The following is a 132,818-nucleotide window of genomic DNA, read 5'->3' as shown; positions in this document are numbered from 1 at the left end:
TGGGATATTGGTCTAGATGGAGAGGGACCACACAGGACCCAGACAAGAACTGATCAGGTGGTGTGGAGGGAGAGGTGCTGTGTTTTTCTGAAAATGTCAGGTGAGGTTTGCATGAGATTTTCCATGCTCCCACTGAGCTAAATCCCAATCACCTCCTCCCAGAATTTTTTATTTAGAAGAGCCCTTTGCCTGCGTTGACTACCAGGAGAGTTTCCACCAAAAATTTAGAGTAGGTGTACTTGTTCATTTCTAGAGTTTTAATTCAGGAAACAATGAATCCCTGAGCATTGTGAAAGATAAATTTTTATTTATTTTATGCTGATGGGTGTTTTTCCTGTATGTATGTCTAGGCATCGGTTGTGTGCCAGGTGCCCACAGAGGCCAGAAGAGGGTATCAGAACTGGAGCTGGAGGTATTGACAGTTATGAGACCCCATGTGGACGCTGGGAATTGAACCCAGGTCCTCTGGAAGAACAACCAGTGCTTTTAACCACTAAGCCATCTCTCAGTGAAGATGGAGTAGCAATGTTGTATTGGGTTGAAAATGTGTGGACTGAACGGTCTTGCAGAAGGTTCGGTTCGGGGAGGAGTGTAACTTTGACCTTTGTATCTTGACCCCTAGAAACAGTGAGAAATTGGCTAACACTGCAAAATCTCATATATCACTGAATGCTTGCCTACTTTTTGCAAACCCTCTATTACTGGAGCAGCTTCCCTTCCCCACTTTTTCTGCTGTTTACAAGTCAGGGACCTTGAGGACCCCTAGGACCTGGAGTCCAACAATTTTTCTTTAGAGTCCTCCCATGTCATTTGAGAGGCTGGTCATGTGATCATCTGTTAGGAGAGGAGACAGGAAATCCCCAGTGTACTGTACCTTTAGGGGCTCTTATGCTGAGTGAGGCTAAAAAAACTGTCCTCTCAGAGAGTGGACAGAAAGCTTTGTTTGCCACCCTGATTTGCCCTGGAAGAACATTATTGCCATAGGCAAAAATGATTCTGGGCTAAGCCAGTACTCTTTAGTTCCTTGGCAATTCAAGTACCCTCTAACAAACTGGAGTCCAAGGCCACATTCTAAGACTTGTTCCGCGGGATCCAGTCTCCTGGAGTTTGGCCTCAGTCTGCAATTGAGGGGCCCCCGTGGTGTGGTTGCTTGGCAATATGTTAAATAGCAGGCCTTGGAGACTAGCAGTGGAGCTAACACACCAGAATTGCTATTGCCATCACTACCTTCTCGGAAAGCAGCCACCTGTCTGGCCCCTGCCTTTGTCTGACTGCCAACCTAAAGCATGTGCCTACGCAGGAGGTGATGACATTTTGGCTCAACTTCCAAAGTTTTTTTTTTCTTTCTCATGTGTTATTTTTAAAGATAACAAAGGTCAAAAGGCATCCAGCGTTTTCTGGTTTCTCATAAGCTTCTGGTCAATATTTAATCTGGTTTATGGTTTTTTTTAAGGTTTTCTAGATGCCTTCTTGAGCCTGCTTGTGGCCACCCACAGATACTTGTAAGGAGGAAAGAAGTCAGCTTGCCAGAGACACTGTGAAATGAGGGATTAGAGTCCGGGATCCAAGAAACAAGAGCAGCAGCCAAAAAGACGAGAGAACGGGCTCCGAAGAGACTTATATTGAAAGGTCTGCCATGGCCTCCCTTGGCGTCCAACTGGTGGGCTACATCCTAGGCCTTTTGGGGCTTTTAGGCACATCGATTGCCATGCTGCTTCCCAATTGGCGAACAAGTTCTTATGTTGGTGCCAGCATTGTGACAGCGGTTGGCTTTTCCAAGGGCCTCTGGATGGAGTGTGCTACACACAGCACAGGCATCACCCAGTGTGATATCTACAGTACACTTCTAGGACTTCCTGCTGACATCCAAGCTGCCCAGGCCATGATGGTGACATCCAGTGCAATGTCCTCACTAGCCTGCATTATCTCTGTGGTGGGCATGAGATGCACAGTGTTCTGCCAGGAATCGCGAGCTAAGGACAGAGTGGCTGTAGTAGGTGGAGTTTTCTTCATCCTTGGCGGCATACTGGGTTTTATCCCAGTTGCCTGGAATCTTCATGGCATCCTTCGGGACTTCTACTCACCACTGGTTCCTGACAGCATGAAATTTGAGATTGGAGAGGCTCTTTACTTGGGCATTATTTCAGCCCTGTTCTCCATGGTAGCTGGAATCATCCTCTGCTTTTCCTGCTCACCTCAAGGAAATCGTACAAGCTACTATGATGGCTACCAGGCCCAGCCTCTTGCCACTAGGAGCTCTCCAAGGCCTGGCCAACAGCCCAAAGCCAAGAGTGAGTTCAACTCCTACAGCCTGACTGGGTATGTGTGAAGAATCAGGGGCCAGAGCTGGGGGTGGGGTGGGGTGGTGACTGGGACTGTAAAAATAAAAAAAAAGTAGTGGACAATGCCCCAAGGGTCACAGACAAGGGGCATTGCCACTGAATCACGTGAAAGGTGCTGCTGAGAATAGACTGACTGTGGATATTGGATGGAGTGAAGGCAGAGATGGGGACTGGTGTGACAGCATATAGGTTGAATTGCCAAGGACACTCATCAAGCCAGCTTTTCTATTTCCCTTACCTTGCCTCACCAAGGCACCTCCTGTACCCTGAATGCTCAACCTAAAACTCCAAATCTCATCCCTGCTACTTTTGGCTAAACCCAGAGGAGCTCTTCTGCCTTTTGGTTTACCTGGAAATTCGTGCCCCCACCCCACTAATCATATCCATCTGTGATCATCTGTGACCAGAAGACCTTCTCCCTCTAGTTGAAGTTGGCTCTTAACTCAGTTGCTGGGGACAGAGAGAAGAAGGAGCGGTGGCTTCTGTGAGCATAGCTCTAGCTCCCTTCTTAAACCTCCATCCAGAGAAATGGATTGATCAGTAGCAGGCCCTGAAGTCTCCCTCCCACCTTTGTTATGAATTCAGCATGTCTAGACTGGTCTGTGAATGAACTAAAGGAATGATGTCTCATGGCATCCAACACAAAGCAACTGGGCACAGGATGGTAGGCAACCTGGGACGCCCAGACCATCAGCATCAGTTCCAGGGCACTTCCTCTGATTCCCATACTCTTGTGGAAGTATAGTTGCAGGAAAGCACAAGTCTGCAGCACTTTTGACTACACTGAGGAATTGCCAAGAAGCTGCAGTTAACAACTGCTGCTGAAGCCTCTGCCCTCTCTGGGGTGTCTGACCTAGCCTCCTGGCTAAGCCCTAGACAAAGGTTTCCTTGGGGACAACAAACCAGTTTTTCTAGAACTGTCCTTCAACATGCCACCTGTAGAGGAAGGACTAAGAAAGATACTACTCCTTAAACCTGGCCAAGAAAGAGTAAGAACTTCCGGATCTAAGAAGCTGGGTGGACATGTATGATGGCTGTGCTCCTGCTGTTTCAGAGACAGTCCTACCAGCAACTTCAGACTTAATGGAAAAACAACCGGCCGACGATCTATACTCAGAGCACTACAGAACCTCTGAAAGACCACAGCACCAGATAGGTCATTGGTCACTTTTCAACTCGTGTTGTTGCCCATCAGAAGATATTCTGGCAGGGCTGCAAGGTCTCCAGTGTGGAACATCTATGACCTGGATTGTGCTTGAGTTGGGAGAATAGAGAACGGTTCTCAGTCAAACAGTTTCACTTTCAAGGTTTTAAACTGTTCCACTTCGTCTGTGATAGGTGGGGCTCAGAAACAAAAGACATCTTTTCTCCACCAGCCTAATATCACCAGCCTCAGAAGATGCCCAGCACACCTCGTCGAAACCTCGGTGCCGGCAAGGAAGACCCATGTGTGAGGTTTCCTCTAACATGCCTTTCCTATTCCCACCATGTTACCTATGTTCAAGCCACTTTACTGACATGGAAGTCATTTTCTCTTAGCTGAGTCATCCCCATGCTTGGAAAACTTGCTTGGCATCGCCGCCTTCATTGAGCTTTCTCTGACCACTCCTTCCTGCCCTTACCTTTCCCTCCTCCAAATCTCAATATATAAATCGTTTAATGCTTATTAGTCATGATTTTGATAATTTGATAGTTCTTTTGTGTGTGTGTGTGTGTGATCTCAAAAGTTCACTGTAAGTACTTAGACTATAGTTATCATATCTTAAGTCTGTCTGTATGTATACCCAAGACTGTAACAGTGCTGGGCACACACAAAGATGATCAATAAATGCTTGTTGATTGAGCAATTGTTTTGTTGACTAAAAGGGGCTAAGATGGAGCACCTGTGATGGAAAGGAACTGGGTTAGGAGGGGCAAGTGGGAACCTGTCTTTCTGTGCACAAGAGTGCAAAGAAAATTCGAGAGTTTCGAATACAATCAATACATGACAGCATCCCTTGAAAAAGAAAGGAAGTTCTTCATCTTGCCCAAGGCTTGTTCTTTCTCAGAAAGATAATTTTATTTGGAAGTCACAGAATTGGGGTTGATAATTAAATGGCTATGTGCTTATTCCTCTCACTCTCCAACCCACTAGCACGAGGAAGCTGAACCTGACCCACCCGATCATCTCTATTTGGCATATAGGACAGTAAAGATCCATGCAAGTAAAGGTTTTCCCAGGGTACAGAGAGTTAGTGCCTCAGTCTTGACTTTGAAGATAGGACCATGCTGATCCAACAATTTTTACAGCCAATAAGAACAGCCTTCCAGAAGTTCCCATGAAGTCTGAAAAAATATATTTAAGACCTGCAAAGTAACAATGACACATGCAGGCTCCCATGTTCACCCATGAAGTTGATCTGGGGAAGTGGGAATTCATTAAGCATTAATATTGCCTGCTCCTACATGCTAGCTGTCTGACCAGGGTGTGGCAGATTGTCATCCAAGAGCCAACATCTCAGCTCTAAGTCCTCCAGCTTTGGGGGAGTTTGGGATACCAATGATTTAACAAAATCTAGTAATAAGGGTATTGACACAATACTAACAATAATGGGGCCCTATGCATTCCCAACTTAACCAGCTCAACTTATGGGACTTCAGCATATAGGAGCTGGTTATTACAAACATCAGCCTTACACTTCTGAAGTGGGCCTTCTTTGGTCCCCAGGATTGAAGACAGCATCCAAGTCAATTTAGAGGGAAGGGCAGGGAGGAGGAGGACCCACTGCATAGTAAGAAGTCATCTCATGTCTGGTACCAGAATTCCCAGGGCTTGACTGTGGACAACTGGAGGCTGAAAGATGGGTTAATGTTGCTGACTGTACCTTAGTGACTCCTGAGTGTGGCTCTGATTATCCACCATCTGTCAGCCAAGGCAATTTCATCCTCTCTTCACCTCAGTGAAGTAGGTCTTACACAGGAGATGAAATGGAGGGCCAAAGTGGTGAGTAAAGTTTCAGAGGTTACAGAGTGTCAGAATCTGGATATAAACTTGGAAACTATTCCCATGGTAACGTGGATCTGTGGTTCTAATCCAAAAAGGTATGTGAGGGCATTGTTTTTCAAATTTGAGGACTCAGGCTCTCTGTTTGCCATTGACTGGAAGAGCTTCTGAGGGAAGTGAGTCAAATAACTAATTGCCCTGTGTTTTAGGCTGAGGCTGTCTGGTGCTTCTTACAGCTTTTCTTTCTTCTTCCCTGTTTTTTCAAGACAGGGTTTCTTTGTGTACCCTTGGCTGTCCTAGAACTTGCTCCGTAGACCAAGCTAACTTGCCTCTGCCTCCGTCTCCCAAGTGCTGGGACTAAAGGCATGCGCCACCAACACTGAGCCCTACAGGCTTTCTTAATCAAGAAAGTTTCCATGTAAAGAATTAAAAGTTCATTCTTGGCTAGAAAAATCACAGCACATCAGATAAAAAGCCATGGATTGCCAGGCGGTGGCGGCGCTCGCCTTTAATCCCAGCACCCGGGAGACAGAGGCAGGTGGATCTCTGTGAGTTTGAGGCCAGCCTGGTCTACACAGCAAGTGCCAGGACAGGCTCTAAAGCTACAGAGAAACCCTGTCTCAAAAACCAAAAACCAAAAACCAAAACAAAACAAAAAATCCATGGATCCCTTTTCTTGGTTGAGCAAAGAAAGTCTTGCTCTGAATGGCTTCCTAGAAATGTCATGAGTCCTTGTCCAAACTGAACAGTTTCCAGGTCCCTCACTGCCTTGCTTGCCATCATAAAGTAATTTAGATTAGCTATAGACTGAGGACATAGTAGAGGCCATTGTGTTAATGCCTCCACCTCATGGCATTGACCCTTGTACAAAGAGAGACGTTTTTGGCCTCTTTCTTTCCTCTGATACTAGCATGACTCATGTTTTCTCCTCTTGGGGCCCTAGTGACCCATTATTTTGTGATCATTCATGGAGACAAGGAGACCGAAACTGCTTTCTTAGTGGTAAGGCAAGCCTCATTCTAAGCCCTTTATCCAGCCAAATAGTCACTCAACTGTCCAGCCTCTGAGCCAGGCCACACTACCTGAACTCTTATTCTGCACAAGGTGTGCCAAGGAAGAGTCCTTAGGATGACAGGGGTAAACAATGTAAAGTCTGGGCCTGGAGCAAGTTGAAAGCTAAGGTGGGAAGAAAAATCATGTACATATAACTAAAGAACAAAGCAGAACAGACCATCTCTCAAGAAATGGCCGGGTGGGGGTGACCTAAGATTACAGGTGTCAGGGGCAAATATTTAGGTAAATTCCTTAAAATCCCAATTCCTTGGAAATAAGGACCCAGCACTGTGTGAGTTTGGGAAGGTTACAGACCGGTGACTGAAAAAACAATCCCATTTCTTCCAGCTGGAAGTTCTATAGGAGCTTGGGAAATCGAATGAAGAGTCATGCTGAGGAGGGAATGGGTTGTGGCTGCATAGGTAAGCCATTATCCTTTAAAGGTGCTCTCATCAGACCTCTGCTGGACTCCAGGAGAGGGAGTGACTCCAGGAGAGGGAGTGACTCCAGGGGCTCATCCTGCCCTTCCCTATCTCCTTCCTTTAGGGAGTTCTTCTGAAATTGTTGGGGCAGCAGAAGCAGAGCCAACCCAGGTACCTTGGGGCCTCTTGGTTCTGGACTAGAGTATAAACAGTGGTGTGTGAGGAGATAAACCAGGCCCTGCAAGGTCAACTGTTCCCTCCCTCCGGGTGAGCCTGGGATCTCTTCATGCCGTGGTAGCTTCCTGCTCTGGCCACAGAGGCCAGACTGTGAAGTGTGTGTCTTCCTTCTCAGATGGCTGAAGCCTGGCCCTCACCCAGCCTGGTCTCCCTAACCAAGCGGCTCCCTGGCTTTGATGAGAAATACTGTTATCGCAAGAAGGAAAGAAACTTCAAACAGGAAGTCCAGCAGGTTATCTCTCTCTTCTGCATTAAGTGGTAGCTCACTGAATGTTGTGGTGTGATCACTGATAAAAGATTAGCAGGTGGCTATCAGGTATGGTGATACAAAGACTATGATCTGGCCATGCCCTCTCCCACCCATAGCTGACCACACTTCTGGGAACTGTAACTCTCACTCACAATTTTCTGTTCTAAGAGTCAATGCTCCAGATGGCAAGCAGGAAACACTGTTCAAGGGCACATCCTTCAGCCCTTTCTAGGGGAGAGTTGCTGCTTTCTTGTCACTCCCTAATTCCTGTTTCTTCAGAATGACCTTCTCACCACTTCACAAGTCACCCAGGAGGGCTTTGAAGAACTCTGCAAACACTCAAGATCTTGTAGAGAGATAACACAGGAACATTTATATACTTAAAAAAAAAGGTCAGAGTTAGCAAGGTGGGACATTAAACTACAAATGAGGGGTGTGGCAAGCACACAATCTCTATGCACTTATTATCACTCTGAGATATTTGAAAGAGTTCAGTAAGAGATGCTGGAGACAAAGGGGGATGATCCTTGTAACTTCTTTGCCTGAGTTTGCTTGTGGGATTACCCAATGGAATGAAAGAGAAAGCAGTAGCATCTCCTACAGGGGACTATCTAATGATACTGTGAATACCCAGTTCCCTTGATCTAAAGGCAGGGAATGAGAGCTTGGTTTAAAAATCAAGTACATTTTCTGGGAAGAGAAACGCTTTCAGCCACAGATCAGCCACTGACAACAGAAACTGCACTTGCTTTTCGGTTTAGCCAGAGAGTCCAATTAAAAACCAGACCAGACTCCCAATAGTAACTGGGAAAGACTGGGAAGCAGCTTTTTTGGGAATAATGCATTCTTCAGATAGATGATTCAGCAGCTTTAGAGATGAGGACAGCAGAGAAATAAGAAAAAGGCAGACAGGGTAAGCAAGGGGGTGCCATCATCCACTTGGCATTCCAGGACATCTCGTGCGGTTAATTTTACTCTTCTTTGTGTAATAATAAACCAGCATGTTCTCAAGTGTCACTTTTTCCCTCCCTGAGACATGCCCAACTCAGCACAGTCTGGGAAGGGGGGTTCAAAGAAGCCAGAGAGAACTCCAGGCAGAGGCCAACAAGTCCAAGACCTCCCGGAGTGTAGGAATAGGATCCCAATGACTGTTTTGATATCAGGAGAGCTGCCAAGGAACAGCCTGAGTGAAAAACCCAGTCAAGAGGAAATGAATTTCCAGGTTGTTAGGAGAGATATGTTACACAAGTGAACGATTTCCGATCATGAGGGCAGTTAAACATTGTGTGATTTGGGACCACTCCTATCTGTGTGGGCTCCCTTTTCGCTTTTTCTTACCTGCCAAATAGCTATGTTTCTGGAGTTGGGCAAACCTAGATTTAGATTTTTCCTTAACATTTTGGAAAAGCCATATCAATTCTCTATACTTGGTTTTCTTGTCTCTAAAATAGGGATAATTCCACATCTTAGCACATTCTTGGCATACAGTAAATTCAAAATGGTTAACTCATATCTAAGCATACTGGTGACCTAAAAGTCTGTATCTATATCAGTGCTCCATGGGGAGAGATAAACCACACAAACACACACTGGTTTCTAGTCCCTATCTCCTTATGCAGCTGAAGATAGCCTTCCAAGTGTTTGGGTCAAAGAATGCCTGTTTTATATGGTGCTGGGCATCAATGAAGGCTTTTGCTGCATGCCAGACAAGCACTTAACCAACTGGGTTACATCTTAATCCCCAAAGTGCATTTTCTTTCTTTCTTTTTTTTTTAAAGTATTACTGCAGTTTTTTACTCCCCCCCCCACGTGAATTCTGGGAATTGAACAAATTATTTGGATTAGTGTCAAGTGTCACTAAGCCATGTCACTGGGCTAGCCAAGTGCATTTTCTACCATGGATCTGAATTTAATTTACACAGGGAGTTGTCTTTTCTAGGTCAAAACTTTTCAAGATTCTTTCCCAAAGTTGCAATTTATCTGAAGATCTTGGGGAAGTTTTTATTTGAAAGGTTCTATCAACAGAGTAATCAGGGAAAGAAGGTGACAGTGATAGCTGGGGTGGAAGGAAAGCACTGCAGACTGGGGCTAACTTCCTGAATTTAGGAATTGTTTAGATTCCTAGAGCCGCTTTTCTAATTCAGAGCCTCCCCAAGTCCTCTGTACTTCAAGTTGGACATTCACTTTGACCCTTGTGTTTAACCTCCGTCTTCTTATATTTCTGCTACCATAATGTGGTTGTTTATACTATTCCCAATTACTGGAAAATGCTCTCCTTATACTGCATCTTGCAATTATTAGGATTTCAGAGCCCATCTGGATGAGTAGACTTGGGAAGTTAGGAAACTTTTCTCATTCTTCCCTAAGTTACCTTCCATGTCATTCAGGACACAATAGGCTGATGTGTGGACTGTGTTTGGACTGTAGAAAGCAACCAAAACATTTGTACTACATTAGCGAAAGGTAGGTTGGGGATTCATGGCAGATAACACCAAAATGCCAAGTAACAAAAGTTTTGTCTTCAGATTTTATTTTCCATTACAGAATGGTGGTTATAGTTCACCAGTACCATGTATATTTAGCACACACAAAGCCTTAATATTCAAGACCAAAAAACAAAATACATTGCTATTTGTGTCTCACTGACAAAATAATTTTGGTATGCCCAAGACTTTCAGGTCACTTCTTACACTTCTTACAATTATTTAGTTTATTATCTACATGTGCCTTGACTTAGAGACACATTCTCACTGTGCACCCAACACTGGCTTTGACTATGGATCTTCCTGCTTCAGCCTCCTGAATGCTGAGTTTACAAATAGTGTCACCCTGACTTTTAAACGATCTATTTTATCCCAGCACTTGGGAGGCAGAGGCAGGTGGGTCTCAGTGAGTTTGAGGCCAGCTTGGTCTACAGAGCTAGTTGCAGGACAGTATCCAAAGCATTACAGAGAAACGCTGTCTAGAAAAACTACACACACACACACACACACACACACACACACACACACATGCACACAAAAGATCTATTTTAGTTTCATGTATGTGCATGTATCACATGTACATGCAGATGTGCATGTGTCTGTGGAGCCACAAGAGGTTTCAGATCCCCTGGAGCTGAAGCTGCAGACTGTTGTAAGTTCTCCAGTACGGGTACTGGGAACGGGCCCTCTGCAAGAGGTTCTCTCCAATCCATGGTGACTTTAGAATCAGAGCACATGGTTCCAAAGGGAAACCATGAGATAGGGTGCTCCTAATGAAATATGTCTGTCTTTAGGGGAAATCATACTTGCCTTAACCTGACTTTACACAAACAATTCTTGAGAAGACTGCTAAGTTTCACTCCTAATGTAGTGCTACAGAAAGGGCCTTTAATCCACAGTACAGGGTTCTGGAAAATGTTTTATCTTGAGATTGTCCCTGGGAATTAGGAACACAGCCACTTTCTCTAAATTGTTAGGCCAGACAATGTGTAAGCATCAGCCACCAGCAAACAAACTTTGCTGAACTCTGATGCCACAAGATCACTGGTCTGGTCATCATCTGGGTGCCCATTTGTTCATATAGGTATGCACTGACCTAACACACACTTGGAAATCATTTCCTTGAAATTTGGTCTTCATTGTTACAGCTGAAACGAACCACCATCACTCTTGAAAAGACTGAAGAGTTCTTAGAAATATGTTTCTGGTCAGGCTTTGGTGGCGCATGTCTTTAATCACAGCACTAGGGAGGCAGCCTGGTCTACAGAGCTCCAAAGCTACACAGAGAAACCCTGCCTCAAAAAACAAACCACCGCCCCCCCCCCAAAAAAATATTTTTCTGTTTAGTTCTTACTCTCAAGATCTGATCTGTAGAACAGTCTTCTGGTTACATTTTGTGGTTCTCAGTATTTATTCAGATTGTCTGTGTGAACAGCACCCATCTCCCTTTTGACTTTCACATGTTGAAGTTGCTAATGTGAAACGCCAGGTACTCACAGGGGCCCCTCTCCTATAGCCTGCAATACCTAATGTATCAGTCTTTCGTTTCAGAGGTTTATGCCAAGGACTGTTATCTACCTCACTCATACTGACTTATTTACCCTCTTCAATGAATGGGACATTGTTTTAGATCACTGAGATGGAGATATGAACAACACACAATTCCATCATTAAGCCATTAAGAATCATTTATTGCTTATTTACTATATCCCAGGTACTATGATAAGCGGTAGGATACAGCAGTTAGCAATCCAAGCATGACCTTATTTAAAACAGGTATAAAAGAACAATGTGTGTTATATTCACCACTGGGTATCACTCAGCGCATAGTAGGTGCCCAATGAATATTTGTTGAATGAATGAAAATAAGTAGGTATAAAAGCTTGTTATGAACTAGAAACAAAACAAGGAAACTGTGGGGAGACAATGTAAACACAAGGCATATCTAGGAGGAAGATAGAAGCAAGAAGCATGAACCATGCCAAGACTGGAAACACAGCATTCTAGTAGGACAGAATAGGTGACAAACATCTCAGGAGAAGGCACAATCTAGGTGAGGGCTCTGAGCTTAAGTGAGAACTTGATGTTTCAGCCAGAAGCCAAGTGCACGTGGGAGTGGGAGAGGGTATGTGAAGGGGTAAATGATGAAAGATCACTGAGACAAATGTAAGAGGTAGGCAGGGGTCCTGTAGGACATTGTAATGCAGTTTTACTCTAAATGAAATGAGGAATCGGTTATTGCCGTTAAGCAGTCACATGATTTGATTTGTATTTTATTTTTTAAAAACACACTATTTCTAGTGATAAGACAATTGTGAGCACAAGAGATGATCCAAGGTCTCCAGTTAGTCAAGGTGATCCAAGCAAAGGAACAATGGGAATTTAGACTAAGGCTGTGGTAAAAGCTAGTAGAGTCAAGATTATGCTTTGGAAATAGAAACAACAGACAGACTGGATGTAGGGAATGAGATGAGGAATTAAGGATGACTTCCAGGTTTCTAGCTTAAGCAACCAGGTGGGAGGAAGTGCCATTTTCTAGCATGAAGAAAACTATGGGGGAAGAAAAGTCCTGGGGTATGTCGTTGTTTATTTTTAGCATGATTAACTAGAAACGTCCGTGAGATATGTAAGTGTAAATGTCAAGTAGGAAGTTGAATATCAATCTGGAGCTTTCTAATAGGGAAAGCAGGATCAGGAAGTTTATGACACAAGTCTTATTACCGACACGAGGCTTAAACGTTCAAAGAAAAATTTCATGCCTTCCCAGGTTCGAGGAATTTTTCAGAAACAAATTGACATTTGAACCACAGGAAAGATGATTAAGGAGAACATTCCAGGAGCGGACTAGCAAAGGCAGAGGCCATTCAGAAATTAAAAAGGAGTTTAATGTGGGTGGAACAGAGCTTGTGTTTGGCTTGCCAGAAGATGAGTGTACAGAAGAGGGTAACCACATAACACAGGGCTTAAGAACCATGCTAAAGAACTTGAATAACATTCTGTGGGCATAAGAGAACAAGAACAAATCTTTGAGCAGAGACATAACCTGATACAATTGTTAAGAGCTATTAGGTGATATTAAGAAGTGTATACTGAGTGATGAGAATAGGAGACCAGGGAGGCTTATTAAGAATCAATTTCAATCATCAAGGAATGAGATGACAAGTAACTACATGCTAACTGAGGCAAATTCAAGGGAAACATTTACAAGATTTATGTTAACCTCAGAGGAAAGCCAGGGGGAGGCAACTATGTTTTCTTTGTTGGCAGAACCTATTTCCAAACTAGATCATGGCTTCTGGTAAGGGATGGGCAACATTACAGTCTTTCCACAGTGTTATTTGACATGAATTCAAGACTCACGGGTATATTTATCTATGATGGGTCACCTTTCAAAACATTTTGTCTGTAACTAGAGAATCCTTTTATTGTGGTAAGGTTAAAGACTGTATCCCAGGGCAGAGTACTAGTGTAGCCTCCGCAGTTAGTTGACAGCTCGACATGCTTCCAGCCGGAAACCAAGTCAGCCAAAGAAGTACGAGTGATAAAAGGTTGCTGAAACAAAGTATACATAGCTAGGGAGGGGGTCTTGTGGGACAATCGTATGATGTCAGCGTAAGGTAACAAAGTGGAGAGACTAATGCAGGTGAGTGTTGCTGGAAGAAGCAGTGTGGATTCAAAACCACAGGCTGACAGGACATGAACCAGGGAGTTTGTGCAGACAGGAAGCACCGGTAAAGATGAGTTAAGTTTTCTATCTTTCTTCCCCCACTCATCCAACAAATAGTTATATAGATTGAAATTTCCATTCACTAAAACCCCTCATCTCCTGGGCTCCCATTCATATTATTCTTATCTATGCAAAAATCTCACCCCTCCAGTCCCTATCTGAAAAACGAGAATCACTGAGAACATAATCGCATGTGTTATCCTTCCTTCCCTTGTTAAAACACCATTTAGACAACCGAGGCCTTGGATATACCGATGCGAATGTCTAACACGGAAGGTAATGATGCAATGTCATAGAGCTGGGGTGAGGTAGAGTGGTAGGAGCAGGGGTATGGTTAAGTACTATTCTAATGGTGAAGCCTGGCTATGGCCTCCCCATATTCTCCAGACTCATGGGGATATCTATTTATGATAGGACTCCCTTCAAAGGAGGTAAAGTATCCCCTGGGACAGTCTGAAGTACATCTACTGAGGAAAACAGAACGACTATCCAAAATGTTTTGTCTGTACTAGAGAATCCTTTTACTGCTGGTGGATTCCCTTCCTTTTACTATTCCTATCCTCTACTTCCTAGTTCTTGATGCTGAAACACACATATACATAGGTAGGAGTGTGTATGTATATATATGTACATATATATATATATATATATATATTTTTTTTCACTGTACAATGACCTTTCAGGAGTACCTTTAACTATATCTACATAAGAACAATAAAGCAATGGAGTCATAAAACACCTTCTTTACATGAGTATAAGATGTACTATTTCTGTACTCCGAGGTCTTCCTCTCACTCTGTATAGCCTAGAAAGTTTGTAAATGTACTGCAAGGGACGGCAAGCAAATCTTTCTAATCTAAAATATTTTCCCCAATACCTGAATTTTAACAATGTGGTGATACATAAAAACTTACATCCTTATATATTTATTTTCACATATCTGTTATTAAAATAAAATCACCATGGAGAATTGGGGAGTTGGTTGGTGGGTTCCTTTTACACTAACCTGTCACTCTTACCAAACACATTTTTTCACATTCTGGATTTTTTGCACATTTGTTTACACTGTCTCTCCAGAGACAATGTTAAGCTCAACATAAATTATAAATGTAAAATGACTTTATACTTTCATAAATGTCTCATTTGACACCCAAATTCAAGCCTACTTGTTAGCTTTCAAAACAATTTATTTTCCAATGTGAAGAGAATAACAAGAATGTTATAGAAAATTTGAAAAGGGCAAGAAGATAGGAAGAAGAAAAACTATCGACCATAGTCCTACCACTTAAACAACCATCACTGAGAGTGTTGTCATGCTCATACTTTAAAGCTTCATTTAGGTCCCACTTAGGGTGTACTGCCTTCCTTTACATTGCTCTCCTTTACCTTCCACATCATGTTTATATCACTCATCCACACCATACCCTTCTTTGTACAGTTAGTTAACTTGCTGTGACTTGGGCTTCCAACTAGATTGTTAGAGCCTTGGCCGGGCTGCAAGCATCCTTTATCCCACCAGGTACATTGGACCCAACACTTGCTGACAGATTTAACCTAAATGAATACGAACTACTACTAGAACATGAAATAGACCGAGTATCTAGATCATGAAAATTAGAGCTTTCAGGTCACCTAACTTGGTGACTACTGCTTTCCTGGACTCTTAAAAGGCTACTTAAAGGGCCTCTTTCTCCATACCCACAATGAATGCAAAGCAAACTGATTAAGAACCAGGACTTACTTAAAGATTCTCGATATAAGGCATAAAGGTGAAAGAGAAAGAAAGAGGCTGGGGGAGGGGTCAGAAGGGAGAAGGGAAGAAAGCATCAGAGAGAAGATAGGGGAGGACATACAGAACACAGGCATAAAAGGGAAAAGAAAGCGAGGAGAGGATATATAGTCTGGTGCTCAATCCAGTATGTGATTTGCCTCCAGCACTGTGTACAGGATCCCATCCACTTGTTCTGAGTCATACCCGATCTCACGAAGCTCCAAGTGAGGGAGGACAGAAGTAAGGAGATAGCTGACGTGGATACGTAGCCGCGTAAGCTTTGCCAAAGCCCTGTATGATGGAGTGAGGGGGCAGGAGAAGAGATGACATGAAGTCATTAGCCAACAGAATAAAATGGAAGTCCCTTCAAAATGGGCCTACATTTCTTAACAATTACATCTCCATTAGGTAGAAAGAAGGCAGAAAGCACCATGCCATCAAACACAGGGAGACTAGCTGCAGCTATCTAAGAAATAATTACTCAATCCATGGTGGTCAATGAATTAAGATTTTCTCCCTTGTCTATGACCAGTAAGCGGGGGTCTTAGCTAATCCCCATTAGTCCTCACAAGCTCATAACTAAACCCTAGTGATTAACCTTTCTAGGTCATCTCCCTCTGGGTTCCGGTAGGAGGCCTGGGCCTTCTGAAGTACTTCCAGGTGTGTCTCTGTCTCTTTCAGTTTCTCTTTTAGTTCTTGCTTCTCCTCTTTGGTTCTTTCTAGCTCGGCTTTCAGGATCTGGAATTCAGCTTGGCGGTAACCCATGTGCTTCTTGCTCCAGTATAAGCCTTCTGTCTCCTGGGTACTATAGGTCACCAACTCATGTTGAGCTTTCTTAAATTCAGAATGCCAGTGGTTCTTCTCCTGTTCCAGCTCCTCCACCTGCAGTCCAAGAAAGAGATAATCAGTTACCCACACAACTATTCCTATTAAACCTACCCTGTGGTTTCATTATTTATAATGCCCTATTATACTTAGGCAAATATCTCGTCAAACCTAAAATACAGAGGGAAAGCCTATTAGGGTCCACTCAATCTGAGGCATATCGTGGACTGGTTTAACAACGTATTTTGTTTAAAAGCTTCAGAGTGTGAGAGAAATCACCCAAATATCAGCACCCTAGTCCAGTGGCTCTCAAGCTGCAGGTTGCGAACCATTGGGATTTCAAACGGCCCTTTCACAGAGGATGCCTGAGACCATCAGAAAACACAGCTAGTTATCTTATGATTCTTAACAGTGGCTAATTACATTTATGAAGTAACAACAAAATAATTTTATGGTTAGGGGGTCAGCACAACATGAGGAACTGCATTAAAAGGGTCGCAGCATTAGAAAGGTTGAGAACCACTGCCCTAGTCCCTTTCTTACAATGACCTCTTCTTATCCCTAGGGGTAAAGCAGTGCCCAAACCTTTTGCTGGAACAAATTCCTTTCAGCCAAAACACGTTCCAGTTTTTCTGTAGTTCTCTTCAATTCTTCCAGTTCTTTCTGGTTCTTTATCTTTGGCATGTTACGACCTCCACTCTCCTGGCAGCCTTTTCCTTTCCCTGGAGTGGCTGCAGCAGGGGCCACAGAAGAATAAGGATTTGGGTTCCATGATTCGGCTGCCTTCCTTCTCCCGACAAACTCCTCCCTGTTGAAAGGGATTAGCTGGATGGGAGCTCCTGAATCTGTAAGTCCCTTTGCAACACCAACTACAGCTACAAAAGGCCCTTTGTTCACTTCTTTGTTTATGTTCTCGATACTTCTGTTAGATTCTTCTGCTACCAATCTTGGCATCTGATCTTCCAATTCTTCAGGAAGCAGGGATTCCTGGTCTTGGTCCTGGGACCCTGGGCAAAGTGCTGGAGCATCCCTGTTCAGTCCTGTATTCTTGTTTGCTTCTGGGTATTCCGGTAAGAGGTATGGTGGTGTACTTCTCTCTGAACTGGATTTATCAAGGCTATTGTCTCCTTCTGGGTAGGCAACAGCTGCATCTACCCGTCTGTAAGGACTGGACATGGAATAGTCTATAGGAGATGGTGTCATGTCATTTTGAAATCTCCTTCGTTTCTCCGCAGGCTCCTCGCCTAGGATCAATTTGTACTTACTGCAAAAAGAAGAAATCAAATTGTAAGCTGTCACAGTACAGGCTAGGAACATTTTTATTTTATCAATCCTTTCCTTAAGGCACACTCCTGAGAGTGTGTTGCAAGCTGTCCTTTGCGTGTCAATGTTAACAGGTAATGTGGGAACATTTAAGAAAATCAGATGCTATAAAAGATGTAACAGCTTTCTCTTGAATACAACCCAAACAATGTGATCCCACCCACCATAAGGCTTTCACCAGAGCCAAGGTGATAGCAGTGCCACACCGTGCCCTTGAATCTCTAGACCTGTGAGTTGAACAAGCATTTTTTTTCTTGTAAAGTTACCCAGTCTAATGTACTTTGTTATATTAACAAAGCAGTACAACAACTCAGCCCCCACCCCAAGCACTTCAACCCCTTCACTCGTGCAACTGGATGAACTGGAAAATGGTGGGAAGGGAGAAATAGAGTTGATACGTTTTTAAGGGTCAGCATAAGAATAAAACAGGAGGAGGCTGACCTTGGTAAAATGTTTTTAAAAATGAATTTTAAACGAGCATAGCTGTGACACCTGTGACACTTCCTAAAGGCAAGTAGAGGAAGACAAACAAAAACTAAACTCTCTCTCTCTCTCTCTCTCTCTCTCTCTCTCTCTCACACACACACACACACACACACACACACACACACACACAATCTCTTAACACAGAATGGAATAAAAGGTCATAAAAAATCCTAGCAATGTATGCAGAGAATAAAGCAAGCTCGTTAATTTTAAAGTATCACAAAACCCTCTAGTATCAAAGACTAAGCACATTTTTATACTGCAGTAGAACTCCATACAATTTCTTGCCAGCCAAGTGGATTATGGCTATTGCCCATTATTCCCTTGTAAAAGTTAATTAAAACACAAGGCCCTAGTTAGAAAAAAGTCAGTAAACCAGTCAGTTCAAGTCATTTCCCCATTAGGACAAACAACTTCACTTGGTCAGGCACAAACTGGGGCTCCCTTTGTTTTTCAGACAAACCCAAGATCATGGTCTGAAATCACCTCCCTTTTCTGGCTGCTACAGGCACTAATGGGTGAATAATTTATCAAAGCAGCTGGTGCCTGAGAAATCCATAGCAATTTTCAATAGGCAGAAGGATTGGGAATGCGTTTTCCATCTTATAATTGTCCTCTCTCCAGGTGACCAAGAGATGCCAATGTAAAAATCAGCTATTGAACTTTCAGTGAGAAAGGATCAGGCATGTAATTAGCCTCCTCAGACCTGAAGCCTGCCCTTATCTCTGTGGTTTCAGAGAACATCTGTGGGACATCTTAACCTTAACTTCTTATAAGGCTCTGAGTTTTTCAGAACCCAAAATGGCCTGACATCTCAACAGCTCTTGTGTTATTCAGCAGCTGGTATAATACTACACAGAAAGAAAAGCTGGACATAGTGGTGCATGCCTGTAATCTCAGCATTTGGGAAGCTGAGGCAGGAAGATTGATATGACTTTGAAGCTAGCCTTGGCTACAGGCCTATCAGGGGAGAGGGAGGGTACAGACTTAGGCTGTCTTAAAAAACAACAACAACAACAAAAAAAAAAAAAAAAAAACAAAAAACAAAAAACAAAAAACAAAGGCAAAACCAAGTTTCATGAAAGGTAAATAAACTTGTATTATTTGTCTTATCTTCACTTGCCCAACTAAGGATCTGTTCATAATTATTTCCACTTTTGACTATGCTCCTTCCTTTTAGTTATCTCAGACAACCTGTTGACTCCAACCTATGGGAAGGCAACCCCCCCCCCCCATTCTCCTAAGTTCTAACCCCTAATACTGAATTTACAACTTCCCGGAGGTCCCAGTGGTATCTCTAACTTGGTGTATATAAAACAGTCTCTTCACCTTTTCCTTCAAACATTTTCTTCTCCTCTGTTTCTTACTGGTGTCAGCATCATCAAACTGTTGGCATTTTTTACAGTTTTAAATGGTGATTTACACTACAAATATGCTGGTTGTGTCTATCTTTACCTTTCTGGATTGTTGCAATGGCTTCCTATAACCTGTTTCCCCTCAGACTCATCCTAAAGCCCAGCTTATGCAATTCCCTTTTACATTTTTTTTTTAATCTGATGCTCCCTATAACATAAAAAAATTAAATGACTTAACTGGACAATCAAGCCTTCCCATGCCAAAACACTAGGATCCTCTATGCTAGACAGTGTACAAAACCTTATCTGATTCTCTCAGTTGGATGGCAGGTGGTAATATTATCTTAACTGCTTTTAAGGGACTATCAGGAAGAGGTTATAATTGACTATCTGCAGATGCTAAGTGGAAGAGCAGGGGTATATAATTTGGCCCTAACTTTATCTCCCACTACTTCCTTCACAAACACTAGACACACTGAATTGCTGGCTGACTTCTTACTATGACCCATTTGACTACAATGTCCCCTTTTCTAACATTGCACATTTAAATTTTGCTTGAGTGTTACTTGGAATTTTTGTGACACTGTGTGTACGTGTGTGTGTGTGTGTGTGTGTGTGTGTGTGTGTGTGTGTATGTGTGTGTGTATACACAAGTGTATGTGGAAGCCAGAAGTCGACATTGGGTGTAGTTTCTAAGAGTCATTTACCTTGCTTTTTGAGGCAGGGTGTCTCATTGGGGCCTGGGGTTCATGATCAGGCAAGGTTACCTGAAGATGAAGTCCCCAGGGAATCTTCTGTTTCCCCAGTGGCGAGATTACAAGCATGCACTGCTGAATCTGGCTTGTTATGTGGGTGCTGTGGATGGAACCTGGGTCTTTGTGCTTGGCTAGTAAGCACTTTATCAACTGAGCTATCTCCCCAGGACCTCTCGGAACAATTTTAATGTTCTTTTATAACATGCATTACCATCTATGGGATATGTGTGTTGAGTACTACTTGAGTACAGAATTGGAACCTCCTTGACAGCGATCACTTAAATGTTATAGAAACAGGGAACAAAACCTTCATGTAAAATGGAAATCAAAATAGGACTATCGTGTCAGCACTTGGGAGGCAGAGGCAGGCGATCTCTGAGTTCAAGGCCAGCCTGGGCTACAGAGTGAGTTCCAGGACAGCCAGGGATACACAGAGAAAAACAACAAAAACAGAACTATGGATTTCTGTTATTTGTCTATATTTCTCCAGAAACCCTGGTTCTTATCTGTAGGAATTGATCCTCATACCAGACCTGTATCCGGTATAAAGATTGTTTCATATGTGAGAAATTCAACAACACTGTTTTCTACTTGTTTTTTTTCTTTTTATCACATTCTCTGTTGTCATTTTATATTTTAAATTATGTTCTCATTATTTTACATTTTCAGAGAAAACTACACATACCATCATTCTACTACTTCAAAACACTTCCTGAAGTGCTTTTCTCTGATGTGAGTTCAATACTTCACAAACAACATGCAGAAGACTATACTGGAATTATAATGTTTTAGTTTTTGAACATTCACTCTGTTTAAGACACCATGACAGGCAAGAAGAAGAAGAAACAAATCTGTGGCCCCTGTGCAATGTGTATATGCTAATTTGCAATGACTTCTGTTAGAAATGCTGCACATTTACCTACTTAGGGTATATGTGACCATCAACAGCAATTCCCTGCTTCAGACTTTGGAGCTGCTGGGATAACAAGCCTGACTGGTCTCTTTTATTTAGCACGTTTCCAACATTTATCCAAGTTGGATCAGTATATTACCATCTTTCTGGTGTTGATATGGTTTGAGTATGCACCCCAATAATTTACCTGTAAAAAGCTAATCCCCTTGTGAGATACAAAATATGGAAAAACTTGATTCAAGTATGTGTCCAGGTAGGGCCTTTGGGAGGTGATTATGGTTAGATAAAGCCATTAGGGAAAACCCCACTGATTACTAGTGAGGGCCATCAAAAGGAGAGGAAGAAAGAAAAAATCAGGGGAGAGACAAGCAGACAGTGGAGAGGGGAAGACACTGAAGAAGACTGATAACATAGAGAATACAGATGCAGACACAGATGTGTGCTTCCTGTCTCTTGCCACTTGATGCTTTACATCATCTCGGCATTCTGCCAGGAAGAAGGCCTTTCTTCTCCAGAGCTAGTGATGTGCTACTTATATTTAAAGCTTCCAGATGGGTTACACAGTTTAGGACATTTCATTATAACAACAAAAAACTTAGTATCACAAATCCTTTCTATGGATGAACAATATTCCATTGTATGGTTTTTAATTTTAAATAGTTTACTTTTTCTTTAACAATATAATAAAATGTACTTTGATCATATTCATTCCTTCCTCAGCTCTTCCCCTGTCTACCTTGTCCACCCTCTTTCCTCCTTAGCTAGCCAATTTTGACTCATCTTATTTTTCACCTCCATCAAGTCCAGTTTGTGTTACCAGACTAGTCTCGAGACTGAGCCTACCCTGGAGTCGCATCATTAAAGAAAACAGGAGCATCTTGACTATCTCATTAGATCCAAAAAACGGACTTTGACAAAACCCAATATCCCTTCATAATAAAACTCGCAGAGAGTTTAGGGATTCAAAGTCTAAATCTCAAATTAAAGGCTCAACAACAAATTTCCTACATCTGATAAATAATTCAGAGAAGTAGCAAGAAAATTAACACAGACACACACACACACACACACACACACACACACACGAGAGAGAGAGAGAGAGAGAGAGAGAGAGAGAGAGAAAGAGAGAGAGAGAGAGACTGAGGGTGAGACTGAGTGAGAGAGAAAGAGAGGAAGGGAGGGAGAGAGAGAGACTTTCCTATATATAAACAACAAACATATTCAGAAGGAAATTGGGGAAACAGTTTCATTCACAATAGCCTCAGAAAATTACAATACTTTGGAATACGTCTAAGGAAGTGAAAGACACTAAAAACTGTGAGAAAGTAAAGAAAGAAATTTAAGTGGATATTCTAAATTTTGTATTCTCTACTCAGCTGACGGGAATTTTGGCAGCTTTCACCTATCTACAGTAAACAATGCTGCTATGACCATGTGTATAGCTTCTGTCATGAATATACATTTTCAGTTTTCTAGAGTACATATTTTGGAGTGGAAATACTGGATCATTAACTACTTAAAGAATCTGTAGTGCTTCCAGACTTTTCCACTGAAGCAACTGCAATATTTCGCATCAACATCAATACTGGAGGGTGGCACTGCTTGTGCCACGTGTAATATACCTTAGTGGCTGTCAAGTAAAAACTCACTTTGGTTTTGATTTGCATAGCTTTCGTGGTGACTGATACTAAGCCTCCTTTCATTTGCTTATTAGTCATCTGTTTATCTCCGTTGGCCCATTAACCTATCTTATTAGTGACTTGTAATAGGCTTTATATAGCCTGGATTCCAACTCTTTATTGCATATAACTTTTCCAAAGTGACTTTCCTCAATTCTATGGGTAGTTACTTTTACTTTGGTGGTGTTGCTGCTGCTATTACTTTTGGAGACAGTTTCACTACAACTCAAGCTAGCCTTGAAATTCCAATTTTTCTGCCTCAGTTTCTCATCACCTTATTGACAAGGTTATTCACAGCCCCCTCCCCCCCCCCCCGGAGACAGGAATTCTTTCTGTAAAAGCCCTGGCTGTCCTGGAACTTGCTCTGTAGATCTGACTGGCCTTGAACTCACAGCGACTGGCCTGCCTCTACCTCCTGAGTGCTGGGATTAAAGGCATGCACCACCACTGCCCAGCTCATTTTGTTTTTAAAGATCTATTATTTATTTTTAATCATGTATGAGTATTTGCCTGCAGGTATGTACATACATGCACTGCATGTGTGTCTAGTACCTGCAAAGGCCAGAAAAGGGTTCAAGACCCACTGGAACTGGAGTTACAGGTGGTTGTGGGTGCTGGGAACTGAACTTGGGTTCTTAGGAAGAGCAGCAAGTGCTCTTCATCACCGAGCCACCTCTTTTAATTTTTACACTTATCAATTGAACTGTTTTCCATTGTTCCTTCCATTCTGGTGGTATATCCAAGAACCTATAGCCTAGTCCAACGTTAAAAACCTTACTCCTGCTTTATTTGAAAAGCTTTACACTTGGCTGTTACACTTAGATCTGAAAGTCTTTTTGAGTTAGATGTGTATAGTACAAAGTAGGGATTCACCATCATTTTGTTGCATTCAAGTCTATTGACCATAAATTTAAGGGCATGTTTTTCTTTTCTTTTCCACTGAAGTGTGTGTCTAGCCTTATACCCCTACCACATCGTCTTGACTACTGTAGATTTTTAAAGGGGAGTGAGACTCACTTTGTTCTCTTTCAAGATTGTTGAACCAATTCCAGGTTCCTAGCATTTCTGTGTGAATTTTAGGATGACACTGCTGATTACGGCAACAGAGCCATCTGGTGCTGTGGAGGAGATTATACTACATCTGTAGACCAGTTTGAGACTACTCCATTTTTTTTTTAAAGTAGCAAACTCTTTGATAACAGAAATGACAGATGTCTTTCTTTTCATTTAGTTTGCCTTTAATTCAACAAGATTTTTTTTCCTAGTATACAGATATTGTTCATACCAAGTCTGTTCATGTTTTCTGAATAGCTTCGAAACTATCATAAATATAATGGCTTTGTTTGTTTTTCTTAAATTTTGTGGTTCTCTCAAAACGGTGACTTTTGGTCCTGCTGACCTTTCTCTATTGTTTTTGCGATGCTCCATTTCATTTCCACTTTAATCATTTCCTTCCTTCTGTTTGATTATGCTTAGGGATTTTCTTCACATGCCTTCCCAATGGACTTTTTCATTATGAGATGTCTCTCTTTTTACATCTAGAGTACTTTTGTTTTAGGGCACAGAATATTAGACTGTCTCGCTTTGTAGCTCAGGTTGGCTTCAAAGTAACAGAGATCCTCCTGCCTCACCCTCCTAAGTGCTAGAATTATAAGTGTACAGCACTACATTTGGCATTAAAACATATTTTATCTGGTGTTAGAATAACTCTGTCTCTCTTAATTTGCTGTTTATATGCTATGCCATTTTCTGTCCTTTACTTTTGGCTCATTTACATATTTGAACCTAAAGCATCTCCTGTAGCTGGCTTATCCAGACTTTTAAAGGAAATCTAATGTGATTACATCTGTCTTTTGACTGAACTGTGCAACACAGATTCATTGTGCTTATTATTGATATGGTAGAATTTATAACAGCTATTTAGATTTTGTTTTCTATTTGTGTTATGCCTTCTCTGCTCTTTTGTTGCTCCAGTACAGTTTCTTTTTCATGTTATGTATATATTGTCTAGTAGAACATTTACATGTCTAATACATTATTTTAACTCATATTTTTCCAGCTGATTACTTATTTTGCATATGTAAGTATGTGCATGTACACAAGCAGGTGCTACATACAGCCTATGCATGCAAGTCAGAGGATATCATGTAGGAACTGGCTCTCTCCTTTTGTCCTGCAGATTCCAGGGATCAAGCTCAAGTTGTCAGATGCCTTTAACTGCTAAAACATCTAACTAGCCCAAGATTATTTCAGCAATTATTACCTTTTTCACAATATTTTATTGATTGAGGAAGTGATAAAAAGAAAACAGAGCAGGTACAATTTTTTTTTAAACAAGTTTTTCTCCATGTAGCCCTGGCTGTCCTGGAACTCGCTCTGTAGACCAGGCTATCCTCAAACTCAGACATCTGTCTGCCTCTGCCTCCTGAGTGCTGGGATTAAAGGTGTGAGCCACCACCACCTGATACAAGTACATTTTTCTTTTGTTGTTGTTATTTAATTTTTGCTGTCTTCACTTCTGACTATGCATCAGAGGTCCCTCTGTATTGCCACTCCAATACAGCCTTGCTACAATCTACTTCCTTTGTGTTTATTATTGTCAAAGTTATATTTATATACAAAATATATCCAAAGACTAAACTCTATACACTTATAGAATTACATATAAACATTTTGAGTAAGTGTTCCTTAAACTGGTCAATAGAATAAAGAATGACATTATATTGTTTTATAGTTCATTACATGATTATCTTTATCAGCATTCAGATTATTGTCTAATTTCATAAGAAATTAATGAAAGACAGCCCTTGCCCTACAAAATGTTCTTTGTTATTTCTTATATGGCAGGTCTGCTAGCAGTACATCTTTACAGTTTTTGTGTATAAATTTATGCACCAAAGAATAAATTTACCTCATTTAACTTCCTAAACATGATTTTATTGGAATTAAATTTTTGGTTAACAGTCTTTTTTCTAGTACTTTAAATACTTCATTTATTTTTTAGTCTGTTTCTTGGATAACCTATAAGGAAAGGGGTCATTTTTTTTTGGTTCACAGTTCTGGATGCTGTCAAAATCAGGTGGCTGATCTAGGTGGCTTATGGAAAAGTCTCACTGCTGCCTGACTTATCGCAGAAGCAGAAGGCAGAAGCTTATGCAGAAGACAGAGACCTCCACAATGCTAACACCTTTTAATGTCTGATGAATTCTGTTACACTGGCAACTAAATGTTAACCCAAGTTTTGCTGGGAACAAACCACATCCAAGTCACAACAGCATCCCATTACATTCTGATCTCCACTGATTATTATGAGAAGTTACCTGTTAATGAGATCTGCTAGCACAAGGCCACTCACTTTAACTCTCTGCTTTAGAGATTTTCCCTCTGTCTCTGGCTTTCAGTATTTTTACTATTATGTGTCTGGATGTTTATGTATTTTGAGTTTATTGCACTGAAGTGCCCAGGCTAATGCTATTAGTAAAATCTGGAAAGTTTTCAGCCATTATTTTAAGGTGCCTTTTCTATGTCCTTTTTTCTGTCCCTTCTTCATGTGACATTGTGTGTCCTTGGTCTCTGAAGCGTTCTTCATTTTCACTTTTGTCTGTGCTCTTCTAACTGAATAATAAAGAATCAAACTTTTCAATTTTGATAATTCATTATTCTTCTTACTCTTAATGTGTGTTGCTGAGGTCTTTTGAAGAAATTTTCATGCCTGTTCTTGTTCTTTTTACATACAGGTTTTCCATTTGGTTATTTTAAAAATAGTTTCTGTTATTTTATTGCTATCTTGTACTTTATGAAACACTGTCTTCATTCCTGCCTAAGTACTTCATCCATGTTTTCCTTTACGTCTCTGAATATATTATTAATGTTGGCTTTGGAGTATATCTGCTAAACTAATTATGAAGGTCTCTTCAAGTATAGTTTCAACAGCCTAAATTTGCTTGCTACATACAGTTTATGCTTTTATATTTCCTTGCATATCTCATAATCTGTTTATGACACCTAAATATTTTAGCAAATATAGTATAAAATTCTGGACACTGTGGAGGTCAGAGGACAACTTGTAGGAATTGGTTCTCTCCTTCCATCATGTGTGTCCCAGGGATTGAACTCAGGTCATCAAACTTGGCTGAATAAGCCTATACCCACTGAACCATCTTGCTAGCCCCAGGTTTGTTTTCAGCTTAGTGACTTAGATGAGCTGATTGCCTGAAGTTTATTTCCACCTTATTCTGCAGCCTCTGAAAACTAACTTGGATATTTTTCTTGATTTTAGGTGTTTCCCCACCACCACCACCACCCTTAGACAACTCAGGGCTCATCCCTGGTCCATAATAGACCACTGATCATTTTTTTGTCAGAGTGTGTGTTTAAGTACCTTTTTCCAGTTAAGGTTTTACCATTTTATATTGCATTTGTTTGTGGCTTGGAGGCTGCCACTAAAATATGTTTGTTTTTGCAACACATTCATTTAGTACATGCATGCATAATACACACACACACACACACACACATATTCCATTAGGGGCTATAGGTCTATTTAAATTGCTTATCTGTTCTTGATTTAATTTTGGTAATTTTCAGGGAGTTGATTTTATCTTTAAACCTGGCTCCTTATGAATTGTCACTGGATTAGAGCATTATTTGGCCAGTGATTTTAGTCATAGTATTGAAATCCTTGTCAATGGGGTTGCTGCCTTTTGCCATTTGATCTGAATGTAGCTTGGGTACTGGTTTCAAGTTCACTTTCTGTCCCATTTTTTTTTTTTTTTTTTTTTTTTTTTGTTTCTTAGTGGTTGCCAGTTTGTGTTTATGCAGACCCTTGCTGATACCTGGAATTAACTGTCATCTCAAGAAACTTTCCTTGATTGCCATTCTCTCTTTCTATTACCAAACTTTTGGCTAGCTGGCTATTTTATTTTATTTTATTTTTGCAAGTTGTGTCATGGGGTTATAAGCACCCTCTTAATTATTATCTGTCTTGATGTATGACCTATTTTACTTCTGACAATGTCCTTAGGCATGAAACTCTTGATAATTTGTTCTATGTAAAAATCAGTTCCTTTAGGTAAAGCCATGAAGTTCAACCTTAACGCTTGTTTTTTTCTCAAAGCTGAACAACTCATGCAAATTTGGAAGTGGAGACAATAGCCTACTTCTTCCAGAGAGAAATATCTTCATTATGGATGAGGACTGGCGTGATTTTGGACTTGTTCCATCCACAATGAACCTTTTATCTATAAGCAATCTTGAACTGGGATAATGGAGGTTTAGTTTAGTCAGCTTGCTATGTCTGAGCGAATGCCTCCACCCTGCAAGTTGGGGAAGATAAAGCTAGATGGGAGAAGAGAGACCTAGTCCCTTTGGGTCTATCTATAATATACCATCCACAATATAAAACTGGGGGAAATGGAAGTAGTTTTCCTAAAGAACAGACGTACCTTTAAAGTATTATTTTAAAATAGAAACTTGTAAGTTTTTGGCATAATTTATACAAACTCTGTAAATAAACTATAATCCCTAATTCTTTCCTTTGTTGACACACTTACAGCTACTTTGGCCTTAGTTGGTGCCATTTGTAAGGAAACTTGCATGCATTGGAGATATTTACACAAAACACTGATTATTCCATCATCTTGGATCCCTTATTACACTAAAAGACTACCTTTCATAGAGCACTCACATTTATGTAGAATGAATGAACAGAAGTAAATTACTTTCTTTTACAAAAACAAAGCTGTCTTCCCATAAAAGGTTATGATTGATAGCTTACACCTTAGCTGAATGTTTTATTCATTGCATTCTAATTCCAATCTCCCCTTGTTAGATGTGGAAGACTCATAAAGCAATTTCCAATTTCGTTTGTGGGGGACCCTTCTAACCTACCTCAGTATGACTTCCTAAAGGTCTCCTGGACAGAGCAGGCTTTATTTTGTATAGTTAATAAGCAGGACTACAAGGCTCAAAGACTCTTATCACATTTTAGGTTTTTTTTTTTATAATGAAGGAAAGCTTTGCACCTCTTAGTTGAATCTATTCACTAATACTCTTTTATCATAAACTCTTTATATTGTGTTAAACCTGTGAGTACCCCAATTTCCCACTTCCAAATGAAATAACCTGCTAATAAAAAAAAATTGAAGCAATATTTTGGTATGTTATCCAGGTTTGTCTACTGTCCCTGGACTCAATTGACCTTCTGGCCTTAGTCTCCTATGTAGCCAGAAATGCTACTGTGCATCAACCAACTTGAATGGTCCTATATGTGCAGCCTTAAATAATATCAGTATTATTATTTGCTAATCTTACATAAGATATATTATTAGCAGCAATGGCTATCATTTAGCTCATGAAAGAATTTAGAATTACACATAAAATTTCAAAGCACATTACTTGTCCTCTACAGCCTAAACTTTATTATATTCCACAAAGAATCATACAAAATCTCCAATAAAAGCTGACGAGGTATGCCACCCAATGGATGTAGTATAGTATTGCACTCACAAAATATTTACTGTAACATCCCAAAGAGCATTTGTAATTCTCCTGGGGTAGGCATAAACCACGACAGAGTGACCAAACAAATGGAGGCAGAAAAAGAAAAGTGGGCATTAAAGTGTAAGGATTTGAAAACAATGGCATGAAAATAGCCAGTCAACTAAGAAAGAAGAAACAATGTCCTTAAAATCCAAAATTGTAGGCGGGGACTCAGGGTGGTCCCTCATGAATAGGTGGGTCCAGTGTGCTCAGAGCAGATCCAGGAAGTTCCATGGATTTTAGACATAGAGCAAAGGATCACCAGCTTATAATTCACACTGTCAGAGAAACTAAGATACAAGGAGGAACCTAAGAGATTCATACAAGTTCCCTTACAGAATGGGAAAGGGTCAAGATCTCCTGAGCATATTGGGAGTTTGGGGGGGGGGAGACAGTGAGTGGAGAGGGAGCTAGGAGAAAGAGAAGGGGAGGAGAGGAAAGCAAGTGGGACTAGGAAGATTGAGTCAGGGGATGAATAGATGAGAGAAGAGAGAGAGAGAGAGAGAGAGAGAGAGAGAGAGAGAGAGAGAGAGAGAGAGAGAGAGAGAGACCATAAAAGAGGGAGCCATTATAGGTGTGAAGAGAAAACTGACTCTAGAGAATGTCTAGAGACCTACAAGACTGACCCCAACTAACAATTTGAGCAACAGTGGAAAGGCTACCATAAATACCCTTCTCTGATAATGAGATTGATGACTAACTCATCCACCATCATGGAGCCCTCATCTAGTAGCTGATGGAAACAGAAGCAGACACCCATGGCTAAACGCTGAGCAGAACTGGAATCCAGATGCAGAGAGGGAGGACAAGACCAGGCTACAGAAACACACAGAGACAGCTGACCTGAACAAGGCGGAGCTAATGGGCACCCAGACTGATAGCTGGGAAACCAGCATTGGACCGACTCAGACCCCCTGAACATGAGTCTCAGTTAGAAGGCCTGGGCAGTCTAATGGACCTCAGACAGTGGAACCAGGATGTATCCCTTGTACACAAAAGGACTTTGGGAACACATTCCCCATGGAGGGATACTCCCTTAACCTAGAGGCAGGAGGGAGGGCCTAGTCCCTATTCCAAATGACTTGACAGATTTTGTTGATCCCTCCTGGAAGGCATCACCCTCCCTGTGGAGTGAGGGGGATGGGATGGGAGGGTGGTGGTGGGGGTCATGGGAGGGATGGAGGGAGGGAGAGAGGGAAGAAAGGAGGGAGAGGGAACTGGGATCAATATGTAAAATAATAAAATGAAATAAAATATTTTGTATATGGAAAAAGAAAACCAACCAAAGTTGGAGGGATACCTTGCTCAGCCATGATACAGGGGAGAGGGGCTGGGTCCTGCCTCAACTTGGTATGTCAGATTTGTTGACTCCCCAAAGGAGCCCTTACTGCCCTATGAGGAGTGAACAGGGGGTAAGAAGAGGGGAGTTGGGGGTGGAAGAAGGGGAGGGAGAGGGAACTGAGGATGGTATGTAAAATGAAAACTAAGTTTTTTTTTAAAAAAATTCAAACCTGTAATGAATGATGAAAAACTATTGATAGCACCAGGGTAGCATCCAGGTCAAACTACAGAGACCAGGGTGGACAGTCATTTCTTTACCCCTTTGCTACAACATTCAATTTCCTAAATTGCTCTTTCCATCTGACTTGGATTTAACCATTGCTTACTAAATACTGATCACATCCCAAGCAAGGCAGTGTTCCAATGCTTTCATGTAGATTGTCATTTACTTCTTTTAATAGTCTTACTTGTAAAGTTTACTTTCTCTTGAGGCCATCTACTCCTGTTCAGGACATCTAAAGATCCCTGTACTGTCTACACAGTTTAAATAGGGAAGAATCACAGTACAGGGGGCCGGTAAACCTGTACAAGTCAGTGTTTATAAGGCTGAAAGACTTGCCTCAGAAGAAACAAACAGGTAAAGAATGTATATCACTAGTGGGAAAGGTTAAGTGACCTAGGAAATTGTCTATGTCCTCTATCCTACGACATGTTAAGAAGAACACTAAGAAATCCACAGCTATTATGTAAGATCACATTAATGATGGCTCTAGACATTTCCTATATTTGAGCGCAATTCTCTACCTGTCCTGCAAGAATGAAAACAGCGAAGATAAATGCAAGGAATTAAGAATACTATGTTCATTCCTAATGACAATATGGGGACTGTTTAGTACCTCAGGGTGCCTAACGCTTAAGAAAATACATAGTTATCCTCCTTCCTATTATATGGACTAACAACATTGATGACACAGTAGAAAATGAAGTGAGTGAAGGCCAAGAACAAACTTTTTTTTTTCCTGGACAGGATCTCACTGTGTAAACATGGTTGGCCTGGAATTCACTATGTAGATAAGGCTGCTCTTATACACACAGGAGCCTCTGCCTTGGGTGCTGGGATTAAAGATGTGTACCACCATGTTAGCAAGAACAAATTTTCAGTAGTGACTTTTTTCTAGGAAACATTTCTACTAGTTAATTTTACACAGGGCCAACATCTCATAGGCCTATGAGTCCTCTGTAGACTTTAATATTCATAAATTTAAGTATAGGGCCAATGACTTTGTATATAGCATTACCTTATTTATACAGCACTTTTTACTTTTCAAAGATTTAATATGAGTCTTCCGTAGATAACACAAGACAGTGCTCACTTCAAAAGTATATAGGCTCAACATAGTACTTTTAAGGAGGAAAAACTAGGGGGCGCATGCAAGACACAATTCTATCAGTTCCAAACTATATTTTCATGAGTGAACTTCATGTGTTAAGGAAAACAACTGACTTGGCGTGGTGGTATACTTACATTACATAATACTATATATAAGAAATATTACATATGACATATCAAATTACTCTACAGGAAAACAGATTCTGGGGCTTATTATTGAAAAGAAATGAAGGTTTTAGTCACCTGGAAAACTGAAAAACACTGGAATCCAGAGACTTAAGTTGAAGAGGTGATTTGTTTTCTTCTCCAACAGATGGAAGCAGGTTAGGGCTACTGATTTGCTCGTACCCAATTGTCTTGTCATTTAGTTCAGCCATATCTTGTGTAGCAGGACTCTTTGGCAGATTACTGAGAACCTATCAAGAAAGAAATAGTTCATAAAAATCCCAGGTTTGAACAAAATACCAGAAGATGTGTCAATTCTTCTGATGCTAGGAAAGAATGCTTGGGCAAATAAAAAGAAACTGTTTCCTAAACAGAACAAACATTGCACAGTATGTACACTAGAACACTGAATCCAAACACATTCAGTCACTAACCTTATCGGTTAGACATCAACTCTTGTATTGGTTACTAGACATTTCCCACCCACAACACAACCCAGGCCCCAACCGCTGTCTATTCGCTTCTTGCGACCCAGGTGAAGGCTGGGCTTTCATCCTTTCGAGCTCTGTGTTGAAAATACGGGTGGAAAGGAATTGCATTGCCGCAAGTATCTGCTGGTTTAGGAGAGACACATGCCAGAGGCTACCACATGTTCACAGTGCACACAACAGAGACATGCACCTGGGATCTGGTAGGAGAGCCAGCATATGAAGAAAATACGAATAATTAGGGTGAAAGAATAGAGGGAAGGCAAACTGAATGAGGATAGGGCAGTCCAGGAAGTCTCAATGTCTGTATAGGCACAGGATATGAAACACGATTGCTTATATGCCTCAGCTCGAGCAGGGTACATGAAAAAGCATTAGTGTTACACTGCCTCTCTCCTCACTAGTCTGTCCTGCCCGACTGGGAAAGGAAGTGAATCTAACATGCCACTAGCATCTCTGGGAAATAGGGTCAAAAGGGAAACCATGCAGAAAGGCAAGGAGGGGTGGGGGAGATATATGGGTGCTATGGTGGCTGTCAGGAAAGGAGTGTCCCTGAAAGGACGGCCAACCTTATTGCACCCTTCAGCGTCCGGAGCTGGGCAACCATGTCCGAGAGACAGTGCTCCTGAAAATTCAAAACAGCAGAGTCTTTATAAAGCCAGCCAGCCTGAAAGCAGGGATGGGGAGGGGGGGCGGGGAGGCACAAAGAACCAACCCTTCTTCCCAAGAGAAGAGGAAGGAATGATCCCTGAATCCCAAAAGAAAGGAGACAGGAAAACCAGAAACTCAAGAGGAGCAGCTTATGAAGATGGCACACAACTGTTATGTGACAGCAAATGTGTCATTCCCACTGCCCAGAATCCAAATCTGGAAAATAAGTGACATGACTCTTCTGTTTAAGTGATCTGAACATCAACAGCAGAAGAGCAACACAAAACCCAAAGATCCAAGTCAAAGAAGAGAGCGCGAGAAGAAACCCTCAGCAATGCTATGCAGCATTCTTCGACCGGAAGCCTGTGTTGGGGAAAACAGTGTGAGAAGACGAAGACATGGACCAGTCTCTCACCTGGTGCTTGTCACTTTCCACGGCCTTCTGCTTCTTCTCAATAGTTTCCTCTCTAGAAGATAAAAGTGCTGTTTAGATTCTGGAGGCCAATGGAAGAAGGATTGCAAGTTGAAAGCCAGCCTGGTCTACAGAGTGAGTTATAGGTCAGTCTAAACTATGTACTGAGACTATCTCAAAATTAAGCGCTATTTAGTTCACTCGTGAAGTTCAGAGGAACTAGGGCTATATTCCTGAATTCTATGACTGGAGAGATTTCAAATTCTCATTCATAACCTCCCTCCCTCCCTCCCTCCCTCCCTCCCTCCCTCCCTCCCTCCCTCCCTCCCTCCCTCCCTCTCTCTCTCTCTCTCTCTCTCTCTCTCTCTGTGTGTGTGTGTGTGTGTGTGTGTGTGTGTGTGTGTGTGTGTGTGTATGAGGGGCAGGGAGGAGAATGAACAAGCAGATAACAAGTTGGGCAAACACAGAGTCCTCCAAAGATAGCTCCCTTCTCAAATCCCTTGTCTTATCACAGGGACAGCAGTTTCTCCACTCTAGGATGTGGAGCACCACCTCATGTATACTCAACTGTTGCTTAGCCTTGCTCAGGTAAGAGTCTTCATCAATGCGATCTTGTTCTTCCGGAACAGAGCATCTCCTGTAGTACAGAAAGAAAATCATTTTTCAGAGACAAAATGTGGTCCTAGCTTGTACTCTGTACTTCCTTTAAGAGTAGATTAATGACAGAGCAGCTCAAAAATTGGGTAACAGTATACAGTTAGGATCCCATTTACATTACAAAAGCTAGCTGTACATATAGCACTGAGAAGGGAATCTCAGAAGGACAATCCAAAAGCACAAACAAATTTATTTGGTGGCCAAAAGTAATCCGAAGAAAATGACAAACAAAGATGAGTATCAATTGGACATTGCATTGTATTCATTTTGCAAGGGCGTAATGTGGCTTAGATGGCTCTCTCCTGGCCTGAGTATGAACAGATAAAAGACAACACATTCAAAAGAAGAAAACATTAATAAAGAAACTTCTAGTAGTCAATTTCATAACTTGACCACACAATCTCATTTCCTCTCCACAGAAAGGTGTTTAGGCCCATGTGGAGACCGAGGGGTGCTTAAAAATTACAGTCCTATCTCATTATCAGGGAAGGGCATTTAAGGAACCCTTTCCACTGTTGCTCAGATTGTTACTTGGGGTCAGTCTTGTAGGTCTCTGGACATATCTCTAGAGTCAGTTTTCTCTTCAAACCTATATGGCTCCCTCTATTATGGTATCTCTCTCTCTCTATCTCTATCTCTGCTCTCTTCTATTCATTACCCCAACTCAATTTTTAGAAGGCCTGGACAGTCTAAGGGACCTCTGACAGTGGAACCCAAATGTATCCCTGGTGCACGAAAGGACTTTGGGAGCACATTCCCCATGGAGGGATACTACCTTAACATAGAGGCAGGAGAGAGGGCCTAGTCCCTTCTTTAAATTACATGACAGATTTTGATGATCCCTCCTGAGAGGCATCATCCTTCCTGAGGAGTGGGGGGGGGAGGATGGGGTATGAGGGGGGTTGGGGGACATGGGAGGGAGAGAGGGAACTGGGATCGATATGTAAAATAAGAAAAATAATAAATATATATAACAAAAAGTAACGATTTATTTGTAAATAAATTGTGTAAAAAAGAATAAAGATTTATTTGTTGTGTAAAAAATATTACAGTCCTAGCCTTCATTCGTTTACTTTCTTCCAGTTTGACATTTTCTCCAGAAAAGCATTAGTATGTTGGATTACTGTCTTTTTACCAGCATGCAATCTGAAAAAAGATTATAGCCGGATTGAAGCAGGCTGACTTATTACAAACCTACATAACTACTGAGTTATGTCAGGCACTGCTTGGATGGTGGCTGCTGTAAGGAACATATGGCACATTAGGAACACAAACAAGCAAACAGCATTGAATGTGCAACACATTCAATTCCCATTGATTCTGCAGAGGAGGCATATGAAAGCTATTGACTCAATGTGGAATGGAAGGAACTTAGTCTTTAAGAATTTTAAACCACTTGTGGAATCAAAAAAGAAAAATTGAACACCTGAAAAATACCCCCAAATAAAATATGGCATATGAACAAACGTCAAGAATCAAATGCTGCAGGAGGTCCGAGTAAAATCATTGCAATATGAATAGGAACATGGGATACAAAAGTCATTTTAATCAACAGAATGGACACTATCAAAGTCATAGAGGAGAGAGTAACCATGGCACACATAGGGACCTTGGTAAAGTGTAGTGAAAAGTAAGGTTAGATAGTTAGGATGGGGCCAGTCAGCACAGGGTGCTTGAATACCAGGCTAAGGAAGGTAGATTTGATATGAAGTGGTTCTGTGAAACAGGAAGACAAATTAGGACTTATGGAAAGAATAATGAGTCCTAAAACCTTACCTGTATTTTGGATGGGGATTATAGTAACAAAACCATCTTGCAGGTAATGTGGATGGATCCACCTTTCCAGGAAGTTTCCTCCACTTAAGACATTCATCACACTGTACCCATGTCTGGTCAGGAAGCATCCTAGGAGAGGAAAAATAGAAATGTTATTGTACAGATCCTAGCTCTGCGTTTCAGCCTAATTTTAAAAGGTTATGTCCTAAAAAGGGGAAAAATGTGGAAAATAGGCTAGAAATCTTATAATCTTGACATCTGAAATGTGCATGTTTTGAGCAACATAGATATCCACAACCAGATGTGAATACCAAAAAATTATTATTTATAGAGGTTAATAGTATTTACTCCAGAATAAATTTTGAGAAATAGGAAATTTTTAACTCTAAGATTTATTACCTTGAGAAAAGTATGTGTCATACATTTCTATAAAGAAATAAAACCCATCAAATTGTTTTATTTGCTTGTTCAATCACTGAACAAATTTTAAATTTATTTGAGGAGGCACAGAAGCACTGTCATCAAAATCTCTCACCTACTTCCCTGTATGTTTCTGATTTCTCCCACTGTCATCAAAATCTCTCCCCTACTTCCTTGCACACTTATGATTTCCCTTTTTCCTTTCAAAAACAGTCCTTTGGCGTTAGGGGTGTAGCTTAGCATATAGCTTGCCTAGTACGCACAAGGCCCCAACATAAGAGTTCCAGCATCATATCCAAACCATGTTGGCATTCCAACATTCATCATAAAAGGCAATATAGTTTGAGTAAATTTCCTAACTATAAATGATGGCTCCCATAATTGGTTGAAATTATTAGGATAAAATCATCCAGAGTTGAACTCTTCAAATTCATATCCACCCTCATCAATTCCAGAAGTGTGCAACCCAATCGTTTGTAGATTAAAGTGAATTCATTTCCCTGTGGAAAGGAGTAGCATGCACGTGAAAGAAGGTATAAATAGTGTGAAAAGTTGTATTGGAGAGGGAATAAAAGTCACAAGGGGGAAAGAGGCATCCCAGGCCCATTTTACTAACAGGGTGAGTTTTGAGTATGTTGTATTTTACTGCTCTTCTACTGAACTATTCAATAAAGTACTATGGCTCTTTTATGACTACTTTCAGTAATTGTTCATTGTTTCAAATCATGTTTTATTTATTACTAGTTATAAAAGTAACACTATCTCATTATGGAAAACTAGAAAATAGGGAAATATATATAAAGGAGGAAATAAAAGGTATTTGTGCCACTCAAATATAATGACCTCTTTTTAAAAGATCTATTTAGTCAAGTTTTCCCAAACGTTTGAACCTCTCTATTGCTATAGGTTGCTCTGGAATTGCAATCTTGAAGCTCCAAGCTCAGATCTGACCTCTGTTATTCCCACACAGCTACAGAGCTAGAGCCATTAGAAAGCAGTTACAGCAGAAGTGGAAGAGGAAAGAAAGGTTGTGTTAGCTTTGTTTTTTCAAGTATTTGCACAGAAGAATGTCATGCAGAAAGATGCCTGTATTATTCTTGAGGACAAGAACATTAAAAGGCAGCAAAACTCTGCTAAGGGTTACAAACAAACCATGGTGGAACCTTCAACCCAGTCAGGAAGAAGGGCTTTAGAACTTGTTTGTAGTAAATTGGAAATTGAAGGTGCTGTACTAACCATTGCTATATTCCTGTAGAAGAGTGATATATAGCTTCAGGGACCTAGTTGCTTAATTTGAACCTTAGCTCTAGATCTACTTTGTCCTATATATCTAATCCTGTGCAAAGGATGTAAGTTCTTGGTTACTAGGCTTTATATCTACAAAGAAATAATATCCGTGTACTGAGAGGTTTGTGGGTTATTGAATAAATTATTACATGAAAGGAACTTAGAGCAATGTCTTGAATTTAAGTAAATAACCAGTAAATATTTCTATTATTAAAATTCTGCTGCTACAGAAACACTTAAAGAAATGTTCAGCATCCTTAGCCATCAGAGAAATGCAAAATTAAACTAACTGAGATTTTATCTTATACCTACCTATCAGAGTGGCAAAGATAAAAATCACTAATGACAGCTTATGCTGGAGAGGATGTGTAATAAAGGAAACACTCCTATGCCTGGTGGGAGCATGAACTTGTAGTTTCTACTTAAAAAAGTAGCCACCTCCCCTCATATAAGAAAGGTGCCTTCTGGGCTGATCTTGTTCTCCTTACCTACTAAAGCATAGATCCAGTAACCTCTACTTCTTCTCTAATATGTTTATTAACATGTCAGAACATCTACTCTATGCCATAAACTGCTTCAAAATCACGGAGTCTAAGTCAATCAAATAAGTGAAGTCACTCACTTACTAAAGTGCACTCAACTATCAAGAAGGCAGTCTAGACATTCCACCGAGAAGTGTTTTATTTAAATGGTCATAATCCCCCACTATACTAGTCTCTCCTACACTGACAGCACTAAACCCTTCACATTTATGATGCAAATCACAAAAGTCTTAAATAGGAATGAAGAGGTAAAATTATGTAATTAGTACCTGTGCTTTCATATTGCTAGTTAACTCCCTGATGTGAAAAACATTATTTTATCCTTATTTCTTCTATTTGATTGAGGGACATTACACTTAATGTTTTCATAGTCTATATTTTATTACTTATGATACTGGCCTGGATGTAGGTATGATCTCAAAATTCTCTTGAGATGTTTTTTCCTTCCAATAAGCATTGAGCTTCTGGGCAAGAACACTTATTATCATCCTGAAAGAAAATGCAAGGAGTATGTCAATGTTCAGCACTTGAATATTTATTTTCTTTTAATCTCTCAGAAGTTCCTGTTAAACAGAATCCAACAATTTAGAATAATCAGCATACTTTTGAATACCTACGACTTAAAAAACTAACATAGGAGTCAACTGCCCTTGGGAAATCCTATAATAAAACAATAATGAAAACTATAACAGAAAAAACATACCATAATGTTAATAGCATAATGACTTATAGTCACTTTGGTCATGAAGTTAAAATCGTAAGATCCAAACAGATTTTTTTCAAGGCATATAGAATCATGCAATGAGTATTCTGTCATTTTCATTAGAGACTATGACAGAATGAGGACAGAGATAAATAATATGAATTATTAAATTTTCAGATAGGGACATGATTCAGGATCAAATAGAAAAATGAGAGGCTCATACACAAAACCTTATCTATTAGAAAATCAATCAAATATTAGCTTTATATGTCATTATAGTTCCTCTGCATCCAAACTAATCATAGCAGCATAGCACTAACATGGAAAATGTTCCTTCAACATTTTTCTGCAATAATGTTATTAGAAGCTGAATCTGAGTTTGCTTTCTTTTCTAATGAATAATTCCTATTAAATTCTATTCCCCAGGATTACAACTTAATGCAAATTTACACATACCTGGAACACTAGAAACTTGAGTACTTTCAAACCTCTCTTCACCCTCGGGAACATTATTCAGTATCTTTGCAGATCTTTTCTTCAGTGTATCTCTCCTTTAACCACCACCCTACTCATTTTAAATTAGATTTTTCACTACATGCACGTGACTGAAATAATCATAGACAAGTTCCTGTATCAACTCATCCCTTCACTACTACCAATACTTCCACCTCTCCATTAATAGCCTTCCCCCAAGTCATACACAGAGCCATATGCTTTGTTTTCTGATCTTCAGGGGTCCATTTGATCAAGAAAATTTTATGAGCTCCTGGGAAGATAAGTAGGAGACCTGCCTAGCTAACAACTGCACTGGAAGTATCTGTCGACCACAGAGAAATAGGACTAATAGGAAAAAAGTTCCTTCAACATTTTACTGCAAAGATGCTACAGGAGCCTGAAACTAATCCAGATAATATTTAATGATCAGTATTTTGGAACACTTAGATGGTAAGCTGTAGTTTATTTTGGTTCATCTCTATTCTTAGCAGAGTAATAGCTATACATTCTCCACCTCTAATGCCATGATAGGGAATTCTGAAGGCGTTCCACAAACAAGTGATAAGAACCACAATAGGAAAAGGGGTTGCCATCCTTCAAGGATAGTGACCTATGCTCTCATTGCTACTATTTTTTGATCACACACCAGGCAAGTGGCCTTTTTTGGTATATTCTCCATGATTAGAAGTTTCTCCTCTAGTTGAAAAGATGTCCAGGACATTTAAAGTGGTAGAATTTTATTTTCACATCTTTTCCTGTTTGGGGAGTCACATGTTAAAATAAATATATTCAAAAGCATACATATACATATATACATGCACATGTGCATGTATAAATACACATAACCACACATATATGCTCATATAGAAAATTAGAACATCACTGTAAATTTTCAGAGGAAAAATACAGGTTCAGAAAACAAGTGAGAAAACTTTAAGATTACACTCTACCTGGCCTCTAGTACAGAGATAACTTATAGCAAACCACACCACTGACACCAAATAAACAAAATCAACAAAGCAAATCCTAGGAAAGGGGGGGGGAATCCAGTTTCCAGAATTATTGTGTTATAAAGATCACAGGGCGAGCCAAACTCTTGGAATCCAGCTGCAGACAGGGAGGAGTGATGAGCAAAGGGGTCAAGACCAGGTTGGAGAATCCCACAGAAAGAGCTGACCTGACAAGGGGGAGCTCATGGACTCCAGTCTGATAGCTGGGAAACCAGCAAAAGACTGACCTAGAACCCCTGAATGTGGGTGTTAATTAGGGGTACTGGCCAGTCTCTGGGGCCTCTGGTAGTGGATCAGTATTTATCCCTAGTGTACAAATGGACTTTGGGAGCCCATTCCACATAGAGGGATACTCTCTCAGCCCAAACACATGGGGGAGGGCCCAGGCCCTGCTCCAAATGATGTGACAGACTTTGAAGACACCCCATGAAAGGCCTCACCATCCCTGGGGAGCAAAAACGGGATGGGATGGAGGTTGGTGGGGGGAACAAGGGAGGACGGGAGGGTGTGGGAACTGGGATTGACATGTAAAACAAGCTTGTTTCAAATTTAAATAAAAAATTATATATAAAAATCACAGGGCATACAAAGAAGCACAAAAATATGGTATGATCAAAGAAAAATGAAATCCAAAGAAACAGTCCCTGAAAAAGTTCTGGCTTAAAGATGCTCCAAAAGCTCAAGGAAGGTGTGAAGGAAGTCAAGTTCAAAGAGTTTTTTTTTTTTTTAAGAAAATGGAAATGGCAACAAGGAGACAGAAAAATATAGAACTGAGTAGAATAGCTAAAACAGACAATTCACTAGATGGATTCAAAAGCAGAACAGACAGAAGAATCTGCATGCTTAAAAAATTACTAAAATTGAGGAACAATTTAAAATTTAAGGGATGGAAATAAAATCCAAAGCATGTGTGCAGAACCACCTGTAGTCCACCATAGGCACTGTAGAGGACTAAATTGAAAAGAGACAGAGGCATCTTAAATGTAGTGTCTCTGATAACCACACGGAAAATAGCATGCAAATGGATTCAATCCAAACTCACAAATATATGATGCAATATGATGTGACAATAAGAATACCGGCCCCTTGAGATAGTTAAGTGGGTAAAGCTTGCTATCAAGTTTTATGTGCTGAGGTTGCATATGCTCACATGTGTGCACATACACATAAATTATTTTAAATGAATAAAAAAGAATATGGATGATTATGATGTCTAGAAACAGTACTACTATTAAAAAAATACCTAAAAATGAGGAAATGAAATTTGGCAGCCTGGATATTTTGGAGGATCAGGAGTTCATGGTCATCTTTGGCTAAACAGTGATCTTGAGGCTACAAAGGACCCTGCCTAAAAACATAATAAAAGGAAAATAAAGAAATGTGGCTAAGTTTGAGAAACATGCCAGAGTCGAAACTTCACTGAGCAGACTGTGAATAGATATATGGATGGATGTTAACTAAATGGGTGAGGGCTCAGAAGGAAGGTGCAGCAGCATGGTAGAGAAGAAGCTAGAGATTGGCTTAAAGACTGCCTAAATCACTGTAAGTAGAGTTAGAGATACAGATAGTAAGGATACTACTAACCAAGGCTCAGGGGAAATGAGCCAACACATTACTGGAAAATCTGAAACATGATCCTAGCTACATAGTCACAGAAAGCTTAGCAGAAAATGTCCTGAAGTTTCATGGATAGCACAGCTTGGAAATGATGAATTTGTACATTTGTCCAAGGAGCTCTCTAGATAAACCTCTGATGCTGTGTCCTCTTGGCTGGTCACATAAAATTTAGCAAAGAAAAGATAAATGAGAAGAACTGATAATGGGAAAGGAACCAGAACTTGACATTCTGGAATGTTCTCAGTCAGTCAAAATCACAAAGGTTATCAGAATGTACAGATTCATTGTCAAGGATTGTGAGCTCTTTGAATGAAGAGTAGGGTTAAACAGTCATTAGCTAATATCTCAGTGAGATCAAAAGGTCAAAATATTCAGTCACATACAAGGCTCTTTGGGAATATTAAGCATGTGACTCATGGACCTCCACAACTATTTCAGCTGAGGCCAAGAAGAGAAATAAGATTAACTAGGAAAGATCAGTCTAGAGCCTTTGTTAAGTGGAATGAATATTCATCACATCCATGGAAGACCTACAAGGTTTTTGAGATGGCAGGAGTACAAACACTTTCAGCTCTGACTGACATGAACAAATAGGGGAGAATATATAATGAAAGAATCATACTGAACTTTAAAAAATATACACATACAAGTAACATTATATACAGTGAGCATGATGTAATTAGGACTATGTATGTATGCACACATACATATGTGTATATAACAACGACTCCTGAAAAAAATCATGACTTTGAAAGAGAGCAAGGAGAGGTATATGGAAGGTTTTGGAGGCAGGAAAGGATAAAACATAATGTAATTATATGATCATCACAAAAATAAAAGAAATATTTAAAAAGACTCTAGTGATGATAACCTGATGAAATTACTCTGCTCTGAAAATATGCTACTCTTCATGAATAGGTAATTTTGAGAGTTGAACCACAGCCCAGAAGGTGCTTCAATGATAGGGGGCACTGTTATAAGGTTCAGAAAATTATGCCTAGTCTTTGATATTTAATAGAATTTGCATAGCTGGGTTTATGAAATTGCTTGGTACCTGTAACTCTTTTTCTTTTAAGTTTAAACCTCACTCGACACAGAATTTTTACATAACTAATGTCCTGTATAGCTCCTGCTGTTATATTTTAGCAGTAAAGTATTTGAGTGTGAGTATGTATGTGTTTGTGTGTGTGAGAGAGAGACAGAGACACAGAGACAGAGAGAGGTAGAGAAGAATAGTATCCCATGTACATCAGACTCAGAAAAATGTGATTTAGGTATGAAATATGGGACTTCTGAGATGATGACACTTAGCTAAGACTTTAGACTCTGAAACTTTTGATGATGTTGGGATGGGATATGGCAATCAGTTTTTGATTATTGATGCACCAGAGGACTGACAACAAAATAATAGTCCTTCAAAGTTTCTAGGTCCCAATAAAAAACAATCTGTGAATAACTTATGTTATATACAGTAAGAGAATTACTGTTACTCATTGTGTGACCTTAAAGTAGGAAAAATATTCTAAACGTCCAATGTAAGCAGAGGCCTTCAAATGTGGAAGAGTGAGCCAGAGGAGTCAGAATCAGAGGAGGCAATGTGAATATGGAAGCAAGTTACTGGAATGATGCAGTGTGAGGAGGATGCAACTCATCACTGCTGACTTTGAAGTTGGAGAAGAGAGCTTTGGGCCAAGGAATGCTGGCAGCCTCCAAAGTTGGAAAAGAAAAGGAATCGGATTCTCCCCTAGAGCCTCCAGAAAGGAAGACAGCCTGCCAACACCTTGATTTTAGCCCAGTGAGATCTGAGTCAGATGTCTAACCTACAGAACATTAATACAGTCAATTAGTGTTGTACTAAGCCACTAAATTTATGGTCAATTGTTACAACAATAGAAGATGCTTTCTGCTGTTTGCAGACAGAAGTTGAGGATCACTGTTCTTCCCTAAAATGTAAATTATCATCTGGATTCTCTAAAACCATTAGATATAACTTGGCACATAGTTCAGAAAAGGGGTTCTAAGAAAAGGGTGTGCCAACGTTAGCCTGGAAGGTAAATCCTCCTCTCTGCCTGTTTTGTGAACAAAATTGTACTGGCACAATATTCACCCCTTTACTTACTGTCAATATATATGCTCATACTATGATAGAATTGAGATGTTGGGTAAGAGACAGTGTGGTCTACAAAGATCCAAATATTTCTCTCTGGCCTTCTCAGAAAATATTTGCCAATCTCTACTTTAAGATCTGGCCCTTCCTTAACCATTTTGTTTGATTTTTCTTCACTTTAGTACATCACCTTATCTCCATTTGGCCCTCAACGTTCTTGTCAATAGAGTAGCTCATGGCACAACTGTTTACTAGCATCCCCTTCCTTTTGGACATCCTGTAAACTTTTAAGATTGTAATATTTATTTAAATGTGTGGGTATTTTCTCTGCAGGCATGTCTGTATGCCACATGTGTGCCTTGTGCCTATGGAGGCCAGAAGTAGCTGTTGGTTCCCTGGGAGCTGGAGTTACAGACAGTTGTGAGCCATCCTGTGGGTGCTGGGAACTGAACCTGGGTCCTCTGGAAGAACATCTGGTGCTCTTAAAGCCATCTCTATACAGCTCCAATCTTCTATCTTTTAAGGAATACCTCTTTTGTTTGTTAGATTTTTTTGTGACAAAAGTTTTTCTATGGAGTCTTGTCCTTCCCAGAATTTGCTCTGTGGACCAGGCTGACTTCAAACGCAGAAATCCATTTAAGGCATATCTTAAGTAATATCATCTACCTAAAACTTTCCTTATCTGTCTCATCAGAGCATATTCCCTGTATAGAATCATAGAGGTCTATTAGCCATTTTACTACTATTTAGTTATTTCCAGATATATGATAATCTATTATTATAAACAGAATGCAAAGTCCTTAAGGTAAGCAACTGTGTTTTGAAATTCTTTGGAAGATTCTACAAAACCTAGTTACTGTGATATGTATTAATGGCTTTCTCTGTTAAGTGCTTTGGAAGCTTTTTTTTTCTTTTGGTTTTTGGTTTTTGGAGACAGGGTTTCTCTGTATTGCTTTAGAGTCTGTCCTGGAAGTCAATGTGTAGACCAGGCTGGCCTCAAACTCAGAGATCCTCCTGCCTCTGCCTCCTGAGTCCTGGGATTAAAGGCATGTGCCACCAATGCCAGGCTTGCTTTGGAAGCTTTTTAAAGGCAAAGTTAACTCTAGAAATGTTTTAAGCTTGAACCATGATATTTATAGCTAAAATCCAATAGTTAAAAGTGATGTATTACAGATTATTTCTTTGTAGATATTCTAGTAGTATGATAGCTGGTTTAACATTTGTACTTTTGAATCTGTAATACTCACAGGAGGAATTTGTGACAGCTAACCATGTTCTCCAATCCTCTCAAATTCCCATTTTTGAGAGGGACAAAGAGAATGGAGGGTCTTGATATGTAGATGAGGCTATCCAAGAACTTATTATGTAGCCTAGGCTGGCCTTAATTCACAATCCCATGGCCATAGCCCCTGGGTGTTGGGATTAGAGGTCTATGCCCTGTATCTGGCTTCAAATTTCCATGTTTTTATCTAAACTCTTTCTACTCTGTATGAAGTTTGCATAAAGGGCAATAGGACCGGGGATCTAGCTCAGTAGTAGAGTTTGTGCTTGTATATACATGTACCCGGGTTCAGTCCTCAGCATAAAGGGCAATAGGACCGGGGATCTAGCTCAGTAGTAGATTTTGTGCTTGTATATACATGTACCCGGGTTCAGTCCTCAGCATAAAGGGCAATAGGACCGGGGATCTAGCTCAGTAGTAGAGTTTGTGCTTGTATATACATGTACCCGCCGGGTTCAGTCCTCAGCATAAAGGGCAATAGGACCGGGGATCTAGCTCAGTAGTAGAGTTTGTGCTTGTATATACATGTACCCGGGTTCAGTCCTCAGCATAAAGGCACAGGGCATGGTGATTCATTCCTATCGTCATAGCACTTGTGAGATGCCCATACACATAAAACAAAAATAAATATTTTAAAAGGAGATGGCAATGACACCCAAACTGGGCAATACTTAGCAAATTTATTATGCAAAAGACCCTATGTATGTTAGTATTGTCATTCTCTTTTTAGTAAAAAAATAAATATACAATAACTATTAAATTAAATTAAGCAGAAATCCTACATGTTTATAGAATGCCTTTATTTTAACTCTCTACAATTGCCTCAAATTATCATACCAAAACTAGGCATCAAAAAAACAAAGATGTAATGTATCCAAAAGAAAAAAATACAGATTTTTTATGGTGGTATGTTGGCAATAATAATATGGAAAGCTGTTGAAACATTTTAATGTCTAACATTTGGATTTCATAAATATTATTTAGGAAATTATCATAAATCCATCACTTTCACTCAAAAGAAAAATATTTGGTTCTATTTAACCATGTTATTTCTAAACTTTCACATTTAGGAGAGAAGCCTTGGTCAAGGTCTTCATTATGGGTCAGACTCAACTTTAAATGATTAATTTATTTGGATCCAGAACACACCGTTGCCATAACCACTGATAAACCTGAGTGACTAAAACCCAATTATGCTGAAATTAATTTGGGATTGCCACTCCAATCGCTATCTCTTTGTGAAACCTAAATCTTTGTCAAATCTAAAGTTCTTATGGTCTCATATAAATGAAGGAACATTTAATTAATTTTGTTGTAGCTCAGAGCCCAAAAAAACATTTCTGAGAAATGATTTTTCCTCCAACTCTTATGAAAAGATACTGCTGAGATTTTAAATAGAATGATACCAAATGTTCTCACATCTTCTTTCTTCATATCCCAAGGACACCCCCTACCTTTCTGTGCCATTACCTTTACTCTTCTCTGCTTAGAACAGTTATTCTCACCCTGGGGTTGCAGCCTTTTCGACAAACTATATCTCCAAAAATATTTACATTACGATTCATAACAGTAGCAAAATCATAGTTACACTCTAGCAACAAAATCATTTTATGGTTGGGGGTCACCACAACATGAGGAACTGTATTAAAGGGTCCTAGCATCAGGTTGATGAACCACTGGTTTAGAATACTTTTATCCTTAGTTCACCTAGAACTTTTCATTCAAGTTTAAGCTCAAATAGGTCTGTTTTAAGAAGCTTTCTTTGATTTCCTTTAGTAATATTTAAAGGTTGTTCTCAGCCAGGCAGTGGTGGCACACAAGTTTAATCCTAGCACTTGGGAGGCAGAGGCAGGTAGATCTCTGAGCTTGAGGCTTGCCTAGGTGACAGAGTGAGTTCCAGGACAGCCAGAGCTGTTACACAGAGAAACCAAAACAATAAGCAAAAAAAATGTTCTCCTCAGTTTGCATACACACCTTGATTATTTTATGTGTATTTGCTTCATAATTTAATATACCACAATTGTTCATAACAATCAAGAGCTCTAACTTTTTTTTTAAATGTACCAAATTAAAGTTTGCTTCTTACTTACAGAATAGTACCAGGTCAGTGAGCAAATCTGTAGGGAGTACTCAAAGCCAATACCAATAAAGAGGCAGTTTTAGAAGTGAGATGCAACATATCCTTCAAACAGCAACCACTCTAGCACATAGCTATGAAATGTCATAATCACACCATGGAAATTCTGTGGTCATTTGTAGACACAAAACATAATACAACTGAAAGCTTCCCGAGACAGAGTATTTAGAAATGTTTGGAGGAGTGCTTGTAGAGAATACTAGTGTTAACCATCTTCTGAAGTATTTACAGGTCACATATTTTTTCACATAAGAACTGAATCCCCACTCCTAGAGTGCTATTGTGTTCGAAATATAATTAAATTATGTCTCTCTAAAATTCGTGTAGAAGTCCTTAGCCTGAATACCCCATAAGTAGGTGTTCCCTAAAAGAAATAATAAAGATCATATGAGATCATAGGGGTGAGCTCCAATCATTATAGAGGCCAGAACACAGACAATTAGGCCAATGGGTAACCAGGTGAGAACACAGTGAGACAGGTACAACTGTAAGCTGAGAAGAAGAAATCAACCCTATTGACTTCTTGAGCTCAGATTTCTGGTATCCAAAATTAAGAGAAAATACATTTATGTAGTTTAAGTTGTTCTATGATATTTTGTTATGGCAGCCTAAGACAAAAAATCTACAAGAGAAGACAGAAAGCCTACAATTGGTATGTTAGACCCTGATAATCAACAGTAATTTAAATATGGTCTATATCTGGAAGAAATAAAGGTAACAGAAAAATAAAACGAGATTCCAAGATGTGATACTCAGCCAGGTAGTCTGATTTCTCCCTGTAGAGTTTGGGGAGAGATAACACCAGTGCTGACCTATATTAAATTGAAGCTCTAACTTTTTTATCCTATGTCCTTTACCTAACACATACAAGGTATCAAATCTAGGGTCACATGCATGCCAAGCTAGCATTCTCTTACTGAGTTGTATCTTAAACCCCAAACCTATTTTCAAGTCGATTTTAACAACTTTTTTCAATTCCTAAAACATCCCTATTGGTAGGTGTCAAGTTCCCTATGTATCTTCCCTAGATGCTTCTGTGAGTGCATATATATCTACCTTATTGTTCTAGCATTTCTAAAAGTTACCATTTCACTGGCTTCAAGAAAATTTATGGGACAAGTTTCCCCTCCCCAACATGTGCACAATGACTTTATCCATTTGCTTCAAGATGAAAGACAAGGTTCTTCATTTAACCAGAAATCTTTTCTCAAAGTACTTCTATAGTCTGTAATTTCTAAAGGTAAAGTGGAAAGAGCAAGCTCATCTCTAATCCTGGAAACTATATTTGCAGTCATTCTCTGTTAACCTCTCCAGCTGGCTTTTAGCGGTGCTTTAGAAACTTTAGAGAGCAGGATGGTATCTGAGCAATTTATCTGAAACCTCTCAGGTTGACAGTGACTCACCGGTATTCCTTGGTGTACTCAAAGTCTTGTTTGTTGTAGGCAGGTTTTAGGAAATTGCACTCAATGACTCCAATTACTCCCACACCTTCTCCACAAGTTGGCTTAGAAGAAAATGTTAATTTCAACAGATTACTATTGAAGGCCTAGAGGCATTTCCTTTCGATTCCAAAAAATAATGGAAGAAGGTTACACAGTATTCATGGGTAAGGAAAGGCCATGAAGATGTAGAGGAACACATAGAATACACTTTAATAGACTGGTTCCTGACAAGTTCTAGAGTAAAGATTTTCTGTTTTTTTTTTTTTTTTTCATTTGTTGGAAATAGACTTTTTCATATACTGTGCCCCGATTACAGTTTCTCCTCCCTCTACTCTTCACAGCGCTTCCATTCTTCTCCACCTCCCATCCCATCCGGATCCACCCCCTTTCTGTCTCTCAGACTGTTCAAACAATGATTCACAGATCCCTAGAATTCCTCAGCTCTAGTACTATCTAGGCTTCATCCACATGACTCCATTTTCATAAGTTTCATATTCTAGGATGGCCAAGAGGCTCACTGGAATAAAGGATTTTACATTGTTAAAAGGCCATATTATATAATAAGGTTCTGCAGACGTGAAACAAAACCTTATTTTCAAATCAGGGGTGTGATGTAATCACCACACCAAATCTTATAACCTAGACATTTCCATACATACATAGGCCAGCAAGGAAGTCCCAGAGTCAGAGGAGAAGTGCAAGAGATCTTGGAGTTCTAAAGCTTTTTTACTCTTGACTTGAATCAAGGCGTGATTAAACTGACACTTAGCCAGGAGTTGTGTAAAGATGATATTACAGGGAAAACCAAGATCTCACAATTGACCATTCCAGGGCTTTTTATTACTATCCTTCTATGACACACATAGCAGTGTGTTGTGCACTGTGCTTCAGCCATGCAGTCTTCAAAACAGGAACAAAGTGGTCACTTGTGGAAATCATTACTTTAAATGACCATTAAATAATCAAAAATAATGGTAGCATTGGTGTAATCTGGCTTATGAAATGTTTCACATCATTTATCACAGTTAATATCTTTTAACCCTCTAAATTGAAAGGAAGATAAAGAAAACTCTTTCTACTTTGCTGGCATAGAAATGGAACCTCAAAGGAATTACTTGCTTTATTCAGGGACATAGCTTATAAATAGAAAACCCAAAGCGTAAATCCTGACTTTTTTCAAACACTAAATTTTATGAACCTTACAAAACATCTTTACTGTCTCCACAAGATAATAATTAGAGCTATTTTACACAATGATAAGTTGATACACAGGGTGTGGCTGATATGCCTGAACTCCATTCCTTATAAACAGATAACTAGTAGCCAGGTTAGCCCCCCATATACTGATCCAAAATTTCAGGGTCAGAATCTAACAAATTTCATGAGATGTGTCTTAAAATCATTAATGTGTCTATCTTCCCAGAAATTTAAGGTTCCCCTCCCATTTTTTGCAGGCCTCTATGACAAAGCAATATTAGCCACTCACCTTTAACTGGCAGCCCACCTTCTCAAAGGCCTTAATAAGGCGGTTGTTATGATACATCATTACTCCAAACTGGTTGTGATACTTGCAAGAGAATCCAAATGTGATTCTCACCTGCTTATTCTGAGAAGAAAATCATTAAGGAGACAAACGCCTGAGGCTTTAGGAGAAAAAAAAAAAAGTTTAAATTATAGAAAAGAAAAACCTAGCAAATGTCACTGCATGTGAGCCAACATAAACTTTCTAGAAGGCATGTAAAAAGTAAGCAATGTCTTGCTCTACTTTTTTTGTTTTTGTTTTACCAAGGCAGGGTTTCTCTACTCACAGAACTCTGTCTCTGCCTCCCGAGTGCTGGGATTAAAGGTGTGTTGTGCCACCACGGCTTGCTCCACTTTTTTTTTTTTTTGGCTGCCACAATGTGAGCTAGCTACTCTGCTCCACAATCTCTTTTCTGCACAGTGGCCTGAATCTCTGAAGCCATGAGCTAAGATAAATCTTTCCTTAGTTTCTCTTACTATCTGTCACAGAAATAAAAAACTTACAGTCTCTGTAAATGACAAGTTATGTTTATCAATACCATAGCATAAATGGGTCAGGAATGGTGGGAAATATGATACAATTGGTAAACCTAGTACTCTAACATTTGACTGAAAACATATAAAGTTTCTGGGCTCTAGGAAGTCAATACAAACTTCAAATAGGACCCTATTCCAAAACAGCAACAACCAAACAAGGTAAGACAAAACTTTCCCAAATCAACCAAAAGTCTCACACCAGAAATTGACATTTTAAAGATAATGATTGCCAAATATTTTGTGCTGGACACTTTTACAATTGTTAATAATGGGCTGAAGGTAAGGAGGAAATACATCAAATTTGTATGAAGATCACAGAGAGGAGTAAAGAAGAATAAATAAATCAGTATCAATTAACTGTGTTCTACACTCATCTCTGGAAAATAATTCCAGTATTTGGGGGTTCATTTTAGTCATGCCAACAGTGACTCTGTATGACTAAAACTGTAGTATGAGAAGGTAACTGGATTAATAGGAAGGGAAGCTGAGGTAACTATAGTATACATTATTGAAGGTGGCCTGATAGAAACCCACAACGGTAAGAAGCCACACTCAGGAAAGTGACATATCATAAAACAGAAGCTGGAAAACATACAGTTAGAGGGACTCAGCTAACTCACAGCACACACAGCTTCCTACAGAAGGTGAAGTCATAAACAATTTCCTCACTTGCTAACTCTGATTAGCTTGCTAACTTAATTTGAGCTTATTTAAGCAAATTTTCTAGTAGAGGTTATTGGTTTCCACAAAGGAAAAAAATTCACTGTGAGTAATAACTATATCGTTTATTTTAAATAAGCAATTCCTAATCGTGGTGTGGCGTTAAAAAAAAAAAACGAAGTAAAATAATGACTTTGATTTTTAAAATGCAGAGAACATGTCTATATGGCCAAGAGTCATATTCCTAGTTACTACAAAATAAAAAAGGAAGTGTTCATAAATACTTGAGTTCTCAGTGATCTGAAGACTAATTTTTTTTCTTTCCTCAAAATGCCACCAATGACGGTGGTTAATTAGCATGGTTCATCTCAAGATTGTCCCTAGTATCTGAAATCCATTTACAGTGCTCTTCTGGGTGCCTGTCATTATGAAAAGGTCCCAGAAATCCATGTTGAGCTTGTTAGTGATTCATCTCCTCCCACAAATACCTTTAATTTCCACTCACTAATTCACATCCAAGTCTAAATCTGGACCTAGTACAACAAAAGCTGTAAGACAAAAAACTTCAACTAAAAAGTTTAATTAAATGGAGAGATGGCTCAGCACTTAAGACTACTGCCTGCTCTTCTAAAGGTCCTGAGTTCAATTCCCAGCAACCACACGTTGACTGACAATCACTTGCAATGAAATCTGGTGCCCTTTTCTGGCCTTAAGGCATACATGCAAGCAGAACACTAAGTACATCATAAATTAACCTTTAATTTTTTTAATCGAATGTAATGGGAATGTCTATGGATATGATTCTCAAATCTGGCTGCTCACTGACATATATTGAGGATTTATAAATAAATATATCTAATAAAAAAGATTTCAAAGCCAGGTGTGGCAGCATATAATTGTAATTTTAGCACTCAGGAGGCTGAGGCAGGAGAATTACCTCAAGTTCAAGGCCACCCTGTGTTACACAATGAGTTTCAGGACAGTTTTTATTTATCTTGTTATAAATAAATAAGTAAATCAACATTAGATTTTGACATCTACTAAACCATGATCTTCAAATTCACATGACTTTTATTTAATAGTCTGCAGTCAGTATCTGATAAAACTGCTGCAGGACACTTAAAAAATTCTCTCTTCAAGGGTAGTGTTTTAACACACACTTTGATTTGGAACAAGGCAGGGATTTGGCTGTTTACCAACAGAGAGATTTACCACAGAATGAATAAGTCAGCAGCATGCAAGGATACTGTGAAGGGAGACTTATATACATCATGTTCAACACTGGCAAGGCTCTTAGCAATCATCTGTGTAGTCACCTTCTTTTGCCGCAGAAAAATCTTCATCCGGGGCTTCATATACAGAATACTACAAAATGCCTATGGATTTTTGAAAGGAATTTGTTATGCATATTGCTAATTCTACAGATATCTCCCCAAAACATCACTAGTCAACTGAGGCTATGCTTGGTGCTCAGTTTCTATACTTTTTCCTACTACATTAACTACCATTTTGAGACGAAAGTAGCTATATTAACTAAACTGCTTCGTGTAGATGGAGAAAAGGAATCCCAGGAGAGTTTCATCTCTACACACCTGCACTTCAATTCTGTTTTAGGATGTGTTCAAGTTATAGGAAATTGTACATCCCACTGTTGAAAGGCTATCCTTTCTCTCCCCTCCTCTCTCTCTCTCTCTCTCTCTCTCTCTCTCTCTCTCTCTCTCTCTCTCTCTCTCTCTTTTTGCCTCAAAAACCAAACACACCAAAACTGTGTAGCTTTGGAGCCTGTCATGGAACTAGCTCTTGTAGACCAGGATGGTCTCAAGGATTAAAGGCATGCACCGCCACCGCCTGGCTGAATGACTATTATTACTCACCCGTAAGGAATACTCTGTTTCTGGCAGCTCAGAGGTAACACCACCAACCTCTTTTTCTTCAGCATCGAAGTCTGATACCAGGATATCATATTGATCTGTATCAAAGTCAAGCTCAGATTTTCCATCTTTGTTTCTAAGTAAAAGAGACAAGTAGCAATTTAAGAATTGGCTCCCTTGTGGTGGGGGAAGGGGGGTGCATTAGGAACCCAACAGAAATGAAATATAAGCTAACACTCAGGTAAATGCTGTTTCTCCTGACTACCACTCCAAAGGAACTACAGACTATGCAATCTGGGGAGAAAACAATATTTAAGTTGTTTCTATTCTAAATCAATCTACCATGTTTCATAGTGTTAGTGATGTCAGGTTCATAAGGAAAGACAAGAAGGAATGTGGAATATCTGTCATCTAGTGAGTCAAATGGATGTCAGCTACCCTCAAGGCAAGATCTTAAGTGTCAGCTTTCTGATTGCTACAAAAACAAGTCACTAAATATCACTATTTCCAACTGAATGAACATATGAATCCAAATCAATTTCTGCTAACTTCAGCAGCAGATTATGGATTAATAATATACCAGGATTTCCCCCAGATCTAGTCCTATGACTTTTTCCCCCTAAAAAAAGTCTCACTAGGTATCCCAGACTGACCTAGAACTTAACTATATACACCAGGATTGTCTCAAACTCAGAGAAGTCCACCTACCTCTTCTTCTGACGTGCTGTGATTAAAGGCACGCACCATGATGCCAGGCCTAGCACTAGGAATGGTTAAAAGGCAACACACACACACACACACACACACACACACACACACACACACACACACCACCATTGCCACCACCACCACCACCACCAACTACTACTACTACTGCTGAACATCATCTATTTTCTAGCCCTCTGAACTAAGGAATCATAGTACACATATAAAAACAATGGTATTCCTCTCATATGGACCTTTCTTATTCTTGGTCTTTTTGATTACTTAAGCTTTAGAAGTACTTGGCAGGCTACTTCTCTCCAAGACCATGTGCAACCTCACCATTTCAGTATCAGGGGGACAAAACATAAAGAATCACATTTGCTCCTGGAAAAAAAAACCTTTAAATTTGTTTTTTAAAAGATGGGTTACAATCTCTCTACTAGAATGTTAGTTTTCAAACTTTGTTCTGTAGAACAGTAGTCCCTGGAGATATTCTAAGAAAAAGAGAAAGTGTGTGAACAAATAAAATTAAGAAACAACATTTAGCCTGTAGAGCCCCTCAAGATCCAATGTTAACTTCCCTCACACTCCCATCAAGAGTTGCTATGCTGAAAACTTGCCTCCATTCTCAAACCTACTAGGGACTACGGTGGCATGCAGCCCGTTATAAGGCCCACACCAAGGTAAAGGTGCGTCCTGGATTTTTCAGGATAATTGGGATTCTTACTATCCTAGTGCACTCTAGTACAAATACCCCTCCCTATTTTCTCTGCCCCTTACTTTTGCCATTCAGAAAAAAAAAATCTGGAAAAATCACTTAATAAAAGAAAAAAGGGGATATACTAAGATGGGAGGTAGTGTGCACGCCTTTAATCCCAGCACTCAGGAGCCAGAGGCAGGTGGTCTCTATGAGTTCAAGGCCAACCTGGTCTATAAAGCAGGTTCCAGGACAGGCTCCAAAGCTATAGAGAAACACTGTCTCAAAAAAAGTGGGATATACTAATACTGTATTACTCTTTTAAATATTAGCACGTGAATGTGTCTGCAAAAGTCTTCTAACAAAGCAATATAGGAGGCTTTAAGGCAGTTTTTATCAAAATCATGTGACCATGAAAGCTTTTAAGTATAAGTGAGAAATAATGCTCAAAGAAAAAAGTGTGTTTCATATGTGTAAATCATTGGGGCTACCACAACAAAACAGTCCCAAGTTATACAAATTATATCACTAAGGTTTTCCCAATGGGGCATATGAGCCCTTCTTATAATTACAGTGTCTATATAAACCAGTATTATATATATATATATATATATATATGTATATATATATATATATATATATTTTACCCAGCTAAGAAATTAGAAAAGTGCTTCACATATAGAGAAAAATTGAACATATTTGTGGACTGTTCTTTTAAACAGATAAGTAATCATCCAATGCTATAAAGTTTTTAGGCTTTCTGTGTTTAAGCTTTAATGCACTCTTAAATCCTATTTGCCATGCCAAAATAGACTGTCTCTTGATTGTTGGTTAGCTTTAAAGTTATGATCTTAATACAGCTCCATTGAAGTTAAAACTGATCTGCTTCAAAGGTTTTTGTCTATTCCAAGCTACTCTAAAAGCACGAATACAGGATTTCTTATTTTTAAAATATCATGTGTATTTTACTATAGTCTTTCTTATTAATTCATTTTAGTTGGTCATTGCATAAAATAACCATCATCTGCCAATCTTAAAACAATGTCAATGAACATGGATTGGGAAATATAAAGGATTCTGAAGATCTCACAATAACGTTGCATTGTATCATCATGATGATTTGTAGCTACAACCTCAGGATGTGCATATTTTCACCTTATATACACACCATTTTATCAATGAAGACCACTATTTCAAGAGAATCCAGGAAGTTACAGAGAGATAACTTTCTCAGTATTTACCCAATCTAACCTAGAAAATAATGTCAAAATGCACTTTATCATACGATGTTGGCTTATTAGAATCCAACACCCCTGTAATACTATACCTGCGGACATTCCAAATGAGAACACGTGTGCCTTTTTTGCCTGGGATGGCATCAAACTGAGATAGCAGGTCCTTTTCACTGTTGAAAATTGAATAGTTCAAGATGGCTTCTAGGCTGGGCAAAGAATCTTCAGTAACAATCATTTTTTGTAAGACAAAATCAGTCAAAGAAATTAACATCTTATGAGGATGGCATAAGAAGTAAGAGTCATAATGAAACTCACTGGGTTACAAAAATGGACTTGAAAAAAGGAGGACTAGCTGAGAAGGGGAAGAGGATCAGTGGGAGGAGTCAAGAGAAGGTGAAGTAAATATAATCTAAACATATTACATACACGATAATGTGATAATGAAACACATTATTATATAGTTACATAAATTAATAAGGACTAATGAAAAGAGCGCCTATGAGGTTACATGTAGACACAAAATCTACATGCAAAGGATGGGCATTACTGCTACAGAAAAAAGAAAGTGGAAAGTTAGGAAAGGCTGCTTATTCAAACATCAAAATCACTAATACTTGCAGAATACAGCTGCAAAGATGCAATGTATACAAAGAAAGTATTTCATTAAGAAAAAAAGGGGGCAAAGGCCAAAGGCCAAAATTCTTCCTGCCATACTCCTCCCATCAGAAGTGACAGTTCATCCAGGTATATACAAATGAACCATTCTGCTATCAGATAATCTAGCCAGTAGGACATTTCTAGGAGCATAAACACTAATGCAGTTAGCATTTATGGGGCAAAGGCCCTGAGAACTTTACCACAGAACAGTGTCTAGCAAAAAGATAATTTTATAAATCACACTGTAACAAGTGAGAATTTGAACACAGAAAAAAAAAAGTTTTTCAACTTCTGCTAATGGTCCACGTTTTTTTTTTTTAAAAAAAAACTATTTAATAGAGGGGATTTTCAGTTGTGTTTGAGATGTTTGAATGCCTCTTCAAATGTAAAAACTTATTGGAAATATGAACTATCAGGTAACAGCTGGATTTGACCTGAAGAAGAGGTTCTGCCAAAGTAGTCAGACTAATATTAATCAATTATAATCAATTAGTTTCCATTTCTAGGAAGGATATTGCTTTGCTGGCTGAATGGGACAACTGGTACAATAACTGCCTGGGCCTGGATACACTCCAGGTAGGACTGTGACAGAAGTCCAACAGTGAGAGTACACCCATTCTTGGTGAAGACCAGAGCATCTTTTCCCAGCCGCATGGAGCCCGACTTGAAACCATTACCAAAGACTCCGATAGGACACTGGCTCTTCTTTATTACTTTATCTGTAAAGCCAAAGCTGAAATTACAGAAGAAAACGGAAGTGAGCAAGGCAAAAGGCCTCCACCAACAGCAGAGAAAATGGCTAGCTTACACATGCAGAACAGCAACAAGTTCTGTTTTCACTCTTTTTCGTACTTCCAGGCAAAACATAGGAAATTATGATTGGGCTCGGAGACCAATTTTCCAGTGTGCCTTGTGTGTACTTCAATATTAAATAGTTCTATATGCCAGAGTCACACTTTGCAAATGAAATGCTCCTACTGGCGAACGTAACAGTAGGAGCCAGAGAAGGCCTTGTGCAGCTGCCTTTCTTGTTTAGATAAATCAGCCCTGACTGCTATGAGTCGGGGCTATATGAAAAGAGCTGTTACCTGGAGAGGGTCATGGAAGTACGAGCAGTGCTAAGTGAGGTGCTTGGACTAAGCACCTTCTCGTCTGGCCACATCACCCTCTAAAAATCTCAAAGAGATCATTTATCTTGACAATTCCAACTCCCCACCCAAAGGATAGCCCTCCTAATTCTAAGCCTCAGTTCCATCTGCTGGGACAGTTCACTGGAACACTGCCAAGGGATAAAAATAGGTAGTTCTGCCCGTGAATATCTGCAAACAGCTGCAGTATAAAGTCTCTCTTGTTCTATTAAAGGCCTCTCACTGAGTCACCTCAGCAAACTCTGCAGCCCCTTGTCATCAGCTTACTCCGAGAGTCAAAATCCTCCCCTGTCTTGTGTTTTCCATTTAAATACTCAGATACACATCCAAATAACCGAATATAAAAGTATGTAAACATGTGACACCTACAAAATGATCTTCCCCTCCACCACCACAAGTAACACAAATTTGGGGGAGTGCATGTCTCCAGATTGTGCAATTTCACAATGATGTACACTGCTATTAGAATAATAGTTATAGGAGCCCTGAGTTATGCATTATGCTAAGCACTGGAGACACAAATGTTAATACAACCGATATGAGTCTTGCCTTCATAACTGATAGCCAACAGGATTTCACGTTACTACAGATTAGCTGCTTCTCCAACATCAGTGAAAGAGACACTGTCCCCACACAGTACAGCTGAGAGAGTTGGTTCTGGCCTTATCTTTCTGGTGGGAAGAGAGTTCAACTACCTGGTCTCCATTTCCAGAAGGCTATGGTTTTGTGTTTACTACCCAACAAAAGGGAGCAGCTTTCAATTTTCCATTATATAATGTTATGTAACAATGTACTGATCAGTTCTCTAGGTCTCCGTGCACCCTGAAAATAAATCTAATGTGAAATGAAAACAGTTTTCAGGGAAGTGGTCCTCTGAAAAGAGAACACTGAGTTAACATTATGTCTGAGCCCTAATGATTCCAGGAAGTAAGGCCTATAAACTGGTAAGATTCTGATATTTTCATTCCTCTTGCAGAAGAGCTGGCTGGAAAAGACAAACTCATTAGGAGGATAAAGGTACAGTCTATGTAAAATACATCAATTATAAAGTAATATTCTATCTTTAACTTTAAACTGACTCTAGGAGTCACCCTGAAAACTGGAGTGTACTGTTCCTTATCAATACTCCAGACCCAATGACATACCTAAAATCCAGGGATCTTTAGGAACAGACCTTTGGCCTGCCGCGTAAAATGAATTTGTATGGTCATTAGGAATTATTTTTTTCTACTATCACAAAACTTTCAATTAGGTAGTCAAGGGAAAGTGATACAACAGGCAAACCATCAATCTTATTTTCTAGTCTCCTCTACCATTTGTTACCTATTTTCCCCTCCATGTGTATAGATCCTTGTATTAGTTACTGTAAGTGGAGCAGGTGATGATACAAGGTTGAAAGGATAAGTAACAGGGCAGAGTCAAAACCAGAAGGGAAAAGGATAAAAGCAAGGAGAGGAGAAATGGAAGCTCTAGACTTTGTTCTATTACTAACTCTTCCATGCGCTCTATTTTGCCAAAGGTCCCATGTTAAGTGTTCTATTTAACTGCAAATACCTAATACAAGAGCATTCACCATACTTAACAACAGAAATGTGTAAGTTTATATAGCTTTATATAGCTAAAATGATTTCAGAAGAGACATCTTGGCTTAGATGATTCATCTTCACTAAGTCAATCTTGTTCTAGCCTCTCTTGTAACAAGTACCATTGTTTATACACCAAGGGACTTGAATACTGGCACTCTAGATGGACTACAAGAACAAAGCAATTTCCTCTTGAATAACCTTAAGATGTCAGGAATCTAGATTCTGAAGAGATAAATTTAAAATGGGATGCTGACTAATAAAATACACCATAGCAGAACTCCAGGGAAATACATGAGCAGGCGTATGTGTTTATTTCCTAGATACAATGGTGATGTGATGTGTACTGTAAGTGGCTGAAAGACTGGCAAGCAGGCTGTTACTCTCCAGCTGCTGTTTTGGAGCAGACCTACTATGCCATGGGATTCTGAGCAAAGGCAGCAAAGGTCTTCGATCTGTGACTTTGTGCTTCTTTTTAATCCTTGACTTTTGAAAAAGGCTCTCCACCTTGCTGGGAAAGGCTGCTGAATGGATATATACTGATTCACATACTATCCAAGAATCCAAAAAGGACACAACAGTGGGCTTTTAAAAACTGAATGAAACATTTTCTTTAACTTAGTTTTGTTCTTCCCCTTGAGGTGCTGGGGATTAAACACAAGATCTTTACATGCCAGTCAAGTGCTTGATCACTTGCTTTTTTTTAGTTTGATTTTCATGGGTTTCTGTGTTTATGAAAGAAACTGCTCCTTCACATACACACCCTAGTTTATCAGCTTGAAAACAGGAAGAGTATCATAGTGAGTCATGAAAACAGTCACAGGATACCAATAAATGTCAGGGTCAAACAGAATGGCTATAAGCTTAATGCTTTCACATACTTTGCACAGCAACTTCTATTATTTTTTCCAAATACAAAATAAATATGCCACAAAATGAAAAACAGAAAAATACTTCACACACCAATAATATTCAAAATTGCTTCTGAAGTTTAGAGTGGTTTTTTTCTTCTTCTTCAAAAATTGTGGTGGGGTAGGGTCACAGAGAGCAGATAGAATAGCCCTGGCTAGTCATGTACAAGGCACTGCTAGACAAACAATCATGGGAAGTGAAGTCTTGGGTTAGACTGATTAGACTAAATGATCTCCTTTAAATAAATGGTACCTTTTAGTTAATTCATGTTTCTTTTGATATATAATCACAAGTAAAATCCAGTATACACACTACTTTAAGTACTCATTTATACAGTTTTCTAAAACTAATTTTTAAATATAAAAAAACTAGTGATCTGAATATTTGGTGTGACAGGTGAAAATACTGTGGCTACAGGATGGATCTGGACCAAAACTTATTATTATTTTTTAAAATACTTGTTTTTATGTAAATAGATATTTTGCCTGCAAGCATGTATGTGTATGTGTATCACATGCATACAGTGCCCATGGAGGCAAAAAGAGGGTGTCAGATCCCCTGGAACCAGAGTTATAGACAGTTGTAAGCCACTATGTGGATGCTAGGAATTGAACCCAAATCCTTTGGAAGCCTCTTAAACAATGAGCCATTTCTTGGGCCCCTGGATTTATTTTTAAATCATCTTCTTCCCTTCTTTCTTATAACTATATCAACTTTCATATAAATAGTTGCATAGAAAAAAATGGAAAGTGTTTCTATTTGCTGGGCCTACTGTTTGGTGCCCATGGAACTGGGATAAGGTGTTGTAGGAAGAAAACAGTGTTGGTCAGTAGGAGCTAAGGAGGTGGCTCAGTAAGTAAACTGTTTGATGTGTGAGCAAGAGGACCTGAGTTAAGGTCTCCAGGACCCACATAAAAACCTACACTCCAAAGAGCAAGCATAGAGGAGGTAGAAACAGACAGATATCAGGGGATTGCTGGCAAGCTAGTTTAGTTGAAGGTAAATCCCAAGTCCAAGGAGAGACTTTGGTGGAAAAAAAGGTAGAGAGTAATTGAGGAAGACATCAACCTCTGGTTTTCATACAGAGACATACATGTACACACAGATACACAAACATGTACATACACATAAACACATACAAAAACAGATGACCAGTAATTTTAGAGAAAAGTAATAATGCAGGATTAGACATAAATATTATAGTTCTATCCTATGTAAATTGTCTCCTTTTTTTAGTAGGTACTATTCATTTTAGAGAATAAAACTGATGTTGTGGATTAGAGAATCAAGTCAACTCTCTCTCCATTCACCACATACTGGGTATACTTTGCCTCACTTCTATAGCTTTACCTCGAGTTTTGTTTTGTTTTGTTCTGGCAAAGCTTCATAGCACAGAAAAGCCCAGAACTCTCAAGGCTCCTAGGTTTCTTTCCCAAGCGCTGGGATTACCTGCATGCACTATCATACCTGGCACTCAAATATTCTTCTAACTAAAATAGAATAAGAGACTAAGGGCTGGAGAGGTAGCTCACTGCTTAAGTGCACCAGCTGTTCTTCCAAAGGACCTGGGTTCAATTCCCAGCACACACGTGTCAGCTCGCAGCTTTTTGTAAGTCCAGCTCCATGTAAGCAAAACATGAATACACATAAAACAAAATATTTTATTTTTTTTTTTAAAAAAAAGAGACTAAGTTAAAAGTACAGATTGCTGAGTAGTAAAACATAACCACTTACTTTGGCCAAATTTCATTTTTGTTTCTTTGAAGGAGCAAAAGGACTTCCTCATAAACAGCTACTAATTCAGTAAACTTTCCAATAAAACTACAACACAATGAATTTGTTTTCCATTTATAGGACTCTGAGCCCTTTCCCTTCTCGTCAGCACTGATCTATTGTTACCCACACTTTACATGCTCAAGTTCAGGAAGCACATGGGGAGTTAACAACCACATCTGCTAAAAAGGAAAAAAAAAAGAAGGAAAAGGTTGAAGAAACACCCATCTTGCACCAAGTTGATATGGGAAGACAAACGTTTAAAAATAATGAAATCAACTCTGTCTGACAGTATGCACTTTTCTCCACCTTCACTAGTTAGAAAATACCCCCTCTTAACTCTACAATCTAAGGGAAACATTCCAAGATTATATGTGTGAATGCCTTCTATTTATCTCTCAAGGGGTTTCTTTATACTCAGGCACCTTCACAGTTCTAACCCATGAGTCATCCCAACTCCAGTGCTTGTGACTTAAGAATGAGTTTAACTGAGTTATGAACCGGAGAAGGAATCAGATAAATAAAGAAATTCGGCCTTTTATTTATACCATCTTCTTTTCTTGAACTGCCATTTCTTACTCCCTACCCTTTCTTACCATGTTAAATTGAACTCATCTGTTATGTCTCAGTGTGAACGGCATTCTAACTAGGAGACTTTCACAGACCTCTAATTAGCTTCTGCTGGGGACTTACCCCATGTATCTCATGCTTTCCTATTTTTATGCATAGACTATTTTATTATGGTTACTTGCTTTAGTCGTCTGAATTGCCAGCTAGATTCTAAGTTCCATGAAGGCAGAAATAATGTCTGCTTCACAACCAGTGTCTTGACACTGAGATATGCTTAATAAATATTCATAGGATAAATAGAGATAAATGAAAATATTATAGACAAGCTATCGAGCCTTAAACAAAGTTTGTGAGTCAAGATAACAAAACAGGATGAAGACATTCTTACCTGAGCATTCGGTGGAGCTTATGAGGCGTCATCCCACACCCATCATCAGTAAAGGTCAAACAAGGTTTATTCTTGACCTCCTCAACATCTATGAAGACTGTCCTGGCAGATACATCGGGATCTACAGCATTATCTGGAAAGGTAGAACTCTGTGATATTAGAACCCCCTTCTCAAAACTCTATTAAAACCTCCAGTTCAGTACCAAGATCTATAAATCTGTCTTTAATTCCTTCCTATGGATATCCCAGAAGATAAGCAAGGATACATTAATAGCAGTGGGCTCACTGAGTTATGGAGACCAATGGACATGATGGTAGATGGAGTCATGAAGCTGATTTCTAGGTTTCATATAATGGATGATCCTGCAATCTGATTTCCTCCTTACAAAAGTTGGAGTCTATGGGAAAATGTACTGTTTGCAAAGCGTTTTGTTTTGATTTGTCTTCCCTACCTCTTGCCTCTAAGATACTTTACAGTTTATGAACACAGTAAAAGGTGGATAGAGTGAACAAATTGAACCAGCAGGTTGGGTAAAGACAAATGAATGAATGTACTGTATGCACATTAGTTTCTTCGTTAAAAAAAAAAAGAAAGAAAAGAAAAAAAAATCTTATGCTTTTTGATATCAACTCCTCTGTTAAAGAACATGGGTATTGGTGTGGTGGTGCATACCTTTAACCCCCAGCACTCAAGAGGCAGAGGCAGGAGGATCTCTGTGAGTTTAAGACCAGTCCTGTCTACATAGCAAATTCCCAGACAGCCAGGGAGATTCTGTCTCAAAACTCTCTCTCTCTCTCTCTCTCTCTCTCTCTCTCTCTCTCTCTCTCTCTCTCTCTCTCTCTCTTCTCCCTCTCTCCCTCTCTCCCTCTCTCTCTCCCTCTCTTTCTCTCTCTCTCACACACACACAAGCTTGTGTGTGCACATGCATGCACACAGACAGACAGGTATTTTTGCTAACTCTGTTTATATTTATAAAGACCTCAACGAGTCAGAGGTTAAAATTAAACATTTAATTGCTTGCTTAAACCTCAGTGATGGCAGCAAGCCTGTTTAGAGGGAAACAGTGATTCTGCTGCTTTTCTGTGTCAAATGTGAGGCGGTCTAGCACTTGAAACAGAGAAAAAAATTACTGTAGAAAACTGCCTAGAAACTTCCATGGTTCCCCCTGAAGTGCATCTTCACAAACAGCTAATTATTTTCAAAATTAACCTTATTAAAAGTGTCATGTCCTGCATTCCAGGAGTACCACTATCTGAAAGGCCACATCTATGGCCACAGGCACCAGTTTACACTATCATTAACTGATAAAGATTACTAGTTTCGTTCAAAGTACCCTCTATACAAAATGTTGGATAGTACTATTGTTTAGGCAGGGTTTTCCCCCTAAAGGTTTATGTGCTAGAATCTCTGTCTCTGGTGTGGTGATCAGATAGTGGACCCTTTAAGAAGTAAAGTCTAGTACAGTGTAATTAGGTCACTGAGGATGCTACCTTGGAAGGGACTAACACCGTCAGATCTGAAAGGACTGGATCAGTTTCCACTAAAATGAGTTGTCTTAATCCAAGGCCACCCTGTGTGTTTGGCTCCTTCTGTACATGTTGAGCTCTGTTTTGACTTCTCTGGCACATTGTGATGCAGCTAGGGGGCCCTTTCAGGGATGCTGGCATGATGCCACTTGGATGTTCCAGGCACCAGAATCGTGATGCAAATAAATTTCTTTATTTACAATGCACTTATGCTTGAGCATTTTGTTACAGTGACACAAAGTGGACTTACACAGCTAGGTACCTAAATCATTTCTATTTCTACTAGTTTATTTTTAAGCAACAGAGACCTTCCTTTCTATATATCCTTCTTTCTCTTGCTGACATTATATATGGCTTTACTGATACCATATAGGTGGGCTGAGATAGCCACATGGGTTTCTGATTGTATACTTGCATCAATGCTGTTGATCATGTCATTTCTCCATTGGGAACACATGTGACAATCAAGAAAAGTATTACACTTACTCAAAATACTCATTTCTTTACAATATAATTACCAGGATCAGTTACAACCACTTGGGTGTGTGGAATGTCTGCCAAATAAAACGAGACACAGATTCATTTCAAGTGACTCAACAGTGCTGCCAGTCATTGATAAAACTGTCACTGACTGCAATCTGGAAAAAAAAATATGGACAGCTCCAGAAAGGAGTTATGAGGTCAACTGTAATCAATCTGTAAGATCCAAGTAGGACCTAAGCTCCATATAAATGTGGGGCTATATTTGAGCAGAACTTACAAGTTGGTAAGCAAAGGTGGCATTAGCAGAAATGTAGTTCTTTACTTTGTAAGAGGCCGTTTTCTCCCCTTTAACCATCAGGACCTAGCATTTTACATCTGTCAGCATTCAGGAAATTTTACTTGGCATGCAGTCTCTTATCAGTCACTCCTGCTGGTAGACAGCCAAAGCCATTGAGACCAATACAACTTGTCAACCAGCTGGATAGCATTTATACATGGAAAATGATGAATATCCAAGACCTTCTTCTAATGCTTTATGGACATTCACAATTCAAACACACAAGACACACTGACCCCAATCCCACACATATACACTGGGACATGAAAGGAATCAGTTTATGGGCCTCTAGCAAAATCACTTCTTTTTTCCCCTCTGATGAAAGTTTGGATCAAACTTGACTAGGTTGTTTTTGTTTGTTCGTTTGTCTGATAGGAGTGTAGCAAAGAATCTGAACAGAGCTTTGAAGGTCTGCTTGCCACTCCATGTCCACCGATCTCAATGTCCTTAATGCTCTGTGTGACTCTGACCTCTTTGGGTCCTATATTCCCTGTACTTGGCTCGTGTCTGACTGCTCCAGACAGTCACCATGTAACTCATGAACTGCCTTGTTGAGACTCTTTGGCACAATGGCCTCTCAAATCAGAGTATAACATGGACAGCCCGATGGATGAACTTCTAGGGCGCTAACAAAGCAACCAGTTTCAATCCCACCTCTTGTTGTTCAGCACTGTAAGAACTGGGCCAGCATGTAGCATATCCTATCACATGTCAGGAAATCTATCTTCTAGCCCAGTTCAGCCCATTTAGACTATGAACAGATATAATGAGAGAACCCTTACTCCTTTACCTAGTACCCAGGTGAGAGCTGTCCTATCTTCCTGTTTTGTAATTCCATACACTAACAGAGTCCTACCTCTCCTCTCTTGGTCTGTGCCATTCCTTACTGAGAGGGCCCTAGCTCCACCTTGCCTTTGGCTACCAAGTTACTTTAGCAAGAACATGAGAATCCTTATAGCCTAAGCCATTCCACATTCATCCTCTACATGATTCCTTGTCTTAAAAAAAAAAGTTCTATAAAGGAAGACTCATACCTCATCAGAACCTGACAGTGGTGGCCACAGGGAAGGAGGAGCCTAACAAATCATTCGGTGACAAGAGAAACAAAGAACGGGAGACTGCTTTGAAATAGTATTTCATGAGCTTTCTATCTGCTCCTGGTTCAGTGCATGTATATTTGCAAGGTTGACAGGGACAGGCTATTGCACTACAAGGCCGCTTGCCAGTAGGGAGAAGTATAAAAGCAAGTTCATCATCTTTGGTCACAAGGCTATTCTTATAGACACACACACACACACACACACACACACACACACACACACACACACACACAAATGGCAAGTATGGCTGGAGTTGTAGCTCACTGGAATACTTGCTGATATGTGGGAAACCGTGAGCTTGGTTCCTATTTAAAAAGTTGTTTTTATGGGGCTGAAGAGATGGCTCAGTGGTTAAGATCAATTGCTGCTCATGCAGAGGATCCTGGCTTGGTTCCCAGTACCCACATGGTGGTTCACAACTGTCTACAATTTCAGTTCCAGGAGATCTGACTCTCTTTTAGGCTTTTTGAGCACCACCCACATATATGTGGTCCATTTATATACATGATAAAAAAACTCATACACATAAAAAATTAATCTTTTTTTAAAAGCTATTTTTAATCCATCTCTCTGCCCTATACACCCCCAGGTTCTTGCTTTTTTCTACTTTCATAATCATTTTTAGTGTACAGGGTTTATTCCCTCTCATCTGTATTATTGCAACAGCTTCAAAACAACCTTTAAAATCCACATGTCTCTGTTCCAGCTCCACTCCTGTATGATCAGCTATCCTGAAGCAGAGCTGTAATCCCCAATTCCCCTTGTCAGGCTAGCAGGTCAAATGTCAAGCCTCCCAGTCACATCCTGGTTCCAGCTCACCTTTCTAACCTCATTTCCTATTTGGAAGTTGTTTGTGCCCTGAACCTGCCACTTACTAGACATGTGACCTTAGAAACGGACACTATCTACAAACCTCTGTTTACTCACCTTTGGAAGAAATCAAAATAGCACTCATTTCCATGAACAAATCCACAAGGACATTTTTGAAAGCTCTTTGTAAACTCTTTAGAAGTGCATAGTTTTGACTGTTTGTGAGCACAGTGCTCTAATTAAATTCATAGACCTAGAAGATACTCTTCATGCTTTTGCTCATCACTTGTTCCTCATGAGTGGAATGTTCCCCTACTTACCATATCCACGTGTCCCGACTCTTCAAATCTCTGCTCAAATGCCCCCTCCTCCACAAAAGCCTTTTGTGAGTCCTCTGTTCCTGATAAACGTACGCCATTCCTCCTTTGTCTGTACTCCTACAGCACTTGTGTGCATCTCTTTTCATGTCACCTTTTACATGGTTGTTACAGAAATTGTAAACCTTCTGACATGTTTTGTCACACCTATTAATAATGCGGACCTGGATTACATCCATTTTCTACCTATCTCGGTGACTTTGTGCATACTGGATATTTAATACATGTTTATCAAATGAGTGATCCCCTAAAAATTAATTTGCAAGTAGAGAAAATTGTTGAAGGAAAAACAAAATGTAAGTTTTGGATTACCATCAGCACTCTGATATTCCTTTTCCCTATTAGTATTTGTGACCTGTTTTTTTTATTCATATATATATATCAATAATATACACATATTTGAATTCATAGTAATGTTAGGCCAGGTCTATGTTTTTTTTTATTTAATGCTTTAAAAAAATCATATAGTGAGTTGAGTGTTATGGCACATGACTGTAATCCTAGCATTAAAGGGCAGAAACAGACAGATTCCTGTGTGCTGAAGGCTAGCCTGATCTACACAACAAATTTCAGGTCAGCTGGGATACATAGTGAGACCCTGTCTCAAAAACTAAAAAAAAAAAAATCATATAAAGTCATCGATGTAGCTTAGTGGCTGAGAACAGAGAACTCGATTAGCATCCATGAAGCTAGTTCAATTTTTTTTTTTTTGGTTTAATTCCTAGTATGACCAAAAATCATGTATTTCAAAATTAGAAGTTGAAAATATTGTTAAGTTTCCTCTCTTTGTCCTTTAAAATAAGCTACATGCACATAGATATCTCATTCCACTATTTCAAGGTTCACTGGAGATATAGTGAAAACCATTAAAAAAAAAAAAAGAATCGTTATGGCCTGGAAATTCAATCTGTATCAATGCTACTTTCCTCCTGAACTTTCTAGATCGCAATCAGCAACCCTAGTGTACAGCATTTTGGGTTATAGCCAAACAAATCATCAAAAAATCTCCATCACCTTTCAAATACCCATTCCCGTTGCTCGCCAACATGACACAAACAAGTCTCATGGCATGGCCATAGCAATGGCTTAAGTACCCAGTGGGGTTCGTTCATGTAGCTTTGAAGGCATTTTCAAGATTTTTGTTCTGTGCTAACAAGCCCCATAAATCTGCCTCCCTTCTTTCGGCTTTTGAAATATTTATAAGGTGCTTGCTCTGTGTGCTGCTGAATTTTTGTGCGGAACTGTTTTTCTTCTTTGCTTTCCGAACAGAACATTACTGCAGAAGCTGATGCAGTCAGCTCCAAGGAAGGAATCAACTGAAAATGCTTTTTAAGCAAGCCATGGTGTACCCTGAGGTTAAGTCCTTAAGTCCTCCGGGTTCATTCCAGCGGGGTGAGGGCGCTCGTGGACTACGGACCCAGCCCTCTGCAGTCTCAGGGAGCCAAATGCACTCGTGTCATCATCTCTTAAGAGATGTCCCATCATTCCTAGACTTTGTCTCTAAAGTTAAAGAAGTCGTTTCCAGATCTTTCCAACGACTCCACACGGTCCTCTGCACTGTTCCTTTGCCAGCTTGGGGCCCTCTGTCGGCCGCCAGCCGCTGTCGAACCCAGCTGCCTCGGGGCCCGATATTTTTATACATTGCTTTTTGATTATTAACTTAGAATGCTAAAGTGACTGGAACATCACGAATCAGACAGAACAAGGGCGCAGGAACCCCACCAAACCCTCCATACACACCTCGCTTCCTGGGCTTTCCGGGCGAGATCTAGTCCGCCCCCCCCCCCAACCCGAGAGAACACGGTGGCCGAGGCCCCCAACCCGCCCGGGCGGACCCGCCCCACGCGCCTCGTGCATTCCTCTCGCGTCCACCGCACCACGCTGGCACCACTGCCCCGGGCTTGCAACCCGCGGCCCGGCCAGCCCTAGCCACTCACCTAACAGCTCCGCGATGGCACTGAAGGGTCGCGTGTGACTGCTGGAGTTGCTCTGGAGGTAGCGGGGACTCATCTGCGGGCGAGAGAAGGTCCCGTCCCGCGTGAGGCCTCGGCCGGCCGGGCCCACCCCGCGCGCCCCCCGCATCCCGGGGACCCGCGCACGCTCGCGCGAGTCCGTCCCCTCGGGGGCCCCCCGACCTACCGTGCTCAGGCGGATCCCGAAGGCCTGCGGGACGCTGCCCGCCCGAGCCAGTCCGCCGCCCGGGGCGCCAGGGCCCGCGGGGGCTCCTCGGTACAGGAGCATTTTTTTGGCCGCCAGGATACTCGCTTGCCGCTGCCGGACCCTTCGGCCGGCTGTCCCGCACTAGATCGCGCTGTCCCCCGACTCGCAGCTGGCGGTGGCCGTCCTGGACTGGCCCTCCCTGGTTCCCACTCGCAGCTGGCAGAGGCGGGGCGCGCTGCAGCCACCTGTCCCCAGCGGGAGGGGTGAAGCCGGAGAAGCCCAGCGTCCGCCCCGCCTTGTCAGCACCTCTCCTGACCCACCGACTGCCGGGGCTGCCCCACGGCGTACAGAAATATGGCGATCTCCTGACAGACGCTCCTCCATCCCCGCCCCTAATTAATTCTTGGCGTTTGCCATAGGCCAGGCGGCCGAGCGGGAAAAGCGCGAGGGGAGGGGGGGATGGCGGTGCGTGGGGAGGGGCGGGAATGTGGCAAGAGGAGGGAGAGCGTGCATGGGATTTCTGGAGTCCCACTTAGGCTGCATGACTAACAGGCAGGATAAGACAAGTCTTTCATGTTCGAAGGACTACGGTTTTGCTATCTGTGAAGATAGCAGACTGGAGCTGAAGGAAATCATTCCAATAGCTGCTTCGAAAGTGTATGGAAGCACCCGGAACTTTCTAGAATGCAACTGGCAAACTGCCTACCAGTCCTTCAAGCATTCAATTTCTCCTTTATACAAGGAGAAACTGAATTTACTTACTGCAAAATAGGAGATTGATTAAGCTCTAGAATGTGCATCAAGCAATATGCAACTTTGAGTGTTTGCACGATTGTGGTCTCACAGTGCACACACCACTTGCGTTTGAAGGCCTGACACTGAAATCCATCTGGTGTCTCTGTGTCTGGGGTTACAGTCTCGAACTACCATACTCGTGCTTACACAGCAAGTACTTTACCCCCTGAGCCATCACAGCAAGCATTTTACCCCTGAGCCATCACCCCAGCCCCTAAGTAATGTGAAATTTTTATTTGAAAACGTTTTTATTATAGCACTGAATTATTTTGTGTGTGTTTGTATAACTGTGTGCCCATGTGGAAATCAGCGCACAATTTGCAGGAGTAGATTTTCACCTTCCACCATGTCATGTGGGTTTAGAAGTCAAACTCAGATTGTCAGGCCTGGTGGCACACACCACTGAGCCATTTTGCCCCGTCCAATAATCAGCTTTTAAAGGACATGCCTGTTGTAGATGAATCTACATTTATATACATGCCGTATTGACTAAACGAGGATGGTTAGCATGTTGGCTTCATATAATAATTTTTTCATGTAGTGTTGGAATCAAACTCAGATCTTTTAAGGCCACGCCAGGCCAATACCACCAAACTGCATGTCTCATTTCTTTTTCTGCATGTGTGCACATGTGTGTTGGAGGGGAGGTTGGAAGTTGTACGTTGTATGTCTTTTTAAGTTATTTTCCACTTTCTTTTGCATCTGAAGCTCACCAATTTAGCTAAACTGCCTAGCCAGTGAACTCCAGGGATCTATCCCTGACTACTCACCACCACCTCAGCACTGGGGTTATAGACACTTTCGTGTGGGTGCTGGGGATCTGAACTCTGATCTTCAGGCTTGTATGGCAAATGTTTTACCAAATAAGCCACTTCTCCAGCCCAGCCTCCCTTTGTGTGTGTGTGCCTGTGTTCATGTGGGGAGGCTTCCTCTGTGTGTGTGTGTGTGTGTGTGTGTGTGTGTGTGTGTGTGTGTATGTGTGTGTGTGTGTGTGTAAGCCAGAAGCCAACTTCACTTTTTTTTTTTTTTTTTGAGACAGTGTCATTTGGTGGCCTAGAATTCACTACGTGTAGGATGGCTAACCAATGATCTGCCTGTTTCTGTCTCCCCATGATAGGATTGCAAGAGAACACCAACCCTGGCTCCTTTTAGAGCGGGAGTTCTAGGGATTGAACTTAGATCTTTGCACAGCAAGCACTTTCTTAACTGAGCTATTTCAACAGACCCCTTTGTTTTCCAGACAGACTAAGCTCAGGCAGGTCTCTATCTCTCTCCCTTCCTCAGCCTGTGCTTGGACACAGGGGAGGGCAACCATAGCCAGCACTACGTTTATCTTTTGTTTGTAATGAAAACATTTGAAAAGTCTAGCTATTTAGAAATTTATAGTACTTTATTGTTCACCACAGACTCCTTATTGTTTGGTAGCATAGCAGAACTTATTCCTTCTAACTATATACCTGATGCCCAGTTCTGCCAATGAGGGCTTCCCAGTTTACCTGTTGTGGGACATTTAGATTAAATATAAATTTTAGCTATTGTGACTAGGACTACAATAAACATGGAAGAGCAGATGTCTCCTCTATAATGATTTAATTTCCTTTAGATATGTACCCAACCTTGGGTTTTTTAGATTATGTATTAATACTGTGTTTAATTTTTTTTTGAGGAAGCTTTTCTCAGAATGTGTATACTAATTTGCATTCCCACCATCAGCTTATAAAAATTTCATTTTCTCCACCTTCATACCATCACTTGTTTTCTTTGTCATTTTGTCATCCTAACTAGAGTGAGGTGTCATCTCGTTGTGATTTTCATTTTAGTTATACTGAGATTTGTGTGTGTGTGTGTGTGTGTGTGTGTGTGTGTGTGTGTGTGTGTGTACATGTGTACTGAGATTGGACCTGGGGCATCACACCCCATCACACTACCACTGAACAATCTATATACAGCTTCCTTTTTACCTTTTATTTTGAGAGAGGGTCTCATTGAGGTGCCCAGGCTGACCTTGAAATTACTTTGTAGCCCAATTAGATTGAGCATGCAGTCATCCTTTCTCAATATTTCAAGTAGCTGGGATTACAGGCCTGAGACATCAGCCCTGATGAACTGATGAACATTTTAAACTGGCCTTTTATGTCTCTCTCTTTTTTTAAAAATTGACTTCCCCCTATAAGCATCAGGAAACTGGGTAAAAGGTTATATACATAGTAAACAATTGGTGGGGAAGAGGCAGTTTTTCAATGGTATAAAAATGTGCAAGTTGCCCAGGGCACTCTGGTAATGCACATTTTTGTGAGTAGTCACCCATGCTGGGATAAGGCTTTTTGGTAAAGCAGCTGCCTGAGTCACCCACGTTCCTCTAAGTAATCCCTCACCAGTACCCCTGTAAGTAACTCTCCAAAACCTCACTGATTCACCAAACTAGATTTGAATAGAATTATTTCTTTGATCTGCTCTTGCTCTTTATCTGGCACAAATAGAAAAAGACTCCACAAAGAAAGGCATGCAACACTGTGTAACATGATACCTTTTATTGAGTAATCAAGTATATATGCATGCACTTTCATATAGATCTATATTCAACATATATATGTATCTAGACAACTTGATGTCCATGGGGGACTAGTTTCAGACACCAAATTCTGTATTTGCTCAAGTTCCTTGCATAAAATGGTATAGCAATTGCATATAATCTATCTTTATTTTCTCACATACTTAAAGTAATCTCTAAATTAATTTTACTATGTAAAAATGTAAATGCTATGTATATCAGTGTTGTGCTGCATTGTTTAGAAAAAGTGACGATAAAAAATTTGTATCCGTTCAGTTCAGAAATATTTTTAAGCTGGGGTTTTTAAAAATATATGTATTATATAAACTGAATATATAAATGTATAAACTAATATAAATATATGTGGATATATAAGTAATTATGGGTGTACAAGAAATGCATGTAGATAATAAAATGTATTTATTTAATAAAATATATAAATATATGTATAGATACAGAACCCATAGATACAAAATGCACATTGTAGACACACAATAAAAATAATATATAATTCCTTGTATTTTCCTTTTTAAAAATTAAATTTTTCTTTAAATGTCCAAGGTACACAAAAGTATAGACAACAAAATAATTAATCTCTGTTCACACATTGCTTTGGTGCAGAAATGTTTAAACTCATATAGCTACACATACATACTCATAATTGAAATAAGTAATTCTTTTAAAATGTCTATGTTAGAGAGGTTTTAACAGGAATGCTTGTGTCTGATGACCCATTCAATCCCTCTTTCAGAGCAGCCCATGACATTTCTTCCTCCATAAACACAGCACGGCATTTGGGAAGCCTTGTTCTTCCCTTGGTTTTTACATCCAAGCCTTGGCAATTTCTCAGTAGGTCCACTGACTTCCTTCTTCTACGATGTATATGTATGATTCCCCTGTCCTGCTTGATTCTGGGTATTGTGAATGTGTTTTACTATTGTGGGATTTGGGATCTGTGGCCTCATATGCATGTAACATCATGATTGATTGGCAGCTGGGGTTCCAGTGTTTTTCAGACCCTTTCCAGCTCTCTGTGTCAGTCAGGAGTGATCCACAGAGGCAAGTGCACTGCTAAGAGTCCTGGGCCTGGTCTCTAGATTTGCTGCCACTAGGAAGCCCTAAACAAGACAGTAAATGGATCCATGCAAATACTATCAGTGCTGCTCCACAGGGCAATCAAAGGGCCATGACATGAAGTTCCACTATGTCACTCCCAACAAGGCTTCTGAAGCAGCTGGCCCATTAGTGAAGGAAGATGGATTCCAGAGTACTGAGCTATTGTGAAACCCCCGGGGTTTGCTACACAGAACCAGGAAGTGCTTCTGCAGGACGTGGCAGAACCCTGGAGCATCCCTGTTAGCTTTTGTCCTGTGGCTGAGCTGTAGGAATCACATCCAGTTTCCCTTTGCTCTAGGGCTTTCGGGTCATAATCTTTGACCCTTCTACGTGATCTCTGTTATTTCATGCTGTCTGTTCACTTGGTTGGGGTTGAATACCTTGCCCTGGAGGAATCACACAGAGAAGGGCTTGGCATTGTCACAACGGGCTCCAGGTTTTTTTTTTTTTTTTTTTTTTTTTTTTTTTGTGTGTGTGTGTGTGTGTGTGTGTGTGTGTGTGTTTGAGTTTCTCCTATCATGTTCTGACCTATTCTCTAAGGTCACATACCCCAAGTTCCTGGGGGGACAGGATGAAGCCCGAAAGGTATCAAGGTATCAGGACTGGAGATGAGCCAGGTGTCTCTGGAAGGCACTGGTTCCTGTCCTGACTCCTCCATTGCACTGCCCTGTGATCTTAGAAACAGATAATCCCCCCAAGGAAGCACACTGAGCCAGAGCATGTGGGCAGAAGGGTGAGGGCGGCTCTCGGGATACACTCGTGCAGGCAGTGAGAAAACATTGCTGAGCAGACAAGGAAGTGCAAGCAATATGCAGCTCAGGGTCATTCAGAAGTCTTCATGGACACTCCAAGAGGTCGTGTTTGTGACAAAGAGCCAGACATTTATGGGCCATGTTTAAACAGTCACTGGATACAGGCTGTCACCTGGGGATGATGCATAACCTTAGGCTTTCTTCAAACAAAGCCATTCCTGGAATTGGAATCATCTGTGTACTGTGACCACCAGCATTCCCTGAAGCTGGTGAAGCTTGAGTGTGTCAATAAGAAAGCAAAGGCAATTGCAAACATGGAGGAGGGGCCTTGGAGCTAGATTTCAGTTGGACTCCAGGTGCCACAAGCTGTAGGAGATTAGGAAAGTCAGTTATGCTCTCTAAAGCTGTTCTTCCCTGCATGGTTGTTCGGAGAAGCAAATAGGTAACATGGGAGGAATGCCCCTGTAAAGCATCACAGACCTCAGTGAGTCTTAGTTCTCTTCTCTGAACCCAACTAGATCATCCAAACAATGATCTGAAGACTAGTTTGCAATGACGACATGCTGTCTGTAAACTGGAATAGTCCTTGCTAACTTATAACTCTAGAAATCTGTCCATGGCAACAAAATCCCCAATATATGTCCAAGCTGCCCCTGGTCTGCCTGTCTGTCACTTGCCCAGGACCCACGGAACACAGATTACTTCCTCTTTCCTCTGTCAAGAAACCTTAGTCAGCATCACTTGGGCATTTCAAGGAAGTGCATTCTCATCCACCAGGTGTGGAGCCAGCAGGCCCAGTCGCTGTAGGTTGTTCTCAATTGCCACTGCTCTGGAACTCAGGGCTCAGCATAGCTCACTGACTCTGGGGATAATTAGTGCCTCAGTTCCCTCCACACTCTCATGTAGGAAGAGCAAGACATGACAGCAGGGGTTAAAAAACCATAAAACAGCAACAACAAAAACACCAGAAAGGCAGGGATTTTGCCATGAGGTCTTGGACTTAGTTTGTGCCTCTTCAGAACAGCCTCTAAGGCTATGTTTCTCAACATGTTTACGCCAGACCAATAGCACCTGCACCACCTGGGGGGGACTATGTCACAAATGCACATTCCCAGACCCTCCCCACACCACTTGAGATGATTCCGATAGGGGTCCAGGGACAGATTTGACTCTGGCTCTAGTTGCACAAATAAGGTTACAGGCATGGGGTGGCTGCAATTCGCTTGCTTTGAGGGGGAGAGAGAGAAGGCCTTTGAGACAATGTGTTGTGTAGCTCCAGATGGCTTGGAACTTGCTATACAACCAAGGATGACCCTGGACCCCTGATCCTCCTGCCTCTACCTCCCAGGTGCTAGAACTACAGTCATGGACCACCATGCCAGCCTATAATTTGCTTCTTCATCTTCACATTTTCTGGCAACTTTTTCCTTACTACACAGAAGAAATCACAGAAGACAGAAACACACTGATGGAGAGGGTTTCTAATGCCACACTTCCTAATTAGAAGGCACTCCTTTTCCACTTTACTTTGGATTTATGTCCTGACCAGTGATGTTGAATCAGGCTGGTGGCTGATCTAGCTTGATTTGCACTTAGTGCTTATTTCTCCAGTGGCTCGTTGCTACTGGAAAAAAGCTTTGGCATCCCAAACAGAACATTTAGAATATAATATAAATAAACACTTCGAACAGAGATTTAAAGCAGTTTCATTACAGCCACTAGCAGGCATGTTAAACAGACTTGATTTTAACTCGACTTGTAAAAACCTAGGGAAAGCAAACAGATCACCAGAACAGAATGAAGATCAAGGGCAGAGGTGGGCAAGATACACTCTCCAAATGACAGATAAATTAGAGATCTAAATGGATCTAGGAAGCTAAATTAGTATGGCCACATTACAGGAAAGGAAACCTGTAGAGGACCACTCCACTTGGGCATAATTAAGCTTGGAACCCTCCCTGGGGAAGGAGTGTCACTGGGGCACAGTAGGGCTCGCTCGGAGCCTAGAGAGGAAGTAAGGGACCTGAGGAAATTACATGAGATGCTCAGGAGGGCACATTAGGGATGGGAGCTGTGGCCTAGAGGCTGGTGGTGGGAAATATTAGAGACAGCTGCATGACAAGCGGGCTCAGGTCTGCTCTGGGAAAAGACAGTAGGCTTGCAGAGGGAGAGGCTGGAGCCTGCAATTTCTCTGTAACTGCCAATCCTGTGTGATGACGATAAGGAAAGGCTCAGTTGTAATGGAATTAGAATTCCCTACCAGAAATGCCAGGCTGGGAGCTAATTGCGCTCCAGTCAGTAAGTTCTGGCCCCGTAAGCCAGGAGAAAGGTTTGTCTACCACAGAAGGAAACTAGGGCTCACAGCTAAATTTCCACATGCACATTTTCTGGCCATTGCTTCATCTTTTCTATAAATTGTAGCACTAATATGGGCAAGAAGTATACAGACTGAGATGTGTTTTTTTTTTCCTGAATTTTGACCCAAACTGTAAATTTATGCTCTTACTTACATGTTTAGTTGCTCGAGATCAAACAAAACTTTGCACAAGCTCAGCAAGCATACTCAACAAACTAGTCAATACTGTTTAGTTCTCTCTTTTCCCTTCTGTTAGTTTGGTTTTCTAATTACAGGGTTTTGTTCTGTAGTTCTAAATGCTCTTGAATGCACGCTAATCTTCTAGTCTCATCTTCTAGAGTGCTAGGATTGTAGGCACGGGCCACCACGACTGGATTGTTTCCTGTTAATGTGGGTGAGCATTTAGAATCAGAGTCAGGCCTTATGGATGAAGGTCCCTCTACCAGCCTCTTCCACTTTCTCTCAATGTCCCTGCATCCCAACTAAACCTAGGTGGGCCTTATTTCTTTCTTTTTCACAGTGGGCAGGAAACTACAGCAGGGGCTGAGTTAAAATTAGTATGTCCCAAAGAATTCTCCTACTCGTGTTGTACGTGTATCTAAAGTGAACCTCTTCTCTCCCTTGTCCTGGGACTTATATGGAGACCAAGCACATAACCATTGGCTTTGAACAAAACATGTGTGCTTAAGAGCGTTTGCTTTTCAGCTGGGTGGTGGTGGTGCCTGCCTTTAATCCCAGCATTTGGGAGGCAGAGGTAGGCGGATCACTGTGAGTCGAGGCCAGCCTGGTCTTCAAAGAGAGTTCCAGGACAGCCTCCAAAACTACAGAGAAACCCTGTCTCGGAAAACCAAACCGAGAGAGAGAGAGAGAATTTTTGTGTTTCTATAACTGGGGTGTCAGAGCACTGTAGAGAAAAGCAGAGGGGCGATCTGACTACTTCAAAAGACAGGAAAAGGAGTGTCTGTTGCTTCAGACAAGGCAGAAGTACCCTAATTGTTCAGTAAAACCTGTCTTTGTGAAACTTGGTGACTCTTGGTGCCAGCTGGCCATGGGCACCAGTCTTCAGTGGGTATCAAGAAGATTTTCTTCTGGCCATGTGGCATTCAGTAGGAAAAATCACTTGTCTAACTGGTGTACAATGGTGCTATGTGTTGCTTCATGCAGCAGGCTTGTTCCAGGTGAGTGAGTGTGTTTGGGGAGACACACTTAAATGGTAGAAAAAGCAGGCTGTGTGTACTGTCAAAAACATCAAAGATTTTTAATGTTATTATGTGAAATTTTTACCTAAAGGGAACCATGAACAAAGAAACTGTCTACAAAACAAAGAGAACTGTAAGCAAACATTGATCTGGAAAGATATGCATGCAGCAGTGTTTCAAGGAAAATAACCTATCTGCAACTTTGAAATGTACACAAAAATGAGATGGGTTGACATATGAATAGAAGAACACATAAACAAATGATGAGATAGATATTAACAAATTACACATTTACAAGACTTTTTTGGCTTATCAACTGCATGATCCTTTTGACTTTTTAAACGCTTGAAAATGTGGAATTACACAAACGATATTGTTTTCAGCAGGAAGATGTTGAAATTAGGATCATTCTTAAAGATCGAACGTGCAAGAATCCGATCTCACATCTATGTTGGATTTCTCCATTCTCATTTCTGGTGTTGGGGAAAAGCTTGGGAAATGACAGATGTTATACTATCATCAATTTAGTGTCCTACTTCTGTCTGTGCTAGAGGTGGAATGTTCATTGGAAAAGATGAACACATCTTTGGGTATATGATACTTGGCTAACAACTTAGTCAAAGTGTTCCCTTGTATACTATTTAGAAAAGATGATAAGAAAGTTCAAATTCATATAAGTTAGATATGAATACACATTTGTGGAATATTTCTTTTGTGTGCTGCTGGGGACCAACTCCAGTGTTTTTATAGGTGCCATGGATGCACTCTTCCTCTGAGCAGCACCCTCATATAACAATGGACATTTGTCACTTTTCTACATAGTTCTGCTAATTCTATAAGACCCTGCTGTGTAATAGTGTGAAGCAAACTGGCTACCCCACAGAATGCCACATTGATCCATTTTATAAAAACAAGAAATCACTTTCAATTTGGTAGCTTGAGCAATATACAATCACTCACAACATGGAGGATAACCTACATGAAGATTACAATTTTAGGTGCCCATGGTTAGGGGACAAAGTAATTACAACCCATGTAAAAGACAGAAAGTCCTGATCCATATGCTAGATGATACAAATTCTCTATAGCTTTGAGCAGTGACCAAAACAAGAAAGCATCCTTACTGTTTGGAGCCCTGCTGTTTGGAGCATGTGACCAACATACTGGCTTGGAAATGGTTAAACAGAATTTATAGCAAGCCTAGGGGTATAATAACAACGTAGACCTCAAGGACTTAGGAAAGAGGGTATGCCACTTTCAAAGGCTAATTATAAGCCTTTGACAAACAACATGTATGTTTTGGGTGCTGGTATGATTGGAGCAAACAAGTAAGCTTGTTCATCATGACCTGACACCAGTAATTCCTAACAAATACTGTGTCAGGTGGGCCTAGTAATAAGCTCTCATAAAGAGATGGTAGATCCAGCATGAGAAAGACAAAGGGGCACACGTTTCTGGTATAGCTGGTGGCCCACACTCTGGTCATCCACTATGATTTTACCAGTATCTCTTCCAAATCACACACTTGAGATATATAGGTATGGTTTACTTCTGACCAGCAGACAAAGGAGGGAGATATCATGAGCCTGGTCCATGGATGGACTGTCCTGGTGTGCAGGTGTAAACTGAAAGTGAATGACAGCCACACTATGCAGAGTGGCTTGGAAAAATAGTGATGAGGAACGCTGACTGGCCATTCATATGAGAGCATCTTTAGGTCTGTATAAGAGATTGGCGTCTCTATCCACATTTCCCGTTCTCTTTCATTGCTGGTGATTCAAAGAGTATTTCTTAGCTATCGACCTGGTCACTAACAGTATTCCAGGATGGTTCTTACTGCAGTAGTGCCAGTTTTTCTTTCACTTTTCAATTTGTAAGATCTTTTTAACATCAAGGATATTGGACTGTATGTGTTACAGATGTCTTCTACTAAACTACCCATTATTATTGTTATTATTTTTGAAACAGGGTTTCTCTGTGTAGCTTTGTAGACCAGGCTGGTTTCAAACTCACAGAGATCTGGCTGCTTCTTCCTCCCAAGTGCTGGAATTAAAGTTGTATGCCACCACTGCCTAGCTTAGCCTTTATTCTTTTAATGTTTAAAATATTTTTGGTGGTGAGAAGGGCTTAAAAAATGCTGTCTTCTAATCATGGCATGACTATTGCACTCAAGAATGCATAACAGTCGTGGTTACCTGCGCACAACCTGCATAAGATCAAACAGCTAAAATTCCAGCATAGATGAGGTAGATGGCCTCTAAACGTCACTCCTTATTGAGGAGCTGTTGTCAGTGGATAGTTGCTAGGGGACAGAGTTTCATTCTTTAATAAGGTTATATCCACTAGTACATCCACGATAATCCAGGTAATACCAAAAACTCATGCACACATAGGAAGCACTAACTAGACTACTAGACTTGATGGGCTATTAAAAAACATCCATGACATTTTGACAGAAATGTGCTGGGGGGGGAATATTAAGGCAGTTGGAGGGAGAAATGGTGGTAAATATGTTCCCATTTCATTGTATGCATATATGAAATTCTTAAGAGTAAAGAAAACTTAATTATATCTTTTAGAAACCAAATAATTCAATTTAACTAAATCTTTTCATTACCCCGACACCTATGAAAATTAATGACTTTTGTTTTTAGACATGAAAGGAAACACGATCTAGTAAGGGGTAAAATCAAACTACAATACAATGTATACAGAACTTTTACCAAGCCCTTTTTGATTATAGGATTTGCTCAAGTTCTTTGAAAAGTTGGGTTTCCTTTTTTAAAACCCTATGATGGGGCCCAGGATTCTGTAGTTTTTCAAATAAAAGGCATTGAGGAGGCGCTTTCTCCACTGTGTGTGTTTGAACATGCTATATATCGTAGAGAAAGGTGTAAAGATACACTTCAGATTAGCATTGCTTACTCTTGATGAAAGAAACCAGAGGAAGTGAGAACGCTACGTCATTACTTATAGAGTTTTGTTATTCTTATGAGAATGGGTTTGAATTACTTACAACTTTCCTTTAATCTGTTGATTTTTAAAGCCATGTCAAAAGCCTTCAAAAATCAGGAGTAAAATAAAGCAGTTAGAGAGACATCCAGGAGGGCGGTCCTCATACTTGGCCAAGCAGTCCTTCTCAGCCCCCACCACAGCATTTAGGCGTTCCCCCTAAATAAAGGCAGCTAATCCTGGCTAGTGGTAGATGAGGCTTGCACCTATGGGACCATGAAATAGTTAACAGAGTTTCTATGTTGTTAAAATTTTGGTTCACACCAAAAATAGTTTATACAGGTTGTGTAACAGCTGCTGTTGAAATTATGTCTAATGGAAGGTTTTGATTCACACCAAAAACACTTACATGTGTTTTGAGTGGCTAAAACTTCTGGTTTCCTAGGAACTAACTATACAAGTCTCCCCTGGGGACTCTGAAATCATCCTTCTTACTTTTTTGCCTGGTTCACTGCCTTGGAAACATTCAAAACAGATTGGCTGATCTGCTTCTAGGCATTGGGATTATGAGACTTGCTTGTCTTTTTATTTAGAAAAAAAATGTTTTTCTGATTATGCAAGTAATTACATGCTTACTGTAGAAAATTTGAAAAAGGCAGAAAAGTATAAAAAGAAATAAAATAGAATCACTCATAACCTTACTTTTCAGAAGCAACCACTGTTAACCTATTGGCACATTACCTTCCAATATCATTTCCAGGCACTTTTTATAGGTTGAGCTCATCTTGGATGTAGAATTTTGTATACTGTTTTTATTATGTGATATAATATAAATAAATAATGTCTAATAGGTTATGTCTCATCTTCTTTATATGAACTGATTTACTTTACAATTTCCTTTTTAAGTTGTTTCTATTATGAAAATAGCACCAAAGCCTATACATCCGGGAATAAAACTACATGTGAGGGGATGAAGTGACTTCTCATCTGTTAAGAATACTTTGTCCTCTTCCAAAGGACTTAGCTTCCTAGCACCCACATCAGGGAGCTCACAGTTCCAAGTGATTTTACCTCCAGGGAATTGCAGCCTTTGTCTGGCCTCTGCAGGCACCTGCATACAGGTGGTATGCACACACAGAAACACACATAAATAAAAAAAAAGTCATAAGATCTTCTAGTTGAAGCAACTACCCATATCTAATGCTGGTGATGGTGCTGGCTAACAACTGTACTGTAATTAGAGACTTACAGTTTTTTTAACCTTATAGTTAATATAGTACAATTTCAGATATCTTTTTATGTTGTTTTTACATTTTGTTATTTAATTTAGAATCAATCTCATTTTACATATCAATCCCAGCTCCTTCTCCCTCCTATCCTCCCATGCTCCTCACCAACCCCCCATCCCATCCCCCATTCACATCCCAGGGAGGATGAGGCCTTCCATGGGGGAATCATCAAAGTCTATCATATCTCCTGGGGGAGGACCTAGACCCTCCTCCATGTATCTGGGCTGAAATAGTATCCGTCCAGAGGAAATGGGCTCACAAAGTCCATTTGTGCACTAGGGATAAATGCTGGTTCCATTCTTAGAGGTCCCATAGACTACCAAGGCATCCTAACCGGCACCCACATTCAGAAGGCTTGGCTCAGTCCAATGCTACCTCCCCAGGTTTATGATGGGGGTCCGTGATCTTAAATCCCGCAACTAAGGAGGCTGACTTCCAGAAGACAGAGGACAAGGAAATAAATGAAATTATAGTTCCAGTGAAAGAAAAAAATGATTGTGCTATCCTAAGGGCCAAATGTAATGAGCTTCCAGAACAGTGACAACAATGAGATCTTTATATAAAGTGAAAATGTCAATATATCTATTCTTGTATTGTGCTTTGTTCTTATTTGAGGTGTTCAGTCAAAAACTTGCACATAATTGTTTATTCTGGCTGAACTCTGCCAAAATTGCCTTGTCCAGGTGAGTTGCATGCTACTAAATGTATAAATGCCACAGGAGACATCTCATTAATTTTTTTTGTTTAAATTGTGAGATATACGCTTTCTCATTCTGCTTTGACATTCTTTCAAAACTTTCTAAATAACAAGACCATAGTTCTTTTCTTTATCTAAAGATTACAATATAATTAGATCACATCCCCCTTCCCTTTCCTCCCTCTAATCCCTTCCATGTCCACTCCCGTCAATAGTCTTATATTCCTTCTTTCACTCCCTCTAAAAAACAATGCTCTCCCCAAAGGTGCGACTAAAGAAAAACATGAAAGAAGGCTAGTAAAATGTTGCTAGTTTTTAAACAGTACAGGTTGGCTATAAACTATGCTATTCTACAACATTTGAGTGAGTATGCTCAGAATTTTCCATAAGATGAAGAAAGAAATGGAAGGAGAGAGAGTGAGAGACTAAAAGTGGGATTCGGCGAGAGAGGGGGAAAGAAACTAAAGAAACATCTAAAAATGAAAAGAACAAATCCAAACGAGCCATACAACCGCCATAGAAACGATAACATTTCATTTGGTTTTGACTTAGAATTTTCTCACCTGTAACCCATTTTCTAAAATAGTTAGGTAACTACATAGCCAATTTTAAAGGATACACTCAAATATGTGGTTTCTTGACCATAATAATTTAGCTGTGGTAAGCAGAAATCCTACTGACTCCTAAATAATTGAAGAACTCATATTGCACTGACTTTGAAACTGTACTGCAATCAATCACTACCGCCTCACAGCCCCTGCAGAAAACAGAGGTAGGTGAACGTGACTAACTTTACAGTTTCACAGAGGCCAGCCAGTTTTCCCACAGATAAAAGCACTACATAGGAAAGCAGCTTTTCGAACAGCATACCCCAACCCCACCCCCACCAGGCACTACAGACTTCCTCAGCAGAACCAGTTATTCTAGCCAGTTTTTCCAAGTCTGTCCCAGGCTCTGGCATGTGATACGGTGATACTTTCTCTCTACTGGTCTTTCTCCCCTCTAAAATGACAACGATTTTGAAGTCAAGCCTCTGTCTCACTCAGGTTGTTGTTGTTGTTTTGTTTTCATAGTACATAGGGCAGTCCCTGGAAAGTTATTGGGAATGTAAATACATGAGAAATGAACAAAGGAAGAAATATACAACAGTACTGAAACTGGAGCATGGAAATGGAGGGATAAGATCTGGTCTGGCTTCTAGATTCTTAGCAGTTACAGGCTTAAGAAAGTTCCTTAACATCGTGAGTCTCAGCTGCAAATTAAGAATGACAATGCCAAACTTTCCTACTTCACAGTATTATTGCAAAACTCAAAATCCACTGAGAGTAATGCATGTGAAAGTATTCTCAAAACCAAAAGGAAAATAGGCCATCTGTGATGTGTTCAGAGAGACAGCTAGTGTTTGGGGTTACTTTTACTGGGTCACTGTGAGACCAAAACAATGTGATGTGGGTAAAACACTCGGCAAGACATCTGAGACAAAGCAACCTTTTCAGAAATGGTAGTGAACCTGAATATTCTCTTCAATGTGAAAGTGTCCATGGTAGTGAGATTATCTATGAGTTAGTATCATGGGCCACATGGTCTTAAAAATGACTATCTGACCTCTGATGTCATGATAGTCACTGTTTTCAAGATCCATAGATATAGTCACAATCCCCATGTAGTTCCTTACAGCTATCTGTTGCCTTCCCTGGGTCTGATCAGGGTCTTTCCCTGAGTGTATATGTGTATATTGCATATGAGGATATGGATGTGTACATTTATGTGCGTGTATCTGTGTATAAATGGATGCGTTTATATGAATGCATCATATTGAGTCTGAAGATAGTCCCAACTGAAGTATACATATCTCTAGATTGTCTATGGAAATATATATGTGTCACTTGTTATGTTTAAACACCCACTGTGTACATTGAATGCAAACGGGTTCAGGGTTAGAGAAGGCCACAGAGCCTAAGCCCTGTTCACATGGCTCTGGGATACACGGTGTAGCATTGGAATGAAGACTGGGCAGGGGATGGATCTTCATGGCACAGACAGACAAAGCTGAGGCCATAGGGACGTGAAGGAGAGGACACAGATTCAAACATTGGAATGTTAGCTGTGGCTACAAGAAGAAGAAATTACAGGCTGGTGAGGATCCTCTGCACAGAAAACCAAAAAGCACTTTGCCCTGGGGCCTTCGGCTGAAGAATGTGGAGAAAAGGGGAAGAGCAGCAGTGCACAGGGGACCAGAGGGTCAAGAGTCATATCTGCAGCACTTGTTAATTCCTACAGCATTCTCTCACAGAAGATCGCTCTGAGTCAAAAAATCAATACTGAAGCAAACAGACTTGGCGTTAAAGACACACACAACCCCCACATTTCACTTTGATGGAATGTTGCACTAGAGTGCAAAATCAGAAGAAACTCAGGAAGAAGACAGCATTTCAGGAACCAGAGACTCAAACAGGCTGGTTCCCCTTTCCCCTAAGTCTGTGCATGGATGACTTCACTGTGTTTATGTTATTTCAGAGAAGCACAAACACTATCTAAAAGCTGAAGCCTTTTTTTTTTAATTGGGAGATCTTTTATCCTCATGGTTTGGTACAACTGATATTGTGAAATTGGCCAAAAGCATTTTACAGATTCAATCAAAAGCATCAAAATTCCAATACAATTCAGCTGAAGCCTTTATTGAACTGCCAACTCAAGATTTTTTTTTTTAACTGCTTCGCTTTAGATTTTCCATGACACCCAAAAGGAAGAGAGCTCAGAGGAGTATGTAGTGGTCTAAGAAATCTTACATCTGCATTTTCTTATTATATCACTTCAGATGTTCACAAGGCTGGTGGCAAAGCACGCTCTGAAAAAGGCTAATTTCTTCATCTCTCTCAAATGCCCTTTTCTCAGACAAACCCAATATTTTGCTTCATCATCTGGGACTAGCAAATGGAGACACATAGGCAAGTCCATCTCTAACAGAGTCAACTAGGTTCTGGGTCCAAAGGTTCACAAACTACGTATGCTAGATTACTTCTAAAAGAGGACCAAAACCACCATGTCCTGCAGATTAATTTTCAATGTAACTGGGATGTTCCCATCCTCAAATAGAAGGGGCATTTTTTTCTTTCCTTTAATTTATTTCCCCTTTTGGTATTTTGTACAAACAGGGTCTCACTATGGAACTCTGACTGTCCTGGAACTCACCATGTAGACCAGGCTAGCTTCTCGTTTACAGATCCACCTGCCTCTGCCTTCCATGTGCTAGGATGAAAGCTGTGAGCATCACCAGGCAGAAAAGGCTAATTTTAATTGAGGCTACTCCTGAGGATTGGTCTTGACAAATAGGTTGTAGAAAGTAATGAGCTGAAATTAGATCTGAAAAGGTCTCAATAGCTTCTGGTTTTGAACATTTTGGAAATGTCACTATGGAAAGAGAATCTCCATGGAAGAAAGTTGGGACATGCTACCCAAGAACTGGAAGCAAGAAGCAAGATGTGTGTGATGCACTTTGGCTCCTCTAATATCAGTTTAATCCCCTCAGATGACATACAGGAGGCATTTGTTTTTAATTGCCTCACTTTAGATGCATAACACAAAAAAATGGTTGGCAAGGCACTCTCTGAAAATGAATACATATGTTCTGAGTTTCTGAACCACAAGATGAGCAATGGACTTTACTTTGTCACTCACTGTTATGTAGCCATTGATAACTGACTAGAAAAAAGAATCCAAATTCAACTAATCAAACATTAAGTTGACTCATACAGGTTATGTACAAGTCACCCACTTTACAACAGATGGCCAGGCAGGCCCTGACAACTAAACACAATGACCTTTGTGTATACTCCCAGCTTTTATTTTTTAAACATTTTTTTTACAGATTTTTAAAAATTTTATGTGCATGAATGTTTTGCCAGAATGCAGCAGGTGCACGCCTGGAGCCTGCAGGAGTCAGGGGAGGTCATGGGATCATCTGGAATTGGAGTTATGAATGGTTGTGCGTCACTGGGAAGGTGCTAGGAACTGAACCTTGGTGTTCTGCAAGAGATCTAAGTGCTCTTTCTTAACTGCTGAGTCATTTCTCCAGCCCACTCTGTTTTCCCAAGTAACAAAAAACAAGTACTTAGCAGCCACAGATCTCAAAACACCTATTGAAATGCTCAGTTTACTGAAATGTATTTACTCCAAGTTAGGGCTACTAAAAACAGGAAGTTACTCAGTTAATCAATGAAACAGTCCAACTCATCAACCCTTCTTCAACAACCTTTTTTTAAATTAATAATGCTATTTCCATTTTACAGTTGAGAAAATTGTGGTGTAATCCATTAGTCCAGCCATGAGTTATATGGGGAAAGTAGGCTGCTGAGGTCGTACATTTGAAGAACGTATCAGGTGTCTGGTTCCTTCCTTTCACTCTCTGCTTCCTGCTTGGCCTGAAGTAAACAGCTTTGTCTTCCTTGCCAATCACAATGCTTCTGCCTACCACAGACTCAAAAGCAGTGGAGGCACTTAAGCATGGATTTAAATCTCTGCAAATCTGTCCTCCAGTAGTTTATCACCTCAGTTACTTTGTCAGAGACAAAAAATTAACATGTATACACACACATTTAACCAGTACATCATTCTCTCTCTCTCTCTCTCTCTCTCTCTCTCTCTCTCTCTCTCTCTCTCTCTCTCTCTCTCTCTCTTTCTCTCTCACACACACACAACACACACAAACACATATATATGAGATAATGTAGGTAGCTAACCCTGGTTCTCAGGGTATAAATACCATGTTATGGTAAAGAGCTGAGTAAGTACAGGAAAGAAAGGACTTAGCAGTCTTACCTCTCATTCTCTGTTGTTCTTATCTCTGGTTCCATCAGTCCAGGTTTCAAATAGAAAATTCCCTATCCTACCTTCCAAATACAAACCATACCAGTAGTTACATTGGCCCAGGAAAATGTTATGTACCATTTCTTACATAAGTCAGACTGAATTCAAGTGCTTCTCTAGACTAGGAGACATGTCAAAGCACATCCACGACAGCATTGCTTTATAACTGTCAAACATGAGAAACACTCTGAATGGCCATGACAGTTCAGAAAGACAGATTGTGCTACATTCATATAATAGAAAACTGTACAGCAATAAAAATGAACCAAACACAGGCTTCTGCAATAGCACAGATAAACGCCCAAAAAATATGGAGAGAAAGAAGGTAGTCACAATCAAATATATACAACAAATTACCAGTACGTATGTTTGAAACAATGAAAATCAAAATTAAATTGTTTAGGGAAGCTTTCAAAGGAAGATAAACTCACAAAGGGAAACAAAGAAATTGTGTAACAGAAGTAATGTCATAAGTGGAACAGATGGTGGGGAGACAAGGATTATTGAGTTGTTTTTACCTTGTCCTGGTCAGCCATCACATAAGTGACAACATTACAAATATTCTTCTGCCAAGTTGTCTTCTGAAGGCTTCCATTTTTTTTTAATACAGTGATCACTAGCTAAGAATTAGGATAGAGAAGGTATAGAAGACAGTACATAATGAAGGGAATGTGATGAGAAAAGCTGGAAAGTAAATAACATAAAGAAGTGTAGTATTTTCTTTCCTTGTCTGGGGCAGGGGCAGACAGGATTTCTCTGTGTAACAGCTCTGGCTGTTCTGAAACTCGCTCTGTAGACCAGCCTGGCCTTGACTTAACAGAGATGCCTCTTCCTCATGAGTACTGGGATTACAGGTGTGTGCAACCACCACCCAAACTTTTATTTTTCTTTTAAGAAAGCTTTTACATTTAATCTCATTCTTTGTAGTTTTCTGTCATGTAAAATATTTTAATAACTGTAATATTCTATTAATAATCTAATAATTATTCTGCCTTTTTTATTTTTCAAGACAGGTTTTCATAATATTACATCGTTTGAGGAGACTATAAGAGGAAAACAGAGCAGGTATAATTTTCTTTTTCAAGACAGGCTTTTCTCTGCCCTGGCTGTCCTGGAACTCACTCTACAGACCAGGCTAGCCTCTGACTCCTGAGTGCTGGGATTAAATGTGTGTGCTACCACTCTTTGGCTTTTAATAGCTATTCTTAACATTTAAAATGTAATGCTACTTAATGTATACAAAAGATTTAAAGTAGCTATATTATTAACTAATTAAGAGTAATTTTGCATTATTTATGATTTTATCTAGTAATTTAGAAAAGCTGATGCAGTTCATAGTTACGCAATGATACACAGAGAATGTATGGAGATTGTACTTTGTCCCTATACCTTCCCACAATATTTTTGTTGTTTTTGAAGACAAGGTCTTGTTGTGTAGTACAAGCTGGTCTTGACATTGTCTTCCTGCCTCCTGCTCCTTAATGCTTGTAACTCTACACCTGAATTCCTCCTGCCCCCAAAACTTTTATCCCAAACATCTTTAGGGTTAAATACTAAGTGTTATCATTATTTTAAACAGCTATCCATGTTTATTACATCTCCGTTTTATTATGCATTCTAAAAGTCATTTTTAAAACATCATAGTGTCAGTATTTTAATTAAACATGCTGCTATGACTGCATGAGCTATCAATATGTAAAAGTATTAGAGAACAATTGCAATCTTAAATTTCACTCAAGAGAATTAAATAGCAAACATTGCTATATATACTTTGCATATTTCTACCATACTGCCTGCATTTTTATATGAAGCTATGACCAAAAAATAATCATTTGAGTTATGATTACTGTTCATTATTACAGAATGTCAAGTATCAACTTATATCGTGTAAATTTAAGTTTTCCTGCAGACAAATACTTAAACAGCATAACTGCCAGGAGTCCTAGCTCAGTTACACTTCTTCAAAGTTCAGATGGTGCTGTCTTCAATAGCATTTGTGGTCTTGCCGCTTAGTTGAAAACTGACAGATGCTCTCAGTGAAAATAGCAGGGTTGGGACTTCTGGAAAGTCTTTCCCCCATAAAAGCAATGAGAATTTGATCAAAAGAGGTCAATGTGCACATTTTTTTTTTTTAAATTTTAGAATTTAACTGAAAATTTGTCTTTTTACTCTGCCCCATCCCATGGTAGGCTTAAAAACTAACCATCTCAACATCTCTTTGAAAATCAGTACCATAACAGCCAGTGGGCCAGGGGCAAGCTTTCAGTTTCTGCTAAGTTCCATATTAGGTTAACTGCCATGATTACCATGCCTGGAAGTTCCCTGGAAAATTACTTCACCAAGGCCCATCTTTATCTGACTTGACTCTGAGTATATTCAGCGAAAAGCTGTGAGGACACTTGGGACAAAAACAAGTTGTCAAAAATCTTAAAATGAAAAGCCAAAGAACAAGTTGTTCAAAGGTTTTTCTGTTTTGTTTTGTTTTTTTTCCTTAAGTATAAACAAAATCCTTGGAATATGGAAGGTCATTTGCATGTGGAGGGCTGAGTGCCTGCTTGGAGCTATGTATCTGATGTAGAAGAAACGCAATCAAAGCAATCGAATTGAAATAAAAAAAAAAAAAGATTTACTAATAGATTTACTTAAAGTGAAACTTAGCTTAAGGAGCCTTGCCTCAGGTCTATGCCCAAAGATAAGTAGCACGCTAACCAGGCCTGTTAGAGATAAGAAAACTTCAGGATGTTAACATGTAAATGATAGTTCTCCAGAACTGATAACCTTCCGGCCCCATTCCAATGAGAAAGGACACAGCCTGGTTTACAACCAGTCATTAAACCCATCTCTATATCAAAGAACATACCTCTATCAGGCAGCATAAAGAACCCAATTCTCTTCTTCTGCCAGGTGGGTAGATGACCCTGGATAACAACTGTTAAAAGAACAATACTGGAGTGTTTAAAATAATTCTGGCAATATGCGGTATCTTTTCTGTGTAAGATACCCATCTGCCTTAGTGGCCAGACTTGCTGGGGCCTGTCTCTGTTTAAATTGTTCAAATTGTAACCTGGGGCCAGGACCCAAATGAGAATTAAGGATGATGGTGTTTGTGGAATGCATATACCTAAGGTGTATATAAATTAGTAAAATATATCCTAGGCCAGCTCCTCTTTGAGCATTAGCCAAATCTGGACACATGGTATTATTAAAGAGCTTTTCCTTTTGTTAATCCCTAAGTGTGCGGAGTGATTTCTCACTTGCAAGGCATATTCTTTATGTATAACACATCTGCCCAGGAAAACCCAGAGAGGGCTCTAACTTCTCAACCCTAGCTAACCTAGAGATTATAGGGAGTGATACCGAAAACAGAATTAGCAGTTGTCCTTGAGTGCCAATGCACTACCCAACCTCCACACAGCCCCTGGGCAAAGGCTAGGAGAGTTATTGGTTTTAGACATTTAAGGAAATTGTTCTCCAAAAACTACCTGGCCAATTAAGTTGAAGGAGCAGATATTTCGATGGCCATCCACTACAAAGAAGAAAGACTTAAAGATTTAGGTCAGAAAAGTTGGTAAGTAAGCAAAACCTGTCAAGCCTTTTGGAGGTTGTCACAATGTTACTTCCAAAGTTGTAAATTATATTATTTAAAACAGTCACTTTTCAACAAAAATTATGATACATAAAAATAGCTCACAGAGAAACCATGATCAAAAATACATAGGAAGACAAGGGGGGAAAAGTGCTATCAGAGTTAGACAAGAAGTCTAACTTCTTGTACATTAAGGGAACTAAGAACTGGGCATCTGTGGCAACTGAAAAGAAAGAAGGAGTTGATTATGTTGCTAAATTACAATGAATTTAGACCTGTGTGGGAGGTACGAGGTATACAGAAAAATGAAGTATATAATAGAATGTAGTAAGCAGTCCTTCCTCATTGGGACTACAAGCCTGTAAATAATGACAGAGACTTATTAATTAATCATGAAAACTCAGCCCATAGCTTAGGCTTGTTCCTAAGTAGCTCTTATAACTTAAATTAACCCATTTCTATTAATCTACATTCTATCACATGGTATTACCTCCTTTCCCTCTTAGACCTCTTGTTCCCTCTCCATGTCTCCTGGAATCCCTTGCACTAAATTCCTCTCCTTCCTTTCTCTCCCCAGAAATCCTTCCTATGCCTCCTGCCTAGCTATTGGCCATTCAATTAAACCAATCACAGTAATATAACTTCACATGGTGTACAAATATCCCACAACAACAGAATTCATTGATTGCAGCTCAGGACATGACTTTATTCTATGACTGTGGTAGCCCAATTAGTCTAAAGCCTGTCAATATTTGTGTGGTCTGTTTGTGAAGCAAGTAGACATTAGCTAAGGCATTCTGAAACAGCTCTCAATTCCTTTATGCAAACAATGTCAAAGATATTTTCAGTCACCAGGAACTTGGGCATAGTGTGCTTTGGAATTCATGGAACTTCTTGCTTTGTGTAGGGGGAAAAAAAAAATGAAATTTCCCGTCAGTAAAGTAGAGCTTGTGGTACAGTATTTTTTTGGGTTGAGTCCCATCATAAGAGACTTGAAGTGAAATTGGGTATTCAGAGAGAGGCGACAAGTGGTGTTATCCTTTAGCATTTGTGATGGAGTATGTTTTTTAGTTCCAAATGTGCTAGAGATTGCCATAGAGCAAAAACTAAGGATTTTTAGCAGGCTACGATTGAGGTCAGGCAAAAGACGGTACAAAAAAACTAAAGACCTTTTGCTGTATGGAATGGCTGATTCTGAGTTTGGAATGCATCACAGCCTACTTCATATCAAAGAAATTTGTGATGGACTGGATTGTTATTATTCCTCAAAACAATGTGTTCTAAAGATAGAATTTCTCCATTGTACAGTTCTCTTCTCGATACAAAACATCACAAAGACTGTTCTCTCAGGATATCCATAGTAACACATAAAATTCCAAAAACACTTTGTCCTCCTGTGGAAATGTTTCTAACATGCAAGGATAATGTCTGTCATATTCAAAACACACACATACATACACACACACACACACACACACACACACACACACACACACTAGTACAAAGCCTGGGAAATGTGAACTAGATGTGTATGAGCATTCAAGCTACCTTCTACCTCATAGATGCCAACAAGCTGCAGATTTTGATGTATTTTCTGGATTTATCTTTTGATAGCCCATGCCATCCCAAACAGCTGAAAGAGTTTAATGTGACAGGATGCAGCACAGTCCAAGATCTAAAGTGTAGTGCATATTTGGGAATGGTATGATTTGGAAGTGTAACATGGAGGAAGTCTGGGGACAATAAACCTCTAAAATTAATACAAATTTTTGAAGCCTTCTGTAGTATGTGTCTATTGATCACTGTTGCTCTTGCTGGTAGTAGGTTTTAATTTGTGTATGTTTACCTTTCCTTTCCCTGGAATATACTTGACATTTGTTATTGTGTAGTTTTTGCATCAGGTTTAAAACCTTCTTCTTTAGACTAAAAGGAGAATCGTAGTGTCATCTTGCCTGTGAACCAGTAACAGTGACCCCCTTTGGACATGGCTTCAGGTGCAGACGGAAGCCAAAAGAGGAAACCATGAGGTATAGTGGCTCTCTCATGGTCTCTCTTTCTTGGGTCTTGGATCCAATCAGAAGGGCAGAGAAACCCTGTTTCAAAAAAAAAAAAAAATGTAGAAGTATACTGTAGCAACACAGTATAAAGTAAAACTAAAGGAGCTTGCAACATATAGAGAAACACATAGATATAGATGAAAAAGATATACTCAGATTTCCTTGAGAATCTTGAGGATGAGGCAATTAAGGAAAAAAAAAAAGTCAAACTTAAAATTGATTCAGCTAACCTTGAGGAAAGTGACACAGAACATGAAGACTCACCTTAGACCAGGTTAAAATGCTTAAGAACCTCCAGATTTCCCAAGATGCCATTGGTGAAGAGGGTGCATTAATGATGACATAATGAAGTCATACTGTACACTCTGTTCACTTGTGGGTTTAGGAAGTTAGAAAAAAACATTACCATGTGTTCCTCCATATTTTGAGAACAGAAACTTTAGTTTGAAACTGAATAAATATGACTCTTCTGAATGCTTATATAGTACTATTGGTTTATTGAAATCACTAAAAACATTTGATAAATTTGAAATTATAAATAACAATAGGTTAGAAAATGTGATGTATGTATTGAATTTTTTACTTTCATTATCAATATATAAAATACTATAGCATTTCAATATGCTATAGTGCTGGTAAATGCTTTAACTTAATTCAAGCATAAAACCAAGCTTTTGCTTTGTTTCACACTGATTGCTTTATGAGCATATGAGAAGCATGCATAAAGAATGATTTTTAATGTAAACTTGCTATGCACATTGATCGTCTTTAGGATAGGGAAATTAAAGCTTACTACTGGATATTCCTGAAGAGTGTCAATTCTTTTGTTGTTGTTTGTCGGTTTGTAAGGAATAAGGTTTTTCTGCCCGCCTCTGGTCTTGTCCCGCCGCCATGCCAGCCCCAAATAAGACACAGAGACTCTGTATTTGATAAAATGTTTTTGGCCCGTTACTTGTTTCTTATCGGCTAGCTCTGTCTTAATTATTAACCCATTTCTGTTAATCTATGTATTTCCACGTGGTCATCTTACCAGAGAGCTGGCTGGCATCCTGCTATCTCCAGACTCTCCTTCTTGACTCATCTTTACTACTTCCTCCTTGTCTCCTAGTTCCTTCCGCCTGTCTTGCTTTCCTATTGGCCAACAGTGCTTTATTCATTAACCAGTATGAGAAACATATTTACAGAATGACATCTCCCATCATCTCCTCTTTTCTGTCTAAATAAAAAGAAGGGTTTTAACCTTAACATAGCAAAATATATCACACAATAGTTATCAAATAAGAATCAGAGTTAACAATATTTAGTCCATTAACATTTAGTAAGATTTAAGAAAATATTCCATCATCTGTTCTATCTTTGTGAGTCTAAAGTCCTATATGTAACTTATCTATAATCATAACTATATGTCTTCAACTCCTTCAAAGACCACAGAAGGATAGTATATAAACTCTAGAAATGACAGAGCCAACTCACTGTCTGGTAAGTCAACCAAAGTTCTGTAATCTTCCATCTTCAAGCCATAGGCCATAGTGTGTCTGGCAGACTCCTCAGCAAAGATGGAAACTTTAAACTGTCCACCTGTATTGGCAGTTTGTCAGTCACTTTTCTCTGTGTCCTGCAGACTATCTGGCAGACTCTTCCAAGAAGCAGGAAATCTGTAGCAATGTCCATCTTGAATTAGCAGTCACTTTTCTGTGGGTCCTACATGTCCAGTTTATACAGCATAAAGTCAAACAGTCCAGACAAGAGCAGTATCTTATCCAAATGGCTAGTCTTGCTATATTGGAAGTAAACTTCATAACGCGTTTCTTCGATGTCCTTTTTCATTTTTGATGCAGGTGGTGTTGCCAGGAGCATTTATGTCTCACTGTCAAGAAAAACCCTAAACCATTTTAAATGCCATATTCTGTAGGTCTTTGAAAGGTTTGAAGAATACCTATTCATCTCAAATACATCTCTGTATATCTAGAAATCCTAACTCACTTAACTATAAGTTTTGACTATTATAGGTAAAACCTAACTTAAGTTTTGACTATTATAGGTAACTATCTATAGTCTGTACTAAATTATACATTACATTTCTAAATGAGCTATGCAAACACAATACCTAAATAAAAAGGAGAAATATACTTAATTACAAAATTGACCATAAATTGTATCAATAAATGAAAATCCATTCTAAAACAAAGTATTCATATCTACACCATAATCCCCTTTTTTACCTTTAAAAAGATATTAGTTGTGATCATTAACCATTTATAACCATCCACATTTAAATGAAAACAAACATTTATAAACAATATTTGGGAATTTGGGTGTCATTCTTTCCAAACTACTTCCTGTTGGTAAAGGGCATTGTCATGGGGGATCCTAGGAAGACGCAGCTATCCTGGCTGTAGTGTGCAAGGCTGCCTTGTTCAAGCTGTTTTGAATGTTGGATCACCAGGAACTCTGTTTCAGGGGGTCTGGTTGGTTGGTTTTGTTGTTTTTGTTGTTGATGTTGTTTTTGAGACAGGGTTACTCTGTGTAAAGTCACTGGCTGTCCTGGCACTTACTCAGTAGATGAGCCTAACCCCAAACTCACAGAGATCCTCCTGCCTCTGCCTTCCAAGTGCTGGGATTAAAGAAGTGCATCACCACTGTCGGCAAGTTTCAGTTCTTTTCTTCATAAAATTAATATCTTCCAGGAAAGAGAAACAAATGGAAGTTATGTTTCTGGAACTAAAAGGAAATATGTGAATAATGTTTCTTTCTATCCTGATATGCACTGTATCAATAAACAGAGAGAAAGAATAAAAGTTAGACCAAATATAAATTATGAAATTGAAAAACCTAAAACATGAACAGAAGACTTAAAAGTAGACTTGAGTAAGGAGAGGACTGAAGAGTTAGTGAAGTTGAATCTAGAGCAATTGAGATTATGATATGTGAAGATCAAAGAAAAAAAGAATGAAGAAAATCTAACAGAGCCCCAGGGATTGGGTGTGTTGAAGTCTATTAGGCATTGCTAATTAATCATTATGGAATGGAAATCAAAACCACAGTGAAAAAGCACTGCACACCCACTGGGACAATGTGGAATAGCTGAAACATTCATACTCGGCTGGTAAGAATGTTTCTTAAAAGGTTGGATTCAGAGCAGCCACACAGCCCAGTAATTCTGGTCCTAAATAAGTGTACTGAGAGAAATTAAAATATTTGTTGACACTAAAACTTGTACATGATTGTCCATAGCAGATTAATTTATAATAGGCAAAATCAAATGTCCACATACTAATCAAGAAAAAAACCCAGTATGCAATACCCACATGATGGAATGATATTTAGCTACTGAAGGAAGTCCTGACACACACAGCAAGGATGAACCCATTTAACTCAGCACTATAGGATCTTTCAGGTTCCCAAGGCCAGCCCAGATATTTACCAAGTGAAGTATTGTTACCCCATTCTATCTGTGGAGCTAAGGCTCAAAGACTGGTATGCCAGAATTTTCTGTGTGTCATGGCGAGGAGAATACCATGGTTCAGGCAAGCTCAGGGTTAGCTAGTATTTAGATCTCAGTTCTTTCTGCTGTGTGATTTGGAGAAAGTACGTTTTTGTTTTCATCTTTTCAGTTCAAAAGTTACTCCTAGGACTGCTTGAATGGTCAAGAACCTAAGACTAGGTAGGCAGAGATCCAAGGGGGAAATCACTTACTATTGTTCTGCTAGAAGACTATAATAATAAAATGGTTCCAATGAGACTCTTCTATACCCATAGATCAGTGCCTTGCTCATCCATCCTCCGGGAAGCTTCCTCCTGCAGCAGATGGGAACAAATGCAGAGACCCGCAGCTGTACAATATGTGGTAAGTGAGAGACCTTGGAACACTCAGTCCTAAATGGAATGTCTCCCTCCATCAAATCCCTCCCCTCAGGGATCAGGGGATCCTGAAGAAGAGACAGTGGGGATGGAAGAAACAAAGAAAACAATGCCTTCTAGACACAACAGGACTCACACAAATGTAAACTCACAGAGTCTGGGGCAGCACGCACAGGGCCTGCACAGATCCAAACCAGAAGGGGTCCCAGAACTGAGAGGGGCAAGTGGACATGATCTCACACCCCTACGCCAGAAGCTGTCTCCAATTGTCATCCACTTGCAAAGGACCAATTAGTTTTCTCCAACAGAGTCTCACTGGGAATACAAACCACACTTAAGGTCAGGATCCATGCCCAGAAGTAGAAGGCCAATTCAAAATGAAGTCAGTGGTGTTTTTGAAGGTTTTTTTTTCCTTACTGGTCTTTTCATTAAACGATTTCCAATTAAAAAAAGTATTCCTATATAAAAAGTTCTCTGGGAAACGAGAAGAGGCTTTTAATCCAGAATCTATGAGATCATAAAGAAGAAAACATTTCACTTTTTTAGTTCTTTATATTTTTCTCTTATTTTACATACTGACCACAATTTCCCCTTCCTCCTCTCCTCCCACCCCTCCTATCTTCCTTCTCACCCCCCCAAATAACACTCCTCTATTCAGAAAGGGTAAGTCCCCCCCCCCGCATGAGATTTACTAGGAAAGACCAAGAATTGGGAGACCAGAAAGCCTGTAAAATAATGTACACTCTCAGAAACCTGGTACTGTTCTCAACCTGATTGCTTCTAAGTAAAGGAGGTGGTCTAAAGAGACAAGAGTGATTTTTTCCCCCTTTGTGTTTCAGAAAATTCTAGGTTATGGCTATGGACTAAACTTTGTCTTCCTCAAACTCATTTAAAGCCCTCAGCCATAATGTGACTACCGAGTTTGGAAAGAGGACCTCTCATTACGTTGCTGATAAAAGTGAGATGCAGCCTGAGATTGGAGCCTTACTAACAAGGGGTTTGTGTCCTTAATTACAAAAGGAATGCGCATGCTGCCCCTCTTCATTCCTCTCAGAGGAAAAGCCATGTGAGTACACGGTAAGAAGGTGGCCATGTGGAAGCCAGGAAGAGGACCATCACCAGGAACAAATCATGCTTGTTCTTGGGTTTCTAGCTTCCACAATTGTAAAACAATCAACTTCACTTCATACCCAATCTGTGATATTTTGTATGGCAGCCCTGGCAGGCTAACAGGAGTTTAGTAGAAATATATCAGTCTGTAAACTTTTATTCCACTTAATTTTTAAGTTTAAAAGCTCTAATAAAAGTCATGGATCTATTTATATGTGCCATATGAAAGAAGTGTTAAAGACCAGTGATGTGTGAAGTTCTACTGCCAGATAAGTTCATTTTTCAAAATATCACTGAATAAAGAATTCTCTTTTCCTATCAGATTAAATGAAGAGCAAAAAGTCTATTTCAGGGTAAGCTGGTTTAAATGAATGAACAACTAAGCCCATATTCAAGAGAAGTAGTATAAAATCAGACCCTATCTAGCAATAGGAGGTATATGAATTTACATACCTTTTCCTCAAGTTTTCTTGTACTGACACATACCTGACATAATTTTGTATTTCTAGTATTTTCTATATACAGTTCAGTGGTGTTAAAAACATAAAAATTGTTGTGCAGCTACTACCAACCATCTGTCTTGGTAACTCTTTTTTTTTTTTCTTCTTCTTCTTCCCAATCTGGTAAGACAAGAATTCTTTTTTGATTTTTTTTTGTTGTTGTTTTGTTTTGTTTTTCAAGACAGGGTTTCTCTGTGTAGCTTTGGAGCCTATCCTGACACTCACTCTGTAGACCAGGCTGGCCTCGAACTCACAGAGATCTGTCTGCCTCTGCCTCCCGAATGCTGGGATTAAAGGTGTGCGCCATCACTGCCTGAAAAGACAAGAATTCTATACCCATTAACAATACATTTTTATTCCCCCCGTTGGCCTACCCCCTGGCATCTACTTTCTGCTGCTGTGATTTTGACTAGTCTAAGTGCTTTATTTAAAAATAAAGCAGTACTAACATTTTTTGTAGCTAAATTATTTCACTTAAAACAATGTCTTCAAGGTTCATCCATACTGTAGTCTATTGCAGGGTTTCTCATTTTTAATTGTTGAATTATATATTGTACTATAACACACCACATTTTAAAAAAGTCTGCTCATTCATCTATGAAAGCTTTAGCTATTAGAATTACCGCAGCAATGAATATGAGAGTGAAGATGTCACTAAAGCTTCTGATTTCAAATTTTTTAGGTACATTCCCAGAAATTGAATTACTGGATTGGATGGTAACTCTGTGCGTACTATTTTACATGCCTATCAAAAATTTGTCAGGGGATAGTCTCATAAGGGACATGCTTGTTATCTTTTCTCATTTTGCTAATTGATGTTCTTAATTGGGGTGAGGGAATATTGTATTGTGTCGTTAATTTAATTTGTATTTCTTGATAATTAGTGACACTGAGCTTTTGTTTACATATTCCTTTCAGCAATTTGTATGTCTTCTTTTGATAAATGTCTATATAGGCCTATTGCCCATTCTAAAATTAGGTTATTGCAATTTTTCTCATTTTGATTTATTCTTCTCTCATACACTACATCCTGACCACAGTTTGCCCTCTCTCTACTCCCCTCATACCCCTCCGACTCCCCTCTCCCCCAGATCCACTCCTCCTCTGCTTCTCTTCAGAGATGTGCAGGTCTCCTAGGAATATCCATCAAACAAGTCATGGTTGGACAAAGCAACTCAGTTGGAGGAAAAGGGTGCCAAGAACAGGCAAGAGTCAGAGACACATCATACTACCACTGTTCAGAGTCTCACATGAATATTAAGCTACACAACCATAAAACATATGCAGAGGACCCAGCACAGTCCCATACAGGGTCCATATCTGTGAACCCCTATGAGCCCTTCTTAGTTGATTCTGTGGGTCATGTTCTCCTGGAGCATTATTAGGGCAGTGGGTACTGTGTAAATCTCATATTATTTTGATGTTGATTGTTTCATATTGTAAGTACCATATGTGCTCTGGATATTAGTCTCTTACCAGAAGTATAGCTTGAAAATATTTTACCTTTCTGCATCTGTCTTTTCACTTTTTCTTCCTTTGTTCTGTAGAAGCTTTTCAGTTTGAGGTAACCCTGAATAATTTTTTTTTCTTTGCTTTTGTTTCCTGTGTTTCGGGAGTCCCCTTCCCCAATTCTTATTCATTTCACATCTACTTGTTTCATAATTTCAAGCCATAACTTTAAGTCTTTAGTTCATTTTGAATTGATTTTTGTGTAAAATATAGGTCTACATTTTTTCTCCAGTTGTCGCAGTACCACATGTTGTGTATTCTTGTCATCTTTCTCAAAACTCTATTGACCATACATGTGTAGGATAATTTTGAAAGTCCCTATTCTGTCTCAGTGCAGACAGCTCCATGTTTACATAGAATTTATTCTGTGTCCCAAGACTGAAGGATGTAAAGATAAGACTGTTCCTTGGGGTCTGGAGAGATGGCTTAGCTGTTATGAGCCCTGGCTGCTCTTCCAGAGGTGCTGAGTTCAATTCCCAGCAACCACATGGTGGCTCAAAACCATCTATAATGGAATCTGATGCAGGCATACATGCAAATGGAGCATTCATACACATAAATAAATCTTTAAAAAATGTTCTTTGAGTATGAGAGTATATATTAGTGGTGACAGCATGTGCTTAGTGTGTGTGAGGTCCTGGGTTTAATATTCAGGAACACATACACACTAGTACTCTAAACTTTTAGTTTTTTGTAACTCACATTCAAACCACTTTCTCAATTGTTGCTTGTGAATCAATTCTCATTGAAACTGAATACTGATTAGTAAATCACATTTCACATGAATGATTCAAAAATGAACTATCAAAACTAAAGGCAATATGTATAAACAGACTAAAGACTTATAAAATCGGAGACTAGATTTGTATAGAGATTGCATAAAGAATGACAACAAATCAGCATGGCAAGTAACCAGCGTGATAGAAAAAAAAAAAAAATGAGCCAAGGATGCAACTGGTACTTTGAAGAGGAAGAAAACCAGCTGGACAGGAATCAGTGAAAAATACTTAACTCCATTAGTAATCAGGTAAATGTGTATCAGAATGATTGCTCATTTTACAATCAGCTCTCTCTATTTTTTTTTTTAAAAAATCAATGCCTGCTTAAATCAAGTGTTGAAACAATGTTGAGAAGTAGAAAACCACACACTTGCAGTGAAAGAGCAAATTGGTTCAATCACTTTGGAGAGCCTTTTGGAAACACCTGATAAGCACTCCCTAAGACTCACAATTACACTCGCAGGGGTAAGCACTCCCTGTGGCTTAGTAATTACACTTCTAAGTATGTGCCCCAGAGAAAAATCTCTAGCACATATAATCTCCATGGAGACTTCTCTTAAGGGTGTTCACTGAGGCATATTTTAATAGTAAAAAAAAAATGGGGAAAGAACACAACTACAAATAAAAATCTGTGGAACAAACTCTCCGTCTCCCAACAACTATCAATTACCAATAACTTGTTTAATAACCATCCACGCCAGAGTTCAAATGAGTAGACTAGATCTAAATGTATCATACTGAATGAATCCCCAAAACATGATATGGAGTGTAACGAGAACATTGATAGCACATGTAAGGTCTTGGCTTTGCTGACTGTACAATGGTACACCAAAATGCTCAGCTTTTAAATATACTGGTTCTGAGCTGGGCAGTGGTGGTGCACACCTACAATCCCAGCACTCAGGAGGCAGAGGTAGGTAAATCTCTGTGAGTCTAAGGCCAGCCTGGTCTACACAGGACAGGCTGGAAAGCTCAGCAGAGAACCCTGTCTCAAAAAAATGGAACAAGATAAAATAAAATATCGTATTGCAAACATTTCATAGTCTGAGCTATTTGTCCATCCCTCATAGTTTCATCAGTTTTATACTGTATGTGTTATATAATTAAAATAAACTTTAATTTAAATATCATATTCCGTTTAAATGAACTAAAATAAATTTCACTTTTAGAAGTGTACTGGTCTCATTTGACCTTCCATTATTTCCACTTACTGTATTTTCTGACCCTTGTGTGTTCCATGTTTTATTCACTTTATCCTCTCACCCTCTTGCCTTCATCAAATGTCCTAAGACAAATTCCCTTCTCACTCCTTTACTTCAAGGTTCTAGATGTTAGTCAATATATAGATTAGATCTGCACCACTTTTATCTTCTTTTTATTAGTTCTTTGAGAATTTAATACAGTGTGTCTTTATATTATTCCCCCCTTTCTCCCAACTCTTCTGACCATGCTCCTTTTTAGTAGATTTAATTTTTTAAGTGTTAATTACATGTGTTTGTGGTTGGTTTGTTCATGTGAGAGAAGATGCCCATGGAAGCTAGAAAAAGGCATGGATCCCCTGAAGCTGGACGTATAGGAGCTAGAAAAAGGCATGGATCCCCTGAAGCTGGACGTATAGGAGCTTGTGAGCCATTCAACATTGTTATTGGAACCCAAAACTGGATTTTCCAAGAGAGTAGGATGTGCTCTTACTCACCAAAATCATTTCTCTAGCACCAAATATGTCTTTCCCCTGATTGTTTTATGGGTCAATGAATTAAAGGTAAACATTTTTGTAATCTTTAAAATGGTAAGCACTTTGCCTAATGCTGAGAATGGCACTGTGAAAACGGCCAAGGGTGCTCGTTGATTAGTGAGGAACATGACTAATTCCAGACAGTGAGATCAATGTTAAGGCAAAAGTAGCACAAGACACATTGGTCATTTCCAAGAAAGAAAACTAACATCATTTTACAGGTGGGAAAACTGAAAGTTAAGTTCAAGGTCACAGTAGTCAGGACAAAGTAATTCTGCTCAAGTTTTCTTTTTTCTTTTTTTTTCTTTTTGATTTATTTTATTTTATTTTTATTTTACATATCAATCCCAGTTCCCTCTCCCTCCTTCCCTCCCACCCTCTTTCCCTCTCCCTCACACTCTCATGCCCCCTGATCCCCCTCCCCCCCACTCCACATGTAGGGTGATGCCCTCCAGGAGGGATCATCTAAATCTGTCAAGTCATTTGGAGTAGGGACTAGGCCCTCCCTCCTGCCTCTAGGCTAAGGGAGTATCCCTCCATGGGGAATGTGCTCCCAAAGTCCTTTTATGCCTGCTCAAGTTGTTTTTATACCTGTTGTTCTATACACGTAAACAGCAGACATATTGCCACCCATTCCACCCGTACCCTCAATAAAAGTAACCTATTTATTTCCTTACTTGTTTTCTAGACTACTCAAGTATAAATGTAGTGGAGTCTTATGACTGAACTTTCTTCATCTGAAAAGTTTTATTTACTATTCTTGTTGCATTCCAAAGCATTCCATACCGAGAATCTTGTGATACCACAGTTCCTGCTGTGTATGACAGCGAATTGTTTTATTTAAAAAAAATTATTCCATTACAGAAATATGGCAGGTATTATAGAAAATATAGTTGACTTTCACTTCTGGAAGCTGACATGGAACTCCTTAGGGAACAATGGAGCTTTCTACTTTGAGATAATATATTTTCCAACAAAAAATGAAGTGTAGGGAGGTACATGATAAACAAATAGAAGTTGTGGTAGTTTGAATGTAATTGGTCCCCATAATCTCATAAGGAGTGGCACTAATAGGAGGTGTGGCTTTGTTGGAGGAAGTGTGTCACTGTGGGAGCAGGCTTTGCAGGTTCCTATGCACAAGCTTCGCTCAGTGTAAGACTCAGACCACTTCCTGGTGCCTGCAACAGGAAGGAATCTCAGCTCCTTCTCTGGTACCACATCTGTCTGCACATCGCCTTGTCACACACCATGATGATATTGGACTAAACCTCTGAAAGTGTAAACCACCTCAATTAAATATTTTTCCTTTAGAAGAGTTGCAGTGGTCATGGTGTCTCTTCACAGCAATAGAAACACTAAGACACCAGTTCTCCCTGACTAGCCACTTAAGGCAATTTAACCTTATTGATCACCTCAGAATTTATTGGTTTAGTGTAGGTGTTCATTTCTAACTGATATGACTTAAATGTCATGTTCAGTTACCATTTATGATACATTCCTGTAATTGTATGATTCCATTCCCATTGATATGGGCAGCTTGGGGTATTTTGTAAGTTCTTTCTCCTAATTTCTTTCTTAATTTTTCTTTTATGAGGGGAAGAATGGAGGTGAATGAACAAGAACATAGTAAGGACCAAACTGATATCATGAAAGATATTACTTTTCATGTCAATTTAAAAATACAAATTAAAAAAAACACATGAATGACAAGCTCATTAATTGTAGTTATATCTTCTTTTCTGTGTGTTATTTCTCTAAAAGTGTAATGGATAGAGTACCTGTGGGTGCTTCATTACTGAAATTTGTCCTCAAACTGTTATTGACTTAAAGGATACAGGTATGCAGGATTCCATCTCTTCTGGTGAGGGCCTACTGCCAATGTACCTAAGTGTTGTTCTGTGGTAGGAGTTTGGAGGAGGGTATTTGATCCATGACATAGTTATAGCTTTGGCTTTAGGTAAAAGGGAACTAAAGTCGATTGTTTCCTTTCTGGAACTGATAATTCATATTGGTGTCACTTTCAGTTCTGTTACTGGCTTTAGTTTTGTTATGAGTACCTTTAGAGACCGAGATTCAGAGAGCTATGGGCTCCTAAGGTGTATAAACAGCAGGCTCAGTGCTTGAACTGTGAAGTGCATTGTCTATACAAATATCATCTGTTTGAAACCTACAAACTGAGGCTGAAACTAGTGGTGGAAGGAAGTGGCTAGCTCTTGGCCTACATACATGGGACCATGGGATTCAAACCAAATCTTCAGGGCAGGGAGTAACCCTGAGGCAGAGAAACCAGAGATTTTGTTCTTGAGTTTCATGTAGCTATCTCAGATCCAAACCTGCTATTCGTTTACAGCGTACACTGTGCCTGGACCTCCATCACCCCCATAGCAGTTTTTGTCTATCAGTTGCCCCCACCCCTTTGTGAGCCTCTGCCTTAGCTTGCTTTCTGGTCACAGAAGGAACTGACCTTTACATAGAAGTTGGCTGGGCTCTCGGTGCAGCTGCGCAGCACTACTGAAAGGAGCACAGCCAGTTTCCCAAAGGGAATGTCTTCCTTCGCTGTCCAAATTCCAACAAGTACTAGCAATCCGATGCAATGCTCATGAGATGCTGGTTGAATAGGCCAGCAGGCAGGAACCCATGGCAGTGGTTTGGGATGCTTAGGGGATGCTTATCTTGTCCAATTTTGGTTCTTCTTGATCTCTTTTAGACTGAGTCTCGGCATATTATATAAACAACCACAATATTTTCTCCTATATACAAAAAGTCAAAGCACACTCCCTAGGGTCCAACTTGTAAATACTTTCCAGAACTGGTGATGTGTACTAATTTGCTCCCCCACCCCTAGACAGGGGCTCTTTGTGTAGCTTTGTAGACAAGGCTGGCCTCGAACTCACAGAGATTCACCTGCTTCTGCCTCCCGAGTGCTGAGATTTAAGGAGTGTGCCATCATCACCCAGGTACTAACTTGCTTTCTATTGCTGTGATAAACATCAGGACCAAAATCAACTTGGGAAGCAAAGGCTTATTTGGCTTACTCATCCCATTCACAGTCCATCATTGAGGGAAGTCAGGACAGGAACTCATGCAGGAGCAGAGGCTGGAACAGTGGAGGAATGCTCGTTTCTGTCTTGCTCCATCTGGCTTGCTCAGTTTGCTTTCTTACATACTTCAGGACCACCTGCTTAGGGGTGGTGGCACCCACAGTGGGCTGGGTCCTTCCACATCAGTCATCAATCAAGAAAATGTTCCACAGACATGCCCGCAGGCCAATAATGAAGGGGATTTTTCAGCTGAGGTTCTATCTCTTAAGGTAACCCTAATCTGTGTCAAGCTGACAAAAGGTAACCAACACAAGGTGTTCCACTTTCTACTCCTGCACAACTATGGCCACAGATCAAGAGAATTTTATGTGGGTCTTGTGGTTTTAAGAAAGTCAAGATGGATTTTCTTCTTTAAGAGAACATAAAGCTGGTTGGCCTTTCCTTTAGTTCTTTGACACACAAGTCCAGTGACTTGCCAGCTCATCTGCATGACCTTAGTCCCCCATGACATACCTATGTCAGTTTATCTGCAGTCCCAATCAGCCATTATGGGCCACGTGGAATCCTGTCTTCTATATACCAATGTCATAGTTAACCTTCTGACTCAATGGCCCTTACTACTACAGCTTTAGTAGGCACTCTGAAGTTGGTCATATCTCTAAAGCTAAACTTGGTAAGTGCGTAGGGAGAGTGGGGAGTTTTCCTTAAACTTTGTATGTACACATGCAAAATTATAATTTGAGAATCAAATATGCAACCTAGTTTTTAGCACATTGGCCATGCTGCATTATCATCACACTAAACCCAGAACATTTCTGCCTGTTAGCAGCCACTTCCAGTCCTCCTCTCACAGCCTGAGAACCACTAACCTACTTTCTATACCTGTACGATATAAATAAATAATATGCGTGACTTCTTTCATATAGTATGACGTATCAAAAGTTCACCTGTGTTGTAGCATGCGTTAATCCGTCATTCGCATATGTGGCTGAATCATATACCAATGGGTACATGTATCTCTCACTGTTGCTTATCTTTTTTTTTTTTTTTTTTGGGTAGTTTCTACTTTTCAGCTATGTAATAATGCCACTTTTGACTTCACATACAAGCTTATTTATGTGTTTATTTGTTTGTTTGTTCTTTTGAGACAGGCTCTCAACGTGAAGCTCTGGCTGTCCCAGATCTTACTATGTAGACCAGGCTGGCCTCAAACTCAGTGATCTTCTGCTCGCCTCTGCCTCCCAAGTGCTAGGATTAAAGGCATGTGGCACCATGCTTGCCCATGTGAAAGCTGTTGTACAAACACATGCTTTCAGTTTTCTTGGTTTACTGGGTTACAAAGGAAATCTCATTCAATTTTAAGAGAATTGCCAAAGTGTTTCCCACAGTAGTGGCACTATTTTTATCCCCATCAGGAATGGATGAGGTTCTCAATTTGTCTTTGTCCACACCCAAACTTGTCATTCTTTGACTTTCATTTTATGGAACAACCATCCTACTGGATATAAAGCATTGACATTTTAATTTGCATTTCTCTAATGATAGATTGCATCAACCATATTTTCACAAAGTCTGTACATCCTTTAGAAAAATAGCTGTCTTATGCATGGCATATCTTCAGCTTTGTGTCCTGGTCCTGATGTGGGCTGCATGGATTTTGACTGGTTCATAATTCTCTTGTGAACTCCCAACTTTGCTTATGTGTGGAGTTTTCTTGACTCTGTTCTGGGCTGTGGGTCATCTAGGCAATTTTCACCCAGCTGTGTTGCTGGGTTGCTATGTCCCCACAGGGTCGGGCTAAGAACTGCCTGAAGCTCTGTTTCCAGTTTGAGTAGCTTCCTGTTTCCATATTGAGGCACTGAAAAGCTACTGTCAGCTGTTGATTTGGGAGAAAGGGAAAGTCAGTTTTCTTTAAGAATGGAGCTCCTGGCAAATGTACCATGCTCCGTGGATGACACCACATCATAAGTGTATGGGCAGGACAAGCTAGACTTGGTAGGTTATTTAAAAAAGAAAAGTTAAGAACGGGGTTGAAAAGAGAGGAGGTGGATCGGGGAGGAGTTATGGGGGAGGGAGTGTCCATGATCAAAACACATTGTAAGAAATTCTTAAACAGTTAATAAAATATTATAAAAGAAAAACATCTATTCCAATACTTAGGCCATATTTGATGGGGATTTATTATTTTCATTTTTAGTTTTAAAAGTTATTTACATTTTGAATACCATATCTTGCCAGATATAACATATATAAGTATTTTCTCCTATTACATGAATTTAGCTCTTATTTTCTTTTTGTTTGTTTATTTGAGACAGGGTTTTACTATGTAGCCTTGGCTGGCTTGGAGCTCTTTACAAAGACCAGGCTGGTCTCGAACTCTAGATATTTAACTGCCTTGGCCTCCCAAGTGCTGGCATTGAAAGCACTGCCACTCTTGGACTAATTTCAGTTTCTGAATGGGGTCATTTGAAGCACAGAAAAAATTAAATTTGGATTAAATCTAATTGATCTAGTTTTTCCTCATGTCAGTTTGCTTTTGCATGAAAGAAATTGCTAATACAAGGCTACAAATATTTTTATTTATTTATTTATTTATTTTATATAACCAAGTCCATTTAAATGAAAACAAACATTTATAGACAATATTTGGGAATTTGGGTGTCGTTCTTTCCAAACTACTTCCTGCTGGTAAGGCTACAAATATTTATATCAATCCACTACCTAATATAATATCATAAAGACCTAGAGATAATTTTTCTTCCAGCAGACTATAGATTTAGATCTTAACTATAAATCTGATGCATTTTAACTTAATTTTATAAAGCTTGCAAAGTGGGTATCCAGATTCATTCTTTTGATTGGATAGCACTGATTCCATTTATTTTATTTACTTACTTGATTTTTTTTTTTTTTGAGACAGGATTTCTCTGTGTTTTTCTGGCTGTCCTGGAACTTGCTTTGTAGACCAGGCTGGCCTCAAACTCACAGAGATCCACCTGCCTCTGCCTCTGCCTCCTGGGGGCTGAGATTAAAGGAGTCAGCCACCACTGCCTGGCCCATTGTTTTATGTTTACATTTATTTCTAGTTTTTGAGACAAGGTCTCACAATGTAGCTCTGGCTGTCCTGGAATTCTCTGTAGACCAGAGTGACCTCGAACTCACAGAGATCCATCTGCCTCTACCTGTCAGTGCTGATTAAGTCATGCACTACCTTACACACTCTGCTCCATTGTTTTTAACTTTGATGTAATACACTTTCAGTCATTTTCCCAATAGGTGACCTGCAGATTGTAATTAGAATCTTAATTTATACAAAATAGTTCATATTACGAACTTATTTTTGATATCGTATAAAATTTGCTTCTATATAGCTGTTTCTTCTTTTATTGTCATTAATATCGTGAATTATATATTTATATAGTTTGAGTCTATTGTTCTAGAGTCACAATTATTGCTTTGTGAAATTGAACTTTAATATTTTTTAAAAATATATAAACTACATTTGTACAGTTTTCTAATATTTCTTCACATAATTATCTTTCCTGGCATTCTTTCTTTGTTGTATGCAGTTGAATCACCACCTGGTGTCCTTTCATTTTATCCCAGAGTATTCCTACTGGCAATGTCTTAATTTTTCTTTCACTTAAAATATTCAAATTGACTTAATTTTGCGACGTTTTCATCAGTGTAATATCAAGTAATAATTTTGTTGTATATAGAATGCTTGTGTGACAACTGTTGGCTTTTCACTGTGACTATGTTAACCTGCTGCCTTCCAGTTTCTTATGAAAAGCAACTGATAATTATACTGGAGGTAATTTCTTTTCTTTTCTTCTTTTGGAAGGGTAAGAAGAATGTATTGGTGGAATATAGCAAAATAGAATTTTAGTTTTTATTTTTATTTTACATACCGATCCGAGTTCCCTTTCCCTCCCTTCCACCCTCTTTCCCTCTCTCCCACCCTCCCATGACCCCCGACCACCCTCTCCTCCTATTCCCCCCACTCCAAATGTAGGGTGATGCCTTCCAGGAGGGGTCATCTAAATCTGTCAGGTCATTTGGAGTAGGGACCAGGCCTTCTCTCCTGCCTCTACGTTAAGGGAGTATCCCTCCATGGGAGATGTGCTCCCAAAGTCCTTTTGTGCACCAGGGGTACATCCTGGTTCCACTGTCTGAGGTTCCTTAGACTGCCCAGGCCTTCTAACTGAGACCCAAGTTCAGGGGGTCTGAGTCAGTCCCATGCTGGATTCCCAGCTATCAGTCTGGGGCCGGTTAGCTCCTCCTTGTTCAGGTCAGCTCTCTCTGTGGGTTTCTGCAGCCTGGTCTTGTCCTCCCTCTCTGCATTTGGATTCCAGTTTTGCTCAGTGTTTAGTTGTGGGTGTCAGCTACTAGATGAGGGCTCCATGATGGTGAATACGTTAGCTGTCAATCTCATAATCAGGGAAGGGCATTTATGGTAGCCTTTCCATGGTTGCTCAAATTGTTAGTTGGGGTCAGTCTTGTATGTCTCTGGACATTTCTCTAGAGTCAGTTTTCTCTTCAAACCTATAATGGCTCCCTCTTTTATGTTTGTTCTCTCTCTCTCTCTCTCTCTCTCTCTCTCTCTCTCTCTCTCTTTCTCTCTTTCTCTCCTCTCATCTATTCCTCCCCTGACCCAATCTTTCTAGTCCCATGTGCTTTCCTCTCCTCCCCTTCTCTTTCTCCTACCTCTCTCTCCACTCACTGCCCCAGCCCCCCGCCACTCGCAATAAGCTCAGGAGATCTTGTCCCTTCCCCCTTCTGTGAGGGACCTTATAAGAATCTCTTAGAATCATCCTTGTATCCTAGTTCCTCTGGCTTTGTGAATTATAGGCTGGTGATCCTTTGCTCTACGTCTAAAATCCATATATGAGTGAGTACATACTGTGTTCCTCTTTTTGTGACTGGGTTACCTCATTCAGGATGGTTTCTTCAAGTGCCATCCACTTTGCCTGCGAATTTCAAGATACCATTATTTTTTTTTCTTCAGAGTAGTATTCCATTGTGTAGATGTACCACATCTTCATTAACCATTCTTCAGTTGAGGGGCATCTAGGTTGCTTCCAGGTTACTACTATTACAAATAATGCTGCTACAAACATAGTTGAACAGATGTCTTTGTTGCATGGATGTGGATCATTTGGGTATATGCCTAAGAGGGGGATTGCCGGGTCTTGTGGTAAACTGATTTGATGAGTTACTTTTCTCTTGCTGTGTTCCAAATTCTCTTTTTGTTTTTCACTTGTGACAGTTTGATTATAATGAAAAGAGGTGATGATCTCTCAAGTTTATTCAGACTGAGTTTTAGGGAGCTCCTTGAGTATATAAGTTATTCACTATATTTGGGGAAATTTCTGTCATTTATTCAAATATGTTTTTCTTATCCTTTCCTGCTTCTCTTTCTGACACTTCTACTGTGCAATGTCTTGGTATGCTTAATAGTGTTCCATGTTTTTTGGAGACTATTTCAAAAGTGTTGATTGTTACTTTTACCTCATTTAAATTTGTTATTAAGCTCCATAGTGATTTTTAATTTTTAGTTATTACTCCTTTTAAATTCAGCTTCTTTGGTCCTTTTAAATAATTTATGCCTGCTGATAGTCTCTCTACTGAGATCTGTTTTTCTTATTTTCATACGTTCATATTTCCTTTAGAAAAAATTTCCTTTATGTACTGGAGAATTTTTTTTAAATAATTGATATCAGCTCATTCTCCAGTAAGTCTAACCTTTTACTGTGTGAAAATTTCTATTGATTTTGCTGTTGTTGCTCATGTGTATAGGTGCAGCTTTGTTTTTTTTCTCATGCCTCATATGCTTTTGGCAAAAACTAGACATATTAAATATTTATGGGTGGATTTGTTGTTTCTGTTCCTTTGTTTTTACTATTGCTTTTTCTCAACTAATTCTATAGTATCTATATTTGTTGAGATGTATGGCAACTAAAACGTCTATTAACTTAGTGCCCAATTAAGAAACGAACAGAAGTTTGGAACAACAAATAATCCAAACAAAACCAATATTTTCATAGGGCCTTTTCAGTGTCTGCTATATTTTCAAGTCTGGTGTTTGGACGCCGACTACAGGTTAAGTGCCTAGAGCTTGGGTACTGAGAATATGCACAGCCCAGAGTATATCTGCCTGCTCCTCTAGATAGACAAAGGTTTTTTGTAGACAGCCAAACCCTTATGTACATCTTTGTTCTAAGCCTTTTCTCTCAAGTCTCTTGATTAGTCTTTTGTCTTTGTGAACGGATGCCTATTGCTTAGAGCACCAGTGACTAAAGCACAAATGCTTTGGACCAATTTCTCTCAGGAATTTTAGTACTGGGTTAAATCCAAGCAGCAAAATAAAGACAAGCTTTTTCAGTGGGTCTTCCAGACAGCCACCAGACAGATCAAATAAGGACAATTCTTTGTGTATGCAATCCATTCAGCTCCCTCTGGTACCAAAAATATGGGCTATTTTCAAGGATAGCATGTAAGATGGAACTAGAAGAAAATACCACAAAGCTTGCTGTTCTTACTCATATTCAGCTGCTTTTCTTGAATAAATATTTCTCATATTGCTGAACATCTTTGATTAGTCTCCAGCTTTCTGGAAATATTAATTCTAACAATATTTTGCCAGTTTCTGAAACAGAGGCACAAAATTCTAAAGTATAAATTCTGCTGACATGTCTCAAAGAATGTTTAAAATGAAATAATCTTCAGTTACCTAGGAAAGATTTTATTACTGGACAAGTCAAAGAAGCCGAGTTCATATTTTGTTCTAAGGCCACAGGTGTCCAGTTATTATACCCCTTTTTAATATAGAAATGTAAGTAAACAAAATATACAAGGCTGTACAGTGATTTTGCTCCTTTTGTCTCAGTCTTCAAGTGGCTGGGATTGTCGGCATACACTCAGCTTTTTGGTCTTGTTCTGACTGTAAGAATTAACCTAGCAAAGAATAGGAAAGTTGGTATGGCATGGTGGCATACATCTTTAATAAAATAACTTGGAAGCAGAGGCAAGTAAGTCTCTGTTAGTTCAATGCCAGCCTGATCTACATACTGAATTTCAGGAAATCCAGGGCTAACTAAGACTCTGTCTCAAAAAATGAAAAAATTAAAAAAGAATAGAAAATTTTACTTAGTTATGAAATGTTATTGTGCCAGATAGTTTTATGTCAACATGAGACAAGCTAAAGTCATCTGAGAGGCGGGAACCTCAATTAAGAAAATTCCTCCATAAGATCAGGCTGTAGGGCATTTGTAGGGCATTTTCTTAGTAATCAATGGGGGAGGGACCAGCCAATGGTTGGTGGTGCCATCTCTGGACTGTGTGCCTGGGTTCTATAAGAAAGCAGGCTGAACAAGTCATGGGAAACAAGCCAGTAAGCAGCACCCGTCCATGGCATCTGCATCAGCTCCTGCCTCCAGGATTCTGCCCTATTTGATTTCCTGTCCCGATTTCCTTCAATATGAACATCAATATGGGAGTGTAAGACAAATAAATCCTTTCCATCCCAACTTGCTCTTTGGCCATGGTGTTTTGTTGCAGCAATACAAACTCTAACTAAGACAGCTATTACTTTTCAGAACAATAGGTGGAGAATTGCACCGAGGGAAAGCCTTATGTGACAATATTCTCATTTCAGGGAGTTAAAAGATAAAGTTAAAAACAAATGAAATAGTTTTCTGACCTCTGTGGGTATCCCTAGGGAAACATATATACCTACAGATTTGAGGCTAACATCCACAATGGAAGAATACATGTAGCATTTCTATTTGGGGCCTTATTACCTAATTCAGAATGATGCATTTACCTGCAAATTTCATGTTTCCTAACAGCTGAATAATATTCTGTTCTGTAAATGCACCACATTTTCATTATCTATTTATTACGCATTTTATAATTTAGCTAGGCTGTTTCTGTGCCCTAGATATTATGAATAGAAAGCAGCAGTGACCAAGGATAAGGAGGTTTCTCTATTGTAGGATGTAGAGGCCTTTGAATTTATACCCAAGAATTCTATGGCTGGATCCTGAGGTACATCTACTTCTTCACACTGGTTTCCTTAGTGACTGCATCAATTTACATGTCCATCAGGAGGAAATAAATGCTCCCCTTCCCCCACATCCATACCAGCATTTGTGACATTTAATTTTCAATCTTAGCCATTCTGACTTGGATACAATGAAATCTGAAGGTAGTTTTAATTTGCATTTTCCTTGTGGCTAAGGATATTGAACATTAAAAGTAAAATCTTTCCCAGCCATTTATCTCATCTTTAGAGAACACCCTGGTTCCCTACTTCATTTTTAAATTTGGTTGTTAAACTTTTTTGTTTGGGTTTTATATTTAAAGAGATTTTTATTAATTCTTTGAGAATTTCATATGTTGTGTTTTGAACATTTTTTCCATGCTTCCATCTCCTCCCAGATCCACCCTTCTTTCCACACCCACCCAACACTGTGTCATCATTATTTCAACTTACAGAGTCCCATTCGTGCTGCCTCTATATTCTTAGTTGTGTGTCCATCCACTGGCGCTTGTTAGACCTACTGGGGGCCACAATCATAAAAAAGTAACAACTAACTAACTGACTGACTGACTGGCTCTTTCTCTCCCAGCAGATATCAATTACCCATTGCTCCTCAGCTAAGGATGGGACTTCATATCCACTTTCCACCTCCACACTGGGATTTATTTGCCTTGAGCTTGTTGCAGTTATGGTGCATGCTGTTACATCTGCTGTGACTTTATATGGGTAACTGCTCTAATGGTGTCCTTTTCACTGCCTCTAAGTGTTATAGACTGTCCATGCCCTCTTTCATAGTGATCTCCGAGCCTTTGGAAGGAGAGGTGTGGTACAGATGTCTCATTAAAGCTGAACATCTCACACACACTTATTCTCTGCACCTTAACCAGTTGTGGGTTTCTGTGTGGATTTCCAGTTACTGTATAAAGCAGATTTCTGATAGCATATGAGAGATTTACTGATCTATGAATATAACAGAAGTTATTAGGAAATAGTTCAATATTATGTTCACTTAGCAGAACAATAGTAGTAAGTTCTTGCCTAGGGCTCATGGGCTGTCTAGTTACAGGTGCTTGGTCTCGGCAATGGTACCAGGTATGGATTCCATTTTGTGTAGTGAGCCTGAAACCCAACTAGAAAATTGTTGGTTACTTCCATGATATTCACACCACAGTTGCATAAACAGACATATATTTCCAGGTGTATTATTATTGTAGTTCACAGCTGGCTAAGATTGGTGGTTACTTTTTTCTTTTGGAATCACGCATAGCACCTTCTAGCACTATGATAGCTGTCCTATAGAGGTAAAGCTTCCAGGTCAGGACCAGCTTGATTAGCCCATGTTTTGTGATACAAAAATGTGTTGTCAGCTGGGCAGTGTTGGCACATGTCTTTAACCCCAGCACTCAGGAGGCAGAGGCAGGCAGATCTCTGTGAGTTTGAAACCAGCCTGATCTACAGAGTGAGTTCTAGGGCAGGCTCCAAAGCTACAGAGAAATCCTGTCTTGAAAATTAAAAAAAAAAAAAAAAAAACATGTGGCGTGTTCAACATTAGGGTCTTACTGTCAAGTTTGTAAGGGTAACTAAGAGCAAGTACAATAGCCTGTAATATTTGGTGGTCTATGAGACTTCTGCTGTCTGGCCTTCCACAACATACTATATTATATCCTCACTCTCAAGCAGCTTCATGTCTAGTATACCAAGAAAAGTACTAATACAGTGAACACACAACTCCTATCTAGTTTTTCCCCATCCATTCTCTATATTGGAATCAGAATGGCTTATCTGATGTGTGATTTCTAAGCTTTGTATTCAAACATGTCAATTCAAAATGACAATGAGTATTATTACATTTTATTACAATTATAAAATATATTTTAATAATCACATTTGCCATTTTCTTTTCCTCTTCCCATTCCTACTGGTCCCCCTCTTCCTCCCAACTAGGGCACCCCCTTATGCAGTGATTTTCACTAGGGTTGCTTATTGGATAATGGATGGGCAAGGAATTATTTACACGATCATGACCTACACCATGAAGAAATTTTCTTTTACCTCTCTCAGCAACCATTAAATGTATATGAACCCTAATGGGTAAAAAAAAAAAAAAAGTCTGGAAGCAGTTATTTTTTTTCACACAGGTAACAGTTTCCTTTGCATTACAGAAGCTTTTTTTCCCAATTTCATGAGGACCCACTCATCAATCGTTGGTCTTATTTCTTGAGCACCTTATTCAGAAAGTCCATAAGACTACCCACATTTCTAAGTGTGGTGGCTTCAGTCTGAGCTCTAACATTGATGTCTTTGATCTATATGGACTTGGTATTTGTACTGGCTGAGAGATAACAATCAATTTCACCTTCTTACATGTGGATTTTGAATTTTCTTATCCCCTTTTATTGAAGAAACTCTTTCCTCAATGCATATTTTTTACATATTTGTCAAATCTCAGGAGCCTAGTTGTAGTTGGTTTGTATCTGGCTATTCTGTTCTCTCTCATTGTGATTTTATGCTTGTACCATGTTGCTCTGTTACTATGCTTCTGCTCTAAAACTTGAAATCAAGTATGGAGATATGTCTAGCATTACTTATTTGCTTAGGGTTACTTTGGTTATCAAAGGACTTCAGGCTTCCAAGTGAAGTTTGAGACTGTTTTTATTGTTTCTGTGAAGAATGACATTAGAATTTTGATGGAAAGTGCAATTGAACCTGAAGACTGTTTTTTAGTAAAAGAGCAAATCATCATTAAATACATGAACATAGGTGGTGCAAAAGTATGATTTTGATTTCTTAAAATCTTGCAAGTATTACTTCAGGTTTTCTCATGGTCTGTTACAATGATGCTATTCACACCTAAGGCATCATCTTTCCTGGCTTTCCTCTTTGTAGGTTGGTTCCATCATTCTGAGCTCGTACCACTTTCCTAACACACTATCCTAACTCCTTTTCAGCTTTCCAAATCTGGTGTATCTCTGAATGGAGTAGTCTCATTGTCTATTCCCATCTCCTCACAGATCACTGACTCTAAGAAGCTCTATTATCCTAACAGGCTTTTCCCCCCATTTCTCCTGTGTGGTTCCATGCCATACTTAAATCTTATACACAGCCACTGAATGGACAGTAGAAATGAACACCATGGGAGAACTGTATATGGCCTATGTGCAGCTGCAGCTGGACACTTGGGGTTTGTGCTTGGGGAGAGTGAGTAAGCTCCATGTTGTTCTCTTTAAGAGCAAGTGACAATAGCATTATCAGAAGAGCAAAAAGTGTCCACATTTTAGCTTGGCCTGGTGGCATATACCATTAATCTCAGCACTTGGGAGGCAGGGGCAGGCAGATCTCCGATGGTTTGACACCAGCCTGGTCTATATAATGAGATCCAGGACAGCCAGAGCTACCTATCTACTGAGACCCGTCTCAACAAAAAACAACAAAACAAATAAACAAATGAAAAGGTCATGTTTTTACTGCAAGGAATGAAAACTCTGTGCCAGTTTCCTGAGAATTTCTAGCATTGCTAGAATCTCAGTCTCTAAAACGTTAGGGGAGATTGAGATTGGATGCAGTCCATATCAGTGAGGCAAAAGAGATCTATAGACCTAGTCAATGCCGAGGGGTTAATTATCATGCTATATTAAAATGGGCTGTTCATTTAATCTCTATAACAAATATGGATGCTTTTTGAGAACAGGGACTCTCATTTCATCGACCTGTTTCTAAACATCTAAACAAGTTTCAGATACTTCATCTTCTTTTAATGAATATAATACCCTTCCAAATTCAACTTGGAGGGAACTGCTAAACAAGTAATTTAACAGATCCTTCTCATTCATATGTGTTATTCATGTCTGAGCCTTTAAAAGAATGCCTTGTCTCTAAGAACTAAATGAGAAAAATATCAAAGTTGGCAGAACTGCTTGGGGTTATCAGGGTGGAGGCTCACATTTCTTTGACTCCTTAATTTTTGTGCATGAATATTCTATCATTCTTTCAGCCACAATCATGGAGGATTGGCAAATATTTACATTGGAACTTTCATTTAAATAATATGGGTAGACTCATCAACTCTAAGCATAATTCCTCACAGTTTAAACATAATATTTTAAAATGGGCTATTTAATGCAACAAAATCTTCCTTGGGAATCAATTTCATTTTTTAATATCTCTCAATGTTTTTGGAACATGCTCCTGACATTCTATATGATTGTTAGTCAAATTAGAAAGCCATAGCAACAGAGGGACAATTTATTTATTTTAGTTCGGCTTTGTGATATTTTATTTTCTGAGACAAGGTCTCACTATATAGCCCTGGATGGCCTTGAACTCCTATGTGGACCATGATGGCATCAAACTCAGAGATTGCCCTAATTCTGCTTCCAGAGCAATACGATTAAAGACAAGTGCCTCCATACCCCGCCCATCACGGTTTTCAGCGAGTTTTCTGTTATTATTGTAATAGCTCCAAGATACATAGCATTTTTAAAATTCCTTTTGGGCAAAACAACAAAATGTACCTATGAAAATAATATAGAAAAGGAACCCCTTCATTAGTGCATCTTTTTGTTTCTTTCTTTCTTTTTCTTTTTTTCTTTTCCTTTTTTTTTTTTTTTTTTTTTTTTTTGACAGACATGGGTTTTTCTCCTGACCCTATTATAAATCTTAGACTACCCAAGTAGCTATCAGCCCATTGGTGAAGGGAAGAGCATGGATTAACAGTAACACCTGGATTCTAATCAATTTCAGTGAGGAGCATAATGAAATTATTTAACAGGCAAAGTATACTAAGATCAACTATGAAGAAATACCTCATCTGCAAATTGGCTAGTGAAGCCTGATCTACTTTATTGAGATTTTACACTGTTTTGAGTAAATTAACTGTACATATTCATAATAGTTATCGAGGACAAATACTAAGTTAAAAGTAGCAAAGTGCCGGGTGGTGGTGATGCATGCCTTTAATCCCAACACTTGGGAGACAGAGACAGACAGAGGCAAAAAGATCTCTGTGAATTCGAGGCCAGTCTAGTCTACAGAGCAAGTTTCAGGACAGAAAGGGCTACACAGAGAAACCCTATCTCAAAAAACAAAAGAACAACAATAACAAATGGGTAACAAAAAAAGAGCTGGGGATGGATAGAATACCCAAAGCTGGAGTTTTGACCCCACTGTGGCAAAGCTTCTCCAAGCTAAGAGCCTCATCAGAGGTCCAGAAACAATGAAGTTAGTTTAATCAAATTTCAAGTTCAAAAGAAATGACATTTTTTATATTCAATAGAAGTTTATTTTGTTACCCTTTTGTTGCACTGGGAATCAAAACCAAGGCTTTGGCAACAAAATCAATCTTGTTCTTTCTAAGCCATAAATCAATAAATACTTACAATTGATTTTGACAAGAGGACCAAGTGAATTCAATGGAGAAAGAATGGTATTTACAACAAATGGTGTTAGGACAAGGATATATTCATGTGTTAAATCCTAGTATTCAGTAACGGAAATGTGCTATATATCTGACCCTGTCTAATGACTCTTTTTCTAGAACACTGTCTACTGAAGCTTCTTAAGGTTCATCTGATGTTCTATAAAAATACGATTGGAATTAATGCTTATGTTTGGTTCTTTTTTGGAAATTAATTTTATTTCTTCTTTTTTATTATTTATTTATCCATTTATTTTTTTAAAGTTTTTGCATGTTTATATATTTATATTGTGTATGATTCCCTCCAAAGGCCATTTTCTTCTCCTTCCACTCCTAGTTCCCTTGACCCTCTAGAGATCTTTCCTTCTACTTTCATGCCATGTATACATTTGTGACATATATTCATATAAAATCTAGAAATCACAAGCAAGAGAAAATATGTATTATTTCTCATCAATGTGGATCTAGACTTAGTAAGTTGGATGTTAATTGCTGAAGATAACATTGCAAATGCAAAGTATTAAGTGCCCACTAGACAGTTTTATATCTCACTTAGGAAGTTATTTCACCATATTTTTCTTTCACTATTTTAATTTCAATCCCAGGGACCTGGAGAGATAGTTCAGTCATTAACAGCACTTACTGATCTTACAGAGGACTGGTTCCTGGTTCCTGAAAAGTACCTGTAACTCCAGGTTAAGGGGCTCTGACGCTGTCTTCTGGCATTCATTGGTACTGCACACACATGGTACACATACAGACCAGTAAATACACAATACACATAAATGAAAATAAATTCAGTCCTGAGGCACTGCACACAGGTGTGTGGTTAGGAGCATGTACTGCTCTTCCACATGTTGAGTTCCCAGAAATCATATTGGGCAGCTCACTGACACCTGGAACTCCAGCTCCTTGTGGAATCTGATACCTCTGTCCTTCACAGACTCTCCACTCACCTGCACATAGCTCCGAATAAACACATATACATCATTGAAAAAGGAATGATAAATAAAATAAACAAATTCAGTCACTCAAATTATTCTTGGAATCTAAGCTATCATCTTGTTGTTTTCCATAACAACGATTTCAATAATCTTTGACTTGCTCATTATTTTTTGATAACTAGAAGTGTTATTTATGATTCATTCATGTTGGTATGGAAATTTTCTCATTGTCTGTATGTGTATATGTACTCAGGCAATAACTCTACTTCCAATTTGCATCTCTAGCACCATAATAGTTTTCTCACAAACATTAAAAACCATACCACAAATGTGAACTATCTTGCCTTATCTAAAAATGAATGAATGAATGTATAATTTCCATTTTAGTAGTTAGATGACTTTAGAAAAAATTATTATAAGACATTAAATTGGCAAGTATCTTTTCATTATCAAATGAACATTGTTTTTTCCCCCTTTTGGACCTTCCCTTTCCCCTACTTTATTATCATACTTTGTAATTGTGCTCTAAGCATTTCTTTTGGAGTCACATCATAAGATGCTAACACCTTACAGCAACCCTGGACTCACATTTGTCACCCTCTCCCTGAATTCCTTCTTACCTATAATTCAAGAACATAGTGAGATGCTGTTGTCAAACTGTCATGGTTTCTTTCTTCTACTCCATTTGTCTTGTGTTAAAGGTTAGTTGTTTTGCACCATTAATTTTGTAATCAAAACATTTGTTGGGATCTGAGCAATAGTGGAGAGGCTACTTTAAATGTCCTTCCCCAATAATGAGATTGATGACTACTTTATATGCCACCCTAGAGTCTTCATCCAGTAGCTGATGGAAGCAGAAGCAGACACTCACAGTTAAACACTGAGTTGAACTCCTGGAATCCAGTTGCAGAGAGGGAGGAATGATGAGCAAAGGGGTCAAGACCAGGCTGCAAAAACCCACAGAATCAGCTGACCCGAACAAGGGGGAGCTCATGGACTTGTCTGACATCTGGGAAGCCAGAGTAGGACCAACCCAGACTCCCTGAATATGGGTGTTAGTTAGAAGGGCTAGGCAGTCTCTGGGGCCTCTGATAATGGATCAGTATTTATCCCTAGTGTATGAATGGACTTTGGGAGCCCATCCCACACAGAGGGATACTCCCTCAGCCTAGACACATGAAGGAGAGCCTGGGCCCTGCTCCAAATGACATGACAGACTTTGAAGACTCCCCGTGGAAGGCCTCACCCTCCCTGGGGAGCAGAAATGGGAAGGGATGGGAGTTGGTGGGGGGAACAGGGGAAGACAGGAGGGTGAGGGAACATGTAAAACAAGCTTATTTCAAATTTAAATGAAAAATTATCAAAAAACCCCCCAAAACATTTGTTGGTTTAAATGATCTCATCCACACCTTGGTGAGCAGCACACATTCTTTCTGATGTTTTGAGTTATTCTCCTTACACTGTAAAGTTTGTATCAATCCTGAACCTTCTTGATCCTCCAAAACTGCTTTCAGGACCACTAGCTGGGAGCTGGCAGTGCAAGTTTATGTATGATATCTTCTCAAGACAACATCAATGCTGGGTCCTTTAAGGGGTAAAGAGTCACTTTCAAGGGGTAAGTTCATTTTGTTTTTCAGTAATGATTGGGTTATGATTACTGTTAAGTTATTCCAGGCATAATAATAATAGCCTTATTTGTTAGGGTATAAAGAAGATATTACTGAATTTCCTCATTTTTGTCTATAAATTCAAAAGGTTATAATTAATATAAGAAAAAGTAGATACAGTAAGTACAATAACTATATACAATATATACAGACAACAAATACATCAACGATGGCTAGCCCATTAACAACTGGAAAATTCAGAGATACTCCATATCTATCCTATCTTATGTGACATAATCCTCATGAGCAGCTCTTGTTCCAGGCCCACTGGTATGCCCTAAATAAGTCCAAGTCAGAGAAACAGCTTATATTATTCATCTTTTTAAAATTTCAATTATTCAAGATACAATTCAGAGAAATTATCATTATGATACACATCACATATAAAGACTATACACTAATAAAAGTTAGTTTAAAAGATCAAGGACAGTGGGATGGTGGTGGCACACACCTTTAATCCCAGCACTCGGGAGGCAGAGGCAGGTCATCTCTGTGAGTTCAAGGCCAACTTGAGCTACAGAGAGAGCTCCAGGACAGTCTCCAAAGCTACAGAGAAACCCTCTTTTGGAAAACAAACAAATACAAAACAAAACAAAAAGATCTAGAACAGAGTCATGGGGTCATGCATCAGTTGCAGAATGCTTACCTATCATATGTAATCCTGGATTCAGTCCTCAGAACTACAAAAACATGCCCCATTTAATAAAAACATAGTTATCGAGTTGCTCATTTATTCCAACGTAATGTTTTTAATGCTTATTTGGCAATTTCATACAACGTGTCCTGATCACATTCACTTCTGATTCTTCCCAGGTCCACCCTCCCATCCTTGCACCCCATCAAAATAAATCAAGTAAAATTTTTGTTGCCCATATACTCATTGGAGTATAGCCAAACTCCAAGTGGCCACACTCTTAAAGATAACTGAATTTGTCTTATTCATTAGCAATAATTTCTCCTTCTTTGCGGAATCGTTTTCAAGATTATACCAATTATTCGAATACCTGTCACTTCCATCTTGGCATCACATTTGACAAAAGAAAGACCTACAAGTAATTCAAGAACGAACAATCTCCTCTTTTGTTTTTGCTTGCCTGCTTGCTTGTTTTGAAGTACGGTTTCTCTGTGTAGCCCTGGCTGTCTTGGCGCTGACTCTGTAGATCAGGCTGGCCTCAAACTCAGAGATCCACCTGCCCTTTCCTCCCGAGTGCTGAGATTAACGGTGTGCACCGCCACCACCTGGCGGCAACATTTACTGTTATAAGCCATGTTCCAGGAGGACTGTTTTTTTTTTTTTCCCACCTTCCAGGCTTTTAAATATTTTATCAAAGAAATACTCCTAGATGGCTCAAACATCACTTTCTTGAAATGTTCCCATGATAGTTAGCTTTGTGAACTTGACACAATCTGCAGTCATTTGGGCAACATGTTTGCCCAAAGTGAGAGATTGCCTATGTCAGGTTGCCCTGTGGGACAGGGTCTTGATTAATCTAATTGAGGTGGGAAGAATACCCACCCACTGCCAGGCGGGATCATTCCCTACTAAGGGATTCAGAACTGTGTAAGGGTGGAAAATAAGAGCCATGAACTGGCATGGGTGCACTTGCTGCTTTCTTCTTTTGATTGTAGATAAAATGTGACTAATTGCTTCAAGTTCATGATGCCCTGAATGTTCCAAAGTGATAAACTGGAATTGTGAACCAAACAAACCCTTTCTCCCTTAAGCTGTTTTTGTCATGGGATTTTATCATAGTAACAAGAAAATAAAATAAGACAGTTACTATAATAATCCCTTTTCATATATATGTATACACATTCAATTTAGGTAGAGATTACCACTGAGTTCTCCAAAGCTGGTTTTTTTTTTTTTTAACAATTTTATGTTTTGCTCACAAAATCTAAAAGCTCTTATTCCACTTCATTAATGGTGACTGCTATGCTAATTTTGACATTGGTGATTTATCATTGTGACTGTAATACAAATTTCTCTGATTACTAATAACAGTGCATGCCTTTTAATGTATTTCTCAGTCATTTTGATATCTTTTGTCAAGCAACTCTTCAAGTATCTTGTCCATTTTTATGGATTTTTCTGTCTTTTTCATTGTGATTTGTAAGAATTTTTTCTTCTATATGTGAGTCATTTATCAGTCATAGACTTTTACATGTACATTTTTTCTTACATATAAATTTAAGCCTAAATTCTGCACATGAAGAAAAATGTGTGATATTTATCTTTTTTTTTTTTTTTTTTGGCTTATTTTGCTTAACTTGATGATCTTGAGTGCCCTCAATTTTTCTGCATCACAATTTCTTTCTTCTTTACAACTAAATAAAAGTCCATTAGGTGTATGGATCACATTGTTTTTATGCAGTTACCAATTGGTGAGTGTGATGGTTAGTGCTAATTTTTAATTTGACAAACTCTAAAATCACCTGGGATATAATCCTCTGACCATGTACGTGGTGAAATTATTTTGATTATGTTCATTGAGGCTGGAAGACTTTCCCACTGTGGGTGGTACAGTTCCCTGGCTGGGATCCTGGACTATAGACTTGGAGACAACGAAGTAAGCAGCAGCCTAGAGTATTCCTTGCTCTGTTTCTTTACCCTGGATGCAATATGACCAGCTTCTACAAGTACCTGCCATTGGGACTTCCTCATCATGAAGGGCTATACATTCAATTGTGAGCCTGAATAAGGCTTTTCTTCAAGTTGTTTTTGTCAAAGTATTTTATCACAGTAACAGGAAAAGAAACTAAGACAATGGACCTCTAGGCTGGTTCTGTATTGTGTATCTTGTTGCTGTGACAAAATATCTGACAGAAGCAACACAAGAAAAGGAGGATTTATGTTGGCTCATGATTTGAGAAGGGATAAAAATCATCATGGAAGGAGTCTGGGAGTGGGAACATGACGCAGTGTGGTGGTTTGAATAAGAACGGCTCCCATATTTGAATGCTTCCTCATCAGGGAGTGGCACTACTTGAGAAGGACTAGACAGTGTGGCCTTGTTGGAATAGTTGTGTTTCTTGTTGGAGAAAGTGTGTCATTGGGGGGTGTGTTTTGAGGTTTCAAAAGCCAAGGCCATGCCCAGCGGCAACCTCTTCCTTCCACTTGAGCATATGGATGTAGAGCTCTCTGCTATCTCTCCAGCACCATGTCTGCCTGCAGGCTGCTATGCCCCCTGCCTTGATAATGGACTGAACCTCTGTATCTGTAAACCAGCCCAAATTAAATGCTTTCCTTTGTAAGAGTTGGCAGTGGTCATGGTGTCTCTTCATAGCGACAGAACAATGGCCAAGGCATGCCATCACATGGTGTCTACCATGAGGAGGCAGAGAGAGAGATGAATGCTGATGCTCAACTAACTTCTCCCGTTCTCTCCCTTTCCCCCTTTTTATTCAATCGCAGGCCCTAGTCAATGAGTTAGTCCTTTTCACACCAAGGTTCTATTTTCCCTAGTTTAACCCTCTCAGGAAATAGCCTCACAGACAGAGCCTGAGGTATGTTCCCAGGTAATTCCAAATCTAGTTACATTGACAATGAAGATTAGCGAACATACATATCATGGCTATTGTGAATAATGCCAAAATAAAAAAATCCATATACACTACACATATCTCTGTGGTGTGCTGACTTAGAATCCTTCAGGCATATGGTGTGGAGTGGTATAGTTAGATCCTATAATAGTTATATGTTCAGGATGTTTTTGAGAAATGTCTACTGAGGTATATCATATTTTCAGGAGTTTTTTTTTTTCTTTTTTCTTTTTTTTTTAGAAATCTCTACCAGGGACGTATAAGAGTTCTTCTTAGACCACACCCTCATTAGCATTTTTCTAATTTGTCTTACCTTTCAATTTTTTGTCTATAATGTACTCTTAAATGTTTCACACAGTTGAGTTCAAGATTCATTTCCTTTTGTAATTCCTTCTGTTGATCCAGCACAATAATTTTTTCTCTCCTCTGCAGTTGCCATTGTCATAAATCAATATCTGTGCGCATTGGATATATTCCTTGACTCTATCATAGTTTATCTAGAATTCTAAAAAAAATATCACTTTGCTGTTATTAACGTAATTCCGTAAGCATTGCTATCTGATGGTATTAACTCTTCCCTTTGTTGGCTATCCTTGGGGTCTTAGTTGGTTTTGTTTTCCATTGTGGTAAAGAAATGGTGACCAAAGTTACATGGAGTAGAAATAGTTTACTAGTTACATGGAGTAGAAATAGTTTACTCTGCTTCTGATTTCAGTCCATCACTGGACGAATCCAAGGCAGGAATTCAAGCAGGGTAAGAACCTGGAGGAAGGGACTGCATCAGATGTGGAGGTGTGCGCTTACTGGTTTGCTTCCCTTGGCTTGCTCAGCCCATTTTATAGAAAACAAGGACCACCAGCCCAGGAATGACACCATACCTAGTGGACTGGGCATTCCTACGTTAATCATTAATCAAGACTCTGATTGGAGGCATGTTGTTAGTTGAGATTCCTCTTCCTGGAAGACTCAGCTAACAAAAAGCTAATCAGGACACTTGAGTTTTTACATTGCTTTCTGCATTTCAGATTCATGCTGAAAATTTTCACCAAATGAGAAAATGTATTGAGATTTTTTTTTTGATTTACTTGTATATAACTGTGATATTCAGTGTCTAGTTTTTATAGCCATAACATAGTTTTTCCATTTGTTTGTTTCTACTTCTCCTTTAACATTTTGTAGTTTCCTTTTAACTTTTAAACATTTATCTATTTATGGTGTGTGTGTGTATGTTCATGCATGTGCATGCATGTCACAGTACCTGTATGTAAGTCAAAGAACAACTTGCAGGGACAAGTTTTCTCCCACTATATGAAGCTTGGGGATGAAACTCAGATCACTGGGCTGATGGCAAGTTCCTTTACCTACTGGGCCATCTCATCACCCCTCCCTATTTTTATATATAGTTTCTTATGTAGAGATGCTTTTACATATTCCTAGATATTATGTTATTTTAAATGGTGTTTTTATTTTTTTGCTTAATTAGTTATTAGTACATTAAAGTAAGTTGATTTTTAATACTGACATTTTATCCAGTGAAAATTTCATATAACTTTTCAATTCTAATATATAACTATAGATTAATTTTTCTACAAACATATTTATATAGTCGAGATAGTCTAGGTATGTTTCAAGACTCCAATAGTTTCTAACACTATAAACATAACTAAATTCTGTATATGTTATATTTTTCTCTACACATGCATACATATAATAATGTTTAATTTATAATCAGATATATTAACAGACTGGCACCAATAGCTAGTAATATAGAGAAATAGTAATAATATCTTTTTGTTGTCTTTTTCAAGAAGGTTGTACTATGTAGCTCTGGATATCCTGGAACTATGTAGACCAGGCTGGCCTTGAACACAGAGATCTGCCTATCTTACTCTCCCTGGGATTAAAGATGTGTGCCACTACGCCAAGTTCATAATATCTCATAATAAGTTATATAAATGTTTTTTCCTATTTCAAAGTATCTTGTACTATATATTAAGCACATGATTTTTCTTCCTTAAGCTGAAAGCTTTTACCATTGCTTATATTTGTATGTGTGAATGTATATATGCACTGTCCACTTTATTGCTTTAAGACAGGGTATCTCCATGAACCCAGGGTGAGGCTAGCAGCCAGAAATCCTTAGCAATTCTCTTGTCTCTATCTCCTACTCCCAGCTCTGGCTTTTAACCTGGATGCTGTAATCTCAACTCAAGTCCCTTTGTGCCTACACTTCCAGCTCTGTTAATTGCTGAAGCTCTCTCTCCAGCCACTATTTTTGCCTTTTAACTTCAAGGAAGCCAAGCAGCTCATTTTGATACATTTAAATAGGCAGGATCACTGCTCTTGTGCTTGGGGGCAATATTAATTAAAACAATGGTTACTTGAATTAATACAATGACAATGACAGTTCATCTGGTAACTAAGATGGCCACTAGAGACTTATGGTGGGTGACAAATACACTGTCACTGGACAAAGGTCTGATCCACATCACAGGCAGTATGGAGCAGGACTGCACAATATTTTATTGTGCTACCCAGAATGGTATGCAGTTTATAACTCATGAATTGTTTATTTCTGGAATTTTCCATCTAATACATTCAGACCACAGTTGGCCTGAGATCAAAGAAGATTACTATGCATTTTTTTCTGTGCCATTGTGTATATACGTGTATGCATGTGTTTTTTTTTTAAATGTCTGTAGGGAAACTGTTGCAAAAGGATGTCTCATGCATGACTACGATTTAATGAATTTGTTGCAGCTATTGTGTAGCACCCGCTCTCACCTTTATTTCTTTCCTGGATCCCATTTGCCCACTTCTGCTTGCTGTCTGCCAAACTGCTCAGAAAAGCTCCAGCATTGACGTCACCTACCATGCCAAATAGACAATTTCTGTATGCTTTGAAATGCCCACCATTTGGGGTATCAGATCTGTTTGGGTGGCATGAAAAGATAAAAGGAAGGGCCTCTGTACTCCGTGCTCCCCTGTGCTTGCTGGGAATGAAGTCTAACTGCTCTTGCTCCATTTCAGAGCCTGTCAGAGATGCTCATTGCAACCCCTGGTTCTCTTGCCATTCATTGACCACAAGAGGTCACTCAGCCCATGCTAAGGACACGTCATCATTACCTGTCTTCTTGCTACATCTCTTTGTTTCCTCCTCCCCATAAAACAAAACAACTGAAAAAGACCTCTCCCCGTTCAACTGATGGAAGCAAATGGACAATAACGTGCAGAGTGCATAATAAAAACAAAACAAGAAGAGACAAAAGATCACATGGTGAGAGTCTAGTCAGATTTGTCTATTCATCCAAACCAAGCATAAACAAGACAAAATACATGAAATATTGGTTTTCTTTATTGAATAGGCAGTCCAGGGATATTATCTCCATTAGAAAGAAAATAACAGAGAAGCAAGCTAATTTTCTCCCAGCTGCCTGCCTGCTTGTATCGCTGAATTGAAGATACATAAAATTACAGGCTATCAGGACACCTAGAATTTGAAAGACAAAGTACTGGGAATGAGAGAACTGAAAAGGTCATGAGATGAGATGGAGGTAGTAGGTAGAAAAGAAATAAGGAGGAAGAAGGACAAGAGAAAGAAAACAAGAGGCCAGAGGAACAGAGGGAGATCAGGAGGGTAGAGAGAGAATCCAAATCTGGACGTGTACAGATTTCCTGAATTTTTAGCTGAGTACTGATTTTTTTTTTTTGCATTCCAGCCACAATTCCTGCTCCTACCCCTCTTCCTGCTCCTCCCCAACCTATGCCCCCATCCACTCCTCCCAAAGGGAAGGGATCACATGCTGGGGGGGATGTCAACAAAGCATGGCACATTCAGTTGAGGCAGGACCAATTCCTGGGTGGGGGATTACTTATAGGAGCAAAAATGACTCATAGTCAGCTGAATCATCCAAATCCCTCCCCAGCATGGATGATCGCTCTTAAAAGCTAGAATCTGGAGTGCATTGCACAGTCTGCAAGCATCTCAACAGGTTTGTGAGTATCCTTTCCAGGTAACTCAGTTGGTTTGAGCTTCTTCCAGGCAGCTTTACTGGTCTGAAACTATTCCAGACATCTGAGCTTGTCTGAAAGTTTATCATAGCATTCCATGCAACTTATATATGCTTGGAGAGGGAGGGATCCATTGAATATGGCCAGATTCAAGAACTTCCTGAAGCTACTGAATTGTGTACTTCCAGACCTTAATGAGCTTCCCTATAGGATGGAATGTTTCATCTCTCAATAGAATATCTTGTTTCTCCCCCCCTTAGAACATTTTGTTGTTTCATCTCCTCTTAGACCTTCCTATTGTTTCAACTTTCTTTTTAACATTCCATGTTAATGAGCTTTCTTCATCTCATGGGAAATTGTTACACAACACCCTTGTCTCCATCCCCTCTTCATGTCTTTTGGTTTTGTTTCATGACCCACTGAGTTTTACCAGGGCTCTCTATATGACCATGGGTTTGCAACTATCAAATGGAGCCTGGTGGGCTTACCAGTGGATACACACCTGAAGACAATGACTCCTCCTCCCCCAGAATAAGGAACCAATAGTTCATCAGGGAAGGATAGAACCCTCTTAAGTCCCCCATTCAGCCACAGCTGTCTGTTGTCAGGCCCAGTTTTATGCAAACCCAGGGCAGGAAGAGACAGCTTCTGTGAATTCGTAGTTGTAATGGCTGTGTCGTTCCCATTGGGACAGGAATTCACAGCCCTTCTCCCTATCCCCCAGCTCTTATACCCTTTCCACCCCTTCCTTATGCCTCCCTGTTTCCTGAGCCTTTGCTGGAGAAAAGGGTTGAACTATTGTTTAAGGCTGAGCACTTTCCCCTCATTCTCAGCACTTTGAACTGCCAGGAAAGAATTGCTCTATTTACCTCCCACTGTTCAATGAAAAGAGAAGCTTCTCTGATTAAGGCTGAAAATAGTGTTTGTCTATGGGTATAAACATGGATATTCAGAAGAGAGTTTGGTGCCATGTAAATTTAATTAAACAATAGTTTAAGTTCACTCTTAGGGTCTAGGGCCTCCCCATCCATGAGGTTTTTAAAACAGGATTTAAAGTACCTACTATGAATATTTTCCAGTGGAACTGGTTTCAAATCCAATCTAAGAGCTGTTGTTTACCTCCACAATAGTTATGCCACTATTGCACTAGTAGGCACATCTTGACTGAAAAAATGATTGTTAAGTTCCTAAAGTTCACAGAAAAGGCCATTCACATCCTCCCACATCAGCCTGCATTGATACCTCCTGGCACTGTAAAAGTTAGAAGGATGTTTCCAGCTCAGTTCCAGCTTGATTTTCTTATACCTAGCAGTCAAGGTGTGTAGTGTCATCAGCAAAAGGGATCTATTAACTAGCTATGTGAACAACCAAGAGACATGCCAAGAGCTTGTACTGTATTCAAGGCCAACAACTCATAAGGAGGCATCTCACACCTGGCCCTGGGATTTTTGTTTAACTACCCATGGAACTACTTAAGCTGGGAGATAGAAAGAAATAAGAAGAACAACTTCACTCTCTTGAGCTAAGGAATACTTTGTACTTCTCCCAGGCACAGTGGAAAATTCCAAGCTGCAAGTTTCAGTGCCCACAAACTTATTTACTCAGTAATGGAGACAAAAAAGCTCTAGACTAAAGCCCAATAAAGTTTAAAAGCAAGCCTCAGAAGTATAACACGAAACTAAATTAATTTAATAATACCCCGGAAAAAACTTCAAAAAAATTTTTTTCAAGACAAAGTTTCTCTGTGTAGTTATATAGACCATGCTGTCCTTGAACTCACATAGATCACCTGTCTCTGCCTCTGAATGCTGGGATTAAAGGCGTGCGCCACCACTGCCCAGCTGAAAAAACTTTCAAAAATGAAATACATTTTAAAAATTCATCTTTTGCCAATGAAATGAAATAAAAACTATGAAACATTAAAGAAAGCATAATATATCCCACAATGAGGATAAAAGAGAACCTATTAAAGTACACAGAAGAAACCAATGAGACGATTACTAGGCATAAACATTAAAACATATTTAATTAGTCTGTGTTTTCCAAAAAGATAGAGAAACATTTGAACACGAAAGCAAAATTTAAAAATTTCAGATGAAAAATACCCCTAAATATGAATAACACTAGATTACATATTGCAACAAAAAGATTAGAAAATTTGAAGACAGGGAAAGAAAAATCCTTACTGAAATACAGAAGAAAACATGGGTGAACAAATTTACGAAGCATCGTTTAGTTCTGTAAGACAACTTAAAGCAGCCTAATATAGAGTTCAATGTGAGAACAGAAAACTGTTGGAGGAAATAATCACAGAAACGATGTGATCACAAATTTGTAAATCAACAAATCTCAAAAGCTCAATGAATCTCAAACACATGAAATATGAAA

At 39.5% G+C, this 132,818-nt stretch overlaps 2 protein-coding genes and 1 pseudogene across 2 annotated transcripts; 2 read left to right on the top strand and 1 right to left on the bottom strand.

Annotated features, from left to right (window-relative positions):
* The first annotated feature begins 1,450 nt into the window (after positions 1-1,450).
* On the top strand, positions 1,451-3,166 carry Cldn2 (claudin 2). The gene has a single exon (XM_051178913.1). The coding sequence runs from the start codon at positions 1,637-1,639 to the stop codon at positions 2,327-2,329; it is 693 nt and encodes a 230-aa protein (XP_051034870.1). The 5' UTR covers positions 1,451-1,636; the 3' UTR covers positions 2,330-3,166.
* Positions 3,167-14,663: 11,497 nt separating this feature from the next.
* Morc4 (MORC family CW-type zinc finger 4) lies at positions 14,664-70,402 on the bottom strand. Its single transcript, XM_051178914.1, has 17 exons — positions 70,037-70,402; positions 69,835-69,907; positions 63,264-63,396; positions 57,405-57,622; positions 56,325-56,472; positions 53,599-53,731; positions 52,972-53,100; positions 50,493-50,612; positions 48,968-49,068; positions 38,613-38,702; positions 35,965-36,093; positions 34,100-34,168; positions 33,535-33,586; positions 32,059-32,231; positions 16,679-17,357; positions 15,867-16,150; positions 14,664-15,559 (listed from the first exon to the last, which is right to left on the bottom strand). Exons 1-17 carry the CDS (start codon positions 70,136-70,138, stop codon positions 15,406-15,408), a joined length of 2,787 nt encoding a protein of 928 aa, XP_051034871.1. The 5' UTR covers positions 70,139-70,402; the 3' UTR covers positions 14,664-15,405.
* A 22,513-nt stretch (positions 70,403-92,915) lies between these two features.
* On the top strand, positions 92,916-93,924 carry LOC127217926 (60S ribosomal export protein NMD3-like; annotated as a pseudogene).
* The last annotated feature ends 38,894 nt before the right edge of the window (positions 93,925-132,818 follow it).

This window comes from Phodopus roborovskii, unplaced genomic scaffold (genome assembly GCF_943737965.1).
Source record: "Phodopus roborovskii unplaced genomic scaffold, PHOROB, whole genome shotgun sequence".
Lineage (NCBI taxonomy): Eukaryota > Metazoa > Chordata > Mammalia > Rodentia > Cricetidae > Phodopus > Phodopus roborovskii.
Note: the sequence above shows the minus strand (reverse complement) of the source record. Positions and strands in the feature narration are given on the sequence as shown.

Coding starts and splice junctions, on each gene's coding strand:
- Cldn2 (XM_051178913.1), top strand. CDS start 1,637: ATGGCCTCCCTTGGCGTCCAACTGGTGGGCTACATCCTAGGCCTTTTG.
- Morc4 (XM_051178914.1), bottom strand. CDS start 70,138: ATGCTCCTGTACCGAGGAGCCCCCGCGGGCCCTGGCGCCCCGGGCGGC. Junction 53,101..53,598: donor AAACAGAGTATTCCTTACGG/GTGAGTAATAAT, acceptor AAAAATCCATAG/GCATTTTGTAGTATTCTGTA. Junction 38,703..48,967: donor GAGTACACCAAGGAATACCG/GTGAGTCACTGT, acceptor ATTTTCTTTCAG/GATGATAATAAGTGTTCTTG.